Genomic DNA, 144,179 nt, shown 5'->3' on the forward strand with positions numbered 1-144,179 from the left:
ACAGTATTTTGGGTGTGTACATGTAGTTTGCATGTTCTCCCCATGCTTGGTGGTTTCCCTCCCGGTATTCCGGTTTCTTCCCACACAGTCCTAAGTCATGCAGATCAGGCGAGTTGACATCCCCAAATTGCCTGTAGTGTGTAAGTGTGTGTGTGTGAGACAATTGATCCCTGCAAATGGATTGGCGACCCGTCCAGGATGTACCCTGCCTCGTGCCCAAAGGCTCCGGGGATAGGCTCCGATTAAGAGAATGAATGAATGGCTTTGTTTTGTTTTTTGTTTTTGTTTTTTTTATGTAAATTCTTAATCAGAAATATTTTAGGTGAATTTTAATCCTAATTACGAAGTTAAAAGGTAAATACTCACACACTGTTTTAGAGCTCCAATGGTGTGGTTTTCAACTTCGTCCCATACTCCACGTCTCATTCACTTTAAAACAAGTGTCGGCTTTTTTCTTCAACTTATTCACACTTTACACGCACACACATACACTCTCACACTCACTTACTCTGAGTTCTCGCACTCATGGCGTGCATTTCTTTGTTGAAGATTAAGAAATAAAACATTTAGTGTAAAATGAGTTTGAAAATTAAGTGTGAGAATCGTTTGCTTTACCATAAATTCCTAATTTTTGTTTTAAAAATCTTAGCAATATACTGTAAATGATCCATTTCTACACATTTGTATGAGTTATGACGTACAGTAGTAGTGATGCATATGGATGAGTGTACTGTATATCAGTGTGTGTGTGTGTTCATGTGGTAATGGGTTCTAGCCAAAAATAAATACATAAAAATTGCAGCAGAAATCATGTCCATGTGCATCTCAGTTGATGAGCCACACAACAAGTAATTATGCAGGGTTTACCAGAGTTCAACTGAGGTCCAGCAATCTGCTCCTAAATCAAAGCAACCAGATGAAAGAATATGCTGCCTCTTAATCAGCAAAAGGAGCTTTTTAAATGAGAGAGAGAGAGAGAGAGAGAGATGTAGCAGTTAACTCTACAGTAAGTTTCCAACCAGAGGTGTGTAAAGTAGCCAAAAATTGTACTTAAGTAAAAGTAGCTGTACTTCAAAATAATATTACTCAAGTAGAAGTAAAAAGTAGTCGTCCAAAATATAACTTAAGTAAGAGTAAAAAAGTATTTGTTGAAAAGATACTCAAATACTGAGTAACTGTTACATCATAATGTCTGATTTAGAAATATTTTTTTTTAGAAATTCTGTAACCAGCCAGACAAAATGACATTTCCAAATAATAAAATACATTAATAGAAAAATAAGGATACAATAATAAGGAACAATTTCCTAATCTCACTTTTTTTAGAACATAAAGCTTTTGAAATAAATCTCTACTGTAGGTAACGTGTGTATTTATGAACAGTGTGTTGAACAGAGACGTTATCGCGGCTGATTGGTCAAACGGAGTCATGTGATTATTGTTTCTACGTCTGATTGGTGAAACACAGTCATGTGGTAGATACACCGGCTGCATTTCTCTGGCAAACACAAAGAATATTTAATGTGTAGAATAAATGGATATCAGTAAAATGACTCATAGAAGCACTTTTTCTTTGTCCTTTGGTTGTACGATTCATAGCAAAAGAACGAGCGATGTCTGCCATCATTTCATCTGCTCCATTCTCTCTATTATGCGATGCCCGTATGTGACAATGCACGCCAGACATGTGAACTAATTTCCCTGATTAAACATGGGCGAATGCTTGTTCGTATCTTTAAAAGTTTGAAACCAGAATGTTTGTATGTAGGGGACTTACTGTATTTATAATTTAGCTATTTAAACATTCACTACATTCCATGTTTTTCCCATTTATTCCATGTTTTTGGTTCTGAAATCGTAGAAAAATGAGCCTGATTAAATAATAAATACCAAATATACAGCTGAACAGCTCTTATAACTTATATAATAGCTTAGTAAACCTTCCACAACAGTTAATGCAACTCTAAATTGCATTTGCCGGTGACATGGGCACGTTGAAACTTTCCGAAGCGTTCAGTTATGTAAAAATAATCTACTGGTACGCAGGTGCACAATTATTATCATCGCATTGGTGATTACATTCCAATCACAATCTTTTTTTATACCTTCCTTACTTTATACCACAGCATTGTTGCTTTCTGGAATCTGACTACATACGTTTCTGTTAATGCATGGTTTCTGTTATGTTTTTTGTTTCCATAGGAACAATTACACAGGGATTTGTATTGTGGACGTCATTAAAAAAGCACATGCAGTTATGAATATGATTAGATTTTCAGACTTCACACTGACGAGTTCAGTGGAGCTTTCTCACTTACTTTTCGTTAGTTTTAGTATTTTGCATGGGGAAGTGGTGTTCATGCTTTATAACAAAAGCAAACACATGCGTCGAGATCAGAGTTTAAACCTCAGAGGGATTGTTTCACAGGGAGGGAAGTGTGAATGTCAAAGGCGTTCTGTTAGGGTTGTCGATCCATAGTGCAGGATGCTGGTGGTGTCTGTGGAGAACAGCAAGGTTTTGCTTCAGCGATGGGCTACAAGGCATCTATCTGAGACTAGGAGAGAAAGTTCGGGTACAACGTTCGGATTTTACAAGGGCATATTCCCTGCAAACTTCCTAAGCACATCCCAACTGGGATGTCTGTATATAAAATTTGAGAATTGAAGGACTTCAGCCTGGACAGCAACATTAGCCAGGTTACAGGACATCACCAAGAAGAGCTGTAGGACGTTCTTGGAATTGTCTTAGAAATTAATGGCTACTTATGCACAAATTTGGCAAGAAGTAATTCCTTCTTTAAGATAGATGCTCAAATGAAGCTAAGTAGTTAACATAAAGGCTTGACCCCTTATGTCTTTAATTGACCTGTCTCAATCTTAGATACCACTGGTCTTGCGCTTGTCACGGACTTGGCAATTGCATAACAGCCCTGCTCTGATGATCCAGCTCCAGAGCCAACCCCAGACATGTTTTCTGGCTAATAAGCCTGAATGGGTTGAGATACTTAATGGAATTTAAATTTAGTCTCTTAGTCAAATAGCCAATGCGATGATTATAACGGTGCACTGAGTAGATTATGCTCCTATAACTGCATGCTTCAGAAAGTTTCATTTGTGGACACGTTTAAATACACTCCAATGTTGCCATCTACTTGTTTATTGTCCAACAAATTACCTAGGTATTGCAGAATATTAATGAAATCTGTTACGTAAAACAAGTTCTTAAAGCAAAGGGTTAGAATTTCTTTCACTGGATTTCAGGTCAAACTAAAATCAGATGCCTCAGTGGACAAGCAAGGCCAAGAAAAGGTCAGGACGTGAGAAGTAAAGATGGGTGCTGGACAAGAGCAGGGTCAGATATGATCTAGGGTCAAGGCTTCTGCGATGATGGATGAATTAACTTAATAACTTTCAGAGGAGTGAAATACTCAGAGGGGAAGCCTGAGCATGCTGGAGCTCCCCCTAGAACAAAGTGGTAAATGAAACCCTTCCAGGCCGTTTGTCTTCTTACTCTGGCAGCCTGCAGCTCCCGGCACACTACAAGGTCATCTGTAATGAAACCAGCAAGCGAAAGGGGAGTTAGGTTGTACGATTGCCCGAGCAAGGTACCAAGGAATAGATTGACGGTTGAGGATGTATAATAATAAGTGGAATCTTCTTCTTTTTTTTCTTTTGATTGTTCCCTGTTCGCAGCTTAACAAACAATTGGACTCATTTATCACTCTTTTAATAAAGTACACACTTAGGACAAAATAGTTTCTACAGGTTCAATCGCATTTTAAAGGGGCCAAACATAACCAACATTGGAAGCACCACTGTTTCTGTCCTAAGGGTGTTCAAACTTATGTACATGACACTAAGTGCCCCATAAATGCAAACAAAAAGGAGGAGGAAGATAAATAAAACTGCTGTTTACAGTAATAAGCACTTTCACCATACTTTTTTAGCCCAGTGCCATTGTTTGCTTCCTCTTATTGATGAATGCCAATCAATTCCAATATGCTGCAGTGAATAAATAAAGTGCAGTAGATGGAAAAGAACTGAAACTGGATTGATGGATGTAGTTACAGTAAGTCAGTTTGTGCTTCATTAATTCTAAAATATATGCATTGACTGATTTTCCTGGAATGGCACAAAGAAAAATTGTCTGGCTTCACTCTTCCTGAGGCTTGGATTACTGACGCAACTAGTTGTTAGGGTGCATGTGGCGAAATGAACAGAGTAATTAAGAAGGCAGCTGTAGTGGTGTTAGCAATGGCGTTACAAGGAACGAGGAGAAACTGAAACGGGTCATATGGAAATAGTATTGCCCGTATAAAAAGACCTGCAGAAACCCTTGGTGGCATCACCCATATGTTTTCTGAAGAGCGGTTTTGCAGGTCAATCTTGGCAGAAGCTGACGTCGCCTAAGCCCCAGCTAATCCATATATGGGCAAATGGGAGGAACACGTCGAGCCTGGCTATTGTTTGGAAGCTACCTCAGTTACCACCCAGAAGCTAGCGAGTTTAGCTTTAGCTTAGCTTAAATGCAATCGTGGCTAGCGTTAATTTATAGACTAATGCACTACTACTAGCGATTTGACAGCTGTCACTCAAATACTTAGATACACTAAGTGTACACAATTTTGAGACTTGATATGATTTTAACTGATGGGTTACATGTAAAGTTCCCCCTTGTACAGTTGTTAGGAATGGAAAATCTAGATATGGAGACCAAAACCAGTTTTGTCCCAGGATGTAAACATGTTTATTTTTAGTTGTAAAGTTAAACAAATTTAAAATGGGTACCTACAGTACAGTATGGGGATTGAGTCACTTTTAGAGCCAACCCCCAGTGGACATCCAAGGAACTGCATGTTTTGGCTCAGGAGAGAAGATCAAGGTTTTGCGATTACCACCTGCATGACGACCTGAAGCTTATCCCAGGAGACTTAGGGCACGAGTTACACTCTGGACAGGATGCCAATCCATCACATGGCACACACACACTATGGGCAATTTGGGAATGCCAATTAGCCTAACCTGCATGTCTTGTGGACAGCGGGAGGAAACCAGGGTACCCAGAGGAAACCCACCAAGCACAGGGAGGAAATGCAAACTCCATGCACACAGATATGGGAATTAAAACAAGACCCTAGACGTGCAAGGCCAATCATAAGATAAGGGTGGCTCAGTGGTAGGTTTCCCGTCTGCCATGTGGAAGACCCAGGTTCAGCTCTTGATGGGAGCAGCTGACTAACAAGACTAACGTCAACCCCAGGTTTCACTGGTGATTTGGAATCAGCAACCTACAATGATTTAGGCATTGGCTCAAAGGTAAGGCACATTGCCTGTTGAGTCTGGTTCCTCTCAAGGTTTCTTCCTATTGCCATCTCAGGGAGTTTTTCCTTGCCATTGTCGCCGTCACCCTTTCTCTTGCTCATCAGAGAGATTTCATTCATCATTCATTCATTCATCTAATTATTATCTAGACACATTTATCTTACACATGCACACTTCCATAAATTTTCTTTTTGAATTTTCTTTTCATTTTTGTGAAGCTGCTTTGAGACAATGATTATTGTTAAAAGTGCTATATAAATAAAATTGAAGTGAGTTAAATTGAATATGATTGGGTTGATCTGTATAATGGTGGTGTGTGATGATCGCTGCCATTTTGGTGCTTTAAAGTTTAAAGGATTGTCCCATTAAACTGAGAATGTTGTATATTTAATATGCATTGTCTTTCTTTTTTTTTGGACTAAACCTGTGTAACTTACAGTATAAGCATATATTTGTTCTCGACACTTGGACTAGTCCAGGCGTGTCTGTCTGGTTCTGTCCCAGCTCTACGGACACAAAGACTCGCAGTCTCACACTTTGTTTGACAGCTATTGCACACACATAAACATTAACAACAGCAACAAAAAAAATAAAAAAATCTGCAAGCTTATTTATGATTAAATCACACACCATATGTGGGCCTTAATGTCTTGGCTCGCACTCTCACACTCACATCACACACACACACACACACAGAGCAAGGCTGAATCCACTGGCGCATCCATCCTGTCCAAACCTCTTCTGCAATCCCATTGTTTCTTTGTCTCCTCAGGCAAGATTTTATAAATATACATACAGCATATACATATGTATGGAGCATGCGTCTGCAGCGTGGCGTCCTTGTGGCGTGTTTCTTGGACGACTGAACAGAAACGCTGTAGGATGTAAGTTTTTAATTAGATACAGCGATAGATCAGCAAACGCATGCACATGACATATAAGAGCTTTAAGATCCATCTGAGCCAAACCACTGGCTTCAGCCTCTTCAGTATTACCATCCAGTGTGTATGTGTGTGTGTATGTATGTGTGTGTGTGAGAGAGAGATAAGGAGCCAGTGAAGTGAGACTGCCAGGCTTGGTGGGAGTTCTAAGGGAAGTATAGCCAGCTAGTGCCATCTAGTGAGAAAACTTCCATAAGCCCTGCTCGAGTACTTACATACTGTATATGTATATGTATATGTTGCTTCCATATGAAGACAGAAGATCACAATCTTTAAACATTGCCATATACTAGTTATATGTGATTTGTGTCTGTTTAATCATGTTGCTGGAGGATTTGTTTATTTGCAGAGGATCAACACTCTTAAGCAGATGGCACTGTCTTCATGGATGCCATGCTTAATGGTCTTTTTATTATTGACATGTATAGTTTTGTCTTAGATTGTAAGTGCATCCATAATTAATATGACACACATTCATATACGGTGAGCACTGTCGCCCTGCACCTCCAGGTTCCGGGTTTGATACCCACCTCGGGGTCTGTGTGCATGGAGTCTGAATGTTCTCCCCATGCTTGGTGGGTTTCCTCCGGGTACTCCGGTTTTCTCCAACAGTCCACAGACATGCAGATTAGGTTAATTGGCGTTTCCAAATTGCCCATAGTGTGTAAATGAGTAAGTGTAAATATATGTGTGTGCCAACCAATCTATTGACACCCTGTCCAGGGTGTACCCCGCCTCGTGCCCTAAGTCTCCTGGGATAGGCTCCAAGCCCCCCAGGGCCTGGATACAGGATAAAGCGTCATAGATGATGAGTGAGTGAGTGATTTATATATGATCGATCTGAATATATATACATATTTTTGCTCTCTTTAGTTTGCTTATTATACAGAATGTTGCTATACGTTGTGTATTTGTCATCTCATTATAGGAGGAATGGTGCCATTAGTTCTGTCCGTCACCCAGTTTGAGCCAGACACACACACACACACACACACACACACACATACACATGCTTCTCAGTAAACTGGGATGACGATCAAGTGTAAAGCTAGTTACTGTGACTTGAAATGCTCCAAAGAGAACTCACGTTCCCATCATAATGAGAGAAAGCCCTGTATCTCCTTTCTCATTAAGATCATGGCCAGATGCTTGCTCGAGGACTTCCAGCACTGGACAGCACATGGGACAGCAGAAGCTCACATGCAAAAACACCAGCGTATTTTTAGCACTGCGGTAAAATATTTACCGAATAAAAAAGTAGATTTTTCTTGAATTAGGGAGATGTATCCAGGTATGATTATCCATTTAAGTGAGGATAATTGAAGGATTTTTTAAAATGAAATCTTTAGACTGGCAGGAGTCTTTCTGTGCGTGTGTTTGACAAACAGTGTGCTGCCTACCGCAGCTATCAGCCACCCCCAAAAAAAACCCTATTTCTTGCTTGGGCAGAATTTGATGGATGGTAAATCTGCGAGATGTTGTCATCTACCAATTGGCATCTCGGTGAGTGGATAATAGGTTTGAAAGCAGTTTTGTACCCTAACTTATTTTTATATGACACAGCACTATTCATGACATGGTTTGTCACTTTTAGTCAAAACAAATCTACATCATCAAGTTGAGATTGTGTCTTATATTTATTCATCTCCTGGCAGCACAGTGTCCAATTTGCTCTCCTCAATCCTGTCCTAACTAGATGAATGATGACACACTTATTTTTGGTTTGGATGCTGCACTCGGGCTTTTGGTTTAATTTTACCATAATATATTTCACTAATACAGAGATAATAGTGTGATATAAAATGTGTGTTAGCACATTGTGTACACCAAGATGACATCAGTGGATAACATGCTACTGGTTACTGGTTAAACATGCATCAAATGACAGGAGTTCATAGATGAGGTGTTTGTCAAGCATAAGGTTGGCGGTTTGAGACGCAGCTCCGCCAGGTTGCCGCCGTTGGGCCCTTGAGCAAGGCCCTTAACCTTGTCTGCTCCAGGGGTATAATGCCGTATAATAGCTGACCTTCTAACAAAAAGCTGGGATATGTGAAGAATAAATAATTTCACTGTGCAATGATGTACTATATATGTGACGAATAAAGCCTGAACTTAATAAACTCCTCACATTGAGCTTAGCAGGAAATTCTGTCTCAGACAAAGGGCGTAATGACCAAGGGGCAACTCAAGTTCTGAAAAATTAGTCCAATGCTGAAGAGCCAAAATATGCAGACAATCCTCATGAACCCTGATGTTAAAATGCCCAAATTAACAACAGAAATAAACTGGTTTGCAGGCTGAGATAACAAACTGTTTTGATCTCTATAGCTAGATTTCCTATCCATAACAACTGTACAGAAGGTGAATTCTTATGTAACTCACTCATCGTCTATACCCTTTATCCTGTATACAGGGTCACGGAGGGCCTGGAGCCTATCCCAGGAGACTTAGGGCAGGAGGCAGGGCACACTCAGGACTCAGATGTCTCGTCAAGCTTCAAAAGCGCTCTTTAGAAAAACTATGGGTGATGTCATGGATGCTTTGTCCAGGATGCCAATCCATTCCAGGACACTCTCTCACAAACACACTCACACATTCATTTAATTTGGGAATGCCAGTTATCCTAATCTTTGGACTGTGGGAGGAAACTGGAGCACCCGGAGGAAACCCACTAAGTACAGGGAGAACATGCAAACTCCACGCACACAGACCTGAGGCAGGAATCGAACCCAGACCCTGGAGGTCCAAGTCAACAGTGCTAACCACAATGCCGCCTTTATTAGATAAAATTATATTAAGCCATAAGATTATACATAATTATGGGCGAGGCTGATTTGATTGCAGCGTTCTTTGTAGTTTAATCTACCACATAAAATGTAGGAGTTGAAACAAGACAATGTGTGGGGTACGGATGAGAGAGTTCAATCAAATGTAAAGTATCCATTAGGATATAAATTAAGGTTAGCCATCTTAGCATTTTAGCTAAACTAAAGCTATGCTCGCTAGCTTGTGGTAACTGCAGTAAGTACTGTAGCAATAACAGGCTCCGTAGATTCCGCCCATTTGTCCATTTATGGATTAACCGGTGTTTAGGTGGAGTCAGCTCCTGCCGATATGGTGATGAAAGATGTCTCGTTAAGCTTCAAAACCGCTCTTCAGAAAAACTATGGGTGATGTCATGGATGGTTTGTCCAGTCCATGGTATTGATGTAACTTTTGTCACCTCGTTAAGTCTTTGGTAATGGCTAAAGTGTCCTCCATCAATTTTTCTCCATGTAGAAGAATCAGTGCACAGTGACAGAGCCAGTGTGGTGGTGTCTTTCTTCCTATAAACCTCTGTCAGTACACATTTGTCCTCTCCTTTGCCTTAATTCCCTCATTTCTAGGGAACTGCACTGGATCTTGAGACAATAAATAGATCTGTGCACGATGTCTGTAAGACTGTAATTGTCATGTCCAAGACCAGGACCAGGAGATCAAGTCGAGATCTAAACTTAACAAGGAGATTGAAGCAAAGTCCAAATTCTTAATACTGTTAGCCGAGACAGAGTCTATATTTATCAAAATCCTCAAGAAAGATGGCGAAGACCAAGACGTGTCCATGTAGACATACCAAGACAAGCACAATTCATTATAAAAAAACAGACTGAACATTATAAGAATAAAAATAACAATAATAATAATGATTTGAGTCTTGTCCAGAGCTTTCTCTTGGCTTTGTGGGGTTTCAGCTATGTTACATGAACACGGATCAGAATTAAACCTCTTGCTCAGAGTGGGGTTTCTGTGCTATCAGAGAGAAAGAGACACAGAATAATGAGATCTTGGATTCTAGACGGATCGCTTGTCACCCTGCCATGCTTGTGTTCTTCGTCATTGTCACTGAGTTACTGCTCCTGTGCAACAGCTTGCTATATATATGTCTTTATCTGGAGTTGCAATTTGGCCTCATTTTGGGCCACAAAGATTTTTTCGAGTCCAAAAAATTTATAGCATTGGTTATTTCTCGTTTTTTTTTTAATTATTATTATTACTTTATGAAAACTTAAAACATGCAGATATGCACTTGAAAGAAAACAGATTACTCTCAAGTCTTTGCCTTGCATCATTGGATCTCCTGATCTGGATGATGTAGATTGAACTGCTGCTGTAATCATAATTACTGACAGCTTTTATGCCAGAAATCTTATTCCCAAGCACCTCATATACCGATCATCCTCTCACCACACTTAGTGCTCAGTTTTTCTTCACTTTGCCACCGAGAAGAGCAAAGGTTTCCTTCTGAGTCGCCTTATGGTGTGTCAAGGAGTTTTTCCTCAGCACCGATACAGCTGGCATGCTCATTAAGGACTACTGCATTTATCAGCAAGCCTTCGATATTGTGACTCGCTGTCCTGTAATAATGAACCATCACCGGCGACGCGAGGTGCCATCTGTGTATTTATGATATGAGTTCTGGGGTTAGCTAGCTTCCGCTGTCCGTCAGAGCCTCAGCAGCAGCTCCTGTCACGCTGCTGTCAAAGATGCTATCATTACGACGGCTCTGTCTCTCTCTCTGTCCAACCTGGAAATTACGACAAGTGCCATATGTTCCGAGGACACCGAGACAAAATCATTTACATGGACGCTTAAGTGTCCCATCTGTTAACATCTTTATTAATGTCCTGTCCTGGTTGTCATTTATATGTACTGTATGTCTGCTAAAAGCAGAAAATTCTTACCTAACTACTTAGTCTGCTTTTGTAGGTTCATCTGGAAAGTTTCTCTCGCAGAGTGAAAAAAAATAATACATGGCAGTCTTTCTGCAAATCAATTAGCTGTGCACCAGTGAAGCCTAAAAGTCACATTGTAGGGGGGGCTGGCTTTAACGTTGCAGCAGCCAGCTCCCATTGGTGAAGACAAAATTAGACTATTAATTAAGCTAACGTTTAAATAATAAGCAATAAGTGGTTTAAATTATGTCTGAGTAAATCAGAGATTAATATTCTGTGCAGTATGAAGATGACTCACGTGCACATAAGGCACCTTTTAAAGACTGTGGACTGATAATGGTGTTGGCTTTTACTCAACACCACAAGGTGAAAGCAACCACTGTGGCATACACAAGTTCTCCAACATACAGTCATGTCCAAGAGTTTTGAAAACGCAAAGTCTGCTGCTTCTGTATTTTTAGATCTTGTTGTTAAATCTTACTATGGTATACTGAAGTACATTTAAAACCATCAGTCCTGTGTCATACTAACAATGAAGTATTCTGACACCATTTGTGTGTGGGGTCGCTTCCCAGCCAAGGGAGTGGGCTCACTTACCATTTTGCCTGAGAACATAAAAAATAAAAAAGGTACCAAGAGCAACTTTTCCCAACCATCCAAGAACAGTTTGGTGATGAACAATGCCTTTTTCCAGCATAATAGAAACATAGAAACATCTGACAAAAAGATCTAAAAACGGATCCTGCAAATTATAATTTGTTTCATTCTCAAAACTTTTGGCCACGGCTGTACAACTATGAAACACCGCACTGTATAGTAAGTAGAACAATCCCGAACACAAGCCTCCCAAGCGTCGGTCACATGATCTACCGTTGGTTCCAGTGGGACTGCTCAATCCCAGGGTGCTTTGTGCCATGCCCGAGTGCCTACAGCCTTCTCTGTATACATGGATTGTGCTAGGTTGACCTACCATGACCCTGATAAGTCAGTGCAACCTGATCGCAGGGACTGGTTCTGGGTTTGTCCAAAAAGCCGTGCAGGATCGGAAGAGGAAAGATTAGATCGACGTTCCACCCGGACCTCAATCCCTTTGCTTGTGCGGCTCGCCAGCTGGCTCGGTGCACCGGGGAAGCTCTTATCGGAAGCATAGAGGATTCCAATATTCATATTATTGGACTTTGTATCTATTTATAGCTGCATGCAGAACATCTACAAGGTTCGTGTTATCACTTACATAAACCTGTCGTTCCTGTACCAGTCTCTCTCTGACTTTCTCTCTCTCTCTCTCCAGTCTTAAAACACACAACAAGCACATCAGGGTGTTGATTTTGTTTCTATCTCTGTCTTTTTCCTGAATTCACACCTTCTTTGTGTTTTTTTGTTCCCCCCAGTGCTGCAGTGTCACCGCACATACAGTACAAGTCTACAGTCCTGGCAGAAGTGAAGCCTGAGATTAACAAAGTATTAAAGAATTAAGGATATCTGTTTACGTCCCATTCGGTTAAAAATAATCCGCCGTCCTCTGATTAGCTTCCACGATGCACAACCGAATCCCGTAGTGTTCTACACGGCCTTTCATTTAAAAAGCAATACACTTATGACAACTCCAGGGACAAAAGGTTAATTACGACGTCCCAAAATGTCGCACAATGGCGCGTAATTAATGCTGAAACTGTGAAAAATAGGCTGCTCAAGAAAGTACATGGTCGGATGATAATTAGATATGTGTGCTTCCGACATCAAGGTCATTAGGCTGCTTGTGCCCAACAAATGCTTAATTAACCCGGAATCAAAATCGCTAATGTTCATTAGCTGTGTCGCCATGCTGAAACCAATCCATTAGGACCCTATATTGGATGTCATTATCGTTTATAATACATCCGTGTTGTCACGGCAAAACGTCTCGCGAATAAGCTGTGCTCATCTGGAGATTTATTACCGCCGCATTCCCATCACTGCTGCATAAAACTCAAGTATCACTCGATGTGCAAACGAGTAAACAGGGCGATTAGACAGATTTCACTTTTTTACAGGTTTTTTTTATTGATAATAGGTTATTCATGTAAATCTGTTCTACAAATTGAAGAAACAATAGACTATTTACATGAAATATTGTTCAATTCCTGAAGGCAGCATCGTATAATGAGCACCTGTGTTGAGATTCTTCTAAATTGAGATGAGTACGTGAGACCAAGAGAACATTTTCCAGAGAGAGATTTGAGATTTGGGAATTGTTTAAAAAAATTTTTTTTAGAACAGCCTTGAAGTCTAAGCTCAGCTGTCTTAAAGTCAGCCAAAAAAACATATACACACTTCAGGGAAAAAAAAAATGGTATAAATATTTTAATACTTAATTTATTGCTATACGTTATATTGTATATTGACATATAACATGATATGATGATAATAATATGATAATATTATATTCATATAATATACATCATACTATTTTTCTTTTCCTAATGTGTGTATAAATTTTTTGAGCTGACTCTGTATATATGCGAATGGTGTCATGCTAGACCAATGGGTTTCACAAATCATGTATTTAAAAAAAAAAAAAAAAAAATTCATCAGATGACTCTGGTGACAATGAAGCCATCGAGGTCAAGGGCGGAACCGCACTCAAGTGGTCCCCCATTAAACTCGTGATGTTTATCAAATTGCATGGATTTAACACACTATAGGCTCAATAGAACGAATCCCTTCACAGCATGAGGAACCTCGTCGGCCTTCGTCTTCTTCGGTGAGATCGCAGATCGAATAGCGAACCAAGTGGCATGTGGGATGGAAAATGAGAGGAGAAAAAGCATGAAGCTTGGGAATGAGAACTCGCCAAAGTGGGGAGGGAAAGGAATATCTGAGAGAGGAAGGGGGAGAGGGGGAGAAAGAAGGAAAGAGAGAGAGAGAGAAAGAGAGAGAGAGAGAGTCGTAATTCCATCAGCACAAGCCTGTGGATGAGAGGGAGAAGGTCAGGAATGTAAGTCTGAATTTGAAATAAACTTCATAATAATGGCATAAATACATATAAAATAAGGAATAAAACATTGTAAGGGCATGCTATTACAGGAAAATCATCTACAGAGTGATACAAAGCAGTTATATGGTAACTGTGTTTTTTTAAGTGCTTTATACATTTTTTTTTTAAATTGTCCTTTTTAATCATCTATAGTTTTCTAAGAATTAGGCTAATTATGAATAAGGTTAACATTAGTAGCTAAAATAATTGCTCTCTTTTCAGCCTATTTTTTTCTCAATAGCTGCCGCTTTAATTCTGACACTGGAGACTCCTTCAATTGTCCAAATTTAGAATAATTTTTTTTCATTAGTAAAAAAAATTAAATTCATTAGTGGCATGTCCTAAGTCCCTGTCGTTAGTACAATGTGCTTGAATAAATTAATAACAGTTGCAAGAACTCAACTCAATGGGAGGCGATGGTATATACAGTATAAAAAGTTATATTTCTATAATGGCATAATCTCTTATGGTGGTGGTGCTACACCATCACACTACAGCTTGTGAGACAAGGTACAGAAGCATATTATCTCATACCATAAATTCCTACATTATTAAAACACTGGACTGTCACTGCATTTTTATACTCCGAACTTCTCAAGCATATTAAGCCCTTAAGTTCCTTAAGAGTTACTGAATTTCGCACTGGTGGATAAGAAACATGGTTATTTTGGCTTCACTGATGATGTACGTGTCCGATGCCACGTTAACGAAGCATATCGTTTACCTTCACACTCGAACGCCTGAAGCATGGTGGTGTAACTGTGTCCCAGCCAGGACTGGTAAGTTCCCATCACCCTGATTAGCTTCAGAGTCGAGTCACTGAACATGACATCAGGCTGCCCGTACCCCTCTGAGCTAAAGAGCGAGAAGCCCTGCGTGGCGTTGGCAAACGCATTCTGCAAGGAAAGGGCAGGAATCAGGAGTGACATGGGAGGTAACATGGTCGACTAAATAAATAACCGTATAACATGCGCATATAAATGTATAAGAAATGTATTTTCACAACTACGACGTCTTTAAATTTTTAAAAATCAGGTGAATATTTATAGATGGAAAGTTATATGTCTTTAGTGTTGGGTTACGCAGCTTCTCAAGTCAACATCCTGGGTACATCATTATGATTATGCAAGTAAATTTATCTATCTTGTGTTTAGTTCACGCTTCCAAGGTTGCCAGATATTTCTTTAGGAGAAATAGAGAAAAGGAGAATTGTTATTAATTTATCTCGTTATTTCTTGTTTGAATTGGAGAAATATAAAAATAAATGCAATTTTAATATTATTATTATTATTATTATTATTGTAAATGTTCGAGTTGGAGATTCTGCATGATTTGGGCCTAGACCATTATCTTTAAACATTCCTGAAAGATTTAGGGATAGAAAATACCAACTAAGAATGAAATCATGTTTTTTAAGTGAAATTAAAGCAAGGGACAATTAAACGATATTGTGAATAAGAAGATGATAAGCAGTGAAATAATCATCAAAAATCAGTATAGTATGTTGATTAGTACAGTTATTTCTTTACAAATGAAATAAGCGCTGCATGCTTATTACTGGAACCAGTGTTGAATTGACATCACTACATCGTACATCTTTTATCGCCTTTAGACAGGAGATAATTCAGGCTTTCATCGCTTAGTGTGTAATGGATCATTAGAGCATTTAAAGATAACTTTAAGCTTTTAATTCTCTTTCTCCAAAAAAACCATCAAACAATTTTTTCCATGGAAGAATACCAGTACTTTTCCTCTCGCTGACTAAGAGATCATGCCAGCTGGCACAAAGCACTGACCTGAACACGTTCCAGGAACTTGTAAACGCGGCATTTATCCTCCAGGCGCACCACCACGGCGTTGGCGGGCACCACGGCCAGGTGGCATCGCGCGTGTTCAGAGGGAGGCGCTTCACCTCCATCTGGGCACAGTAGCTTCAGGTCTTCCATCTCTATGTCCAGAGCCCATGACTCCTGGTTCTTACCTTAAGCAGAAACCACAGATCGTCAGATACAGTAGATCTTAAAACACTCTTTATCCAGCATGCCAATACTGTATTAAACATCCAGGCAGAATCTGTGTTTGTTGTGTGAGACACCACAGACTCCTCCCAGCACAATTATGGGAAAAAGTCTCCTTAGAGAAACATCATATCAATGATTATGCATCATCTTTTAAATAATGACACATTATAAATATTTAATGATAAATGATTTGAATAACAGCAGGAACTAAAGTATTCACAGAAGAGGTTAACTTCAACAGCTTGAAATATGTTCATCTGAACAAATCTGCCTCATAAATGCTGAACTGCCACGCGACTGCGATCACTGTATCACCATAAACGTGTGTCAGATCAGAATTCACAGCATGGATGATGCTTGAAATAGGCAGACATGGTTAAGCGAGCCTCATTAGAAAGACACCTGGACTATCTTTTTTTTTCCCTCAGCACCTTTTCTCAGAGTTATAATGTTATAACATTCTGCCCCCTGCTGGATCACATTGGGTTAAAGAAACATTTTTTGGGTGGATGACAGGCTCTATTCCCGGTCATGTCATGTACTCAGGTCGTAGCCCATGCAGAAATATAAAAATATCAAATATGAATAAAATATACTCATTCTTTCTATAGGTTGAAAAATTGTTGGAAGAAAGTGTCTCATCGTTAATGTACATTTGTAATCTATTCACTTTGTTACGTGAACATATACATAGTGCTAATGAACATATACATCAAATATTCTAACAGAAGGTTGCATCATTCAAATTTCCTGAAGATCACATGAATAAGAAAAGTAAAGTCTCTTTTTCTTTTCAACTAGCATGATATGCGCCGTTGACGGGAAAAGAGTATTTAGAAATACGTAGTTAAAGGGTTAAAGCTAAAAATGACTGCTTTAAAACGTTTTATTCAATTATGTCCAGCGGTTGCTCAAAACTTCCATTCTATTATACATTTTAATTTCATTTAAGATGCAGATTTAACGTCAGGTAAATACTTAAGTGCTGCCAAAGTATCACTTATATTCAGGAGAAGATATTGCCTTTAATGGCTTTAGTAGCATGGACACTAGTTGAGACACTACAGTATAGAAATCCTATAGAAATGAGACACCGGAGATATGAGGTGAGCATATTTTTTTGAAAAAAGTTTACAAGAATGTTTTCTTGGATTGTTTTAAGAACTACAAAGGCTAAACAATGTCCCAAACATGGAGTGTTTAAGAGTTTATCTTAACATTTATGCAACTTTCTTATTTGGATCTAAAAACGGGTTCTCCATACCATTGAGGTTGTCAAAGACAGTGGTGTGTTTCACAAAGGCAACGTCCCCGAGGTTCTCCGCCACACATCTGCAAGTTACACAGCATTTAGCAAATCAAAATTTATTATGTCGTTTATTGTAGTAACTTCTACATTTTTAAATAGCTTTACCTTCATCACTAATATGAATTGGACTTTTTGTACTAGCAGGAGTTCCTATATAGTCAGTCGAAGACATTTTGTTCTTGCGAGTCACAAAAACACCCTGTACCTGAGAGCTCCTGCCTCGCCGTAGTGCCGCTCCCGCGGGTTGTTGGCACAGATATGCCGGTCATTCTCATCACCTATGCAGGCCTCGCAAAGGTTTCTGGGATTGTTGCCTTTGGGGTCATGCTCCGGATCTTTTGCTCCTGGGACACAGCTGTAGCCAAAGAAATCTCCCACCGCTATGGGAGAAGGAGTGGTAAAGTCACTCAGACCCAGATTGGAACTCTTTGCAGGTGTAATCTTTGTAGTGTGTTTAATGTGACACCTACACCTAATCCTAATCCTAACCTCATTTACCAAACAGGAATCTTTTGTCTCCTAAAGTTGTTCCAATCGTTTTTTGGTTTATATAATACACATTGATAATAAAATGTATATAAAATGTATACGCTGGAAACGTTATAATATTTAATGATATTTTCTTATCACCATTAAATACAGTGCCATTCTGTTGGAGGCAAAAAAGCAGAATTAGTTTTCCTTCCTGTTGATTTAATGTAATGGTGAAGTTGAAAAAAAATGGATTCAGGATTCAGCACTTCTTGTGTTATTTAACACTGTGAAATATCTTGTAACTTAAAAATAGTCAATCTTTTATCAATACCTATGAAATGTTTCATACTAAAGTACTGGAGTTGACTTGGTATATTTGGGACTATTTTTCAGCTACAAAGTAAATAAATAGTAGATCACTTAAACTATGACACCGAGTTTGTTACTTTTTTATTGGGAAGTCTATTTTGCTTAGTGTTTTTTACATGACAGTGTAAGTAATTTGCATTGAATGCTATAAAAATAAAAATACAGGCTGTTAAAATAAAAATACAAATATTTTTAATGTATGTATTTTTTTAGCAGTAACATTGTCAAAACCCAAAGGATAAACATTTATTTTACTGTTTTTGACCACCGTATTACTGTATGTGAAACTGTTCGATTTTGAACAAGCTTTTTTATAAGACAACAAATTTTAAAAGTAAATTGACATTCTACAATGCAATGTAAATTTATTTTATAAACCTTAAAAACCATGAGGCGAGGCGAGTTTCAACTAGTTTTTATTATAATCATTTTAAATGTTTATGTTTTATGAACCAAGGTTCTGGATGAATTTAATTTATTCCAAATTTTATATGTTCGTTCCTATCCCTAAATAAAAGCTCATTAGAAAAGGATTACCTGAAATGTTTGTAATTGTTGGATTAACATAAGATTTCATACTTACTACTGGTAGTTTAAAAAACTATTTTTAGAAAATTGCATTGACTTTTATTTTTTGTTTTTAATTATTGTGCAAATGTATGTTTATGTACTTATTTGATGCCTTACATAAATACACATACTGTATTCAACATATAACAAAATATTTTTGTAAGTAAATCAGCAATAAACAAGCAAATAGTTACATCTGTTTATCTGTCAATAAAAAATGAATCAACTCACCATGAGGGAAGTTGCACTGCTGGTCCACGCTGATCTGCGATGTGTTGACCAGGAAGCCGATCGGCACCGTCCAGCCCACTGTGGTGCGGATTCCTGGGTGGCATGAACTGCGCTCGTGCATCTCCAGCAGGGACAGGTCACCTGAGGACTTGCGCGCCAACGCCACCACGTAGTAATTAATGCCATCTGAGGGACAGTGAGAGGTAGCCTTCATACAAACACTCCAGAAGAGGGAATGTTAAACTAGCATCATCATTGGGTTTTAAATTAAACTTCTGCTTCATAAGATTTGTTTATAGAACTTCCTAATAGAACTAATACAATTTTGTCCATCAGTAATAAAGTTTATATAGATTTATAATTCATATCTTTTTAATAATGCATAGTATGTAAAATATGTAAACATGTATGTAAACAAGTAAACATGATTTTCATTTTAATTTATTCTTAAAGACAGACTTTCATTATTATCATGAAACTAATACTGAATAACAAATAGCAATAAAATAAAAAATCTGTATTGGTTTCCAATTTCACAGAAATGTTCAGAGCCTATTAAAGGCGTGCAAAGTTTTCTCCATGGGGGTTGGTTTTAGGTCTATTGCACAATTTAGCAGTTTAGCTTACAATATGTAATTCAACGTAGAAAATAAATGAATAAATATACAATTTATTGTGAAAAAAAATGTGTATTGATTTTTTACAGTAATTGAGGAATTCGAGCCAAAATTTGTAGTTCACCCAAATTTCTGTATCCTGCTATAAAGTTGCAAACAAAACATTGCATTATGATTGAGGAACTTTTTATTTTTACAAGAAGTAAAATATATAATAATAACAATAATAATAATAATAATAAGAAGAAGAAGAATTGAGAAATGACTAGAGAGATATATAAATAGAAATATAGAAAAATCGATTTTACACATGTCTATGTACAATACAGTATGTATGGTAGGATAAATATGAAGTAGCACTAACCCATTCCATTGTGTGATTCTCCCACCGCTACGTCTAAACCGTAACAAATTCCAGCAGTGTAGATCTCATCAGGAAACATGGAGGCAGCGTCGGCCGTGCCATTCTGTTGGAAGCAAAAGAACAAGAATATGTTGTATGGTAAATGTATGGTCATGGCAAAATAAAAAAAAAATGGATTCACCACTTATTGTGTTGTGAAAATTATTTTCACTCATACTTCAGTTTATTACTGGTTTTGTAGATGTTCACAACATTGATATCAACTGTAAATGGATAATTTAAAACAGTGTATGATGTTTCTAAATTATTGAAAAAATAATCCGCATTGTTGACAAAGTGGTATAAAATACTTTGGGATGTGCTTTTACAAGAAAAATAATCAACCTCATGGTGGTAAAAGTAAATCGGCCAGTAGAGTATCAGACCACTTTCCCACCTTAATCTTCTGCATGCAGTCTGTGGCACTCTGACCCCGGACACACTGCAATTTCCCACGGATGTTCCGTAGCGTGATGTTGCCGGCCAAATCCAAACACTTCTGCTCCTCTATCTCGGAAACTGCACACCAAGTGACTGGGCAAAAAGAAGCCGTGTAACTTTACACTCTTCAATCAGTGTGAGGAGAAATCTACTCCCCATAGGTACATAGTGTACCTACTTGATATATTGGATTTGGGACAGAACTGTTAGTATACAGTACTATAAAAGGGCTAGCCAGTTATTCATACTGAACATTTAACCACCCTGTGCTTCAACTTAACGTTGATGTTTTAATTGTTGCTGTATTTGCATTTTCTCTTTTTTTTTTATTTGTAAATCATCTGAAATGAACTTGTCATGCAATAAACTACATTATAATACATTTGCATTGTAAGCCAAACTTAACTTACATACTTACTCTGTTATGACTTTCCACATTTCATGTTCATGTGAAGAAAATTTTATTTATTGCAAAACAGTCTTAATCCAGAGTTACTAAAAAGTCAATAGTTGTTGCATTCTTTTCCGAATTGGATTTCAACACTAAAGGGAAATTATGTAAAAACTGCTGGTCGTGCAATAATAATTACTAAGAAAAGTATTTATATTTATATAAGTATTTATATAAAAAATATAATTCTGTGTATATTTTGCATTTATAATTTGTAATTAAACAACTTATGGAGTAAACTATAATGGATGATGTATGTAAAAGTAAAAGTTCCAATCATAATGTTGTATAAATTAATTAAAACCTACCTCAAAGAAAATACAATTATATTTACAATTAATTTATACAGCACTTTAAACTTACTATACTGTAAAATATAGTATGTACTAGGTAAGTGATTTCTGGCACATGATACACATTGCAATTCTAAATTTTGGTAATTTATCTGAAAACTTTTGAACAACAGCACTTCGCAAAAAAAAAAAAAAAACACACAATGCACAATTAACTGAATTTTAAAACTATAAATATAGTAACTAGTAAAGTATTTGGTCCAAACTATAAGCAACATGAAAAATTAAAGAAATAATTCAACTTATCATTAAAGTAACATTAAAATAGTAAGTACTACCAAACTGAACAAAAAAAAATTTCAATTAATGATTATATTTTGTACCAACTATATTGTAAAATATTTCTTGTAATTTTATACTTTTATTTTTATTAAGTAAGAATGTATTTTTCAAGTTAGAATTTTAAGTTGAAAAGGGAATATAAGGCAACATAAAGCAACATAAAAATAATAAGAATTACTAAACTATTAGTAATTATTAGTATTAGTTTAAAAAAAGTCATTTTATCAGGACAGTAATTACTGTGTAAATCATTTCTGGTACAAATTCTACATTTGTATTGCATATTACATCTTAATTATTTGTCTAAAAACTAGTTTTTGGACAACATTATTTAAAGCCCACTACTGAATTTAATGGGTAATTATATAATAATAATAAATTGGTGGAAACTTTTCATGCTGAATATATAAGTGAAATATTTTTAAATAGTTGTGGATAAATTTCTTTAACTATTTCTGGATAAAAGTTCTTAATTGTTTGTGAGGAAGGAAATGTAAGTCATTAATTTTGTAGCATTTTATACTATAAAATGTAGTATTGTGGTATGTTTCTGGTCTATAAGATGCATATATTTTTGGCAATTTATGTAAGTAACCCCCAGGCTTTGTAGCCACTGTGAAGTAATTAAAAAAAAATAACATTTTACAACTTGGATATGTAAGTTAAAAATAAAAAATAAATAAAAAAGCAAAATTCCAGTTAATAATGCTACAAATTGGATTAATGTTTGCAGCTAACTGAGTGACTTCCATAAGTAAGTATGTACAGTAATTAAAATGTTTATATGTGATTAAGTATCATTTAACATGCCGGCGAAAAATAAATATTTAAATTAAATTTCATGAAAGAAGCTTTAACACATCTCTAATACTTTTCATGTGTTTAAACTGGTTTTCATGTAAATTTATTGAATAATAACTTTAAACCATTGATGTAATTTAACAAGTCTCTGTGGCTACAGTGGGTATAGAATGTTAAAGATGAAAACAAGATACAGGTTTTTCCTGACCGGTTTGGGTGAACCTGTGCCCACTGTAACCTCGGATTTATGTGCTTGGTTAATAGGACTGGAAACTTTTTGTTCTTCCTCCTCAAGGTTTAATGTGGTATGTTTTTAAACAGATTTTCTGCTCATCATGGTTGTAAACAGTGGTTATTTGAGTTAATGTGAGCTCAAACCACTCTGCTCATTCTCTCATTAACACACAAGAACCTCCTTGTGCTACATAGTTAACCTTATTAATAAGGTCTAAGCATTTATTGCTGTGAAGCACTTGTACATGCTTGGTTCCAAATTATGTAATAGACCTTTTGCAATGGATAAAATTGTTATATAGTTAAATATGTTAAATAAAGTCCTGCTGATTATCTTTTCCACAAATGGACATAAATCTGGCGCCATATTCTTACCATACAGTCAGAGAATGTGGCAAGCACACCTGTCTGCACTGATAAGTTGAATACTCACTGCTTTGGATGGTGGCTCCACTGACCACGGCAACCAGGAGAAAACCCAAAACGAAACGTCCTGCTGTTTGCTCCATCATGCCTTTGGGCAATAGAGTCTCTCAGATGATGGCAGAAGTATTGTAGAAAGTAACAGAGAGAGAGAGAGAGAGAGAGAGAGAGAGAGAGAGAGAGAGAGAGAAAGGGAGATCTGAAGGCTCACATTGCTATTTTCTCCCAGCATCCAGAAAGCTGAAGCAGGAGCTGGACAAGAGGGGAGCTGTTCCATTAGCTAACATTGGGTGGTCATTTTCCACTTAGTGGTCTAGTGTTTCTCTTTCGATCCGCTGAGAGCCGAAGGCATGCAGCATTTTTGCACACTTCACCTCCCCCGGTCAGGTCATAGCAGGGGTTATAATTAAGCTAGGCACAATGGCTTTTTGTGGCTGGTCACCAAAGCCTTCTGGGGATTAAAAGTCTGGCTCTGGAGCGAGACAGGTTTGATTGAGAATACAGATAGGGAAGAGAGGTACAGCAGATTCTTTTGTCCAAGTAACAAGGCTGCTTGAAGAGACATGTAGGCCACTTGATACCAGATCTACTTCCTGATTCCCTTGTTGCCTACCTTATAATCAATGGGTTATTAAAAGAGACACGAGTCGTACGAGATTGCTTTTTGGGGGGGGCTGACCACTGGAAAAGGGGAGTATATTATATTCTCAGCTGCTATATTACTATTATTACTAATCAATACTAACTAATATTACTATATTATAACAGTACACCACGGATTTTCAAATATATTTTGGGGAGAAATCAGAACTCTGAGATTTTTGTTTCTGACAGACTTTTATAAGAATGTATGCAAATCACTATGTCAACACCATTGACAAACTACTCATATCAGTTTTAAATATAACAGTAGGAGCATTGTCTGGCCAAAAAAAAAACCTCACCATTTCTCAAGGGCCAAATCATTGGGCTGCATCAAGCAAAGAAACCAACTAAGGAGATTTAAAATTATTGGAACTGGGTTATGGACCCTTCAACACATTATTAAAACATTAAACAGTGGAGATCACTCAAGCTTAGTGAAGTTGCATAGTAAAAAAATCAACAGTAAAGACCAAAGCCATGTTTAAGAGTGAAGGTAAGATCATTTCCATGCACAAATAATGTGATAAGAACTCACAGGGTTGTGACTACAATCTGTGTGGCCATAAAAAAAAACACACGTTAATGAGACTCATCAGGAAAGAAACGCTTTCATTTGCTAGGAAGCAATAAGATTAGACTTTGAAAATCGAAAAAGGTCATGTAGTCTGATGAGTCCAGGTTAAACCTATTCCAGATTTGTGAGCGGATCAGATTAAGAAGGAAAGCGCATGAAGCGATGCACCTGTTGCAATAAAAAGTCAGCTGAATGTACTGAATAACCAGGTCTCACATCTCTGGAGGTTATTCTTTTCTGACGACATATTCGAGAGTGTGAAAGAGTGGTGCTGGAAGCATACGAAATCATTTACACACATAAAGTGGCCACCACACCTAAAGGTGATTGAATGAAATCTTGGAGTGTGCGTTGTTTGTTTGTTTGTTTGTTTGTTTGTTTGTTTGTTTTTTGGCCAGGCTGTGTATAATACGTTTATATGTTAATTATTTTTTGATGAAGAAGAAGAAAGAAAGATTAAGATTTTCCGATATTTTGCTAACTTTCCCATGCCTCTATGTCCACAGAACAACCCCCTCATTGTGCTTCCCCATTCCTAACATGGTGATACTTCCTATACTCCATGTGAACATTCTGATCCGGAAAATGCTAATTTGCTTCATTTTGTCTATTTGTCCTTGGGGCTCCAGATGACTTACATGTAAATGACTTCTGTTCTTTTGATATACAGGACATATGTGACACAGGTCACCTCTCCTAAAGGCTAAAATATGCTCTTTTGCTGATAATAAACAGAGAACTTCAGAGACATTATGCATACATGTGCGTTTGTCCTTCTCTCCCAGTTTGGGACTGATTGCTAAGGCACACCGAGGCACAGCAGGTGCATTAAGCAATAACGCTTTTTTTTTTTTCAATTAATTTAAAACTTAATAGAAAGAAAGAAAGAAAGAAAGAAAGAAAAAAGTGAAAACAAGATTAAGAAGTAAAAGATCTACAAGAAATTGCTAATTCAGACCAACCTGTCTTGTTCCAAACTACTAAATATAACCCTTAATGTACAGTATTTAAAACGGTCATTGAAGTCATAGCAAGATTTGGTAATGAAATTTCTGCTGAATGAAGGAGTTGCCTTGCACCTCCAGGGCCTGTGTTCAATTCCCGGCCAGGTTCGATTTTCATCTCTGTGTGCATGGAGTTTGCATGTTCTGCCTGTGCTTGTTGGGTTTCCTCTATGTACTCTGGTTTCCTCCCACAGTCCAGAGACATGCAGATTAGGCTGTTTTGGGAATTGTCATTCCCAAATTACCCAGAGTGTGTGATGGATAAGCAGCCGGTCCAGGGTTAAAAGCGGTTATAAAGCGGTATAGTCGATGAGTGAGTGAAACTGTAAGCACAGTAAGGTGATGAGACTTTTAGCACAGTAAAAAAATTTTTAATGAAGGCTATACCTTCATGAATGATGATCCTGGCCAAGGTGGCTTGGAGACCCACATATATTCTTTAGTTTGGTTTGACGAGGTTGGTGTTTGAAGAACTTGACAGGCCTACACAGAGAGCTGTGACCTCAATCCCACCTTTGGGATGAACTGGAGCGGAGATCGTGAGCCAGGCCTTCTCGTCTAACATCAGTGTCTGACCTCATAAATGCTCTACAGAATGAATGAGCACGAATACACACAGCAACACTCCAAAATCTTGTGAACGGCCTTCCAAGATGAGTGGAAGCTGTTAAAGCTGCAAAAGAGGGACCGACTCTATTTTGAGGTATATGTATTTGGATACAATGTCATTGCAGATTTGGCCAGATACTTATATAAACTAATACATATATAAACTAATCAAGCTGCAGCCCTGTTGCCTCACACATCCAGGGTCCAGGTTTGGTTCCCGCCTCGGGGTTTGTGTGCATGGAGTTTGCATGTTCTCCCCATGCTTGGTGGGCTTCAGTGGCCTCACATCCGGAGCACCGGGAGTTTTCCAGATGGGCTGCTGGCCAATGTGGGGCGGCCCAGTCAGTACGCAAATATATAAAAAATGACGGAAACCATAATATTGCATCTCTTTTCTACACATAGAGTGCGTCTATTTCATCCATGTTCTGAAACATGCCCCCCGACCCCTCTTCACCTCTTTCACTTTTAATTTACGGAGGGAGAGATATTGATCCTTTCTCGATACAATGAATTTCTCTGGGCAAATTAACAATAATTTCCATTAATAAAAAAGACGAAGAAGAAAAGGTGGAGCAGAAAGTTACGCGAAAAGAAGAAAAAAGCTTTGGAGGTAAATGCTGTGAAATGCTTCAAATGAACAGATTATGGCATTGGGGTGAAGGAAGGTTACAGTTCCGCAGACTCTGACGGGTCCAACATTACGGTCAGGGACGGCAAGGATGGATCCAGCAGGCCACCACATCCCACATCGTAATACACTGGCTCATTAAAGTGGAGATTCATTTTTAAAACCACGTACTAGTATAAAACTATAACACAATACAAAAAAAAGTGTCACTAAACATATATTGGGTCATATTTGTAAAACAATAAAACAAAGGAATGAACAATCAGACAAACAACATAAAACTACGTATAAAGACAATATTTTCAGTGTCCAATAGCACCAGTCTCACAAAGACCCAGAAGGCTTATAAACAGTTTGACAGCAAAATAAGACATTTTGGCAGCATGTGATTTTATTTATTTATTTATTTAAAAAGATGCAAGACAATACTGCCAAAATGAATCATTTACAGGCTGTTAGAAAATATTCTTTGCATTGTTTCTTATTGAGTCACAAGGATGTTTAAAAGCGATTCAGATTCAGATCAGTGTAAAGTTAGTATATGTGATTTTGAAAGTGCTATAACTCCACCTAGCACAGTTTTATCCCAGTGGAACAACCTGACTACATGTGCAGTGCCATGAAAAAGTATTTGCCCCTTCCTGATTTTTTTTCTTTGCATATTTGTCACACTTGTATGGGTGAAATTTCATCTAAACACTTTACGTATGAGGAAAAGACAAATTGGCCTTTTTGTTTGTGAGATCCATTTCGCAGGGGGTATCATCTTGATGCAGTGTAAGATATACAGTACCACTCATCAGTGTAAGCTGTAGGTAAAAGAGCTGAGTAAAAAGAATGGCAATCAAACTGAACAGGTAAGCTGGAATAAATTCAGTAGCTGCATTAACTCGTGCTAGTAATTATTATGGTAGTCAATATTAATTCAAAATAACGTTTCTCAGCCTTATTTCGAATTAATATTGACTACCATAATAATTAAAATAAGTAACTAGTTTACTAGCGTAAGCTAATGCTGCTCTTGATTTTATTTCAGCTTACCTGTTCAGTTTTATTGCGATTCTTTTTAAAATATTGTCTTTATAGATTTATTTGTTGTTTGTCTTGATGTTCTTTCCTTTGTTTCTTTGTTTTACTAATATGACCCAATATATGTTTATTGATAATTCAAATAATATGTTTAAATCACCTTGATTTCTGTCTTGTGTTATATTTATACACTAGTAACTGGTGTTAAAAATGTATCTCTAGATTTATAAGACAATGTATTATGATGTGGGCTGCTGTGGGCCAGGAAGCCCAGGGCCACTTTTTGGTCCCAGTCGGCCCCTGGTGTGGTTCCTCCGGGAACTCCAGTTTCCTCCCACAATAATCTGCCAAGACATGCAGATTAGGCAAATTGTCATTCCCAAATTTCCCGTAGTGTGTGAATGAGTGTGTGTTTGTGTGTGTGTGTGCCCTGCGATGGTTTGGCACCTCGTCCAGGGTTTACCCCGCCATCGTGCCCTAAGTCTCCTGGGGTAGATTCCAGGATACAGGATAAAGCAGTATAGACGATGACTAAGAGTGTGTGATCAAGCTACTAAAGAAAACTTGAGACTTAAGACAAAGGACCGCCTCGGTGCTAAGGAGCCGACTCAAAGATCCGACTCGTTCATTGAGGAAGTTGTAGTTCCGCGACTGACAAGCAGAGGCGCTAGCATTTTGATTCTCACTGGGTGGGTGGCTCTCCATCTGCTGTGTTTATCAACAGCCAAGTGAGTATCATTCCTGTTTTTAATAAATAGCACATCATTTGCAATTTATACCTATTAAGCAATTGATTTTGACTGTTGTTCGAGTCATGAAGCTCGTCTGTTTATTTCTTACACGGCTTGCTTGCTAGTTATCGTGGGCGCAGCGTTGGCTCTATCCAAAACCACTGCTTGTTGTATATGTCAGTGCACTACATAGGGGATGAAATAATGTGCACATAGCGCGCTACGCAGTGCAAAGGGCGTGATTTGGACTCTAGCCATTGGCTGGTTTTGGTTAATGTTGTTAACAGTGCATTGTTTGTGGGTTTTGTGTTATGCTAGTTTATGCTAACGGTTTAATAAGTTATTTGGTAATGTGTAATTAGCTAGTTCAGCTAACAAACCATAAATATTACAGTATACGCGGTTTCTTTTGAGTCAGCTAAGCTAACATGCTAGCATAACTAAGCTAAGCGTTTGAGTAGTGTCTTGCTAGTTAGCATGTTCATTAAAAACACAATGCTAACAAACTAATTTTATATAACACATTGGTTAACATACTAACTAGCTAGCTAGCTTATTTAGCCAAGAAAACAGGACCAGACTAAAATAATGACTTGGATAATATGTACAATGTGTATATAATATGTACAGTATATACACTATACTATAAATATTATATAGTATATAATAAATATAATACTAATAATAATTATAATAATAATAATAATCTCAAATCTTTTTCTTCTTCTGGTTTTCAGGAAAATGTCTGCTCTAGAGAGATGACCAGCTCTGCAAAGGTTTAAACACAGTCCTAAAAAGCTCACTTCAGGATTTATACAAGTAAGTATTTATTTAATTTAATTTTTTTTAAATCCATATCATAACTCAAGATTCAAGCTTTTTCTTTCCAGGCGAATCATCCTAAAAAATCAGATTCCAGGAAATACACGTTACGCTGAGGATGGAGAGCCGTGAAACCTAAATTCAAATACGTCTTAAAAATGTTTTGTGTCCCATGGATTTTATTTTTATTTTAATTTTTTTGCTTTAAGAGGAGACAATACCGATATTATAGTTTTTGTGAAGCTTCCATAATTTCCATAAACAATTTTGGCTGTGTTATGCTAGTATAAGTTGATGGCGGGTAAAGAGTTTGTAGAAATAAAAGGTTAAAGATAAAAATAAGCTGATCAGCTTTAATGTATTCAGTGATATTATTATTTGTGGTTGAAGCCCACGTACATGTCTGCCTGTCTTTCTATAAGGCAGAACTCTCTGTCTACTTATTAATATAAAGAAATCAAATTTTGTAAGGTTGAAGTTAAAATGAACTTATACCATTTCAGTGGTAAAAATCTTAACTACAGTAATTAAATATTAAATTCTGTCCAGCGATCAATGTATGATCCAATCCAATGTATGAAACATAAAGATATCATTGACAGAGCAAGTTTTGACCAATCTACAGACAGAACTTTTTTTTTTACATGGATATTACCAATTTCCAACGCTGTAAACGTATTTGTGCATTTAAAAACTATTAAAACACTTCGAAAACACATTGTAAATCAAGTAAAATATTAAATAAATAGACATTAAACCTCACTTAACCTTAATTTATGAGTCCTCTTGGCACCGGCTGCTTTAAAAAAAGAAACTGAAAGTGGTTCCCTTTTCTTCTTGCTTCCGTCATTACTAACATTCTTAGGTGCTATGACTTTACTAATGATTTTTTTTTTTTTTTTTTTTTCTCGAAAATGATTTTTGTTAATTTTCGTTTAAAAAATAACTTACAAAAAAAGAAACTTGCTTTGCCTGGGTTTCCACTGAAGCAAGCAAGTTTTGAACAGCTCCCGGACATATGCGCAATTTAGCCAGCATTCGGTTAATTCGTTCGTGTGCCAAAAATCCTTTGTATGCTGATGCAGAATTTAAATTCTTAAGGTAAAAATTGTAAAGCGTGTGCCAAAAATCCTTTGTATGCTGATGCAGAATTTAAATTCTTAAGGTAAAAATTGTAAAGCGAGGGCATTTGTTTGTCGAGGTTCCACAGTGATTTTTAACTTGACTCTGTTTGCATTTGAGATGCTAAATACTTGCAGGTCCTCTACGATCCTGCAGGTGGTGCATTCTAAACTATTCAGAAATTAGCAGGCAGCACATCGTCCTGTGTGTAAGGAACGAATTATGTACCAAATTAGTTTAGAACCGTAATAAACTTAAAAATGATATTTAATTGGGATTTATAAAATCACGATACAGACAGAATTACAAAAAAAATGTAAACAGCACCCAGGTGTTGTGATTTAATATATCGGCTGGTTCCTTGTGATTCTCCTCCTTATTAGCAACCAATTCAATATCTTTGATCGGTTCTCTAACAATACAATATGGATTCACATTCTAATCACCATCGCAGAATTTGAGTTTTAGTCAGATTATATCTTTTTGACAAATTATTAGGGATGCACCGAAATGAAAATTCTGGGCCGAAAACGAAACCGAAATTTTTGGATGCACTTGGCCGAAAACCGATACCGAAACCGAAAATGGCTTCATTAAAAAACATGTTTAAAATATTTTCTTTTTGTTTGTATTAAAAAAAACTACAAATTAATTAAGCAATCAAACTTTTATTGATAATAAATAACAGTAATAAGGATGTTTAACAATAACAAAACTAAATAAAATTTCTTTCTGTTACAAAATTGTGCAAAAAAAATGCTAGCTGTTTTTTTACTTCAATTTTAAATTACTGTACCAAACAACAGTGCACAAACAGAAGAAAAATAAATAAATCCAACCTCTTACTGTAAACAACATAACTATACACACTAAATTGGTCTGCTTTTAATTTAAGCAAAAGAAGCAGGTTTATCTTTATGAACAAAAGTTTTTCAGTTTTCTGGCTGAAGACACAGTTCCTCTTCTCATTAAGAACATACTGCACTGAATAAAATCACGCGGCTCAATGTGGTGTATTAGCCTACGAAATCCGATGTCCTCCACGACTGAAAACGGCTGGTCATCTAAAGCAATGAATTCCATTACTTTCTCTGTTATGTCACGTGCTTTAGCTTTAGCACGTGACCCCCTCTTGAAACTTTTGCAGAGCAAATGTTGCATATTGCAACTTTGCTGTCCTCATCTGAAACTTTGAAGTGCTTCCAAACCGCCGACATACTCCGTGTTTGATGCGTAATGACAGCGCGAACGAGACGGGAGGATGGGAGAGGCGTGGCGACAATTTCGGCTTTTATTTTCGGCGCTTATTTTCGGCGCTTTCTTACGTTTCGGCCGAAACCGATAATGCTATTTCGGCCGAAAATTTTCGGCGGCCGAAATTTCGGTGCATCCCTACAAATTAGATTTGGCTTAGGATGGCCTCTTTTTTTTTTTTTTCCTTTTTTTTTTAAGAGAGCAATCAGATTTGTGTGTACCTGCAGTATCCTGAGAGTTAGGGAAAATTATAAAAACTAAAGCATTTTGCTTGGTTGTTGATTGCAGGGAGAGGCGCAATCCATTTTTTCTTGTGCCAGTCCCAAGTCTGGATAAATGCAGAGGGTTGCGTCAGGAAGGGCATCCGACATAAAACTTTTTCCAAATCAATGATACGAATCACAGATATCACTTCCATACTGGATTGGTCGCGGCCCAGGTTAACAACGACCACCACCGGTGCTGTCGACCTACAGGGTGCTGGTGAAAACTGGGCTACTGTTGGTCGAAAAGGGAGAAGAGGAACGCATGTTTGAAAGCAAAATGAGGAACGGCAGAAGTTTACGAGTGATAGTAGAGACTTTGAATTTTGGGACTATGACAGGAAAGGCAAGAGAGTTGGTTGATATGATGCAGAGAAGGAAGGTGGATATACTGTGTGTCCAGGAGACCAGGTGGAAAGGTAGCAATGCTAGAAGCTTAGGAGCAGGGTGCAAATTGTTTTACCATGGTGTGGATAGGAAAAGAAATGGAGTAGAAGTTATTCTGAAAAAGGAGTTTGTTAGGAATGTTCTAAAAGTGAAAAGAGTATCAGTCAGGTCCTCATTATAATTTGGCCTTATCTGTGACAGTGACTGCCAGACAATGTTTTAACTGTGAATCATGTGACTGCGAAAGCTCCATACTTTCCATATTTTTTAAATCTTTTGATTTTGACAATTGATCAAAAGTAATACTTGCCTCATATTCAGTAGCTTAAGAAACAGTTGTTAAATGTATGTTTATATTTAGATTGATATCCAGTGTCAGTCACGTTATAGACACGCCCCCAACACCCCTTCACCTCTTTATTAACCAGTTCATGGAAAAGTTGCATTATTGTAGCGATGTCACTCAGAGCTTGAATATCCGAGTGTGCTTTATAAAGTGATGTCATGACCAGGATCACTAATAATAATGATAACTCATTCAATAGGTGAACTGCTGTTTCAGTTTTGTGGGCGGAGCTTGATGGGGGCTCAATGAGTAAATAACAAATATAAATAATTATCGTTTCATTTTAGGGCACAATCTTCAAAAAAAAAAGAATAACCAGAAAACATAATAACAGGAGGAATAGTGTGCAACTAGCAGCATAATTCTTCACTAAATTTACATTATTCTTGTTAGCGTCTCCTGTGTCTTGACGTGTATATATTTTTTACATGCAGGTCACTAAGGAATCACCTTTTCCTTGATAGATTTTTAATTCACATTATTTCTAACTCTGCGTCTTTTTTTTCAGTGCAGTGAACCAAATGGGTCATCGTTGCACCCAGGTCCTTTTCCTCGTGCTCCTCCAGGCCGTGCAGACGTTAGCTGAAGGTACAAAACTTTTCCATGTCGCCCTTGGTGCTTATATTTGCCGGGGAATTTTCATCTAAGTAAAAATGAAACCAATGGAGTTTAAAGTGACAAAACATACAAATCATTGTGATTTCGCTTGAAGTGGATTTCGTCTGATTTATTTCCATCTGTTGAGTTTTATGGAGACGGCTTGACATAACAGCTGGAGGAAATGCAGACACAGACAGCAGTTTCTTTTATTTCTTTTCTGTCTGAAAGACTATTTACTGACAACGCATTATTTCTGCAGTATTGTTACTTAAAAAAATCCATTATTCAATGTTAGCTTTGCGCTGGAGGAACTGTACTGTTTCTTAAAAAAGTAAAATGATTGAGCTGATTTTTGTTCCTGCTTGGTATTCCAGTCACCTGTATAAGTCGATAGAAATGTTTGATTAGTTTTGAAAATGTACAGAACGGGGGGAAAAAAAAAAAGGGTTTATAGATAAGCATTTATGCATTACATTGAGGCTTATTTCCTGTGTGTGTCCAGATGGCTCCATCGATTGTGTGTGCACGGGCAAAGACTGCATGGCACAGCAGTGCAAAGGCGATCAGTGCTATTCCTCCGTGACTGTCAGAGACGGCGTGCGCTTCCTCCATCGCGGCTGCCTGATGGGCGGCGACAGCAGGAGGCTGACCTGCTTGGCTTCTCCCTCGGCAAGTCTTGTGATAGAATGCTGTGCTCGGCCCATGTGCAACGCCAACGCCTCAGTCGACTCGCTGACTCAGCTGCTGCTCAGAAGTAAGGACGATGTTAAAAGCTTTAACATGGAAGTATTTTTGTTGTTTATTAATAAAAATAAGTAAAAGTTGTCCCTGACTTACAAACATGCTTCCAGAATGGAACCCGTTTGTAAGTTGAATTTGTTCTTAAGTCTGACAAAGTGAGTCTTATATGCCTTTGACCCGAATATACAATGTAAAGCATACCTATCCAAAAATCATAACCGCAGCACAGTTACATCTGTAATTTGTTCACATATACGAATGATCACAGAACCGCCGTCAGTTTGTATCTGCGGAAATTCGTAACTCGAATGTTTTTAGGTCGGGGACTATCTGTACAGAAATAAAGAAGAAGAAGCATCTAGATCAGGGGTGGCAAACCTGTTTGCCATAATGAGCCAAAAAAAAAAATTATCACTGCAAAATGCCACATAACATATGTGCAAACAACAGTATCACAACATATACACCTAATTAAATAACACAGTAGTTTTCATAGATGTAAATCAGCCTTACTCCTTTTATTTGACTCAATGGGACACCTCACAGTCCTTGTTATTTTTGGTCTGGCTTGTATTCCGTTGTGGCTACTCGTAGTGACATCTTCACATGTGCTGAGTTTGCTTTTCTGACTGACGTGTCTTTACCTTGTGTTTAGGAAGTTCACTGCCTTTAGGAAATTTTCGGGCTATGGTAGAATGGAGTGAAGTGAAATGGCACTCAAGATTTGAAGCCTTAGAATGCGACAACAAAGTCTGGCATATCAAGAAGAATGGCTTTCCGTTTCTTTCAACAAAAAATATAAATCTTCTCATTCAGATAAAAATGTTCTGTGCTCATCTTCGTATTTGCGCTTAGCTGTACGCTACCCTAATTCTGCCTTGATGATTGACAGGCTGCTAACAAACTTCACGTCAATCATGTTAGTCAACTGTCTAATGTATGTTAAATCACGCGAGAGGTTGTGTCAAAAAATAATAATAATAATTGAAAAAATAATATATATATAAAAAATATCTCATGAGATTCAGCAATCGCATTTAAATACATAACCCTTTATTGCAAAATTATTTTTTGACATTTTAAAAATAAATTGCGATTTTAAACACAGAAGACGTGGATAGATTGAAGAGCACAAGCCGCGTGTTCGCCACCCCTGGTCTAGATGGACAAAATCAATCAGAATGTCAATACTTTGCAATTTTTAAAAAAAAATGAGTGTATCATTTTTGACTATTGACCAATTATGATTGAAGGAGATATTTTAAAAATTGGCACTAGATTGTGCCAGTGATATTGTTCTACTGGTCCAGGGGGTTAGCAGTACATAAAAATGCAAGTTACTGTAAACCTCAATTCCTTCTCCTCCCGGTGCAGATCCAGAGGGAGAACCTATGCGGTACAGGGTTGAGACTCTGGTACTGTTGGTCCTGGTTCCTTTCGCCGTGCTGGCGCTGCTTGCCATGCTGGCTGTGCCCGTGTGCCGGCGTCTGCACCCGCGCCGACTGGAGCGACTGCACGAGTTCGACACGGAGCAGGGTGCCATCGACGGGCTCATCACTTCCAACGTGGGCGACAGCACCCTCGCGGTACTCAACAATTAGCCTTACATTTTTTTTTTTTTTTACTTCTTGGCAGAGGCAGCCAAAAAGCATTACATTTATTAGTTTTTTCATGATAATTTTTTTTTCTTGTTGCTGAACAGGACCTGCTGGATCATTCCTGCACATCAGGCAGTGGCTCAGGTCTTCCGTTTCTGGTGCAGAGGACAGTGGCGCGCCAGATCAGCCTGGTCGAGTGTGTCGGTATGAATATGATTGCAATTAAGTGCAGTGCATCCGGTCTGAGACAAACTAAGCCCTCCTCTAGTGTTTGATTTCTAGTCTGATGAACCAGATATGCATTTTTTACCACATGTGTAATTAAACAATCGTGGCTGAGTGTACATATAAGTTCAACATTTACAAACACTTCAACAGCGCTTACAGAACAGAAAATAGTTATGACATATTGCTACAGCCCTCTTTTTCTTTCGAAATAGAATTTACGTTTTAATTAAATGTCGATAATTTAATGATTATAAATACACATTTATAATTCTCCACCAGGAAAGGGCCGGTATGGAGAGGTGTGGCGGGGCCAATGGCAGGGAGAGAACGTAGCTGTAAAAATCTTCTCCTCCAGAGATGAGAAGTCATGGTTTCGGGAAACAGAAATCTACAACACGGTTCTGTTACGGCATGAAAATATATTAGGTGAGTCACTCTGTTTGTTTATTTATTTATTTTAATTGTTTTTTGTTTGTTTGTTTTTTTCATCCCTGTGAGGTAAAATATAAGAAGAGTAGTTATATGTATCCGTGTTTTATCAGGGTTCATGGCGTCGGACATGACATCCCGCAACTCAAGCACGCAGCTGTGGTTGATCACACACTACCACGAGCACGGCTCGCTGTACGACTACCTGCAGCGCAGCGCCGTGTCTGCACCAGATGCCCTGAACATGGCCGCCTCGGTGTCTAGCGGTCTGGTGCACCTGCACGCCGAGATCTTGGGCACCGAGGGCAAGCCGGCCATCGCCCACCGCGACCTCAAGAGCAAAAACATCCTGGTCAAGAAGGACATGCGCTGCTGCATTGCAGACCTTGGTATAATTGCCTTTAAACAAAACAAACAAAAAAAAAGGATAATCATTAGTTTTGTTTTTTCTTTTCTTTTCTTTAACTATGATCTAAAAAATTTTTTTTTCCCTTGGCTCAGGTCTGGCTGTCACTCACACCCAAGCGGACAATCAGCTTGATGTAGGTAACAACCCCAAAGTGGGAACCAAGCGCTACATGGCCCCCGAGGTGCTGGACGAGACGATTCAGATGGACTGTTTTGATGCCTATAAGAGAGTGGACATCTGGGCGTTTGGCTTGGTGCTGTGGGAGATCGCCCGACGCACTTACAGTAACGGTTAGCGATAACAAAAACAAACATTCTCTCAAGAACCTAAAAAAACCTGAAATCAACCAAACAATTCCTATTGTTATTAGTTTTATACACTTCAATACTAATTCTGCCTTGAAACTATTATAGTCATGTGGCACTCTATGTTGTAGAAGTACCCCATGCTGAAGAACCTAATTTAAAGAATTGCTTGTTGTTGGCTGCAGGAATCGTGGAGGACTACAAGCCTCCCTTTTACGACCTGGTACCAAACGACCCCAGCTTTGAGGACATGCGCAAAGTGGTGTGTGTGGAGCAACAAAGACCCTTCATCCCCAATCGCTGGTTTTCCGATCCGGTACTTCCTTTCCGCTACGTCTTCATGTCTTTATACACATTTAATGAAACATTGTACAGGTAGTCCCCGACTTACAAACATTTCACAGATACGAACATCGACAGATTGCGGAAGTAGACCCTGCAGTGCACCAGATACCAATATTTACAATTATATACAATAATCTCAGTTCTAACTGAATGTATAAAATGTCCAAAGTCTGGTATATTGTATATATTGTCTGGTGTGTGTGGGGGAGAATTGAGTCGGCCTCACCGGTTTCAATGAATCAGTCCAGGAGCGCGATGATAGAAAATTTCTGTCCTGTAAAGCTGTCCTGATGGTGAATAATCCTAATTTTGTAAAATTCTCAACAAAACACAGTTGAGAATAGCACACAATACAGTCCAATATCGTAGAAAATAGGATTCCTCTCGCTATTTAAAGGCGCAGAGACAACACTGTTACATTTAACATGTGTGAGATTTATTTCTGTAGGTTCGATTACGGTTTTTGGCCACATGATGGCGGTGTGGGGAAAGTGGACAGAGATTTGGACAAGTGGATAAGTATGCTTTACATTGTATATTCGCGCCAAGCCGTGTAAGTTTCACTTCGTCTGACTTAAAAACAAATCTGACTAATGAACGTGCCCAAGGAACGGAATTCATTCGTAAGTCGGGGACTACCTGTACATGACAGGGTGGAGATGAAAGTGTTTGTCATTATGTTTGGCTTCCATTTTGTACATCAGATGCAAAATAGGAACAAACTGCAGGGAGGCCTCGTGAATAAGGAACTGAAGAAACATCAAACTACAGTGTCAAAATTCAAGCAAAGCATTTGGATTAAAATTAAGAAAGTGCTAAAGTGAACACAGAGTTCATTGTACCTAATGTTAGTGTACAATTTAGTCTGTAGTTTGGGATGCAGCCCATAATCATTACTATAGAACCAAAAGTCCAGGGGGGAGATCAATCCAAATTCAATCCAACTCCTTCAGTAAGTCTGGATGAGGTCCAGCTCTAACCCTTGGGCTGTTTGTTTTGCAGCACCTTTTCTGTTGCACCATACCACCTGACTTGTGCATGTTTTCTCTCTCTTTTTGTCTTTAGACGCTCTCAGCCATGGTGAAGCTGATGAAGGAGTGCTGGTACCAGAACCCATCGGCCCGACTGACGGCGCTGCGCATTAAAAAGACTCTGGATAAAATCCTCAGCTCATTAGAGAAAGGCAAACCAGACTGCTAAACCCTTTGACTTTTAAGAATAGTTTTTATTTCTGGACTTGATTTGGGATCAGCTCGCTCACGCATCACCAGAACTCTCGAAAACATTTCCTGTTTGTTCTTTTGGAGCTGAGACGTTCAGGGGCGCTCATGATCCAGCTTGTTGGAGGAAGCTTTTTTTTTTTTTTTTTTTTCTCCTCCTATATAAATTATTTCCTGTCAGAGTTTCAAGAGAAAACAAGCTCATGGTTTTAGCTCATTTCACTCTCATCCCATGTTGATACAGCTGCTGATGGTGATCGGGTCCTAGATCTAAAAGGTATGCATTATTTTTAAACAGGAGAGACAATCTCACTGAAGAGGCGTGTGAAGCGGAACGCTGGATGAATTCCTCCAGTTTTTTTTTTTTTAAGCAGCCACTTTTCCATCGCATCAATCACAACGCCCTAGGGATCGATAATCCGCTTGGCGGTCTGGCTGCTTTACGCGCCTTCCCTTTTGGAGCGGTGACATCACCGTATCGTTACTTCCCCGTGCCTGCATGATAAAAGCCATCGGAACGCTTGCGCATCTTGCAGCAGCCTCTCTGTCTCTTCCTCAGCGCCTGCCTTTGGTCTTTTCTTACTCTCAGATTGACAATCGCGCATTGCTCAATTGCTCCTGCACTGTTAGGCAGCTTTATAAAAATAACAATAATCATTATTATTATTGTTATTAAATACAAGTTCTGTGTCCCGATGCTGCAGCGCTATTATTAGCGCATAAAAGTTTTTCCTCTCTCCTCTCCTTAAGCCTAAACGCTCTCCTCAATGTAAGCGTCCCGGGTTTCGTTGTGAATTTATGCATAGAATAACGTGTGTTTCAAAATGTGTACAGTGCTGCGTAAGCGTTTTATATAGGAATAATGCCTCATAAAGGCGCCGTAAATTATTCTTGGTTGGATTCTCATTTCTGATGTTTCCTGACAGCAGTCTCCAGTGTCATTGCTTCCTCTTTTTTTTTTTAATATACAGCACATATATAGATACTGTATATATCTATCCAAGCTTTATGTGGCATGTTGAGTCGAGAGAGTTTACAGATTAGCTTTATATCAGAGCTTTAGATTGTTTCGTTGTGAGAATCAGGGCTGAGACGTAGGATTACCACTACACATCATGCAACTGTGAATGTATAATGTAATGTATTTAACGATAGGAAGACTTAAAGACATACGACACGATGCGGTTTTGCTGCGTTTCCTCCCCTAACACTACTTTTTCTTCTTCTTCTTATCAGCACCGCGTGAGGATAAAACAATCCTAAGAAAACGCCCCATGAACCACAAAACTTTCTTTTTTTTTTTTTTTTTTTAAGCTGTGTCCAGAATGAATATTTATGAATTACACTACATACTACTACCTTAAGTAGTATACATCACTTCTTCTAGCATCTAGAAGGTCACCCTTTCGTCTGGTGACGTCTCTCACAGACACACACACACACACACACACACTCCTGCGCCAAAGGAAGCCTCGGGCAGTGGAAGCAGATGGATTTTTTTTTTTCTCTTCTATTTGTGCCCGCATTCCCCAATCCGTTACACAGGATGTGTGAATTCATTATGCATATTTTACCTGCAAAAAAAAAAAGTTACAAATCCCCCATAATAACCAAAATAATTCTCTTTATTGCCTACATGGATTTAAACATGGTAAGAAACAGACAAAGTACAGTGTATTTACAGAAATTACAATAAATCTCATGCTGGGTTCAAAACAGTAAGTGCTTTCTGTTGTGGTTTTTTTTTTTTTTTACTCTTTAAAATCTTCACTTCATATTTTATTTAATTAGGCGTCGTATTAGAATGCATCACGGCTATGAAAGTCAGAATCACAATCTGTACTGTACGTTTTTAAAATTAATTTTTATTTGATTAAAATTTTTGATTAGCTGTCTGTCTTCATTAACAAGATCTAACGAGTGCTAAGCCATGATGTTAGCGTGATGCCAATGGGTTGGGGTGGCACCCTTTTAGATCTTTCTAAAAACATCCTGTTCCCTTGCGAACATCATCATCATTATCAGGAAGCGTCTTATATGGGTTGAGAATGCCCCTGGGGTCCAGCATGGTCTTAAAGTCCTGCATGAGACGCACAGCTTCCTGGGATTTGCTGTAGTAGATGTAGTTTCTCTTCTTGAGCCCGAGGCCGTGCTCGGCACTGACGCTCCCCTGCCACTTCGACGTCCACTCGTACACGTACGGCTCGATGGCTGCCAGAAGTGCTTCGTCTTTCGAGGGAGACGTGATGTTCAAATGAAGGTTGCCATCACCTTAAAGACGAGAGAGTTTTAACATCAATACAACCTGTTAAAGAAAAAGGGGGAAAAAAAGACAAGACGAGCGATCGTACCAACATGTCCGTAGCCCAGTACGTTAGTTGCTCGGTTTCCCAGATGCGACTTCATGTCAGTGACCAGATCGTAGATTTTCTCCAGGGGAAGAGAGACGTCGTATTTGTACGTGTATCCATCGTATCTCAGAGCCTCCGTAATCCGCTCTCTAATAGACCAAAGCGCCTGCAAAAAAAGAGACAGACAGACACTGCTATAAAGCCACATTATTTCTATATTCTCAAATTTGATTGGTCAGAAGGTGTCGATCCATGATTTGTTTGGCTACCTTTATTTTAGTTTCCTCGGTTGCAACGGTGCCGTCTGCGACCAGAGACGACGTCATGACTTTTTGTAGGAAGTTGTGCAGTTTTTCCTCGTCGTGTGCCGCATTGGATCCTGAGGTCTCCATGACTATGTAAAAAGGGCTTTCTGGAAAATTATATATAAAAATCTATTTTAAAATTTCTATAATTAAAATGCTAGTTGTTTAATCAAGAACGTCTTGAGGCGGTTGTCTTCCCCGATAAGCGAAAAAAAACAAATGTTATAAACACACTATATGCTATGAGTTCCTGATCACGCCCCAAGAAAAATTTTAAAATTGCTAAGTGTTTCTCATGTACCAGCGATAGGGTTGGCGAGCTTAAGATGTTTCTCCACAAGGCTCATGCAGGAGGCATCCAGGAACTCGAAAGCCGAGAGGATTTCTCCCAGCATGCCTCGGCAAATTCTAAAGGTCTCCAGAAGGTTCTGGAAGCTTGAGCAGCCTGCAAGGAACCAAAACACTTAACATGTAGGTGAAGGAAAATCGATGTTTAGTAGTCGATAAACGGTACCTCAGATTATCAACATTAGCTAGCCAGCAGCTACAGTGCTTTGAAAAAGTATTTGCCCTCCTTCCTGATTTATTTTTTCCTTTGCATTTGTCACATTTAATGATTACATAATTTTTTTAAATTTTGATTATACAGAGATAACCCGAGTAAATACAAAATGCAGTTTTTGAATGATAATTTCATTCATTAAGGAAAAAAAGCTGTCCAAACTTGACTGGACCCATGTGAAAAAGTAACTGCTCTCTAATAACCCTCTCTTACCTTTGAGGTTTGACTCACGGTGAGATGCGGAGTTAGGCACGTGAGTTGCCGCGATTGCCCGCCGATACTCCGCAAAGTTCTGTAAGGAACGCAAGCTTTCGCGAGGACCGGCAAAAAACTAAACGTTAAATTTTTCGCGCGGAAAGATGGAAACCTTTTGGTACTCACAGCGCCAAAAACTTGCGGTGAATCATGATGAACTGTAGTGAACCGCGTAGGTGAGATAGGGTATAAACCTAATAACTTGTTCTGCCAACAAACTGTAATCAAGCGTCCGCGATAACCGACAACGAGTCTTTCACATCGCTGTTGACGAATTTCGGCCCAATCTTCTTTGCAGAATTGTTTTAATTCAGCCTCTTGGACGGGTTTTCGAGCATAAACGGTCTGTTGAAGGTCACTCCTGTAAAGGTTCACCTCTGTTCCAAGTTTGCTCCATTTGTGGATAACGGTTCTCATCGTGGTTCGCTGGAGTCTGAAAGCCTTAACTTTGGGCTTTTGTAACATTTTAAAATTGATAAATGTTTCTCAGCAGTTTCTATAGATTGCAGCATGATGTAAGACCTTTCAGCGTACTTCACTCCGTTAGACAGGTTCTAGACAAGTGATTTCTTGATTCAACAGGTCTGGTAGTAATCAGGCCTGGGTGTGGCAAGTGAACTGCAACTACTTCACATAAGGCCAAGAAGGTTTGGACAGCATTTTTCTCTGAAATCATCATTTAAAAAAAAAAACTTTGTATATTTTCTCGGGTCATCTTCGTGCAATATTAAAATTAGTTTAATGATCTCGGTTTGACAAATATGCAAAGAAAAAGTGAGGAAGGGCAAAAACTAGCTTTAACATGCAGTCATTAAGTAAAAATAACGACTTTTGTTTAATATATAATGAAGGTTTCATTTAACTTTTACATCATCTACAATAAGTGTAACTTTTTTTTAATGCCTATAATCTATTAATGTTAGGAAAAATGTATTGTTTAAACATCCATGCTAAGCACCTAAGAAGGCCACGTTTACAGATTTGGGTTTCCGAGGGCAAAGAATCGACACGGCAGTGATCACCCCAAGTGTTCCCTCAGAACCGATAAAGAGCTGCTTGACGTCGTAGCCCGTGTTGTCCTTACGCAATTTCGCCAGACAATCCAAAACCCTGCCGTCAGCCAGCACCTAGAGACGGGAGACAGCGTCAAAGTTTAATCATGTTCACTTTTCAACAGAACAGGTGCGTGCTCCAGTCTCTCTCACACACACACACACACACACACACACCACTTCCAGGCCCAGAACTGTCCCTCTAAGGGAGCCGTAGCGCAGCAGGCGAAGCCCTCCCGCGTTGGTGGACACATTGCCCCCGATGTGGCAGCTACCCTTCGCCCCCAAATCCAGCGGCATAACGAAGTCACGCTCTTCCACATACTGAGACAGGCTCTCCAACACGCAGCCGGCCTGACACGTCAAAATCCCTGTTAGGAAAATGACAACGTTCATTTATGTCAACTACATGACGTAGATTTGTACAGCAAGCAGCCAGATTGTACCCGAGATGTCGTCGAAGGTGAGGACTCGGTTCATCAGTGCAGTCGAGAGGATGATCTCGTCGAACACTGGGACGCTGCCTCCCACCAGGCCTGTGTTTCCACCCTGAGGACTCACAGCTAGGTTCCTTTCACTACAGTATCTGTGGGCCACAAAAACATTTTGTTCATCATCATATCCTTTTCAGTAGCAAGTCATCACTGTTTAAAGCTACCTTCACGTTACAAGTCTTGTTGTTCACTTCCTCTTTTTGGTCATATCTGATTTACAAGTCATTACAGTTCACATTCAAAATTAACATTTAATTTTATCTGACGTTAACGTGGACAATCCGTCCTTTGATATGTTTCTGTTGAAACCGTCACATCCAATTTTTCGAGCATTCATTCATTTTAAACAATGCATGCGATTTTGCTTTGGAGGACAACAAACAATTCAATTCAATTTTATTTGTATAGCGCTTTTAACAACGGTCACTGTCGCAAAACAGCTTTACACAATCAAAAGGCAAATTATGAAAATTTGAAAAATGTTTATGAATCAAAATAATCAGACCGTCCCCGAGGGCGACGGTGCTGAGAGGGAAAACTCCCTGACATTGCAATATATGTATATATAAATCAGATCTTTGTTACAATAGGGAAGAAAATCTGAATTAAATCACTTCAGGCTGGTGAAGTGAACATAGCAAAACCCTTCCAGTAGAAGATCATAAAATCATGTGAAAAAAAAACTTACATTTCAGGACTTAAGCAGCTTAGAAGGTTTAAAGACATTCTAGGTTGATTTTTTTTTATTAAGAAAAGCGTTAAGATTTTATTGCGGAAGTGGTCACATCCCTGATCAACATGTCAAGTGAAAACAGTAAATTCATGCTACAAGGCGCACAGTCCGCTACTTGATCAACTGGTAAAACACACACAAATTAATATGAGTAACTACACAGTCGCTTTAGCATGCATCAACAGATAAATAAAATAACACATTTGCCTTTACCTCAGGATCTGAGAGACCTCTTCCGTTGTCTTGGGCCGTAACAGAACCTCACTACTACCTGCACATAAAAGGTGACCGTTTCTAACAACCGAATTTCTTAAAATCTTTGAGCAACAGGTTTTTAAAGAGACACTCAGGCACAAAGTCACTGTGTGATGGTGAACAAAAATACCACAGTCTAGGATATGATACAGGTCATAGACCCACAGTTACCGCGGTTAAAAGGGGAACAGCTTTCCATTCACCTTTTACTGACTTCAGCCAGTCGACATTACTGGACTCCAACACGTCCGGGTCCGTGATGGCTCTCCCAGGGAGAAGTTCGCTGAAATAGCTAACGTCCTCAGGTGTGACTCTGGAGAAAGGACGGCGAGTCGGAGCGGCATCGTGTGCGTGTCGTTGTTGGATTCGTTCTGCTGATCGGATCATACTTTATTATTACTCATGATGTCCTTCAGTGCTTAGTCCATCAACATGTCTGATTTATTTTTTTCATGCAAATACTTACAGAGATAAAATAATTTTGAGAAATACAAACTAAGACCATTAAGACTTTTATCTACACACTGGTTGTTTTAAGATCCACAGATACTGATGGTCCTGTAATCAGATGCTGGAATCAGCGATTTGGTCCAATCTTGTGGTGTATGACTGACCTGTGACGACTTTGTGTACGCTCACGTCGCAGGTTTGTGGTCTGAGCCACCTGGAAGCAAACTGCAACGTCTGGAGCCGATGAAATCTCTGATACAACGCCATAGCTGTTTGGGTAAAGCTGTAAAAAACAACAACCACAAGCTAATTATTAAATTAATATGTAACACATGAGCACAAAGAGATGGTTAATATTAAAATCACTAAACCTTGCATTTCTAGAACATCGAACAGCACCCCTACCAAAATGGCACACAGATTCGCATCACTCCAGACGTGAGCCACCAATAATTTTATAATTTAGTATGATTTTACAGGATTTAAACATGCTCATTTCTGTTGTAAAGACATTATAACATGGGCCTCTATGGGGATTAACTCACTTTGGAGCCCCTAGTGGTCACTTAAAGAACTGCGTGTTTAGGCACTTTGCGCTGGCTTCATTTTTCAGAACCGGAACCTTTCCAATATGGCAGACAAAGATACGCATCGCCTTCGTTTTAATATGGCGGATCAAACGGAGCGCTAATTCTGGGATTCGGCGCATGCGTAGAGCATTTTCCTGGCGCTAGAATCTTTCCCTTTCCAATATGGCGGACATGGGGACGCAACCTATTTACACTAAAAGAGCATTTGCCCTTTCCAATATGGCGGCGAATAAAAGGTTAAGAAGCGTTTGCCTTTTTTCATGCATCTATTTAATCGCTGTTATTTTATACAGTAAGCTGTGCATTTGTCATGACATACAAAGCTGTTTGCATTTATTCCTAATTTATATAAATCCTACTTTACTCAGTGGACAAAAAAAAAACACATTGTCATACCATCTATGATTGATTAAATGAAACAAGTTACATGTTTATTTAACATAATAAGCGCATTAAACAGTGTAAAGTGCTAAAGTTAGAGCAATGCACTGATTCTGCTGATTAAAACAAACGGGTTTAATAAACTAATGTTATCTATCTCAATGCTGCAGAAGCCAGGATAAACACAACACATGGTAATATTTCTGTTGTGGAAATGTAAAAGTGTCTTACTTTATGATTTAGGTTTTAATATCCATTTAACACGCTATAAAATTGATGAAGATCTGCGAACTTAAGCCTAAAAAGGACAGAATAACAACACTGACGCTGATCTTTTTCTTCGTGGCCTAAGCGTTAGTTAGTACATACGAGCAGCGCCACCTGGCGGACTGGAGTAAATCAGCGGAAATAATAATTAAACAGTCCAACCATTAAAACACAATTAAACATTATGGAGTTTTCTTTTGAACATCAGGATGAAATATATGTAAATCTAAATAATCATAATCTTAAAAAGTTCAGATAGTTTAATGTTCAATATTCCCTCGTATCAGTTTTTTTAAAGGTCAAGTTTAAAGAAATGTCTCGTCACTTTGATCGTACATCAAAGTGAGTCCAGATCCTTTTCATCCAAAGATATTTTCTTCTTCAAGTAAATCTAATTCACAACATCAATAATTTATAAAATAAGTGAAAGGGTAAAATCATGAAACAAAAGTTGATCATACAGTATAACCGATATGTCATCGGTGTTACTGTTATGCAAAAAGAGTTTTATTTTGAAATACATTTAACAATTTCGGTGTTACTCATTTTATAACTATAGCTGTCAAAACTTGGGACATAATAACTTGCATCAGTTCCGACCGAATAATCTGACTGGACAACAGACTCTCCACGAGTGGCGATAATGGATGGTAACAGCACTCAGTTGTTGTTCTATACACATCACAGGTGTTCTAATAACTGTTAATCACATGAACTGTCGGTTCAAGTTCACCAACACGTCTGATCAGAGGGCACTGCTTTGTGTGTATGACGGGGAATTGTACACCCTACTCTCACCCTACAGTGCAGCTGTAAATGTGGAACCCAGAAGTTAACGGAGCAGATATTTTAATGTGAAATAAGTGGAAGTATAAAAAGTCCACCACACCTCCATAGTTTATTCTTCTCACCATTTGACTAAACTTAAAACTACTTTCACCCCTGTTAATTACTATAACCGGTTATCACCAGCTCCAATAGTAGTTAGTTAGATCCCTCAGTTTTGTGAGGATGTGTGTTGACAGAGCGAAATAACTGATTAAATAAACAAACAAATCATAACCTGATAATAATAAATACTGTTTAGCTGTTGGCTCGAGATTGTGCTGCTGTGCTGGATATCAGAAGGATATCAGAGCTGTGATGACTCTGGCCTACGACCCACACGCAGCCGTGTTATATCAGCAGTACAGCACTCTCTCCTGCGTAATATTGTTTAATCATAAGGTCAGCTTTAAGAGGTGAGAAAAAAGAAGAGAAACAAAAACACAATAGAAGAAAGTGAACAGAAAGGAGAATAAAAAGGAAGAATTAGAATGAAAGGACATTAATTCAAACACAACACAACACACCGTGCATGAGCTTTCTTTCCAACCTTGTTAAACATTTCACCCAAATAAAAATAAAAACTAAAACAATTTGCACTAATTAGACAAACAAAATAATGATAATAATAACATCATCTTTACACTTCGGCTTGAAATATCAGACATTGCATGCAACTTGTGGTGCGCCAATAATTCTGGAGTCAGTTGTATAACATTATTGCACAGAAATATCTATTATTTAATTTATTAATATTTTATTTTATAAGCAGGTGAACAGAACAGATTTACAATTTTTATCGTGTTTATCAGAAAAATGTCCTCTCGACGTCTTAATAACGTCCTTAAATCAGAACCACACCCAAGTCACCAAGTGTCCCTCAGAGTCCTAAACTCGTCCTAAAGGAACCAGGGTTTAGAACATGACCTGGGCCCTGAAGTGGGCCTGCTTGGTGGCGTTGTTGCTCATTCCCGTCCTCAACATCCACTTCGACTTCAGTCTCTGGACGTACTGCATGTCCTTCTGCTGCTGGACCACCGAGCCTTTACCTGAAACGACACGCACGAAACGACACGTTTATAGATCGAGACACGACCGCTTCAGCGAGTCAGAACACTTGAAGAGGGGAATCCAGTATTCCTTACCTGATTCTCCGGCCCAGCCCAGGGCCCGGTACTGCCTCAGGACGCGTCCCACCGCACGCTGGTTGTGTACTGGTACCAGCTCCCTCTGTGTCCCGAAGCGCTGCTTATAGTACCGCATCAGCGAGCGGTGTCCGATCTTCGCCCCTGCAGCAGGACGAACGTTACTCATTAGTCCATCTTAAATCGTTATTGTTAAGGTACGAGCGCGTGTATTAGTGATGTTGTACAAACCTGACGGCAGCGTGAGCTCCAGAGTGTCATCATCAAACTCCACCGTCTTTTCATCGGGGAGCTCTCCGTCCTTCATTTCCACATCGGCTCCATCACGAGCGTCTGGGTAGCTGCTCCTGATCACACACACATACACACATCTCTCTCAGTACGATGTGTCTCTCTCTTATTTGACATAAAAGTCGGCTGTTACATTATAACAGCATTAAAGCCACACTGTATCAAAAGTTTTTTTTTATTATTATTAAATATAATCCACCGTCCACCTGGGATTTTAACCTTTACTCTAGAAACTATAACATTTTACAACCTGCCGACCAATCAGGATCGAGGACGCTGCAGCGGCGCGTCATGAAAAACATTATCTTTTCAAAACCGGTTTGTGGCATTAAAACCCTGCCCGTACCTGAAGTCGTAGAAATCAGCGAACTCGAGTGCCGCATCTCCGTCGGTGTAGAGTTTGCAGTGGCTCTTGTCGTTCATGTGCGCTTGCACCGCTTCGGTCGTGTAGAACGACTTGCCTTTTTCGTTGCACCATAAACACACTTTGCCGAAACCCACTTTCTCGCCTGTAGAGGGCGTTTGGGAATGAAAAGAGGACAGCCATAAGTTAATAAAGGTTAGTCAAAATAATCATTTACTTAAATACTGACAAAATGTACAACATACAATCTCAAAAAACAAAACAGCATGACTGCGTCCCTGAAAGTTTTTAACTCTGGCATATAGAGACCTTCTGCTACTGGGCTGATAAGATTGTCAGAGGTTAAGAGTTCACCATCTGTCCTTCACCTACAGACAAAGTGAGTCTTATACGCCTTTGACTGTGAATACACAATGTAAAGCATTATAACAATCCACTTGTCTATATCTCTGTCCACTTTGCCCACTGCCATCATGTGGCCAAAAGCCATAACCGCGCCTGAGGAAATGAATCTCACACATGTTAAATGTAACAGTGGTGTCTCTGCGCCTTTAAATCGCGAGGGGTTTTCTGGACGCTATTTTGTCTCAGAGTTGTTTTCCACTGTATTTGACTGTGAATTTTCTCACACACACACACACAATATCCCTGACTTTAGATATTTTATACAGTTATACACTTACACACCGATAATATTGTATATAAATGTAAATATTGGTATCTGGTGCACTGCAGTGTCTGTTTTTTGTATAATACACACAAACTGTAAACTACTTCCGTGATTTGTTCACATCTATCAATGTTCGTATCTGTGGAAATTTATAACTCGAATGCTCGTAACTGGTGGAATACCTCTATTTATTATCAGGTGGAATTTGTAAATTTGAAGAAGTAAAATCGTGATTTAAAACATACCGCAGTGTACTAGATAACAGTTATAGCTAATATATGTTAACGTTAACCCCTCTTATTTTATTTATCATTGTATTGTTAAGTTCGTTCTACTTTTTACATATTTATTATTTATAGTCTCTTGAATCCTAAAGTAAAGACTCGACCAAATATTTAAATATATATAATGTTAGTGAGGAAATTCGGGGACTTTCACATCTGCTACAAAGCTTCAACGCTGGAGACTCCTTCCATACTACAAGCACCCGTGTAAGCCGTCGCTACAGAGACCAGGACGCCATGTCTGTCCAGACTCACCCAGGTATGCAAGGAGGCCTCTGAGATCCATCAGGTATTCAATGTCGGGGATGAAGAAGCTGTGCTCCTTGGTCATGTGGGCGACGTTTTTACTCAGAGAGTGTGAGTGGTGCGAACAGAACAGACAGTCGGTTACAGGGATAGAGCCTGGAGCGGGAGGGGGCGTGGCTTCCGGTTGCTTTTCTTCTTCTTGGTCAGCTTCCATCTCATCATCATCATCATCATCATCATCATCGTCGTCAGCATCACAGACGTCTTCCCATTCTTCTGAAAAAGTCGTTAGCAGGTATTTTTATTCCCCTCTCACTTAAACAAACACAAACGCACTAACAAACAGTACACACACACACCTTCATCCAGCGCATCCTCGTCCTCCTCTTCATCTCCCTCGTCAGTGGCGATCTTCTTGATTTGCGACTCGAACCACTCCATCCTCGGCGCTTTGTCCGACCCTGCCTTTCTGTGGGCGTGGCTTCGGACCGGGCGTGTCTCTGCTTTCGTCTCATCCCCTCTTTCAAGGCTTTCTGTATGGCCTCGTTCTGAGCGTCCTTGTCCAGCTCGGCCCCTTTCTCCAGATTCTTCTCGTTCATGCGCTGCACGGCCTCCTGGACGGCGGCCACTGCTTTCCTCTCGGCCTGCTGGTGCTTGTGCGACTGCAGGTGGTTGTTGTAGGCGTTGGTGCTGGAGAACTTCTTGTTGCAGGCGTCGCAGGTGGCGAGGGCGTGAGCGTCCGCCTGCTGCTGTTCGGCGGCGGCGCGCTGGGCCAGGACTCGCTCCTGGAAGTTCTCAGCGGTGACCGGGGGCATGTTGGCAACCTTGCGCTTCAGGTTGTAGCGGTGCCAGTCGGTCTTGTAGTGCGCGCGCTGGACGTCAGGGTCAGCGAACTGGACACGGCAGCTGATGCAGGTGTACGATGACATCATGGATGCAGAGTGACCCGAGGGCGACGGTTTGAGTTGTTCGTCCATGTGAGGTCACAACCTGAAACAGGGAGGGGGAACATTAATCTGAAATATAAATCGCTGAGTCATTAACTGTTCACATCTAATCTAAAGTGGGTCCACTGGGAAACCCTGACCATCATAGTAAATACACATTTCATCCAAAACTAAATATCTTATTCCTTAAGTGACACTTTAAATCGTAAACTTTTTTTAAAATCTACATTAATACCTCAGGTTAAAAGTGCCTGACTAAGTTAACAGAAATGCTAATCACCAACATGTTGCTAGGTAAACACAGCAAACACTTTGTAAAGAATATACACGTCAAAATTATTTATATTAAAATATATTTATGTTTTTATTTTTAGAATTAAATCCATTCTCACCCGAGTTTTAGATATTTTGTTTAAAAAAAAAACAACCTCCGCTGCGAGTTAATCCCACGTTCCGACACGACGAGAGGAAAAAAAAAAACAGCATGAGTGACCTTTGAACCGGAAACGAGAAGCAGGAATTAAGGCGCCGTTTGAGGATGTCGCCATCTAGTGGTAAAGCTGAAAACAGCAGAGGATTCTGGAGGAGTTAAAGAGAATATCAATCACTAAGTGAAAAGTAGAAATAGTTCAAAGGTTAAAGCTAAAAATAATATTTAATGTAATCAGTGATATTATCATTTCAGTCTTTCTGTACAGCAAAACTCTCTGCCTAACTTATTAATACAAAGAAATAAAATTTTTGTAAGGTTACGTCTTGTTTTACACGAAATTGTGCTTCTTTTATCGTCAGACAAATACACTTCCTGTTCGGTAATCGCAGAGTGAATCACACGTGAGAAATGGAAGAAATAGATCAGATAAAGATGAAGTTTTGTCTTAAAACCACTCCAGCGTGTTAAAGTTCACTTACCACTTCAGCGCTGTTATTTCAGCCAAAGTGAAAATATGAACTAATCACTCACTCGTTCTATACCGCTTTATCAATCAGCCTAACCTGACCAATGTACAGACAAAACCTTTCGTTTATTTAGATAAGTATCATTTTATTACTTCAAATTAAATAACGTTTCCAATAATTTCTAACAGTCCTCCATTTTCAGACACAAAAAAAATCCCAATTATTTTTTTTAAATAAACAAACATTAATCACTTTTGTCAATGTAATGAGCTCCAAGACGTACACAGATACATCGATGTCTAACTTCATTGTTGAAGGACATGGATTACCAACTACAACAAAATTTTTTAATTATGATTATGCCTAAGTATTACATTTATAATTAAATTCAGCTAGCGATAATGCTAACCACTAAGCTAATGCTAAATGCAAAAAAAATGCATGCATTTATTTAAACGTACATTAGATGTACCATTTAGACAGTATAGGACCAACAAAAATTTTAATATGATATATTTAATATAATAAATTAATTAATTTATCACACACACTAATATTTCATTAGATCACCTTTTATGTTATTTATGGAAGGCGTTGACCGTGGCATTGTTGTGATAAACTTATGCAACGTCACAGCATTTAGGTCCATCCAGAGTCGCATTAGTTTGGGAGACGTGAGAGAGGAAGCGCTGCGTAAAGTCTTCTCCTGGCTTTAACACCTTAGAATACAGCCGTGCCATCAGGGAAGAGATGTATAAACCTGGTCCTTCAGTACATTCAGGTCGTCAGCTGACCTCAAGTCTAGACCTGAACAACTGAAACAACCCCAGATCATAACACTGTCTGGAGAGGTGTGTACAGTGAGCACTACACACACATTCACCCTGACACACCATCACTCTGGAATGGACCACATGAACGTTTTCATTGCTCCAAAGTCCAATCTTGATGCTCCTTAGCAAATTAAATCCCTTTTTAAAAAGCATCCTTGCTGATAAGTGTTTTTCCCAGTACATGTGTGTGGAAACACGTTCACTAATAAACAAAGCCATGATTTCTCCTTTTTGTACGCTTTGATGATGGTTGAACTGAATGATTGTTGTTTTCTTTTCTTAATGAAGGCCAATAAGGATAATTATATATCCAATGTTTCATGTCATAACTTTAACAAAGTTAAGTCAAAAGTTTCTTTTTGTTTTTGATTTTTTTTCTACAAGCGCTGAAGGGGCTGAGAGTTCGCCCAGGGCGCCATCCACACTAGAGCCGCTGCCCGAGGGGGAACCTGAGGTGCCGAAGCACCAGAGCCAAAAGTTAAAGCAAAAGTCTAAAGATTGAGTATTCTGTATGTGCCAGGATTCGATAAACACCATGACACCAGATTGTAAACCAGTCTATCAGTTTTTTTTTCTAATTTTCTTTACAAAGATTTCTGCTCCAATCAAATTTATTTGATTTCACTTTCAAACCGCAGGGACACAAGAAAATTCAGCATCATCAGGACCAGATCTGCATCAAATCAGAAAATGACCTTCACAATGAACCCTCTCTCTTGTGATGTGATCTTCTGATCAACAGTAATAAATCTAACTTCTCAGGATAACGTCCTGGCATCCCCTTTAAGCTGCCGAACCAGGATTCGGTATGAAGAGAATGAGAATGTTGACTTGAGAATGTTGCAAATAATAAATCACACAGTCTCGAGTCAGAGATTTAGTAAATCGTTACGCTCATACGGGCAGCACAATTACATTCCTCAGTCTGACTGAACTCATTCCGAATTGGAGATTCCAACACAAGGTGGACACATTGATAAGATTGATGCGTTTTCGACATGTGACAGGTGGTTCTGCTCAAAGTAAAACCTTTCATCTGCCAAAAGCAGAAGAGAGGAGGTCCCACCTGTGATTGGTTAGACGCTTTACTACGTTTCAAATGTGAGACAATCAATTAAATAACCCAGTGAAATAAAGTAAACACAGATGGGAGAGAGTCGTTTATTCTCACAGAGTTTACTGATTGGGAATGGAAGCAAAAAATTCCCTCCTGGAAACTCACGAAGCGACTTAAAGTTATACCCAACGTGCACAGAAAGAATCTACACCGCCTGGCAGATTTCATTTCGACCCCATTCAACGATTAAAGTCCCAAAATAAATGATTTAAATATTTTTTTTTGCTTTATATTCAGTGACATATACATAAACTAGGGTTTAATTGCTGGGGTCAAATTGATCCCAAAGATAAAAGATTGGCACCCTGTTCAGGGGGTACCCTGCCTCGTGCCCTAAGCCTCCTGGGATAGACTCCAGGTTCGCGACCCTGAATACAGGATAAAGCGGTATAGAAGATGAGTGAGTGAGAGGAGTGTTAGTCACCCCCTTAGTTTTGATTAAGGCCGCATGATGTGGAGGCCAGTTCTTGTTTTGGACACTTCACCTTCTCACAATCAGAGACCTGGAATACGGCGTCATGCCTTCAGGGAAGAAAAACTCGCTACATGTGATAACCTGGTCATTCAGGTCGTCAGCTGGATTTATTTTATTGCCTCATGACGATACCGAGTCTACTGTAGACCTGAGCGACTGGATCAACCCCAGATCATAACACTGTGGCCTCCAGAGAAACACTTCTCTCTCTGGAACTCATCAGGTCACATGACCCTTCTCCATCACTACAAAGTCCAATCAAGCTTTTTTTTTTTCCTGACAAGTCTCACTAACGAGTGGTTTTCTTACAGACACACAACCGTTTAGTCCCAACCCCGTGAGACGTCTCTACTTTCACTATTAAACACAGCTCTGGTTCTGACGTCATCTCCATTCGTGATTTTTTTCCCAATCTTATTTCCTTCACAAAGGTGAGGGTTCAGCACTATCTTAGTTAGAGGTTTCGATAATATGTTGATCGTTCCTTACTCCAATCGCAGTTAAAAAAAAAACCCTGAAAGAATAATTAAAGGTTTACACCTTTAGCCCTTTCACTCTAAACGCTCAGGTGTTTACATCATGCAGTATTATTCAGATAATTAGTGGAATAAATTCAGAGTGGAGGAACACAGAGGAAAAAGCAAGAATGCACCTTGTTTAATGAAGAAAGAGCAGGCGAATCAGGAGGCCTGAGTAAAAGGGATTACGTTATTTTTATTAGTCTTAAATTTGTATCTACAACGAAGGGACACAAGCAAAAATAAGTGACGACTCCATGGAAAAAAAAAAAGAAAGAAAATTACATTTATTATTGATGCATTTTTTTCCATTTTTAGGTAGAATTTTTTGTTGTTTGTTTTTTTTTTTCTTTTCAAGTCTAAAGAATTTTTTTACAATAGAAAGAAACATTAGCTACACGAGACACAGAAAAAAAGTCCCTAGAAGACAAAAGGAGCCAGTCTAGTCTAACGTGAAATCCAAAGCAAAATCGAAGGAGGTCGCTGCTTCATACTGAATACTGCTTGTTCCGTCTCTCGGGTTGGGGGAGAAGAACCGAGGAACGACCACGAAGCTCCTTTCCGTTTCTCCTTAATGTTACATTATTATACAGCGTCACAACAGTAGTACAGAAATGGCCGATGGGACAGAAGTTCGTATGGCAAACCGGGGCGAAGACACTGGATGAATCCCAAATTGCTCCCTACTTCCAAGGGGCAAGTGCACTACATACATGAGGGGGTAAAAAATGTACATCACCACCTGAGTAGTGTCCAATTTGGGATCTGACCCTAGAAAATCATCTCTCACAGATGAAATGCCTCCCCCCCCCCCCCCCCTTTTTTTTTGTTGTAAATCAATTTTTTTTGTTACCTTTTAAAACTTTTAAATAGATAAAAATCCTTCATCAAAGTATTTTTGTATCTCTGGTCCCTTAAAGTTTTCTGATTTAAATGTCCAAAAAAAAAAAAAAAAAAAAAAGTGCACAAGCGTGGCCGCTCTGCTCAAAAGCTGAAAAACAAGAAAAGAAAAAAAAAAAAGGGATCCTGAGCACTTGTTCGCGGCTGAAACGGGAGGAGTGTGTTAGGACTGCTACAGAACTGCCTCTCACCATCCTCATCCTCATCTGTGCATTATTAATCAGTGCAACAGGACCAGCTATTTCCTCTTCACTGATTTTTTTTTACAATTTTTTTTACATTTTTCTTTTTTTCTTTTTGTTATCAGAGCCTCAGCTAGAAAGGTTGTTTTCTTTACACATTTTTTTTCCAGTGCTGCTGTTCAGTTTAGTTTTTTTCTTTTTCGTCGGGACTGGCAATATCAAAAAAACATGTCGATGATATCAAAATGCATTTTACAGTATTTACAAGAGAAGAGAAGCAAATGAGAGAAACAAAAAAAGGAAGTAGAACAAAAAAAGGGGGAGGGGGTAAGAGTGACGTCATCAGCAGGGTCGCTTTTAGAAACCCTTAATTAACAAATTAAATAGTTGTGAAATATCAATAATGAATCCCAAAACTGTATAGAAATATTTCTTATATAAAAAAAAAAAAACGGGTAAAAAAACAACAAAAAAAAAAACAAACAACAAAAATTAAAACCCCAACATTTTGATTTATTGATGAATTCTGCTCCAAACGCAAGAGTTGAAGATGAACCTCCACGTTTTTCTTTAGCGAGGTCTTTAGAAGCTCTGTTGAAAACCAGGTCTAAGGCAGATGAGGGGGGAACTAGGTAGTCTTGATTCCTTGTTTTAAAATGATTAAAAAAAAAAAAGAAAGAAAAAAAAAAAAAAAGAAGAGGCAGCAGCAGTCACCATGATTCAAACAGGTCGATGGTCGCAGGTTGATTTCTCTTTTCTAAAGAGGACCGATGTACTGAAGAAGAAGAAGAAGCGCCGCGACTTTCTTTTCCTGCTCGGCCTGTTGGGAAATTTTTGGTTTCCCGCTCCGTCACTTCACCTCGGCGCCCGAGACGCCCCGTTTCCAGGAACATGCAGGCGGGACAGGGGGTCGATTCAGCAGGAGGTATCTTTAGACTGGCGTTATTTACATGTTTACAATGTCCTGAAGCAAGCCGCATGTTGCAAGACATACAGACACACGCACACGCACACACAAAGGAGGGTTGGAATAAATAAAATAAAATCAAATAAAAAAGAATAAAAAAAAAAGAACTGAGCAAAGCTGAAAATAATATATTGAGTACCACAATAAAAAAAATGTAAAATAATATTATATACTGTGTTTTTTTATACTATGAGAGACAATGATGATGATGATTCTTCTTCTTCTTCATCAATTAGTGGAATTATGACGCAAGCCACATAAACGCCACCAGCTGTAATCATTTTTGTTGTTGTGTTTTTTGTGGATTTTTCTTTTTGGACAGAGAGCGTAAGAACACAGCGAGAGCAAGGAGATAAATCATGGAGTGAAGTTTACTATCAGAAACGCTCTACGCCCGAGTGTGGAGCTTACGGTCACATCGCTACATCATGTTAATAAAGGGGAATTAAAAAGTCACGCAAAAGCCATAAGAGAGAGAAAAAAGAAAAAGAAAAACACCTCAAGCTCAAATTTTCCCCCAGAAACATTAAAATAAAACACATTGACTAATTAACAAAATAATAATAATAATAACAATAATAATAAATCAAAGAGTTTTCACTGGGTATCGTGAATATGTGCTTACTCTGACAATTTCATGGTTATTGAGATACAATGTGCCCTTCTGAGAAAAAAAAAAAAAACAACAAAAAAAATACCCTTATCATTACAACAGAAATACAAAAAAAAAAAGAAAAAAAAAAAAGAACAATAATTATTAATAATACAATACATACACAGAAATAATGGAAACGTTCGTAGCCCGTCACATCTTCATGAGTGTTTAAAAATGTACAAGAGGGGAATCCAAAAACAAAAATGTAAAAATTACACGTCCCAGAGTGAAATCTAGCGTGTTAAAAAAAAATTCAGAGAAGAAGAGGTGGAGTGAGTTAAAAAGAGCGCTGAGCCGAGGACACGTGTTCCCTTGTCCTGCTCCTCAGTCTGTCCTTTCACATGAGTGTGTGTGTGTGTGTATGTATGTGTGAGAGCGAGTGTGTGGGTGTGTGGGTGCCTTCTTGAAGCCCCTTCTTTCAGTGTCCTGAGCCAGAGAGGAAAACCAGAGCGAGGTTCAGTCTTCAAGCTGGCACTTCCTGTGGCTCGGGGGCTGCTTCCTGTCGCCGGCGGCCATTTTGGCGCGAGTCCCGTGCTTTCGGCGACGGCCCGGGCCCCGAAGTTCCGTGAGGCGTCAAAGGGAATGCGGGGTACGGAAACAAAATGCGAGGGAAATAAAAAGAAATAATAATAATAATAATAACAATAATAATAATAATAAAGGAAGAGGAGGAGGAGGAGGTGAGGGGGCAGGGGAATAAATCACACGCTCATCGTCATGTTGGGTGAATACTGGAACGACAAGAAAGGCAGAGGTACGTGAGAAGACGGATAACAAGATGCTTGTGATATTTATAATAACATGGTTTTGTGTTAGACGAGTCGTGAAGCGTGAGACAACGGAAAGCGTCTCTCGGGCGACACGGACAGATTTTTCTTGTTTTTGTCCCCCACAGATACTCACACTTTCGCTTTGGAACGGGTTGAGGAAGTTGCCGCCCATCTCGCCGTCGTCTCGCGGTGTGCCCGGCGGGTTGTTCATGCCTGCCATGTTGCTGGGCGAGTTCTATAGAGGACAGAAAGAAAATGGTAAATGGAAAGCCGGGAGACTCGTCCACTCGCTTTAATGATATCTATAACGTCTCTTCTTTATTTATTTTTTTCTTTCCTTCAGGAGTTTCATCCTGCTTTTAGTTCATCAGTTTAAATCTGCCCTCTCGTCTTTCTTTTTCCTCCATCCCTTCTTCTAAGCATTTCAGAAATCTCTTCAACCCTCTAAAATTATCTTTAAAAAGAACTTTTCTTTACAGTATTTTAAACACATGTACACACACAAACACAAATACAGTGCAAGAATCTTGCACCGCACTTACACGTCTCTCTATTTATCTGCTATTCTGCTTTATCCGGATATCCCAGGAGACTTTGGGCATGAAGCAGGATACACACTAAACAGGGTGCCGATCCATCACAGGGCGCGCACACACACCCATTCTAGCCTAATCTGCATGTCTTTGGACTGTGGGAGGAAACCCACCAAGCACGGGGAGAAAATCCAACCCTCGACCCAGGAGGTGTTAGCCACAATGCTAACCACTGAGCCACATCAATGTTTTATGTAACAACCTCGATCAGCAGCGACCTCATTTCCCCTCTCGTCTGTTCCAAGCATCAGCAGTATAATAAATAATCTGTTTCTCACTGGATCGTGTCTTAAATTAGACGTTTTATTTGAAATGCTGAAATGATTTAGAGGTCACTATGTGGCTTAACAAAGAAAAAACATTCCCCTGAAACCCAGGTCAAAAAAACCAAAAAAAAAATCCTTTAAGAAGCCTGAAGAATATGAGATAAATTTTGCCTCTTTGGAAGCAACATATGAAAAAATAAATGTTGGGTGTCGATACTTTTGCACAGTACTGTATATACATGTATACCTTATACTTAAACGTTCTTCTTTTATTGATTTCGTCCTTTCTTCTTTCCTCAATGCAATTATTGACTTTTCTATTCATTTTTCATCAATTTCTACCATCTTTCTTTATCCTTTCATCTAAAAACATATACTAATAAAAAATAAATAAATAAATAAATAAACTATAAGTTATTTGTCAGTCGGTCCCTTCTTCCTTTCCTCTCTCATTCGTTCATTTTTATTTCTTCATCAAAACATTCCTGCTTTCTTCTTTCCTACTTCCTGCTCGACACAGGATTCTGACGGGGAACCACGACCTTCCTCCCTACCGTCTTGGACGTCCATTATATACATAAAATACTCTCACGTTATTCATTAATACCAGATTAAAAGGAATTACCACAACAACAACAACAACAGCATTAATACATCATTATTAAGAAAAGACTGAAGTTATTCACCTTTGGCAACCCATCCATGTCACCGGACCCTACATGAACAAAAGAAAAACAAAACAAGACCAAAAAGTTCAGAAAGAGACAACACGACCAACAGGGGGAGCTATAACACCACGGCCGAGTGTATACTGTGTATACTGGATGACGGCATGGTAGCGCGCTCACCTAATGATCCGTTCATATGGTGAGGCTCCATGGAGCCCATCCCTCCCATCGGACCGTCGGGACCCGGGCCCATCGGGAACTGTGAACACACACACACACACCGGGTGTGACAGGAGAAGTAGACAGCTTCATTAGCGTAAAGGTGTCTATTAGCGTGCGAGGGAAATTAAATTCAATTAAAAGGAACGATCGAGCTCAGCTGATCAAACGCTTCAAGCTAAAAGTGTGTTAATTAATTAATCACCTAACGAGTGCAGCAAGTTCTTCATGGTAAAAATGTTCCGATCGGAGAAAATCGTAAATCAGTACGAAGTAAGAAAAGAAAGAAAGAGTTTGTGAGGGAAAATAATGAAGCGATGATAAAGTTTGAGGTTTAACGCCAAGGTTTATCAAGCTCGCGTTCCGAGCGCTCGTTAAAGGAGTCATTCGTTAGGAAATCCAGTCCACTCACGTTGGGTCTGTTGCCTCCAGGGCCGATGGGGTTCATCATCGTGTATATGTTTTCGCTTGAATTTGTTGAATCTGCAAGAGACGAGATGAACATTTTTTTTTGGGTACAGTACATTAAAAAATAAAAAAATAAAGTGAAATATTTACAAGCTCATCCTTTCAGGTCAAATCCTAACCAATATAGCCTGGATTATATAATAACTGATCGATATGAAGCTCAGCCTGATGCCTGCTGGGCTTCTTTAAACATTCACAAGCCAGTGAAGACGGCCATCATGTCCGAGGGTTTAGGATTACATCACTCTAAATGAATGGGGGATGGGCGGAAATGGTGTTGTGTGTGTGTGTGTGTGTGTGTGTGAGTGAGTGTTTTTTTTTTTCTTCTTTCTGTGTGTGTGTGTGTGTGTGTGCTGATCCACTAAGGCAATGCAGCAACCTTGCACTGACATTGACTGTTGAGATTGAGAGTGAGTGGGACACACCAAGCGTCGTTCAGTGTGACAGATCACACAGGAACAGGTGAACATGTGTGTGTGTGTTTGTGTGTGTGTGTGTGTGTGTGTTTGTGTGTGGGTGTATAATGTATTCATTTGTTCATTTTACACACCTCCTGGACTTGGCATGATGGGAGTTCCTGGAGGACCACCTCCCCCTGGGGGACCCTAAAGAACATAAAGCAAGCACACACACACACACACGGATTGCATTTTTAGGAACACCACAGAACACTTATTCTCAACTCCAAAAACGCCCGAGGAGAGATTTTAAACAAAGTTGCAGTAGACACAAGGGAGATATTATGGCAGTATGATTAATGCCCACATATTCTGCTTGTCCAAATACAACGCCTGGGGCAAAAACAGAAGAATATATAGTAATTGCTCAAGAATAAAAAAATAAAAAAATAAAAATAAAAAATCAATATGTTTAGAGCATTAAATATGTGCTTAGGCATACTTTTTTGTTTCCAGGGGAAAGCATTAACTTGTGTTCGACTGCAGAGAGAGATGAGATAGAGAACTGGCACTAAACGCCCAAATGGTGGTGTGTGTGTGTGTGTGTGTGTATTACTTACCACGTAGTTGCCCGGAGATGAAGAGGAGTACGCTATCTGTGAGCGAAGAGAAAAGTGATTAGACTAAATTCAAAATTTAATTCGATTAGTTTTTTTTTTTTTTAAACCAGACATGAAGAAGTGAATCACTTTTATAAAAAAAAAAAAAAACTCATGACTTCCCGAAGCGAATCCATTTGGTTCACTTCACGATGTGAATCACACCGGTTCCGTTAAAATAACCTGAGTCACTTGATGACGTGACCACCTTCGGTTGTGCTGATGGTATGAAATGAAGTTAAGCTTTATTTTAGCTTCATGACAGGAAATCACTTGTTCGTCTGGGTAGCTGGTAGCATGAGTCACTACGATATGAATCACCTCAGTTCGCTTCATACGGTGAATCGCTTGAAGCGAATAACCCCCATATGGAATGAAATAAAAACACCGCTTCATTCCTTTCAGGCTTTGTTTGTCTTAATAGATTTCATGAAATCAATCACGTAACTCCATCTTTTTTGACTGCCATGAAGTAAATCCTTTTTTTTTTTTTTTTACCTGATAAAATGTGATTCGCTTTAGATTTATTTCACGTCTCTCACTTAAAAGATGTGAATAAGACGTTTCAACCTGATGAAAGAAATCACTGGTTCAGTTGAAAAGAATCCCTTTACAAGACGTCATGAAGTGAATCACTTTGAACTCTTGATAAATGAATCACTGATGTACATGACACAATGAATCACTTTTGTTGAATCATTTTAAACTTTGTTTTAGGAGACTTTATGAAGCATCTCACTACATGAACTACTACTCACTACAAACTCCATTTGTTCACCTGATGATGTGATTCACTTTCGATTCAATTCATGATTCATTTGACTTAAAGACGTGAATAAGACGTGTCAAGCTAGGGTCACTTGATCATGTGAATTAGAAGACATCAACAGATTCCAAGTACTGCATCATTCCAAGGATCCATGGCATCGTTTGTGTTTGGTGACACGAGTCACTTGGTTCGCATGTGATGTGACTCACCCGGTTTTGCTTAAAAAAAATCAATCACTTTGGTGCACTTGATGAAATGAATCACTGATATACACAATAAAAGGAATTATTTGTTCAGTTAAAACTGAACTTTTACAAGACGTCATAAAGTGAATCATTTTGATAAAGTGAATCACCGATGTACATAATGAAGTGAATCACTTTGGTTGACTTGAAGTGAATCATTTTAAACTTTGTTTTGGAAGACTTTATGAAGTGACTCACTACTCTTCTCTTCAAACTTTATCATTCTTCACTACAAACTTTCTTCTACGTGACAAGATGAAGTGAATCACTTTAACAGCTTTTTTACCAGACTTTATGAAGTGAATAATTTTAGTTGACATAAAGTGAAATTATTTAAACTTTGTTTTATTACACATCATCAAGTGAATCACTTTGGATTGTTCGGTGACGCGATAAAATGAATCACTGGTTTGTTTAAAAAGAATCACTTTACACTTTGTTTTGCTAGACTAGATGTTATGAATCACATTCTTTTACTCAACAAGATAAAGTGAATGCCTAAGTAAACCAAAGCGAATCAATAGACTCCTTTATACACTTCATGAAATGTTTCTTCTGTTTTTTTACTTCATGAAGTGAATCATTTTAGTTCACTTGAGTGAATCACTTTAAACTGTGTTTGACCTTTTTTTTTTTCCAAAGTGATTCTTCGTGTACTGGAATGAAGTGAAAATCAGTTTGAACTTTGTTTTACGAGACGTTTTATGAGGGAATCACTTTGTGATGTGACATGTGTTTGGTGACACGACACCCAAGCTTGAAAAGTCACTCGCATTTCAAGTAAATCACTGAACTCTTATAAAACCTAATAAAGTGCATCACTGGCGTAGACAACGAAAATCACTTCATAGTGGACTTGACGTGTATCACTCGGTGAAGTGAACCCCTTGGTTAACTCCATTAAGTGAATCACTTTAAACTGTGTTTTACTAGTTAGGGTGAACAATCACTGAAACTCTTTAGACTATTTTTTAGACTTCATGAAGTGAAGCACTAGGTTCACTTGTGATATAACCGTTGTAATATATCACACTGCACTTGAAGTCAATCACTTTGGACTCTTATTAAACCTGATAAAGTGAATCACTGGTATAGATGATGAAAATCACTTTCGCTAACTTGATGTGAATATCATTTAAATTCCTTTGAGCTGTCTTATATCCGACAGGATGAAGTGAATCATTTTAGTTTATTTAAGATGACCCTCTTTGGACTTTATTTCACTTATTTGACTTCATAAAGTGATTTACTTCAGTTTGTTTGGTGACAGAATCATCTGGATTACAAGTCATCAAGTCATCCAAACCGTCACATGATTTTGATTGGTGACATGTTTGTTTGGTGACATGATGCCACATGGTTCACTTGTCATATCAATCACCTCGTTTCTTCGCATGTGATGAAGTGAATCACTTGGAATTCGTTTATATTAAACCTGAAGTGAATCAGTGATTCATTTGAAAAGAATCGTTTTGACGCACTAGACTTCCTGAAGTAAATCACTTTGAACTAGACCCGATGAAGCGAATGACAGACATACATTCTGAAATTAAACACTTTACACTTTGACTTGTAGTAGACTACAAGATGAAGTGAATCGTTTTGGTTAACTCGATGAAGTGAATCACTTTAAACTGTGTTTTTACTAGACGAGACGAAGAGACCGCTCTGAACTTTGTTTTACTAGACGAGACGAAGCAAGTCACTTTAGTCCATTTGAAGTGGATCACTTTACAGTTTGTTTTACTAGACCTGAAGCAAATCACTCTAAACTTTGAAACTTGTTTTTTTTTTCTTCTTTTAACTTGACTTCCGTTTAGTTCGTTAAGACAAAGCGAATCATCTTGAGCGAAATAAAAGGCGCTATATACCAGTCCAAATGCATTGTGGGGTGGTGGTCAGTCTTACCGAGTTAGTGTTGGGATTCGGCCAGGGACCCCGTCCTCCTGGACCCCTGAGAGAACAAAATACACAGATGAGTGGGAGGTTAGGGGGTGGGGGGTCTAAGTCGACCGACACCGTAAACTAGCTTGTCCGACATGTGTTTTGCCCAAAGCGATGACGCCGATGACGATGATGGAGGTTTGCGGTTGCTACTCACATGTTCATTCCTGGCATGCCTGGCCCACCCAGAGAGTTCGGAGGTGGCCTCATTGCACCGTAGTTCTACAAAGAGGTTAAAGTTTATCAAGATTAATAACCTGGCAGTAGTTATTTTATCAAAAAAAAAAAAAAATTTAAAAAAAGGAAATAAAGTTTCACTCCAGACATAAAAATTGATAATGGAGCGTTTTGGAAATCTATACACACCTGTGGACCCATGCTGCCCATCCCTCTAGGCGGATTCATTCTCATCGGGCCTCCCATGCTTGGGTGTCCTGAACGAATGAGGAAGGAGTTAAAAAAACAAACAAACAAAAAAAGAAAGGAATACCGCTAAAATAAATCAGACAAAATGCATCAAACACGCTGATTGTTTTGTGGGTTCTGTCCATGTGTGTGGCTCGTCTAGACTAATACCTTGTGGTCGGGGGTCCAGATTGTTTGGCAAGAGCGGCTGTGACCCGGGAACCCCGACAGGAGGCTATGTGGAGAGGTAGGAGGGCAGAAACAGGAAATAAGGAACAATAAGAAACAAAAGATTAGCTGAGTGAAAAAAAAAAAAAAAAAAAAATGCGTCTGTTCTAAATTAACATGAAATCCGCTCCGGTTAAACCGGGATACGAGCGCAGCGTGATTGTGTAGCGGGTGCTAATGAAACTAACTTGCCTACGTTGTTATAGCCACAGTATTACTGTGTATGAATGTGACATCACACGTTAATCAGCGTATTTGTATAGACAACGCATCGAGTCTTGGGCTGGAAACTGGTAGCTCCGCCCACTCAAGATTGTTGTACGAGTTTCAGCTTTAGTCATAATGCAGAGCACAATGAACCTTTTTGGAGCAAGAAATCTTCACCTGGCCTTAAAAAAAATTTTTTACTGATGGCAAGTTACTAAGCGTTTCAATTTAAGCAAAAAAAAAAAAAATAAATAAATAAATAAAGTCTTTCTTTGGTGGTCTACGACTTCAGTAAAATAGCCTTATTCTGTAAAAGTAGGTCATTCTTTCTTTATTTCTTTGGTGATGTTTGTTTGAAGCAACAGACAAAAGGGACTTTAATTTTAAAAATAAGAAAAAAAAAGGAAAAGCGCTTCACAATCTATTGTGAAGTATTTGTAAAGACAGCCTTACATCTGTACGTGTTCTTTGTCTGAACTTTGTCAGAAACGATGGTTTAGAGATATGGATAGGACATACGCTAGACAGGCGTCTTGGGTGGCGTCTACGACTCAAAGAAACCGACATTACCCGTCCCCGGTAACGTCCAGTTCGACTCGGTCCGCAAATCGATCTCGGGTTGTGTGTGTATGGGATTAACCACCAACACGCAACACGGTTCTTTCTGTCTTTTCTCTCTCACGTAGAGCGCCCGTGTTCAGTAAACGTGAAACTGCTTGTTCGTGTCGGATTGGCTGTCAGTTATCCGCGGCGTTTAAATTTTAAACCAACGGCGTGTTGAAATATTGAGCTGCGTGCGCTTGCGGCATGACTGACGTGCCGTAAAAGCTTTCGCTGGCTGTTTAATACCTTCTGCTCGTTATTTTTTCCCCTGTGTTACGTCTGTCAAGAAAAAAACAAAGCAAAAGAAAAAAACAAACTAAAACATCCGTCCCAAAGCTGCTGACAAGAATGTTTAATGTAAAAAAAACAACAACTCTCGATTAAAGAGGAGTTTTAGCAGTGTCGATATTGGGGAAGCGTTTAAGTCTCGAGATGTGACTTTTCCTCTGGCATCTACCGCACGTGACTTCTTTTTATTATTACTATTGTTATTATTTTCTCACTATTGGGTAAAAAATAAAAAATAAACGGCAGAATTTCTGCTTGTTGTCATCAATGTACAATAAGTTAAAAACACTTTAATATGACAGAACTGAACTCAGGAGTTACCTGGTTTGGCATGCGGAGGGACGGCCGAGGTCCACCAGGGTACCGCGGAGACATGAACGGCTGGAGACAAGGACAGAAGAGAGAGGGAGGAAAAAAAAGAAAACAGAAAAAGAGACAAAAAAAAAGAGCATGTTTTTTTTTGTCGTTAGCATTGCGCGGCGGTCTACGGTGACAGAGTGCATAAATAAAAAGGTGCGGCTGAATGAGTGGCAGCAGCGCGGCCAGCTGGAGCAGGTGGGATGCAGGCAGGCAGATGCACCGAGCGACAATGAGGATGGCACCAAATGCGACATATAAATAAGACGTCCGGCCCTCGGACTGCTGCTCACGTCCCCAAAGTCACTCGCACACACAAAACACACACACTTTATTTATTTATTCTTGTCATTGACCACCGTGTAGGAATTTAATACACGTACACAAAAAAACAACAACATAATAATCAACAGGTCACAATCGGAGCGCGCCGAGACCTGAACGGGCTCAGAAACCAGCCTTGGACACGAGGACGCTCCTGTACTTCGTGACGCTACAAGATCTCTAGAAAGGCTAAGAAATGTAGAAAGAGATGAGGTGTGTGTGTATGTGTGTGTGTGAGAGACTGTTTATACCAGTGACTATAAAAATAAAAAGAGCTGGGCAGAGCAAAGTGAGGATGTGCTACCATTGGTGTGTGTGTGTGCCAATTTGGGGATGTTTACAGATGTTCCTCCGTACAAGTAAAAAAAGTAGAAGAAGAAGTAAAAAAAGAAGAAGTGTTGTTCAACCAAAACAAAACAAATCGATATTTTCCACTCATGTGCAGCCAATTATCCAAGACAAGTTTTGACAAGCCGTGAAAGCTGACGCCCACCAATTAGCGATATGATGCTAACGCAGCGAAAATCACCACGCAAGCTATGATACTGAGAGACAATTTGGAGGGGGGGGCAAAAACAAAAAACAAACAAAAACAACATAATAATTAAAAGTAAAAAATAATTTCTTTTATAAGAGTTTTTTATTTATTTTTAAATCAGTAAGACTAAGATGGAGCGACGTCGAGTTTAAAGTCCGAAATGAACAGCTTGTTTAATTACAACTCTATTAATGCAATAATAATAATAATAATAATAATAATAATAATAAATCAGCCATGTTGCAAATTCTGATTGTTTTAGGTATTAAAAATTATTATTACTATTATTTATTTTTTCTTTTTTTCTTTAAAACTCCTCCTGAAAAATGCTCTAATTCGGACTAACGTTCTAAAATGTTCTAATGTTCTAAAATTTTGCGCGAATGCGCCGTTGGCATGGGAGTGACATCATGCTAACTGGCAGACGTTTCTCTCCAGCTCCAGCACAATTCTAAAAAAAGATCTGACTTCTCGTCTGACTATTCCTTCAGAGACTGTGTGTGTGTGTGTGCGTGCGCGTGTGTGTGTGTGTGTGTGTGTGTGTGTGAGGGCATTTCTACAGCATCAGGCTGTGCAATATTAATGTGCTATTGATGGTGGGTGGGAGTGAAGAAGGCTTTCCAGCAGCAGCAGCAGCAGCGGGGAGGGCCGTGAATAATTCATCCCGCTCTCGGGGCGCTGACTCCGGGCGCGGAGACGCTGGGTGTGGGCCGTGAAGGAAACACGGAGCACAGGAGGGAGGAAGAAAGAAAAAAGGGGGGGGGGGGGGGGGGGGGTACAAAATACTTCCCCGCTTCACGTGGTGACGTTTCGGTTAAACGGACTTGTGTGTGTGTGTGTGTAAGGGGGCGGTGTTGAAATCCCAATTATAATGAATTAATTAATTTTGTGCAAAATGTGTGAGAGAAAGAGAGACATGGTAAGAGAGAGTGTGTGTGTGTGTGTGTGTGTGTGTGTGTGTGTGTGTGTGTCTTACCTGGCCGTGGGGTCCCATCATGGGGTTGCTGGGGTTGTGTGGGGGAGGCTGTGCGTGGGGAGACGGCTGCGACCCGGGAGGGCCCTTTAAGAGAGAAGAGGCAGGTGAGACATGAAACGGGGGCGCGCTGCCGAGGCCTGCTGCTGCTCCGCCGACACACACACACAAAACGAAGTATAACCCGCTGTTACAAAGTTCACTACAAAGAGTTTGGCGTAATCAAAAAAATTTTTTTTTCCACTAAAGCGGGCGTGGCCTAATTTAAAGCACTGATCGGGCAGTGACTAGGGATGAATGTACACTAGTAAGTTCCCTGAAACGAACACTCTGTATCTGTGTCCGGTTTTGTTCTCTTTTTGTCCTAGGCGATAAAAAAAACGTGAGGCGCAAAAACGCAGCACGCTCCAAAACTACCGACATGAACTCTGAACATCCTGTTTCGGCTCCACAACCCCCAGCCCCACCCCCACCCCCTCAATGAGAAGCATATGGCCTTCCAGGAATACCCCCCCATCCCCCTCACACACACCAGATCCGGAGGGAAACTCGTCCCCGGCGACTCTCCATTCCACTCTCACACGCATCCGCGAGAGCGCTCTCGGGCTCGATCGGTTAAAAAAAATAAATAAATAAATAAAAACGCCGTATCCACACTTACGCACACGCTTGTGAAGGAGAGGACAAGCTGCAATTGCTAGGCTGTGTCACTTGGGGGCACTGTTGTCAAGAAAGAAAACGAGGCCCTGGTACTGGAGATTGTTTTTTTTTTTTTTTTTTTTGGTGCAGCCATCCTTCAGGTAGCAGGCGAAAAAAGAAAACGAGCCACGGAACTGATTAAAGGGAAAAAAAAGAAAAGAAATGCGCGGGATGACGCAACGCAGCAGCAAATCAAACGGCTTCGTTTACGAGATCGTCTGGAACTGGGTTCGAGAATTAGGAAATTTTTTTATTTTTTTTATTTCTGGAATAAATGGAGTTGGAGCTGCCGTCAAAACCCTAAACCCTGAACCCTTCACTGGCTCTAAGCGTTTTTTTTTTTTTTTTTTGGTTGGTTCTAACAACAATGACATTATTAAAGACAATAAAACACATGGTTACAAACGAAACAAAACCCAAGAGAAACAAACAAACAATTTATTACCTTATATGTATGTTTGTTTTTTATTACAAAAAAAAATGAGATTCAGACAGTTTTGCGTTGTAATTATTATAATTTTTTTTAACACCAAACAATGAACGATTTTATGAGATTTGTCCGGATTTTTATTTTATTTTTTTTACATATTATTTACACTGAATGTTTTCTCAAGAGAACTGCAAAATGTCTACGTATAACGAAGAAAGAACGAATATTTGTTCACAACGCATAGAAATGTAGCTATTATTTCTTACTAATACTGGGCCAGGGGTAGCTCAGTGGTTAAGGCATTGGACTACGGTTCGGAAGATCCCAGGTTCAAACCCCACAACCATCAAGTTGCCACTGTTGGGCCGTTGAGCAAGGCCCTTAACCCTCAACTGCTCAGATGTGTAATGAGATAAAAATGTAAGTCGCTCTGGATAAGAGCGTCTGCCAAATGACTAAATGTAAATGTAAATGTACTAGATTGTTGTTTAAATTTTAATTAGTTTTTTTATTTAGAACCCAAGAAAAAATAATAATCACATTGGTTTTTACGTCTGATATTGGAGGTCTTATAAAGCCGTATCGTTCCATATGGCTAGATCCGATAACTAAATTTCACTGAGGTCGATTCGTGTCTTCCTCGAAGCATAAAGCGTCCCGATCTGACCTCACCGGACGAATTAAACCGTGAGTAACGTGAGCCGAGGTTTTTTTTCCCGTGCCTAACCGCTTTAAGGGAGCGCTTGCTTCCTCGCTCGCGCGTAAGGACTAAACGCTGATCGCGAAAGTGAAAGTAGTCCAAGAGAAAGGGTTACGTCACTCTTAACGCTTGTAAAATTTACGAAAAGGACGTTAAACGCCCAACGAGACTCTGAGGTGCTGCGATCCGTTTTTTACCTGAAGAACGTGACACCCGGTCCGGCGCCTAATATACAGGAAGACAGAAAGGAGCGTTTATTGGGCTGTAGTTTGATTTTAGAGAGGTGTGTGTGCTGAGAAAGTGTACTAGCGGGAGCCGAGTTCAGATTTAGCCCTGACCTGTCTATGACCTCAGAGAGAGAGAGAAAGAGAGGCGGTCCTGCGGGGTCTGATGTTAGAGCTGCTCTACTGACTGTCCCAGAAACAGCACAAATACTACAGCAGTGTGTAAGTGTGTGTGTGTGTGTTGGCAGTCAGCGCTACTCAAGAGGAAGGCTCGGAGGAGTGTGCCGCTACTCAAGGCCTCAAACTCTCAGCAGCATCGAGGTCACGGCCGTTCATTACACCTCATCACGCGAACACACACCGCCATCTCTCCGTCTGCTGGAACGCCGCGCCTTTCTCTTCACAGATCTTATTCGTTATCTCTCCTTCACACACCGGTCATCCTTCACCTGTCTGTCTGTCCTCTCTGTCTCTCTCTCTCTCTTCGCTCCGTCTTCGTGTTCATAATCGTAATCAAATCGCTGCAAGCAGCAAAGCAGAAATCCTGACATTCTGCTGGTTTTGTAAGCAGATGCATTCGAAGTGTGTGTGTGTGTGTGTGTGTGTGTGTGTGTGTGTGTGTGTGTATGTGTGTATGTGGTGGAAATGTGTATGTGTGGCCTCTGCTATTTCCTCTCTCTCTCTCTCTCACATCTCACCTCTACCTTATCACAAACAAAGCCAAATGCCAGGCCTGTCTATCACCGGGCAGAGGAACCAGTCAGGGTGGCACTTTCACTCTCCTTCCCTCTCACACACACACACACACACACACGCACACACTGCTATCATAATGTGGACCTTCCATTGACGTAATACCTACTGTACCTTGTTCAGTAAATTCAACTTCTGACCCTAAAAAAATTAATAAATTAAAAAGTCCCCACAAGGTCGAACCTCAGACACCCTGCATTGTGGGGACATTTTGGTCCCCACTAAGATGGAATGAAAAATAACACACAAATGCAAAATCATAGGTAAAATGGATAAATTATAGAATTGTTCGGAACAAAAAAATGTTACGCAAGACCCCTAGACAATAATAATAATAGAAAGATTTTGGTTGCCTGGAAATATGAATTGACTAATAAACAGTCGCTACGAATAAAAACGTGATAACGTATAGTAAACTCTAGCTAGATAGAAGATCCGCCGTAATACAAAACTTAAAAGAAACAAACAATTATATGATCATAAAGTTTGATTTATTCCTGCAGATGATGTTAATGTTTTCAGCTAGGATTATAAACAACGCGAAAAAAGAAAAAAAAAGTCTAGATTTAGAGGTTTAGAGCTGTAGCCCGTTATCTTGTGTTTATTCTTTTGTTTATTGTTACTTGTTTCTTGTTGTTGCTGGTCTCAGAGATACCAAACAAATTTTGTCGCATCACTACAATGACAATAAATTCCTTTTATTCGATTGTTTATTTTACTCTTTTAATCTTTTGTCAGGTGATCACCGGATCAGATTTTAATTTAGTTAAATTTTAATTAGTTTAATTTTTTTTTTATTATTTACATACACGTTTAACCATTACCTTGTCTAAACATTTTTTTTTTTCAGAAAATACAAACTGCTTCCACTTTCCGCAAAGTACTTACCAAATACTCTCATTTCTCAGAGGTTTGTTTTTTTTCTTTTAAGTTAACATGCAATACTGCCACTTAATGGACTGGAGCGTGGAGCAGAGAAGATTTTCCAAAAGAAAAACACACTGATTTGGACAAAACACGTCGACATTAACACGATCACGAATCTTGAAACGAATCAGAAATAAACTTTCCGCAGTTGAATCAAATCGGGAGTCACAACACCCCGAGAATCAAATCGCACCTGAAAAAACAGTTTACCGCTCAGGATTTCAGACTATGTGCAAAATGTATCACATGATGCGTTATGTTAAAACATACACAAATAACAAAAAAACTAAAATCTGTGTCAACTTGACAACACCGACCACCCATTCATTCTTTAGTTGTTTAATCGACGCTGTAGCTACTACACTTGTTCGAATGGAAACCACAGATTTCAGGAATCTTCTTTAAGAATGTCTTAAATTTAAACTTAGTATCAGGAGATCACTTGCTGTTTAGACTTGGTCTAAACAGCAAGTGACGTCACATCAACGTGGCTGCTCAGTAGATACGTGTTGCAGTTAAACAGTTCTTTTTAAGCGACAATTCATGTATTTTCGCTCCTCTGAAATCTTGAAATTATTTTAATTTATATGCAGTACGTTTACATCTTAAGTGCTAAAATGTTGCATGTCCTCTTTTAAGCTAATAAAGCTAATATAAGCTAATATAATTGGGATGTTTATAAAATCGAATACAAATTAAATCGGCACTTGAGCACCTGGGTAAATCTGATAATAGATATTGTATCGGGCGACCCCTGGTGTACCTGGAGGTGACTGCTCAGAGGCATCACTTATAAGCTAGCTAGAACGACTTTACTTTTAAATACCGCAACTAGACATTCTAGCTTGTCCAATCAAAAGACATACCTTTTATTTTTTGTAGTTTAGGTTTGCAGTAAATAAACAAACAAAATAAGCCATTTCTAATCTATTTTTTTTTTGTTTGTTTGCTGAAGATTTCAGAGACATTCGAGTCGCAAACCTGCCCTGGCACGCGAGTTAGCCATTACTATGTTACCGCAGACGTCAGTTAGCCTGAAGTCGTCATCGTTTCCTTCGTGAAGATTGCTACGCATCATGTGACTCATTTGGCACGAAATTTGAATAAAAAAAGAAAACCAAGAAAATGATAGACAATCTATATAGAAACTTAGACAAGACAAAACGGTTTCTCTAAACACACCAGAAAGAGAAAAGAAGGGGGAAAAAAAGACTAGCTTCAGGACCTGGTACGAAGAGAAAAAGAACAAAAAAAAAGAAAAAAAAAAGAAGAGACGGTCATAACGCGACAACACAACAGCTCTGTGTTTCGTTTCCAGTGCTTGGCCCCCGACGCCGGTCTCGCCGGACACACGGCTTGGTGGCATACTAGTGCAGCACACACACACACACACACACACACACACACACACACACACACACTCTGAGGAAGTGACAGAGACAGAGGTAGAGACAGAAAGAAAGAAACAACATGCACAAAAAAAAGACAAGCTGCTCGGAGACATAACGATGACCATCGTCCTTTACAGCTTTCTCTCTCTCGTTCTCCTTCTCTCCACACACTAACAGCGAAGGTTCCTGAGAAAGAAACCATCTGTCCATCTTTACCCTTAAAAAAAAAAGGTGTCCCAAAGAACAGAGCGGATAAAGCATGCGTACTGAGAGCAGGTGGCCTTGTGCTCACGGTGAGCGTCTCTGACAGAGCAGCGCGGCACAGCGACGGCAGCCAGACCCAGCCACAGATAGAGACACACTGATGGTTACAGGGGGAAGAAAAAACAAAGGAAAGAGAAAGGAAGAGACAGAGAGAGAAGCGTGAAGATGAGTGGGAGGCATGAATGAACGCAGACCTGCGGCAGGAGGCCATGAAGAGATGTGACAGATGTGTAAAATAGAAAAGGAAAAGAAAAGACAGAGAGAGATAGAGAGACAGAGACGAAGAGAGAGAGAGAGAGAGAGAGAGAGAGAAAGAGCGAGCAGCAGTTGTCTTACCGGAAAGAAGCCAGGGGGCATGGGTCCACCAGGCATGCCATCATTGGGGGGCATGTTGCCCATTACGGGGCTCGGCGCCGCTGCTGCACTCTGGAAAACACAACACAAAAAGACGAGTCAACACACACACACACACACACACACACACACACACACACACACACACACTGTACAGGATTCTACAGTGACACTCGGCTGTCATTTTAAGAGTTGAAGTTCGTTTGTGACTTTTCGGTTAGTTTTTGTGAGACTTTTTTTCTCTCTCAGGAACAAACCCACCATCCTGAGAAAGTTTAAGAGTAACCCCAGTCACAGGAAACAGAACCCCCCTCCCATCACACGCACACACACACACACACACACACACACAATGAGAGAGAGCAGGACGCTTTCTAATCATGACCTCGAATGGTCTTATTTGCTTTTGGTCATCAATGGCTGATTGTTTAAAAATATCAGATGAGCCGGTGATGCGCGAGGACGAATCAGAGTGACGCGCTAAAACTTTAGCCTGTTGGCTAATTAACCTCATCAGTTACGTGTAGCGCACACACACACACACACACACACGAGGAAACAAAAGTCATGGGGGGGGAAACGAAACACAAAGCAGTAAAGAGGAGAGGAAAAAAGAAAAGACAAGAATTTACAAAAGAAGAGAAGTAGAGAAGAGAGGATCATAAAAAAAGAAAGAAGTGGAAAGTGAGAAACAAAGAAGAGAAGAAGAAAGAAGGGGAAAAGAGATAAGAAATGAGAGTACGGATGAGATTAAAACGTGAAGAATAAAAAAGAAAGAAGTTGGAAGGAAAAAAAAAAGGAGAAAACGAGATAAAGAAGAAAAAGAAATAGAAAGTGAGGAACAAAAGAAGACAGGAGAAAACAAAGGAAGGAGATAAAAGTTAGAGGAAGAGAAAAATAAATAAATAAATAAATAAATAAATAACAGGAGCAGGTAAAAGTGGGAAGGGAAAAAGGGGGAAGAGGAAGAGACACAAGAGACAGAAAAGAGGAGAGGAGAAGATGAAGAAAGGTGGATCAATGAACAAAAAAGAAATGAAGAAAAAACAGAAGGAGAAGAAGAAAAGGAAAAATTGACAGGAAAAAAATGAGAGAGAGAGAAAAATGGAGAGAAGTAAAAAAAATAAATATAGTCAGGAGAGACTGTGAAAGGAGGAGAAATAAGAGGAGAAAGAAATGAGAGAGGGTGAAAAGAAGGCAAAAAAATAAGGGAAAGATAGAAAAGAGGAGAGAAAATAAAAAAAGAGGGAAGGAGAGGAAAAAAGATGAGGAGAACAAAGAAGTGAAAAAAGAAGAGAGGGAGAGATAGCGAGAGGAGAGGAAAAGCGAAGAGAAGATAGAAAGAGAGAAGACGGACAGAGAGGGTGAAAAAAAAACATGAGGAGAGGAGCTGCACAAAAATATACGCATGTGTGTGTGTGTGTGTGTGTGCGCACAAATACACACACACACACACACACACACACACACACACACACACACACACACACACACACACACTCAGGCACATGTAACCCTGCTCCTGGAAGCAAGACTCCTCTCAGATGCAGAAACATGGATGGAGGGAGAGAAAAAAAAATAGGGGGGGTTTGGAGGAGGAGGAGGAGGAAGCCTTCGTCGCCTTGTTGCTATGACAACCCCGACCTCAGCTCTCCCTCTCTAGTGCCATTAAAACCCTCAGGCCGTCAATCATCCGCTGTGTGCGCGTGTGAGTGTGTGTGTGTATGTATTCCGAGACTCCGAGAGAAAGAGACACACACACGCCGAGCGAACAGGAGAGAGAGAGAGAGAGAGAGAGAGAGAGAGAGAGAGAGGTGGCTTTTCAGAGCTCGTCGTATACCGCACTGATTACTGCCATCATCTCATCAAGCCATTAAACAGCACCTCTATTCACTCCAGCTCCCCTATAAAGCCTGCTCAATAACGCTTAATACACGCCACGCGCGCAATTATAAACACGCGCGCTGCCAAAACGCAAACACACACACGGGCGACTCATTCACCGCTCGCTCGTGTTAACGTAAACAAATATTAGTGCACACTTGTACGTATACACTCTCTCTAACTCGTCAGGAGGAGGAGGAAGAGGAGGAAGAGAGAAAAAAAAAAAAAGAACGAGCTAAGGAACTAATCCGCCGTAATGAAGGCGTACATCGTCTCGTATACATAAATAAACAAATATTATATATACGTGAGTGCGTGTGTGATGAATGAACAGGTAAATGACATGAGTGACCATTAGAGGGCAATGTCAGCCCATGCTCAGGTCCTGAGGTCAAAATGATTCAACACTACAACAAGCGCAGGAGAAACATTTATTATTATCATTATTATTATTATTATTATTGTACTTACAATTAACACACACACACAAAACGCACAAATCTACGCATCAAACCGTTCTCAGGTTTAATAATAAACTGTGATGGTTCATCCCCAGGACTCCATAGTAAACAACACAACACCGGCGCTTGTTTTTATTTTGTTGTTGTTGTTTTGCATGTGAATGCCTCAGTTGATACCTTAAAACGATACGTGAACGACGTGACCGAGAGATAACTTGTGGGGGTTTTTTTTCTCTCTCTTTCAGCCTCCCTTAAAGGTTAGCGTGTTCACCAAGGGAAAGGACAAGGTGCGTGCAAGCTTCTGTCTGTCGTACACAAACACAAGCGTGAGCGCACACACACACACACGCACACACACAAGCGGCTGGATGATAAAGACAAACAATAGCACTACTGTTGAATCAAACCATGAGGAAGAGGTTTAAAGTAACCGAGAGTGTGTGCAAGTTTTTTTTTTTTTGGCCATGGATTACATCTAGTCAAATTAAAAAAATTTATAAACTAAAAATGTTAATTTTATCAATTAAAAAATTGGTAATGTATACAGTTATTATTTATACTGAAAATTAATGAAAAAATATAGCTAAAAAACAAATGAATAATTAAAAATAACTATTGTACCGCTGATACATGGTACAGATTAAAAATATCTAATAATGAATCAATCAATTAAAAAGAAAAAACAAAAACAAAGAAAAAGAGAGACGTCTAAGTGGAACCCGACTTGTTCCACTTCGTTGCTTAGAATTAAATTTGAAAGAAAAGGTGTTTGCCTGCGCCGCACCCTCCGGTGAAGCCACACGGGGCAGCGGTGAGTACGAGAAAGGGGGGAAAAAAATTTAACATGTGTGAAGGCGGTATCTCGCTTCTACAGGACCACTCGAGTCACATGGCAGCTATAGTTGGTTAAATTTCCCCTCCGATCATCCACGTCAACCGGTTTCCTCCGGGAGCGTAGCGTTTCTGTACAAGATCGTCATTGCAACGTCACCCATTGCAACGCTTTACCCCCGCAAAGCTATAAAAGCTTTTAAACGTAGACACATTCCTTTAAAATGCATGCACTTGAACATGCAAATACACTTGCAAAGGACATGTCTCAAAGAAACAAACAAACAAAAAAAAAAAGGTTTCTGTATTTGCTTAGAGGTTTTCACGCAGACTTTTCATCATGTATCATTCATATCAATAGCACACGTAGTGGCAAGAAGGGGCAAGGACAGAAAAAAATAAATTTCTTGGACTCCGCCTTTATCAATTCTTTGACGCTGCTTTATCTTGCATTTTATTGTTTGATTAATAACGTACGTGGAAGTGCTTGATGCCTAAGGCGTGATGGTAGGGGTTCTAGTTTTGAAATCAGTGGTTGGCGGGTTTCTCTGGGAACTCCGGGTTCCTCCTAAAATCTTGGTTCACTAGCGATCCCAAGTTGTGACCCACGTTTCTTGGGAGTGGTGGTTCCAAGCCCCTCCCCTTATGACCGTACACATCATTAGTGATATAGAGAACGGTTGAGATGTTTGAATCTACATTTCTGGATATTATTGTGCTTTGGGCTTTTTGGGATTTCACCCATAAATGTGAGCAAGCGGCAAATAATTAAACCCCCCACCAAATACTCAAAAATAAAGACAAATCAAGAGGCTCCAAGTCGAGTCATGTGCACTGCAGTCTTCTATCGATGCACCGGGTTGCGGTTTACTGAAAGCTGTCACGTGTGGGCTTCTTTAAAACCTCTCTCCAGCGTCTAAATTGGAAATTCTGCCAGCCTCGACTGAGTGATTGATTTTTTTTTTTTTTTTTTTCTTCAAAATTTCTACCTCATCCCAATTCCCTGTTTCTCTTCCACTCACGATCTGGAGTCTATAAAGATTAGCTGCAAAGACCTGCATGCATAATCAGGCTGCCTTTCCATGCAGTCAGTACGAGAGGACCGTCTGGCCTGGTCGAGCCTCGGCGTTCGTATGACCACATGCGTTGCTGACCAGAGACGTTTGGACTGAAGGGGGTAGAACAAAACAAAACAAAAAACAATCAAATCAGACTATTCCTAAACTTCAGCTTGGTCTGCAAGACGTCGTCCAAACAATAACAAGCTCCGGACTTGTCAAAAAGCACCAAATGCAACAAAGTGTTTAGGAAGACAATGCATCAAAAGCCTCAAAGCAAGTTATTGTTGCTTAGGTCTTTGACCATATCTACACCTTCTTTACTTCCAGGCAAGTACTGCCTAAACAGGAACGACATTTTCAGGAGAAGATTTAGTGCAAATCTTATGTGCTTGGTTTAGATGCGTCCCAAAGAATCCCTGCGTGAAGGTTCCATCTTTCTCGCCGTATGGAGTTCCTAAGCGTTCAGGAATCGTTTTCCACCTTCAGAACGCAAACGAGCCTCTTTCGTTTCCGTCTCCTTATCTCAGGCCATCAAAGGTCAGTATTAGCATTCATCAGCTGCCTCTGAATTTTCGTCATACGACACCTTTTCTTAAGCAACGGCTTCGGGTTTGTCCGTGGAGCGGCTCCAGGGCCGGCTCGGTACGGTCGCGTTGCTCTGGTAAGACACAGTGTGTGTGTGTGTGTGTGTGTGTGTGTGTGTGTGTGTGTGTTAATCTGATAAGTGGCCTAGGGTGAAAGCGAGGAGTGTGCATTACCCAGAGAGTTAGTTAGATCTGCTTAGTCAGTGCCCTGAAGTTGTTCCAACCCAAACAGGCCAATGTTCTGATGTCTGTACACACAAGCCTGGCAGGGTGCGCTCGCCGAGCAGCCGGTGTCCGCTTGCTGTCACCTGAAGCGGGCCCGAGATGTAGCAGCGGCTTACGCGCACACGCGCGAGGACATATTTCTTTACCCGCTCGTACTAAGACAGAGCAGGAGAGACTGAGAGAGCGAGAGAGAGAGAGGGAAAAGGGCGGCTGGTTGCCTTTCATTAGGCCAGCGACAGCCCCACAGGGAGCGTAGCGTGTCACGGAGCTCCGTGAAACAAAAGGAACGCGGGACGTGAACGGCTGCCAAGACCACGCTGCTAATTGGAGATAATTAATGCCATTAATTAGGCACCAGGAGGGGAAAGGCGAGGGGAGGGGGGGTGTATGCTAAAGAGAAAGGGGAGACAGATGGGGACAAGGCCGAGGAGGACACAGACAGATTTGGTGTGTGGCCACGGTGTCCGATTCCTGTCCGTGTTCAGGGCCTCACTCCTGGAAGGCTTAGAGCGAGAGAAACAGAAAAAAGCAGCATGCACACCTTTGTACCTTTAAAAAAAAAAAAATTTTATTAAATAAAAATTACGCCTTCGAGCTGGCACGTAAATGATTTATTATTGGTCAATCAAATACAAAGCAGTCCTGCAGCCATGCTTTTAAACTACAGACCAAAGAGCAGGACATAAACGAAATTTAGGACTTAAAACATCTCGGATCACAAAAGATCCATGGACGTCTAAAACGTGCAACCAGCAAATAAATAACCGACGAGGAAACGTCTTTCTCTCAAGTAATGAAATCGTTCAGGGTCTGTCGGGTACCTTGTTAAGTTCCCTGAACGACACCTGAAAACAGGAGAGCAGGAAAAACGATTCCAACACGAGTTCTTCTCGCCTAGAGCATGAAGTGAACCTTCGCCCGGCTCGTGTCAAACAAAAAGCGTCTGATCTAAATCTATTGCACTATAGAAGAACGATACGGATTTAATCACAGTAACAAGGCATACGTTCTGGACAGGGGGGGTGGGGGTGTCGTCAATTGTCTGTTGTGAGTAGGTCCCTGTTCCCCTACTTTGACCAAAAGATTTAGCTAAGCAAACCTGACTGCCAGACTAGTAGCATTTTAAGTCTGACTCCATGAAGTGGTGGCTCAGGTTGTAAGGTTACTGGGTTACTGATTGGAAGGTCGTATGGCGTATGCGAGAGGAAAAAAATAAATCATTTTATTGTGCTGTAAGGTCCATGCGACAAATAATTGAATCTTATACGGGTGCAAACTTAAACAAATTATATACGGGGGAAAACATATTCGTCAATCCTTTCCAAGCGTCGCCTTCTTTGTTTTTACTAACGAGCTGTACAATGCCTCGAAGGATAACCATTCATATTCAAAACCTCTGGGAGAGAATTTTGTTGATTTCGGTTGAAGACACAAACAAAGAAGGAGAGAGAGAGAGAGAGAGAGAGAGAGAGAGAGAGAAAAAGAGAAAACTCACGACTAGATACTCTCTGGTCTGAAGATGACTTCATTGCGTCTCAACTTTATTCACCAAATTTCCAGCCAAACTTGTTACAAATACCTACATGGACCAAAAATCCAGCAGAACCGGCCGCTGACAAATTAGAAAACATGTCGCAGCATAATTGCGACTGAAATTACAAGCCCGCGTCTGCGCTTACGGAGAGAATCCGCCCTGAACAAATTGCATACTAATCTTCGTAATTAACACATGATCTTCGGCGGTAATGGAATTCATTCCCGTAATGGAATTTTAAGTTTCCAGTTTGAGTCAAATGTGCTGATTTATACACTGTTTACATTTTTGTTACCAACCACGCTACCATGGCAGGGCAGGCGGATTAAGACTACGATGCGCAAAGAGGATGATGTAGCAGTGCTTTACTCTTACTCCAGTCTGTCACCTCCAGAAGGTGCTTTTACTTCATCACACAAAACAGAGTGGACCTAAGTGGACAAAAATTCTCAGAGTGATGCAATGTTGGTCCTACTGTTAGAGTACTTTTTAGAGGAGTAAGAGCAATTTATCAACATTCTTAAAATAGATCACTCCTATCTCCACCAAAATGTAAGAGAGCTCTGGAGGTGTCCTAACTGAATAGGAATAGCAATGGGTAATGGCGATCAAACAGAGAAAGGGTGTGAAGGAGAGAGGTTCTCGTTCTTGATACAGTTTAAAGATAACCTCTCACTTACTCATCGTGTATACCACTTCATCCTGTATTCAGGGTGGTGGGGGGCCTGGAACCTATCCCAAGAGACTTGGGGCACGAGGCGGGTTACACCCTGGACAGGGTGCTAATCCATAGCAGGGCACACACTTACACCACAGGCAATTTGGGAATGCCAATTGACGTTGTCTAATCTGCAAGTCTTTTGACTGTGGGAGGAAACTGGACTACCCAGAGGAAAACACATCAGACATGGGGAGAAAACAAGGACTGGAATCGAACCCGGACCCTGGAGGAGCAAGGCAACAGTGCAGCACATACAACTCCTCCATCAACAAACATTTTGTATGCTGTCTGCAAAAACTAAACCTTTTTCCCCCCCTCCACAGTTTGAAAAACTACGAAAACCTTTAAAACTACAACACCCACAATAATTCATCGTCTACTGTGCGACTAGCCTATTGACATCACGCGCTTTTTCAGGGGAAGTCCTATTCCTCACTGAAAGTAAGAGTAGGAAGCTTCATAAATAACTTTTATGTCCTACTCTGAGATAAGAATATTTTTAGTCCTAAAATAACTCTATTGCTCTAGATTTCTTTAGCATTCTGCTAATAAGGCTTCATCAACTCTTGTTTTTGTTCCTTAAACTTTCCCTGAACTTAGGGAACATTGTCGTGCTAAAGACGCTACCGCTTATCAGGGAACGCTGTTTCCACTTGGTCTTCAACAATGTTTAAGTAGGTGGTACATATCAAAAAAACATCCACATGAACGGCAGGACCCAAGATTTCCAAGGAGAACACGACTCGGAGCATCATCACATTCCCTTCTTCCCATAGCGCACCCTATGTGCCTTGTCGACCCATACATGCTTTACCAAACCAGGCTTCTTCAAACAAACATTCCCAATAAAGAAGCTCTTGAAAGTGCTCACCCCCCAGCCCATACACAACCACCTGTTGAGGTTCTGACAACTTTTTAGCAACTTATTTTCTTCAGTGGAATCTGACTGGACGGACTATCCCCTCCCCCATCACTGTGGTTCACCAGTTTTTCCTTCTTGTGAGCACTTTTGGTAAGCACCTGGGACACCCGACAAGAGCTGCTGTTTTAGAAAAGTTCTAACCCAGTCGTCCATCACCACCATCAAACTCACTCAGATCCTTTCAGATCCAGAGTTTATATACTGCCTAACACACTCCTATGAACTTCGATAATCAGTATTGTACGCTTCATCTTAAAAATGGATCTTTCCTGTTTTCCTCTCACAGCCGGAGGTACAGAGAGAGCTGAGTGGCCGAGCTCTCTCAGAGGGGAGGGATGAGAGGTACTTGCGCGCCCACATTAAGCACGGCTCTACAGCCAATCAGGGGCGTCTGTGAGCTCGCGCATGCGGAAGGAGCGGCTAGCGCTTTCCTCCGAGTGTGTTACTCCGCCCCTAACGGTGCGTGAGCGAGCAGTTCGAAAAGATGCGGTCGACTGACGTCACGCAGCTCGGAGGAAACACAGCATAGTCTTCGCCCTCCCGAATAAGTGGTAGTAGTAGCCTTAATGTGGGAGCCCCCTAGTGACGGGGAGGAATTGGCTACGACTAATATAGGGGAGAAAATTGGAAACCCCCCCATTCAAAATCAGTGTGAATTATATATTGAATGCTGTGTATTACAGTAGAGTATACTGTGGCGGGCCACCCAAGTTTATCCGCCCACCCTATTTAACTAGTAGCGAACACGCCCCTGTTGGGCTCCCACTTATCTTTTCTGTTTATTCTGCTACCACGAGAGCGGTGCACTGAGGGGCAGTTAATGCAGCAGTTTTGCTTGGTGAACAGGATCTTCTATAAAGCAAAGAAGAAAAAAGACTGACCCTTAAAACTTAAGCAGCATGGGCCAGTGATCAAAACAAACAAACAAAAACAAACGCTTATATGGAAGTCGTGTCGGTGCGTGTAGACAGATTTATCTGATATATCATGTAGAACCAAAGTTATCATTAGATTTGAAGATGTGTATATTATAAAAATACAATTTTGTGCGACAGAATATGGGGCAGAACTTCATGTCACGAAAACATCAAAAACAGCCATAAAAACAAGTGATCTTACAAATCTGTGCTAGTTTTTTGCCTATTTGAGCCGCCATTTTTAATTTATCGCTGAGTCATGTTTCTACATTTGGTTCATGTGGTGCTGGGAAAAAAAATTAAAAAGAAGGCCAGGTTTGTACGTTTGATCTCTGAAATGTGAGAGTAAACATTAAAAACATCAAATAAATCAAAATATTGCGTTTAAGCTCGTGAGTACCGGTTATTTGTTATAGAACACTTTTGTGTTAGTGGGAAATGCAAAACAGACCAGGCGCACACTGCCACCTGCTGTATCGGAGGATGAAAATATTCAAGTGCACCCAAGTACGGAGAGAAAAATTAAATAAATAAAATACACATCAATCCGGCTTTTATTAGTGTGAAAGAGCCCCCGAGTCCCACACACACACACACACACATCTTATCCGGTAGCTGCACAGCTGAAGCCAGCAGGGGGCGGTGTATCTGTAGCTCCCTCTTGTTTCCCAGCGCTCGCGTCTATAATCCGAATTCCGAGTCGGAATGGAAATCAATTAGCTAAATGGTTCGGCTGGAAGCCGCGCTTCTCGACAAGGTCTGTTCTGATGAGGCAGAACTTTTTGGTGATTTGACAAATGCTGAAGCATGTAGGGCGTCTCATTAGGAATCACATTATCCAATATTCAGTTGGCAGACACGGGAATAACTAGCGTCGAGCTATAATTCACCGCCGACGGCTCTGGAGGAGACGAGGTACGGCGGCGGCGCATGACGACGGTGCCGTGTGTGTGTGTGTGTGTGTGTGTATGTGCTCTAGTAGCACTGGCGTATCCGTGAATAAACAAACAAAGCACCTTGAAATATCCGTGCCTGGGCCTCCCTTTTAAAAAAAAAAAAAAAAAAAAACATACTCCCAATGTCATGGAATTTCACCTCCCGAGTCTCTCTCTCTCTCACTTTACCAGAAAGAAGATTCATAGAAGCGAGATGGCGGGTTTGACCCGGGTGTGTTCAGCCCCCTGCTTGCTTGGCTTTTTTTTCTCTCTCTCTCTCTACAAGACTTTCCAACTCCCGAAAAACCGTTCTGCCCCTGCCCCCACTACTTTTTTTTCTCTCTCTCTCTCTTTTACAGCCCAGCTTCTGGATTTGATTTGGGGTGTGGGGCCCGTCTAGGGTAGTAGACATGTTTGCATGAGCTCCTGATGTTTACACACACACACACAATCCCAAAGCACTGCCATGCGCACTCACTCTGCTTGTTATGTAACGTGGTTACGACACACCTCGACAAACAAGTAATCAAATATAGCTAAGCTGTCAGGTTAAGAATGACCAGGATGACGAGTTTTATTCCTGCTCAATCCCTCACACACACACACACACACACAGGCGCTGATAGATCGCATGACGCCGAAAACAAAACAACAGACAATGACGGTGCAGTACTTCAGGCGAGTCGCTGACCTAGAACAAGGAGATTGTTTAGGACCCTGGGGAAGTCCTAGTCCCTCACCTCTCTCTCTCTCACTCCTTTTCCTTCACACACACACACACTACAAAACCTAAAACTCTATCCACCACCCCCGCCCCCCCTCTCTCGCGCTGTATGCTAATTCTGCACGCAAACGCACAGGCCACCGAGTCCCAGGGAGGAGAAACAGCGTGGTCTCTCTCTCTCTCTCTCCTTCCCCCTCCCTTGCCAATAAGGGATGGGTGTCAGCAGCCTGCAGAAGCTGTTGCCATGGAGACGGGTCCTGTCTGCACTCTGTCCCCCAGGCATCCCGGATCAAGACAAGAGAGAGAGAGAGAGAGAGGCTGCAGCAAATGATGGCTAGGATATGAGACAGCAAAACATCAACCCCACACGCACACACACACACGGCAAGAATTATAAAAAAAAAATTTTTAAGTGTACAACCCCTTCCTCCCTCTTTCTCATCAAACGTCTACTCTAGCAAAGCAAACACGCCGAACGCGTGTGTGCGCGTGTGTGTACACCTATCTATATCCAGTCGTGTCTTAACGGTATCGAGATCTGAGCTCCAGTCAAAAGGGCTTTCCTTTAGTCTTGCTTTAGGGAACGATGTGTCAAAAAAAAAAAAAAAAAAAAACTCGAAACATGAGACGTCACGTGCGACTCTGGCGCGGGCGAAGGTTTGGCCCCGGGAATGATAACAGATGTCTTTTGTCTGCTCGCCGCAGACCATCATATAGACGCGCGTTACTTAAACTGCGATTCTGAGGCGGGCGGTGGGGGGGTGTTGTGGGTAAAAGGTGGTGGGGGTTTTTTGGGGTGACGGGGTCGTGTTATTTTTCGGGGTGGATCTGTTAGACAAGTGGGAGCGGACGGTGCGAGTGTGTACGTGTAAACGTGGTCTAATCGCGACCTCTGGTCTGCAGTCACCTTCCACAACACCATCGCAGGAGAGAGAGAGAGAGGGAGTAAAAGAGGGAGAGGGAGGGAGTGGGAGTGAGAGAGAGGGAGGAAGTGAGAGAGAGGGAGTGAGAGAGAGGGAGATAGAGTGAGAGAGAGAGAGAGAGAGAGAATTCCCTCTGCGTCTGGGCCAGATTAAACTGGCTTTGTAATCCGCTTGGTTTTCACCCTCTTGTCCTGTGTGTGTGCGTGCGTGTGCGTGCGTGTGTGTGTGTGTGTGTGTGTGTGTGTGTGTGTGTGTTGGGCAAGTATTCGAGTGTGAGTGCTACGCTTGTGTCGGGGTCGCCGACCCGCACGACTGATGCAGGTGATGAGTTGACAAAGCGTGAGCTCCAGATTGGAACAGGGACGAGAGAAGGGGGAAAAAAAAAAGAAAAAGCCGGATTGAAACATGAGGGCAGGTGGAACACACTCTTTCACTCTTTCTTACACACACACACACACACACATCTAAAAACCCGTGTTTGTGAAAAGGTGGCAGGAGGAGGGGAGGGGCCCGGACAAACTCGTCCATTCAGCCTTAAATAAGCTAATCGGCACCGACTGAGCCCAGAGTTCCATTTAGACAGACAGACGAGAAGGCAGAAAGAGAGAGAGAGAGAGAGAGAGAGAGAGAGAGAGAGAGAGAGAGAGAGAGACAGAAAAGTAGACCGAGAGATTGAGAGAGAAAGAGACAGGCAAAGAGATAGAGAGAGAGAGGCAGACAGACAGACAGAGAGACAGGCAGGGAGAGAGACTGACATGAAGGCAGAGAGACAGGTAGACAGACAGTGAGACAGACGAGCAAAAAGAAAGACAGGCAAAGGGATACAGAGAGAGAGAGGCATAGGGAACGCCAGGAAAAGAGAAAGACAGACAGGCCGAAAGACGGACAGGCAGAGAGACAGAAAGACGGACAGGCAGAGAGACGGAAAGACGGACAAGCAGAAAGACAGGCAGGCAGAGAGACAGAAAGAGACAGACTTTTCCATATGCCGGCCCAAAAACAGTGACTGATTCCTTCCCGAGTCTAATCAGATACACCTGGCTGGAAGATTCCCACTCCAGTCAATATCCCGGATCTCGGATCAAGACGCACCGTTCTGTAAACCACCAGCACGACACACGTCTCTGCCACAACGGAACCGTTAAAAATTCCTTCAAATGGCGTGTTAACCGTTTAACCGCGCGGTGTACTTAAAAATAAAACGCTGGTAGCTCTTCACTACACGAGTCCGAACGAGAACCGAACCGCAATTTTTCTGACGTGTGTCACACAACGAGAAATAAAATAGGAAGAAAAAAAAGGAAATTGTTTGTAAAGAACACTAAATTAACTTATTTTGTTCAAGTTTAAATAGACTAGCCTTGAGACAGATCAAAACACAACAAGATTTTACTGTCCAGCCGCTACATGAAGGAGCCGTGAATCGTAGATAAACATGTTGAGCTACAGTTTGTCATCATAATTGCTCTCAAAAAGTTTTAAATTGTCAAGAAACACTGAAAAACAATATATTTTTTTTAATAATTACTAAATGCTTAAATATCACGTCTGGGACAAAGTCATCATCAGATTAGTTCCTGTTAAAATTATCAAAAATGGCAGCATCAACCTCCTGTAAACTCAAAAGAAGAAGCAGCAGCAGTAATCCTGTAAAATACGAGTATTTGGTCTACGGGAAGGTGGAAAGGGTTTGTATTTCCCGCTCAAGTTGGGGTATGGGTTTAAAGAAATTCGTCAATTTTGAAGAATTTAACGTGTGCACGTTTAACAAAATAATTTAAAACACGTGAATTAATACTGTAAGGGAAAAAAAAAGGTCCTATAAATTCTACTAACTGAACCGGCCAACAAAATATTAAAAAAGGTTTTAAAATCACATGACTGTTATAAAATTATCCATTAGGTTTTTTTTTTTTATTCGTCTGTAGTTTAAACATGAATATACGCTCCATCTTGGATTTGAATAAGAAGTAACGTTCAAGAAATATTTTAATATCAGACTTCGTTTTAAGAAAACACATAAAATACATTAAATCTGTGATATCAATAAACATGACGTGACTCGATACACGCCTTGTTACCAGCAACTGTGCACGTAAACAGACTCACCGTCCAGGTGAAAACACACACAGAGTCTCGTATTACTTTTATTCCTGAAGCCGATTAATAATGCGATGCACCTGACCTTAAGTGCACGTGAACGAATCGACTCTGGATCATAAGCACGTGAACAAAACCGTGATAAAATTTTCTGCTTGTTTTTGCTAATTCTAAAAAAAAAAAAAAAAAAGAAATAACAAAAAGCAACACACAGGATAGGAAGTGAAGCAAAAAAAAAAAAAAACTATACACAAAAAATCTAATTAAATATAATTCAATATATTATTTAATGATAAAACGTTATATCTTTGTGTTTCCTGGCCCCGCCCCCTCTCCACACCTACATGCTAATAATTCTGCACTGCTTTGAAGTTTAACGCACAAGACATTTTTCCATCCAACATCTCCATCCACATGAAGTGCTAAAAACCTGATAGTGATGGTGGCACGTGTGTATACACAAACTCGCGCATGCCTTCGTACGTACCCCTCACCGACGGCGGTCACGTGTCCATGAATAATTAAGGACGCGCAATGAAGACAAATGTTTTGCGTGTGCGGTCAATAGCGTGGCCGTGTGGCTCGTATTCAGCGCCGCTGATCAGTGCTACAGGCTCGATAGTCATCTTAGGAAAGCAAATGACTTTGATCGATGCTACTTAAAAGATTATCGATCACCTCCGGGAGTTTTTTTTTTTTTTTTAAACTTCAAACACTACAAAGAACGTAGAAAGACGTCTGGCGAAGCAGAACCGGGAAAGTCCCTTTAAAAAAAAAACGATAATACTTGGAAAAACGCTAACGAGACATTCTCAAGGATGGGTGTTTAACACTAGCGTGAGGTGGGCGGGGCCTGGAGGAAAGGAAGCGGGATGGCGCTTTATTTCTCTCTCGTTATGAGACTTTAACTTACGTTCTTGTACGAGTTCCTACGTCGTCATGAGGCTTTAATCTTTTACCAGCTTTCACACTGAAACTTCCCAAATAACGGCATGTCCCTGCGTCTTTCTGTCTCTCTGGCAACGTACCACCGCAATGCATTCTGGGAACGGTCGAGGAACATTAAGAGAAGCCTCGCGTTATTTGCTCTTTCGCTTTCCTGGAGCTGAGAGCTGAAAACTGGCCGTCATCCCTAGAGGTTAGTGAGCGCTAAACGTACAACAATCGTAGCGGCAGAACCGCAGCGATTATCCTGGCGTAAGCACATATTTACTGCGTCGCAGGGTGGAGCCTCTGGTAAGAGACAGCTCTCCTTATTCGTTTACTCACAGGGGAGTAAAGAAAACAAACAAAGGAAAAAAAAACACTGCCAGGCGCCTCTACATAACGTCCAGGACGGAAGAAACATGGGGGTTGCACAATATGCCGAGGTGTCCGCGTTAACAATACGGCCGAGCGCTGCAGCAAACGTCCAAAACCCGAGCAGAACATGTCTGATGAAAAAACACCATTCTCAAACACACACACACACACACACACACACAGAGGCTTTTCTTTATCGTTCTTCGACACAGCCCGAAGACTTTAATGCAGTCACTCAGACATGTCCTGGGGTGTGTGCGCGTACCCGCAGAGCGAGAGAAAAACATTTCAAGAAACACACGAGGACGCTGAGGACGAAAGACATAGCAAAGTTCGCGATATACTCAATCATGCCTGTGTGACACGTTAAACAGAAATCTTGAGGTTTGTGAAAGCAACGTTTCGATCTTTAAATCGGCATGGACGAGAAAAAAAAAACGAAGAAGAAGAAGTGGACGGAACTGTTACATCATTTATTGTCTGATGGTCTATAAATAGTTTTTTTTTTTTTTACTTTTGATTATGATTATAATAAAAAGTTCAGACTCGTGTATTCGAGCGTGTTGTTGTATTCCTCGAGTAATGAACGTAAATAATAATAATAATTACTCTATTAACTGATCTAAAACGTAAAAAGTTTCCGTCTCCGTCCCCCGGAGTCTCGTCCGTGCTGGAGCGTCGACGTGAAAACGACTCATTTTCTTATGAATCATGAATTGATCAGAATCCTCGTCTGGCACACGAGGAGCGAACTGAGACTTCCAGCTTTGTGATTTATCGGAGGAGAGCTGGGCTTCTGCAAAACATGACACCATGTCTGCTGGCAGTCTGAGCAGAACCGCTCTTTCTATCTATACAGATAGTGACTCATGCGGCGCGGCGTGGAGCCGCGCGGCGACCGGCCCTGTGCTAGCAGACTATCTGTATTGATTAGGACTTACTGAGCTGCACTAAGAAGCTCCGTGTATAATAATAATAACCCAGATGTGGACCTTCACACCGACAGGGTGAGAAGGTCAAGGAACTGCATCAGACGGAACCGTGGAAAAATCATGTCACGCGTAAAAAAAAATTTTAGCATCAACCAGCATGAAAATTTGTTTACAGATGACATAACGTACAAAACAAAACAGGCTCGGTAAATTGTGTAAATTTTGTGTGTGTAAATATCAATGGTTAACCTTCTTGTTCTCTTCTTCTCTCACGTTTAACGGCGGCTTATAACCCAAGGGAATGCATACTGCCCCCTGCTGTATTGGAGAGTGTAATAATACTCAAGCGCACCAGAGAACGGAGAACCCCAAAAAAAATTTTAAATAAACTCTGGCCAGCAGGGGGCGCGATCGATCCTAGACACGCTACAAATCTAGCATGGCTAGTGTGAGAACGCCGTGACGATGCTGCGTCTGGGGTCCTTTCGTACACTCCATACCAGGAATTCTGACAAAACACACGTCTTCACGTGTTTTAGCATCCTCGAACACATCATTGATTAGAAATTTTTTTTTCCCCCAAAAAAAAGAAAAGAAATAAATTTAGCACTTAGACTTAAACCTTTATTTTATTATTTTTAAATACTTTGGATTTTCCCCTTTACTAAGATTTGCAGTTTGTGGCTTTAACGGAAAGAGGCCCAGGTGTTCTTTTTCTGTTGCTCGTACACACACCACACACACACACACCAGGTGGCGGCGTGGTCAGTAGGGAAGCTGTGAGGAGTCGCAGGTTTAAAAATAGCAATCAAGAAGCATAAGTGAGAGCGTGTGTGTGTGTGTGTGTGTGTGTGTGTGTGTGTGCGCGCTCCAATTTTCTTTGGACTTTCACACTGGAAGCTTTACAACATTTCCATCTCCTTAAACGTCTTTATAAAACACTCTGTACAAACGTGTTGAGCAGGAAAGTATCTCGCTACGTTAATCCAATTAGCAAAAAGAATAAAATAAAATAAACAAAGTGTGATGCACTTCCTTGTCGAAAATACGCTTAGGTTTGTATTTACAATTCTTTAAAGAGAGTGCCTACTTTCTGGCAAAAAAGAAAAAAGAAAAAAAAAGACGATATTGATATCGGTGTGTCTCAAGGGTCGGTACTCGGGACCGGAACATTACGAATGTGCGTCTGTGTGTGTGTGTGTGCGTGACTGACCGCGTCGTTTGGGGTGCGAGCAGATGTAGAGTGTTTGCCTCTCGTCTCCGCCGAGCAGCCTGGCATGGGCTGTGTGGCCAAACACACGCATATGCGAGAGTGCGCGCGCGAGCGAGTGTTTGTGTGCAGACATGCAAGCGAGCAAACAAGAGCGCACGAAAAAAACACACAATCTATCAAAGGGGAGGCTCTTCTTTCCGGGGGGTGGTGGTGGTGGTGGGGGGGGGGGGGGGGGGGTGAGGTTTGGATGGGCAGCTGGTACTTGAGACTGATGTACTCGCACCCTCTTCTTCTCTTCCTCCGCGTCAACCATTCACCCCCTCCCCCCCTCCTCCTCCTCTAGTTGGTATTGGCCAAGATGCTAGAACAGCACCAGACACGAGCAGAGCCAAGGGGGTCCAGTGCCAGCGCTGCCTGCCAACACACAACAACCACGGAGAGAGAGAGAGAAAGCGAGAGAGAGAGAAGTACAGACGCAAAGAAATCCTGTGTGCCCCGGTTGTCTGGTTTTTCCTTCCCTTCCCGTCGTGTACGGGGGGAAATTGGGGGGCGAGGCTCAGTGACGTCAACACGGAATGATACCAACCTCCTGATCCACTATGATTCAAAACTCAAGTTGTCATCTATCGTCGTGTTAAAAGCATAAAGTACATCTTGGTACAATACATTTACACATCGATAAAAAAACGCTGCAGTGCCTTTATAATCCTCCAGGGGGTGCTCATGCTCTAAGCTTATTCATTCACTGGCCGGCAGCACAGCGTTCTTTGTGGTAGAAGCGAAGTTTGTTTGGACTTTTTTTTTATTAGAAATTTATTTATTTACTTTTTAAAATTTTTATTTAACGTCGCGTCGGGAGAGTTTTAAAATGTTAATCATGATATGAACCCAAATGGGCTCCTGCGTATCGTGATGATATCATACCATCCCCCTAAGCGATACCTCCCCTCAATCAGAGATAGTTACGTGATCCGACAGGTTGTGGCGTCACTGTAAGTCGTGGTGCGTGACTGAATAGTTAAAACACGTTTCCTTCTCTTATTATTATTATTATATATATTATTTCTGCTTGTTGTTTAAAATCAACAAACAACCCCGCCCCTTTTGATAGAAAATCACATTGCTTACGATACGATTTCTCATCGCAACGAAATCCTGCGAAGCTCTCCTAGAAAGTTTTTCCGTAAGAAACGTCGTTCGTTTCTTCTTTACCTGGACTAAATTCTCAACACTCTAGCTGGTTTCGAGAGACTTTCTAAAGGCGAGATTAGCGAGATGAGCTAATCGCGCATGTCAAACAAACAAAACCGATCCGCAGCTTACAAGTTACCGCTCTTATCTGTTTATATTTAAAAAAAACAATAATATTCTAACGGAATACGGAGTTCTGTGAAGGATACAGAAACTACGAGAAGGATGTAAACATTGTTGCTTTCTGTTGTTGCTCATCCGCCGGATCAATTATTAACCGTACGCCTGTGCCGAGCGCGCTCAGAGCGCGATGGGGAAGCGAACAGCGTTTTAACCCTGAGACTGCCGACGAGGTCTCTCTCTCTTTTTTATTTATTCATTTATTTTTTGATTCCATTTACTATGCATATTTTTTTTTAACTGATTAACACATTTTACAGGTTTTTAAACACACCCAGATTGTCGCTAATACTAGGAAGTGGTAGAATTAGTAGAAGTTGATTGATGATCGGCAGCGTCTCAGTCTTCTGTCTCCTCCTCCCAGGATATTATCATGCTGGCCGCACTTCTCCGTTTCCCCGGAGCACGCGAGCGAGTGAGCATGCATCATGGAGAAAGAGCGAGATTACCCAATCAATCTTCCTCCGAGTGAGAGAGAGAGAGAGAGAGAGCTGTTGTACACGTGAGAAAGCAAGAGAAGGAGAAAGGGAGGGGGGATGGGGGGAATCCGCCAAGCTCCTGGTCTGTACACGGTCCGCCTTGCGCCTTTTTTCACCGCCATCGGTTCGGGGTGACGGTGTTATTGACGTCAACTCTGCCCGATTACTCGGGTGACTGAATAAACATTGCGGCGCGCACTTTCTACCTCGCGTCATAACCAAAATATTTACGCTGGTGTAAAGACAAGCGACGGGCTGCGGAGGAAAAAAACGAACCTGGGGAGGACTCGAAAAAGGTGCGAGCCAGGGCAGTTCTTGTTCTTGTTTCTGATTGGTCAGAAAGCTTGCTATAAAAAAAAAAAAAAAAGGTTCGTACTTTTCTTTTGATAACATGACAAGCTTTAAGAGAAAGATCAAGTCGTCCCCGTTCTGTCCATCTTAAAAATATATATATAAAAAAAAAAAATTCCGCAATACTGATTATAAGTTTACGTGGATAAAACGTACAGTGGGCGACGGGTTAACAAATAAAAACTTGAATCTTTGAACAGTGATGCCGTTGATTAATTTCCTGTATCAGCACGCCATCGTATCTAGAATCCCTTCTTTTCGTGTACGTTCCGCAGAACTCATCTTCCTTGCAAAAAAAATTTTCACACCGTACAAATCGAGTCCACGATATTAACGCGGGTGTAGTCTCAGCTTTGCGGTTACGCTTTGATTAACAAACGGAAAACGTTTTTTTTTTTTTCTATCAAACACAAGAAACAAAAAAAGAGAGAGAAGAGAATGTAGTGAGGAGAAGGATGGACAACAGGGCCAGATGGAGACATGGGACATGGGCTGTTAACCTGTCAGATCTGTAATCCGAAGGGAAGAAGGTACGAGAGGCGCACGTGTGCAGGCGATCGGTGGATCCGCGCCAGGCCATAACCAGCCAAACTCCGCCCCTCCCCCTTTGAAAGGAGAGCAGCTTTAATCTGAACAAAACGCCCGACCAAAACACTCGCTACTGAATCTTTTGTTCTTCTAAGAGGCCCCTGTAAGGATTTACAACGAGCGCGGGCGTCTTGGGAAACGATGAGAGCGAGAGAGAGAGAGAGAGAAAGAACCAAGGCGCGCGAGCCGTGGTCGTAACGGCGAGATGAGAAAGAGAGGCGACCCCTTATAGATCGAGCGGCCACTCCGGGACAGCTGTGATAAATGGCGCTGGACGGCGCGGTGTCCGATCAATGCTCATTATGGCGGGGACGCGGAGAAACCAGGCAACCTCTGGCGTTCGGCCAGGCCTCCAATCCCACCAAATCCCCTCGGCTTAGCCCCTCAACCGCTCCCGGGATTAGGAGATTAGAGCGCTGTAGTCCATTATCTCCCCAGAAGGCTGGGAGGAAAGAGTGGGAGACGGCCACGGCCAGGATGAACCCCCCACCACAAACACACACACCTGTGCAGCGCTAGTGGCCTGCAAAATAAAAGGGCTAAACACATCATAAATCACCCGACTCAAGGACGCGCTAGTGGACCTTGCTGAGACGTGCGCGCCGAGCGCCGTGGCTCTCGAAATACACGTGGGAAAACAGACGCTTTTAAGAGATAAAGGGGGGAAAAAAATCCTCAGAGACTTTCGCTAGGGGGAGAAACACACACACACACACACTCCGATATGATTAGAGTGTTTAAGTCGATGCTTTGGGGAAAGGAAAAAAAATCTGAATCTTTGGTGATGAAAGCGCACGGCTTTATTAATCATATTTGACCAGCAGTCACCAAATAAAACGCTCGACTCATTACTATTGTCTGGCCCCGATGATTAGAGGACGATGGGGGGGGGGGGAAAACGCTTTAAGAATCACAATCGCAATCACAGAAGAATAATTTCTCCGAGCTCGGCTCGTCTGAGCGTCCGTCATGTAGCGCGCGCTTAGCCTTAAAACGCCAAAAAATTTAAATAAAACACACAAATCCATCAAAATAAAAGGAAAATATAAATCCTGAACGAACTCGGTCATGCTGAGATGATGTCATTCAAATTTGTGGGTGTTTCCGCTTAGGTTCAAGCTCCGCCTTCTGCTCGAAAGTCGCAAGTTTATGTCCGAGAATCCAAGACGCGGCTCACATGGAGAGAAGTGCGTGTGTGTGTGTGTGTGTGTGTGTGTGTGTGTGTGTGAGATGTGACCAGTGAACCAACCAACCAACATCCCTGTTAAGCACTGCACCTTCACTCAGCTTCGACACACAGACACGGCACAAAGACGTCTTTAAAATAAATAAATGTAAAAAAAATTATAAATAAAAGAAATAATGCCAAACCAGGAGGTGGCGATAGCGCGCGCGCGCGTGTGTGTGTGTGTGTGTGTGTGTGAGAGAGAGAGATGGACCATACGAGGACGGACATCACGTGACCACCCTTCACCCTGCTACAACTCCAACACTATAATCCACATTACATCACCACGGCATGGTGGGGGCCGGATTTGGGTCTGGCTCCGCCCACTAAGCGATAACAAAACGTCACACTTACGTAGTCATGGAAGGCCTTGGCCTCGCTGGAATGCTCGCAGGTCTCGCGTCTGTCCGGGGCGGCGCAGTACAGATCCCAGAACACACTGCAACGACATCATCGCATCATCGTTAACAACAGACAATTACAACTGTATAATGGGGGGGGGGAGGACATTTCAGGCGGTAAAACATCACCTTTCTCTTTAGGATCCTACAGGTGGCGCTCTGAACGACTCAAACATTCGAATTTTACCGTGTGTGAGGAGTGAATTACTTGCCAGGTTTGTTCAAAAATAATAATAATCAGAAACACGTGCTGCTCAGTAACGATGTAGCTTTTTGTTTCATTTAAATCAAAATCAAAATGTTTAAATGTTAAACTCTTGTCTTTGAAGTTAGTTTGTATTCTTTAAATGCTGCGCTTTTAGTTTTCCAAGTGAGAAAACTGACGTTATAGGAAACGGCCTGCATTTACAGTGTATGAGCCAAAATATACAGTACTGAATGGAACAGATGAACGATTTCACCTCGTTGTCATCTGTGAGTTTATTTCTCCTGAAGGAAACTAACATACACACTGTTAGCGTGTTGATTTACCACAGTGTGTGAAATGTGTGCGTGTGTGTGTGTGTGTGTGTGTGTGTGTGTGGCGCCTCAGGACCAAAGGTCGCTGTAGACTCTTGCAAAAGCAGACGATTCGCACACAGTTTTTGGCGGATCTTCACAGTTAAACACTTTAACGTTTCCCCACAAGTAACCGTCAGGCGGTGCGAGACCGAGGAGACGGGACGGATACGGGGAGGAACGTCTTCTGCCACCTCTTTTAAACTGTCCTCCACTTCCACATGAGCGGAAATAATCCTTAAACTATGAATATTTTGTCCTTCATCGAGAAACTCATTTCCAACTACAAATTTACAACACGACTTCTTTTTCACTACGAACTTTTTTACAGATTCACAAGTTTAAGTACTGTATAATTTTGGCGCATACCGTATTTGATCACATTCAATTTGGTTGTAAAGTTGTTAAATAAAGCTAAGGTATAAAAAAAAAAAGTTATGACAACTTTTTTGTTATAAGTTTAAAGCCTGAAAATTGTGACAAAAAAAAAGCGACATCAAATCAAGATATTTATAAGTCTTACATTTTATAAGAATTTATGAAGTTGTGATATTTACAAAATAATAAAACAAATCGAATCAGCACTTTGGTTAATATTGTATCAAGAGGTGACTCCTGAGTCCCGTCTGTAATTTTTAAGGGAACAAGTAAAACAGTCTAAGCGCGGCTTCAGGTTATAACCCGAGGCACTTGAACTCGCAGCTGTTTTTATTTACCGATGAAAGAAAGGGCGGGGCTTCTAGAAGCTGTCGGTTAATTCATATCAGAGAGTTCTGCATGTCAATCATTCATGATTGATTGTAGCAAGTAAAAAAATCAAGGTGTACTCTAATAAAAATAAACATATCCTGAGGGAGCTCCTGCAGGTTTATCGTGACACTTTAAAAAAATAATAATAATAATAATAATAAGGAGTCTGATTCAAACAACAACAAAAAAAAAACTTTTTTAAGTTGACGTCCAAGGCCTGGGATTCTCCTGAAAGTCTCTGTCCACTTGGCATGAGCGGCAGGTTACGGATCAATTAAGCCAGGGATTTCCTCAATTAAGTCCACTCAGGTCCTCCAGGGCCGCCGAGGGGGAGCACGAGGGTTCCTTTCCAAATGGCATTTTAATTACTGCACTGTAACTAAGTACCTGTTTAACACATCCAAATTAGATCACTCCTAGGCTTTAGACATCGATTTAATGGATAACCAATAAAGCTACAGGGGGTGGAGAGGAGGAGGAGAAAGAGAGAGGGAGAGAGAGAGAGAGAGAGAGAGGTGGAAGGTGACGTGACGTACCAGGTGACGAGACGCTCTGCGCCCGCCGGAAGTGAATCGCGGTTTTAGTTGATAAGTAAAAGGATGTTGTTCGAGGACTCGGTGTGGGAGTTTTTCTTGGCTTGTTTTTTTTTCTCTCCACGTTGAATGTTTACTGGGATAAGGAACATTCCATTAAAAAAAAAAAAAAAAGGAGCAAGAAAATAAGGGCGAACTGGACTCTGTATGTGTGCGCACGCGTGTGTGTGTGGGGGGGGGGGTGGGGGGGTGTTGAGGGCCATTAATGGGTAGCAGAAACCAAAAACAGACGGCAAAGGAGGGAAAGATTCCATAGCTAACCTCTATATGGACTGGAAGTGCTCGGAAATCACAGCGGAGGTTTTTAAAAAAAAATAAAAAATGAAAATATTACAAAATAATAACATTCTTGGATAGGCATCTAAAAACTGTTATTTCTTCACAAGCACCTTGATGTTTTTAGAGATGATCTTTTCAAGAAGCCGACTGTTTGAGAAATAGAGTTAAAAGGTGACGCGCCACCAGCTGTAGAACTTTGTTGTAGAAGATGTGAGGAACGCGTCAGTCGTAGGTATGAAAAATTGGTCAACGAAATTAACAAAAAATAAAAAATTAAGGTTAATTCCTACAAATCCCGTATTCGCGGCGGGCGAGACGAGAAACGGCCCCCGTTGGCGACCTGAATGACGTCACAGAGCTGCTTGGAGGTTTAACAATGACCACAATGCTCTGATGCTAATTGGAGGAGCTGCATTTTCACGTAAATTACTCGAGGCTACACCTGGGGCGCGTTACAGCCGAGCAGGAAATGATATGAAGGAGACAAAAGCAAAGTTTAAAAAAAAGGAGAAAAAATAAATAAATAAATTTTTCCTACAGAGTTTACACGTTTATTTTTTACTGAATATTTTTTGGCAGGATTTTTTTTTTGCAGGATTGTTTCCGTGACAAACAAGAGATGATTTTTTTTTTTTTTTTACTTTTATGGTACATTCTTTTCTTATTACAGAAAAATAAATCTTTACTTTTTAGGTCACAAAAAAGGTCAGTTAGGCATATTTCAGAGCATACGGTTGTGTTTGTAACAAAAATAAATAATTAAATTAATAACGTCTGATAACGATATAAGACGATCGTACTCTTTTAACAAACTTTTTCTTTAACGAAGTATATTTTCTCCAGAGTGCTGATCGAGGCAATATCGATACGCTCGATCCTTTAATTAAGCTAAAAGAACTGAGCGAGCTGATCAGAAGGCGGCGTCGATACCCCGAGGTGAACAAACGATTACGAGGACAGACCTGATGCAGTGAAAGGGTGTGTGTGTGTGTTTTAATCAAAACCTGCATCCCCTTCTTCATTCCTTGGTAAACTTGGGGGGGAGGGACCTTCAGGCTGGTGACCCTGTGGCCCGTCCGCCATCCTGCCCCCCAACAACAGGACAGAGGACAAGGAGGGAAAGAAAAAAAAAAAAGACAGCAGGGAAGTGGGGATTTGGTCATCGAGCAACAAAAGCGAGAGGTATGCAAAGAGTTAATCCACCCTCTCAGGGTTGGGGGGCGACGGGGGTTAGGGAAGGGGTGGGGGGTGTGGGGGACAAAAGGACACAGCCAGAGACAAAGGTTGGCAGGTGGGGGTAAGAGCGAGGGCGTGTCCTGGATTTACTACACCATCTGTGGCTTTTGTTTTCCGCGGGTGGGCGGAGCCGGTCGGGAGGACGAGACCGAGGGGGTCAGAGCAGAGTTCTGCGAACACGTTTAATTCAGGTATCACGCACTCAAAAAAAAAAAAGATTATCCCGAGAGACGTCGAGGGACGAAGAGATATTGATCGGTGATCGATACCGAATAATTTCAACAACAAAAAAAAAAAGGGAGGAGTAGAAGAAGGAAACGTGACGTACCACCACCACGAATGCAGGAATCCTGGGGGCTCTCCTAGAGTAATGTTCTTCTCCCACCGGATCTGAAACCACACACACACACACACACACACACACACACACACACACAGACAGAGAGAGAGAGAGAGAGAGAGACAGAAAGATAAATGAAAGGTGTTGCGAACACACTTCCCACCATATTTAAGTCACCTATTTCTGGCAGTGAAAGAAAAAAAAAAAGAACAATCGTCTCATTCTTCCCCCTAATGGACGCCGAGCGTCTGATCTCTATCTGTACACAACGTGGACGTCTTCCTGTACGTCCCTCGGCCATTAAGGCTCGTAAATATCTCGCTACGACTCGCGGGAAGTCTCTTGGATTGCCTCGCTTTTTTTCCAGTTTATCTGCTTTCCCGCTTTCTACTTAAACTCATTTTGCGTGTGTGTACAAATGTACAAGTGTACAACAGGTCAGTGATTGGGACAGATCTAAGATTCGGACAGACGTCCCGATTAGTTTCTTATAAATCTGACGGAGAAACAAGTCGCAGTCGATCAATGTTCCTTAGACGACAGGAAACATGCTCTCTGGGAGAAGCATCTCTTTTGTTTGTTCGACCGTTTGATTATTTCTTCCTGTAACGACACGCGTACCGTTGTCCTGTAACACCTCATCAATCTGTGCACGTGCATGTACGGAGGCGTTTACCTCGCGCAAATTTTTAAGCCCTTTAATTGTAAAGTTCGTACTGACTAGACTGATACACACACGTACGCGCAAACACACCGATCAACAACCGGCTAACAAGTGATCACACCAGCACACATTTATTACTTGTGATTTTCAACAAAACTTCTTTCTATCTTCGCTGCTACTCACACGGAAAGTTTACAGTTTCTCCTCCCACGACCTCGACCCATTACCTCATCATCACCAAGTACTGAAACGTGTCATGTTGTCATGCTCTTGTTTGCACATTTGCACTTGGATAGTTTTTCTTTTGTTACTTCATGTTGTACGTAGCACCTCGGTCCTGGAGGAGCGGCGTTTCGTTTTACTGTGTACTGAACAGTACAGGGTTAAAATAGACGTAAACAAGTTGGCGACTGTACGCGACTTTATGTTGACTTTTTGTATAGTCTCGGTGATTTACAGTCATTTATAGTTAGCTAATTAGGCGTCTTGGCTAGTTTTATTCATTTATGTTGGTCCTGAACGTCGCTTTGTTTCACTACACCGTATACGATTGAAATGATGATAAAACTTTACCTGACATCGGCTCCTACGCCATCTTGTTGTTTTTTTTCGCGTGAAAATATTAAGGCGAAAAACAAACCTGAGCGCGGACTCAGAAAACCTCTATAGAATATTCCACGCCCTGGACGTTTCTCCTAATCGGCTCATCGTTTGTTTTTTCGTATGTTCACATTACATCATGCGTCTGTGCTTCATACGCTGTTGCTATGGAAACGAGAACTTATGCCGTCTGTGTTTACATCAGTGAAATATTCACTCAGTCCATTTTAATCAATTACGCTTTACGTTATTATGACTTCATATCAAACGTTCGGCCCGTTTACACCCGAGAACCGCCGATGCCCTGATTGGGGAGTTAATTAATTTCACCCTAATTTAATTATGGTTTTCACACACACACACACACCTCTCTATCTACGGGGTTTGTTTACTGGGAACATGATGGACTGTGTAAGTAAGTGTTCTTGACCCAAGGGTTCAACTGCCAGCCAACGCGATGCTGTTTTCCTGGCTGGAATACCCACACACACACACACACACACACACACACACACATACACACATACACACACACACTACACTTACCTCGGACAAGAAGGTCTGTGCGGATTTCTGAGCGCCAACATGTAACAAGTATTCGTAGACGTATAAAGCCAACCTGGGAGATAAAAAGAAAGAAAAGAAAAGCAGCACATGTTAGTCGTATCAATAAACAGTAAACAAGGTTTTTACATTTAAGATGTAAAAAGATATTAATGACAGACGTTAATCAGACAAATTAAATGACACCAGAGCAAAATAAATAAATAAATCAGATGGCAGAGGAAAAAAAAAAAACGATGATTTCGTTAAACCGCAATTTTTTTGTTTGTTTTTAATAAACAAAATTTGGCACAAACTATCTTAAAGATTCAAAACGATTCAAAACACTAGATAAAAACACAGCAGTTAGCTAACCAAGCGAGTTAAGCACAGAGGTACCTCGGCATACGCACCGCCTCACAAATCTTCACCTTAAGAACTCAAAGTTTGCAAAAGCCTTACATACAAGCGTCCGTGAGCTGCTTATAAACTTGTGCGCATCAGTGGACCGCCAAGCGAGGGTTTTTTTTGGTGGGTTTTTTTTCTTTATTTTTTTTATTTAGTGAAGACAGTGAGGTTTAACATCTATCTATTTTATATTTTACTTAATTTACACAGCTCTTCTAAATGTTTCAGTTGTTTTTAATTTGCAAAAAAAAAAAAATCATTGTGCTGGAAATTATTAACGTTAATTAATGACAGATTTCTGTATTTATGAATTTGAATAATATAAAATAAATTGACCTTATAACAAAACTTTAATCGATTAATTGGATAAAATGTACTTTTGCTTAATTAAACAGCAATGTTAAATATATAAGAGAAACAAAGATTGATTGGTTTTCTTTTTAGAAAAATCTACTTTTATTATATATATAAATTATACAACATTTTATCAAAAATAAACGTCGTCATTATTCACAATATAAGGAACAGCTTAAAGTTGCCTGAGATGAATTAAGTGCATTACAGTGTCATACATTCTTATTTTAAGGCCTTTTCTAAGATGCAAAAATTTTTTTTCAAAAGGAATTTCAAATGATTTTAAGGATAAAAAAAAACGAAGGCACACATTAAAATAAATAATTATACAAAAACAAAAAAGGTGCGCAATTTAAGTTTCAGAACTAAAAGTTTCTAAATTTACAGCTCAGGCATAACCCAAGCCTTGATTGAGAATTTCTTGCTGGTTTCTTCTATTCTTGGCTCGCTGATATTTTTATCGCTCCCTTCCATTTTGCAGCCGCACCAGAACGCTCCCTCAAATCAATACACAGCTAACTGTCTGCGTCTCCTTCCGCTTTGTGGGTGACGTAAGCGCTTCTTCTTTGTCGGTGTTTACTGTCGGCTTGCAAACAAATGATTGCGCAAAAACATAACGCAAGCTTTTAAAATTAATTAAAAGAAGCTTCAAAGTAAAAGATCATTTTTTGTAATCAAATTACTCAAGGAATCGTATCGGCCCTAGACCAAACGTTCGTCTACAAGATTTTGAGATAAATATATAGACACATACATGTACACGCGTCTATATACAGATGAACTCATACACACATACATACACACTAGAGACGGGGAGGGAAAAATGGTTTAAATTACATCAAATTAGTTTCTAACAAAAAAAAAAAAAGAATAATATATTTATTTATTTTTTAATCATAATAGTAACAGAATCGCAATACAAATCGAACCAATACCCAGGTATTAAGATCATATCGTATCGGCTGGTCCCTGGTGCGACTCCATACACCAACCAGCGAAAACATTATTGCCACCAAAAACAGGCGTGATCCTGTTTAAGTTCAGGCCTCAGACCTCAGACCTTTTTTTTCCTTTTTCGTTCTTTCTTTCCAGCATGTTGCAAAGAATAAAATGAGATCTGGGGAATTTGGAGGTGGAGTCAACACCTCGAAACCGTTCCTGATTGACGTGTACAGTGTCTGAAGACACGTTAACCTGCTTAAAGAGAACACTGCCATCTCCATGAAGGACTGTAACTCGGTCTGTAACAGTGTTTAGGTAGGAAGTACGTGTCAAGGTGACGTCCGTATAAATGACACGACCCGGAACATCGTCTGGAGCATCGCACCATCCGATCTGACCCTTCATTAGAGGCGTGACCCTGTCGCCAGTTCACCACTTTTCCTTCCTCCATCTCTTTCGGTATGTCCCAACCACTGCAGACCATGAAGGTCCCCACAAAGGCTGTGGTTTGGGAGTTGCTCTGACCCAGTTGTCTAACCTTCAAAATCATAATCATCATCATCAGGTTCTTGTCAAAGTCACTCAAATCCTTACGCTCGCCCAAACCGTTCAAAACTTGTTTGCGTTAGTGGAAATCCGAACGAAACGAGTTTACATATTTATTTTTTTTTTATATATATATATTTTTTTTTAACAAATTTTCTGCAAGATTTAATGTAGACATAGCACTATGGATGACAAGAATGGTAGCAAGAAAAACCGCTTTCAGTTTTTTTTTTCCCCCCTGATTTTTCTCCCTAATTTAGTTGAGTCCAATTCCTTAATATGAGAGCCCCGTCACTAGGGGGCTCTCATATTAAGCTACTACCACTCAGTCGGGAAGGCTGAAGACTATCACGTGTTTCCTCCGAACCACGTGACACCAGCCGACCACATCTTTTCAAACTGCTCGCTGTTGGGGGCGGAGTAACACTCTCGCTTGCACAAGCTTGAAGACTTCCCTGATTGGCTGATCAGCTCTCTCTAGACCTACGGCTGCGAGAGGTTACAGCATCATCCAGGAATCAAACTCGTGGGTGAGGGGGCGAGCACTTTACTACTGTGCCACTTGGAGGCCCCATTTAGTTTTTTTTAAACAGTTGGTGCCAAGAGGAATCATAAATTAAAGTTAAGTCAGGTTTAATGTCTATTTATTTCATATTTTACATTCTAAATGTCTTTACTGTTTTGTAGCAAAAATATGATTACAGTGTCAAAAATTGGTAATAGTGGTATTTTTTGTTTATTTTGTGTTTGTTAATTTTGTGTGGATGGAACAGATTATCTGTATTTACATTATTTCTTCTGGAGAAATGTGTTTCACAATACGAAATATCGCCTTAGGAACAGATTAAATTTGTAAGCCGAGGTACCGCTGTATATGTACGCATGTTTGAACGTATACAGTACATGTACATAAGCGTATATATATAAAAAATTACACGTACCTAAACGTTCGGGAAAGATTTAGTAAAGTCTGGCTATTCATTTGATTATATCCTGACGCGCTCAAGCAAGAACAAACCTGGCTAAGAAAAAACCCGCTGTACTGTTCAACAGATCTCCAGATTCAAACAGAGATGCTACGTTACTGCTAAAGTAACAAACGTAAAAGTTTGTTGTGCAAAACAAAAAGTAGGGAAAAAAAAAAGGTATTTTCTTAACTTTGTGTTTTAAAAAACGAAACAGCCTGGATGTGAAATTAAACATAGCAATGAGGAATTAATCGCGGTGCTGTGATACGCTAACAAACCACAAGCTTACTACGACTTCGACGTTATGAACAGTTATCACCTTCGCATGTGTATGGACCAGAACAGGGACAATTTGTACAGAATCGGTTCTTTCCCCGTCTCGTTTCTTCTCGTCCGTTCCCGCTGGTGATCAAAACCATCTACCGGAGTACTTTCACACAGTTAGCCGTCGCTCTCTTGGCCAAATTATTTGTTTTTTGTTTATTTATTTATCCCCTTCGGATAAACCTTTATCATTAAGTGTTTTTTGTTTTGTAAGAACGTTGTTTTTCCATCTTCTTGTTCACCTTCAACCAAGAAGGACACTCTTCAGTGTCTGCTCAGGAAAGTTTGAAGGGGTCTTGGCGAGGACCAATGAGGACACGCGGGTCTCTCCAGACGTATTTGCGTATTGTGCCCGGCGGTAGTGTGTCGGACGTCTCAAGGTCACATGCTATTAAAGGATAAAAGCGTTTAAGGCCTGGTTCAATCTTCGTTACTACTTTTAACTGCGCTTTAAATTTTGAATTTACAGTAAAAAGTCCTACAATACTTCGATGCACACTTGCGTCTACTTTTATTTTTATTTATTTATTTGTTTATTTATTTTATCCTCTTCAGATGACCCCTATGACCCGTGATGATAGCGCATCATAAATAACTAGGAAGAGTCGCTGCGTCGCTGGCCGTGTGATAAGCTAGGAGACAACAGACAGGAAGGAGATTTACACACACACACACACACACACACACACACACACACACACACACACAAGCTCAGAGAGAAAGGGAGAGAACGGAATGGCAATCGCCTCCTGCTGAGAGATGTGGGGGGGAAACGGGGGAAACTCAACTCAACGACGGCCATAAACATGAGGATACGGGTTTCAAACAAAAAAACCCAAAAGCCCTTTTTTGAAAAGGTGCAGAATGGGGGAAGTCGCGTTTAAACCACCATTGTGTGACGAATACACCAGCATCTTTAACAGTATGTGTGTGAGAGAGAGTGAATTCTGGGTAATCTTGGTTGTGGGTGTATATACGCATCCTATATACAGCGAGTACAATACGGAATAAATTCTGGTCCAGTCGACCTCTTCGTTACGACTCCGTAGCCTCAGTCGTGCGCGGATTTTACCTCAGAATCTAATTAATAATTGCTTGCGGCTTTTTTTCTGGCAATATATAATTTTTCATTCGTTTTAACAATTTAATTTACTTAATTTGTAATGTAGATGTTAACATTCATTCAGCTAAATTTCCACATAAAACATAAAATATTATGTATAATTTTTTTTTTGGTACTATAAAAGAAAAATTAACCGTAGACGGAAAACGCAGCTTGTGATGGTGAATAATTACCGTATTTACCCTACAATACTGATACCAAGGAAAACTGACTTTACAGTACATATAATTGGGTAACATCGGTGCTTTACATTCTAGCACTGGAGGAGACATAGCAGTACAGTACTGTATTTGGGTTTACCTTATTTTTCTTTTTAGTAATGTATAAAACTTAAAGAGTTTAAAATAAAATTCAAGTGTTTTTGGAGCATCTTTACGGTTTAAACTATGAAAACATATTTATAGACATTTTCTTAAGCACATCCAAAATTCAAGGTTTTATTTTTTTCACGGGCACTCTAGAAACGTGACCCCCTGCCAATTTAGGGGGTCGTCTGTACTGTGGGGTATAACATTACCAGACGTTGCACTAGACAGGAGGAAACCACATCAGGCTCGACTTCCTTCAACAAAGAATCCAAGGCGACGCTGGAGTGAAGTTTCACCAAAACTGGAAAACCATCGCCTTGTCTAATTTAGGACGAGTCCGTCCGTGGTGTCTTTGGATGTGAAATTCTAATATTATTTGTCTCGTACACAAGTACAACATGCGGTGTAAGGCTTAATTTTTAGGATTTCGCTAAGATTAAAGCAACAAAAAAAGGTTGAATTTCCAGTAAATAAAATAAAAACGTAAAAAGATTGGTGATCTTGGCTGATCAGAGGGGAAGCTGATCTCTTGATGCACATCAGTCCTCCAGGTTAAACCTTCTGATCTGCTTTTCTACAGGTGGTTATAGGGTTACTGTAGACTTCAGGTCAGCTCTAACCGATCTGGTGTTTCTCCACTGATCATCGCTGAAGAAGCTTTTACCTAAAGAACCACCAAGTACACCACACTACAATCACAAAAGTCACCAAGATCACATTCTGATGCAAAAATAACTAGACATCCCGTATAACTGTATAAACTGATAAGATTATTATGCCTTATTTTGAAAATTGTTTGATTGTTAAATTGGACAATGGACAAGACTGATCTAGAGACAGATGTACAACACGTTATAGTGAACAATCCCAATTAGAAATAAGCATCAGGGCTGGGATCCAGCATCACCCCTGAAATAAATGACATTTTTTATTCGTTTGTTTGTTGTTTGAACCATTTAACAAAATTAGCCTGAACTTGTTCACTTGTACGAAGCTGGCTTTCGGGGTCCATCGAATTTCATTAACCAGATTTCAAGCCTGACGTTCAACAGCGTTTTTCACATTAGGAACGACTGATTTATACAACTGCTTTCCCTGCTGTTCAGTATTCACGTTATTTTTGTTCTCCGTACTCGTGTACGCTCACATATTCACACTCTCCGATACGGCAGGTGGCAGTAAGAACATACTTGGTTTGTGAGCTGCCATTAAAACACACAGAACGAGAAGGCTAACTTTTACGCTTATACTAATATCAAAATATTAAAATAATCAAACCGACACTCTTGCACGCCTTTCCATGTCGGAGGATGAGGTTGTCACCTGAAGTGGGAGGAGACGGACGTCGAATCTGTACTGCGATCTACTTCCTTGCTCGGGTATGACTGGCTTCAAACAAACTAGGACACGGTTTACCAAGCGCCAAACAAAACCAGACCAGACTTTGGGGTCAAGTGTTCGCGGGACCGGTCCTGTGGAAAAAGTTCTGGCTTAAACCGTTGATATTTCAAAAGAAAGAGATCAATTCAATCGCTAGGACATCCATGCCCGCGTCTGGATGGTAGACGTAGGAGCGAGCGGGCTTGTGGTAGCTTTGCGGCAAGATATGAGAAATGGGGAAGGAATGGAGACGGATCCAGAATAAGAAGATTTTCAACTAAGCTAAGTATCCGGTACAAGCCTGGCCCGTACACATTTACGACGTCAAATCCGTTGATGCAAGAACGCTGTTTAAAAGATGAGAATGACACGAAGACTGGCAACACCTCGGAAAACAAAACAAAAAAAACTTTTTTTCCTCCCAAATCCCTCACACGTTCAAATTTCCATATTCAAACTAAGCCAAGTCTATTCAAATCCTTAAAAAAAAAAAAAAAAAAACCTGCACTCTAAGACTGCGCTCGGCTCCTCCTTCGATTCAAATGGACGCATCCTGATGGTGAAGGATGCAAATCTGAGCGCGCGGCAGTATTCTCAGAGGTGAAGAAGCGGCGACGGTGATGACGAGGAATTCTTGCTGACACAAAAACTTGGCTTTCTTGCTTCTCGGGGATGGAAAAAAAAAACCGAATACGGGCTTGCTCGAGGGAATGCTAGGGGGGACAAATCCATCACACCTCCTCGACGCTTGCTTTCTTTCCTCCCTCCCTCACTCACTCCCTCCCTCTCTCTCTTCCACTTCGCTGCCTTACTGACTTTGCCCCAGAGAGCCATGCCAGGCTGAATGTAGAGGGCTGACTGTAGAGCTGATTGGGACTTGCGGGCCTAACAGGCTTGGAGCTCAAGGGTTCGATCTGTGAAAGATGGTACAGGAGGGAGTGACGGGACATTAGACTCCCTATTAAGCGAAAGACAAGTGCTACAAGACGGTACGGGGAGGAGTGACAAGACGCGAGGCTCCCCTATTAGCCCCTATCGGAGAACGGCTTCACCGGGACACCTTGTTTCTCTGTAGGGAGTCTTGTACACAAGGGGAAGATTAAACACAGGTCAAGATGCAATGCCAGGTGCTGCAGTCGCAAACCGGTGTCCTCTTATCTGTCCCCTCCCAACATAAACACACACTCACACAAACTCCCCAAGCCTGACGCTTACATTATCCAGCACCCGGGCTGATACAGAAGAGCGATCTTACGTTGAATTAGGTGAAAGCACTGGGACACCTGTGTCCTGCGGCGCGACCGTACTCATCACCGAAACGGGGACCCCGTGCTGATTCCTCAACGTCAACTTTAAAAGAATCCTCTGTGTGAGCACACCTGACACGTCGCCCGAGGCCTTCGAACAAAAGGCCGTCTTAAAACATGGATGAGGCCCGGCTGCGCGTAAGCGCCCTTCAAAAGAGACGGTTAGGAAAATCGTGTTTCCGTCCATGGTGTCAATAATTCAGGCGAGGACGCTCGGATAAGAGAGCATCCCTGATCAGCGGTTCTCACCTCTGGTCCAGGGGTATCTCTGCTCACACACCTGAGCCAATTAATCAGCTAACGGGGACTACTAGGAGCGCTTCTGGATTACAGAAAGCAATCAGATGAGGATTGTGAATATAACGGCAAAACAAACAAACAAAAAGAAATGGCTCACACGAAACCTCGTTACAAAAACTCAGAGCAGTAACTCTGGCCTCAGCCAAACAAAATCAGTTTCCTCTCAGCAGACGAATAGAGCTACAGCACGTCAGCCGCGTGTCAGATGCGTCAGCCGCTAGTGTCAGATGCAAACGATGATGCTAGGCTAAAAATCGAACCGTATGGCTGTGAGCATACAAGTTCCTGGTCGTTAACTGACCCATGTCTCCGCTACGTAAATCCTGGCTACGTTCCTCAAGGTGTCCGTTAAATTCCTATTGCCGGATGGAAGATCTGAACCCGATCCGGCTTGTTCGGACCGTTTGCGCATCTTGTTGTCAAGTCAGACGAACTTTGCAAGGTTGTTCAGTTTAGACCTAATGCTTGGTTTTGCCTGAGAAAGATTTAAATCTCAAGTTAAATAGCAACAACACGCAACCATTTAGGTACAAACTGTCTCGTTTATCTGTTCAGGATGACACTAATTACCGTCAGCTCCACCCACCGGCAACATTGCACTACACACTTCTGAACCTCACGCCAATCCTCTCAGAACTATTTTCTTTTTCTCATGTTAAGATAATAACGATAGATAAATAAGTAAATAAACAACCTGTGTTTGAAAGCAAGAAATTGAACTGTTTTCTTGCTGTAGTTCTAACCCGATTATTATCAATAACCAAGCCAGACATGAACGTATTTGTAAATGGATAAAAAGCTTACAAAATTTTACATTTGTTGAAAACAAAACAGAAAAATCAATTAGCTCATGGGATAAAAAAAAAAACATACTTTCAGTGAAAACCTGTGAGGTCATGCCATTTTATATTTAAGAAACGTTTTTATGGGAACTTTGATTGATTACAAGTCATGGCAAATGACAAATTGCTGAACACTCTTTACTCTGAAGCACTTATTTGTTTCAGGAACACATACAAAACTTTTAAGGTAATAAAAAATGAGGTAAAAATATACATTTGAACGTGTAACTCAACAACTAGACAAGTTTTAACAAACAAAGCTACGACTAGCTATTCAACAAGAACAAAGGTAACCTTGCGCTACAAAAGCGTTCATTTTTTTGTGTGAGCAACTACTACGTACAGCGGACGAGCCGCATTAGCCTGATAAAGTTCCCATTTGATGCATATAGGGGGCGCTCTTCTATCACTCGGCCCCTTATTTTCAAGGCCAGGTCTACAGGTAAATGACCTAAACATACTTTCGGCAATCAAACTTTCTATGCGTTCAAAGGCAATCTTTTTTTTTATATATATAACTGCGATGTTGTTGTTTTTTAAGCAAATATCGCGCCTACTTCCTCGAGAGGACTAAACCGGTCTCAGGACCGGCTTAGGGAGTGGAGCCAGCGGTGGTGATGGTGGTGGTGGTAACACTATCAGTATAGCAAGAGATTGTGTAAACATTCGTAGGCCAAGACTCCAGCGCGCACGCACACACACACATACACAAAGCAAGGCAGAGCGAATGCTGTGTGAAGGAGCGTATGCTCTCAAAGACTTCTGGGAAACAAATGTTGAGAAGTTTTAAAGGCGCACAGGCTGGGCATTCGCAAAACACTGGACAAAACAACCGGAGGATGCCATGACGCTCCTAATGTAATATGTGTGTGTAATTATATATATATATATATATATATATATATATAAAGAGAAAGGGGAGGAGAGAAGGAGAGTGAGAGTTCAGCCTTTATTCAACACATACATTAATGCACAGTGAAATTCTTTATTCTTGACAGATCCCAGCTTTGTTAGTAGGCTAGGGACAGAGCACAGGGTCGGCCATTATATATATATACACACACACACACTACGTATAAATTATATAACCACATAACTATGTCTTGTATTGCATATGTGTGTAGGTATGTATATAGAAAGAAATATGCACACAAATACGTGAGTACATGTACACACACACTATATACAGACATACAACTGTATGCATGTGTATCTCTCTCAGATGTGTGTATGCTGTTAAATATAGACATGCACATACACACATACATGCATATATACACACACATTATACATGTGTGTATACACACATGTACAGTATATAGACACACACTGGGTAGGCACTAGTGAATTCTATTATGGTTCCTGAAATCACTCGTGTGTGTGTGTGTGTGTGTGTGTGTGCGTGTGTGTGCGCGCGCGCGCGCACTTGCACTGTGATCTGACCCCTATTGCCAGGTTTAATTAAATGCACCAGTGATCTTCTCTGAACGCAGATCATCATCATCATCATCCCACAACCAGGAAACCCAACAACCTGTGTGTGTGTGTGTCTCGTGCTACCTTTTATTAAAACATGCACGCTGTGTGAATGTATGCACGTGCAGTATTGTATGTTTATGCATGCACATGCACTGTGTTAACGTGATGTAACGCGAGTCCAGAAACTTGTGAGACTTCTCCACACCAAGGTGTTGCACTCGTGTGCATCAACACGAAGCGCGAGCCCCGCGCACCTGACTTCTAAAACTTTAGCAAACTTTCGCAACTGAGAACTAAACTTTAAACAAAAGTAAAAAAAAAAAAAAATGAAATAAGTAAAAACACACATGCATTTAAATATAATAAATAGCAATGCAAAACTGACCGGGTGACGTCACAACACGTACACGCATGATCCGTCGGATGTTGGAACGCACGCGCCCTTTTATTCACGTTATACATTAATTTAAACGCTGCGCGTCGGTTAACACCCCCCCCCCCTTTACTCTCTCTCACATTTTATATATATGTACACACATACAGTTTGCAAAGCACGCGCACGCACGCACGCAAACCTCGCAACCTGCACGCGAGAAATTTCTTACGTTTAAGTTAACCGTAAACGCGCGCGAGTCGCTCACGAGCTGTAAACACCAGCAGAACAAAAACAACAAAGCTCGGCGCGCAAAGACACGGTGAAGTAAACAAAACCAAGCGAACACACGCAGAGAAGGAAGGAAGAGGAAGAAAGAAAAAAAACACACAAAAAAACAAAAGTTTGAACAAGTTTGTAAAGTAGTTTTTCCATTTTTTAGGTGGCCGCGCGCGCCGCTCGTGCAGGTAAGTTTAGCTGAACGGTTAAGGTTAACGGCAGGTTTGGTTTCCGTGACAACGCACGCATTTTGAACTTACTTCTCTCGCGCTTGGCTGTCGGACGGCACCACGGCTCCTTTCCCCTTGGCGTACATGTTCGACTCCGCTTTTTAGAAAAGATTTTCAGCCCCTGCTCGACGCCTGTCAAAGAAAGCGGCCAGGAAAAGGCTCCATCTCCATAGCTACCCGGGGTAGTGTGTGTATGTGTGTGTGTGGTTCTCTTCCTCCTCCTGTTTTTTTTTTTTTTTTTACATCTCCAACATCGGCCACAAATCAGGCACAGTTTCTACCGGGGGGGACTTGAAACAGTCTGCCGCGAGAGCTTTTTTTTTTTCTTCTTTTTTTTTTTTTTCAATCGCTGTTCCGGGAGTTTACTCGCCCTCCCTCTGCTGCGGGGAAAGGGGGGGCTTCTTAAAGGGGAACGCGCACCAAAAATTACCTGACAACTTTTTCAACTCATCATTCTTTGTTGCCCAGTTTGATTGATTTTAAAGGGGGCGGGGTTTTACATTTAGTCCCTTTAAATCAAATCCTGGTCCTTTTTTTATTTTTTATTTTCTCCTCACTCACTCACTCATCGTCTGTACAACTTTTCCTGTTCTAGCGCAAGCGCATGTCGTTGACGGTTAAAGAGTTTGTAGATACAGTAAAAAGGTTAAAGCAATAATAATAACCTGATATTTAATGTAATCAGTGATATTATTATTATTTCAGGTTGAAGCCCACTTACATGTCTGTGTGTCCTTCTGTAGGGCAGAACTCTCTGTCTAACTCATTAATACAAAGAAATCACATTTTGTAAGGTCGAGTCTCTCACGCCTTGTTGTACTTCTCTGTCCGGTAATCGGAGAGTGAATCACAGATAAGAAATCAAAAAAGCAGATCAGTAAAAATATTCAGTTTAGCTTTTCTAATTAATATCTATTGGTGTTTGTTTGCATTGGGGAAGTAACTTATTTTAAAGTAGATTATTAAATCCGCCACATAACTGTTCATAACATCGCTTTTACTTAACATTTTGACGCCACCCATGGTGCAGGTTAAACTTCAGGCAGATATCCAAGTACTGCAAGATTCATTAAATTCTGTCCAGACGGTTTTGCATGATCCAGTGATGGAATCTGGCTGGACAGACATACAGACATTTTTCTGACGGTTTCAGGTCATCCAACGTACTGTATATGACTAAAATATTATTGAATGAGCGAGGTCTGACCAATGTACAGACAAAACCCCGTCTTCTATTTATATGGATACAGGGTCAAGGGGGGCCTGGAGCCTACCCCCGAAAGACTTTACATCCTGCATGGGGTGCCAATCCATAGGGCAATTTGGGAATGCCAATTAGCCTAATCTGCTAAGCACATGGGGGAACATGCAAACTCCATGCACAAGACCCTAGGCGGGAATCAAACCCAGACCCTGGAGGTGCAAGGCGTCAGTGCTACCAATACGCCACCTTGTTCTCTAGAAAGCATTTGAGCTGCCACTTGTATATCGAGTCCATTTTTTAAAGATGACAGTCAAAAACTGGCTTGTTGGTCGTGATAATCCCGCCTACAGCCCCTGATGTGCGCGGTCGTTTGTTATGACCAAGCAAAGTGTTGGTGCCGCTACGGACCCTTGGCTCTTTCTGTCTGAGGGCCAGTGCTTCGGCTGTCGCGAAAAACGAAGACCAGGTTCAAAAATAGGCACCAGCTACCACACTCAAACACAATGGTATATAAATAACTAATAATATTAAACTAAATATTTCTACACTTATGCACTCATTAATTAGCACTATCTCTGTGTGCTTAGGTGATTTTATTTTTGAGAATTTTATGAGTACCTTTTCAGTAAACAACTTTCCTTTTGTCCCTCTCTTTTTGTTTAGCAAATGAAGCAAAAAAGAGAGGGAAAAAACCTCATTGAATTATTTGGAAAGACGGTTGTGTGTTGCAGCCAAAAATTAATCACAATCTAATCCATGTGTCCAGTTTATAAATCAGACTTCTGCGCTGTAGTTTATACAAACCCTACACGGGTCCACTACATCAACTTAATCCAGCTTCATGAAGGATGTAACCATTAGCTGGTGAGCTGTTTGGACAGAAAAAAGGATTGTAACTGTCCAGAGTAGTTGGTCCTCCAGACTGGATTTGCAAAAAGCTGAAATCCTGAAATACTTGGTTGTGGGTTGTCTTGCGCCATTCTTCTCTAGATTACATTGGCAGCTACTGAATTTTTTATTTTTTTTGAAGGGGGTAGATCCAGTTTCATTCAACATAATAAGACTTGCAAGTTAATCTATGCACCGAATTACAATGTAGGTAAACATTTTTGATATTTGCATAGTCGATAATACAACAGACAGTTAAACACAAGGCGGTCTGCACGAGGGCGATGTGAGTAAAGCTACCAGTTTAGAGGTAGATTGTAACTCAGTCTGAAACCAATCTGATCTCGGTGGCCAGCGCTGTCACTCTAAAGGTAAAACATTGTGCCTTGGCATTAGGAATTAATTTCTTGATTTTTTCATGAGCTCAGAAATCATACTGAGCCGAGATGTTACCGACATGTCACTTATACAGCCTTACTGGGGAAGTGATACGATTTGTTCCATAGATAACGTAACTCAGAATAACGTAGCTATAACTGTAAGTTGTCAGGGGGGAGGGGTGGATTTCCCATCATCCTTTGCCAAAAACAAATTATAAAAAACATATTATTTTTAGATCCTTGCGTTGACCATGATTACCGTGGTTGTTAGCGCACAAAATGTTGTGCTGTGCCCGCAGTCAGTGTAGAAGTTTTACCAGGTGCTGTCAGTCTGACAGGTAAAAAATACACCACTTAGGGAGAGATGCTCCCATAGGAAGACAATCAACGACAGGGTGCTGTGATATGGTCCAGTATACAGGTAAATCAATTATGATGAAATAAGTACGTATCCAGAAGCATTTTGTTAATGAAGTTTAATATCTACGAGATATAGGTAAGTTGAGGAAACTAGAAACATTAATTTCGTTAATGTTTCTTTCTTTTGAAATTATTCTTTCATTATTCTTAATCATATTAAGAATTACATGATTGTTTTTGTTAAATACTGCGACTTATTATGTAAAAATATTATGTAGCGCATCCACCATAGAAGTCCCTCTCAGAACGATATCAAACTGTATGTCACCATAGAAACGAAATCATATTCAATAATATTTATAACCCCATGAATTGAATTCCTGCACTCATCACTCTTATGTAAAAACAGCTAACACCCTCCGACCAATCAGATTTGAGAATCAGTGTAATCATTGTCTAAGCTTGTATACGTATTTATTTTTTACAAAATTTCATATTTGGTATCAAACAACTTTCGAAAAATCTTTTTGTATGACACCTTCTGTCGAAGTATTAATGTGGTTCTGTAAAGTAGTCATCCCTGTGGTATACCAAGCCCCATATACAAAGCATCAAAGAGACACCCATGCACACGGGAGTGGCTCCTTTTGTGGTAAACAACTACCCAAGACTACAGACATCTTGCAAAGTACAGTCACTGCACTCTGCAAGCATGTTGTGGTTGACCACCGCCCTACGCACGTTAGTGTTTTTCCTTTTCTCACACACCAAATTTAGCTCGGGAAAGCCTAGGTAAGTAGCTGATGAGTTTAATCAAATCGCGGTCTAAAAACCAAATCGGAGACACAAAATTAAATGTGAAAATTATTCTAACATTGTAAAGATTTAATTTGCTTGTTAGTCGTAGCTGATTTTCAGCATTGGTCTTCTCCAATTTTCAACGCCTACTAACTGGGGACTCAAAAAGTTAGCGTTTGTTTCCTGTTTCGTGCACGTAACTACATTTAAGATTGAACTCAAAGAAGCAGCTTTTTCTATGATTCATCTTTGGTCAGGCTGAGCTATTTACATCATTTCAGCCTTCTAATAACTGACAAGAAAACAAACAATTCTATGAATTTCATACACGCATTTGTACAGTTTGTTCAGTCTTATCTTGTGTACCGCATGGTATATTCAAGCTACTTGCTCCTGGTACGAGATGGATGCCTGTGGGGCGCTATGGAACAAGTTCATTTTGCTTGCTGTAGCTCATTAGCTTGACCACACATGCTGGGTTTGCTCCTGTTTATCCAAAACATCCTGCGGTCTCTGCTGGCCTCCCTTCCGGCCAAGCTCACTCTGAGTCACGGCTACAGGAACTGCCTCAGGAACTGCCTCGCCTTACGTCTCGTAAGATATTATCGGGCTTGCTGCGAAGGCCCGTGATCATGAGCCTTCGCATGTCCTCGCACCTTCTACACTAAGAGCAACATGAATGCTCCTCTACATTAAATAAGATATTACACATCAAGTATTATGAGAAGATGCTGTTGGTGGTCTCTGTAAAGTAGAGGAGCCAAAGGAGGCTAGATGTTTTTCATAATTAAACCCACACCTGAGTTTCTACACTTTTAATTTAGTTGACTTTTTTTAACATTACAATGGTCTTCTAATACACCACAGTGCTCATTGGTTCATTACAAGAGTCACAAGGATGTAAAAAAAAAAAAAAAAAAGCGCAAATACCATCATTTTACATCAAATGTGATTTTTTTATGCTTTTGATGGCGCAATGGTAGCTTTGCTAATTTAAGGTTTTGAATTACTGATTATTAGGGTTAGCAGTTCAAGCTCCAGCTCCAACAAGTTGCCACTGTTGGGCCCTTGAACAAGGCCCTTAACCCTGACTCCTTCAGGGGCGCCATAACATGGCTGACACTGTGACCCTTAACTTTTTTTGTGCAAAGTGCTATAACTCCATTTGCGTCAGTTTTGTTCTAATGGATAACTCAGTCTTCAGCTGTGTTTGTGGCCATGTGAATATGCAATTTAGTGCTAATAATACTGTTGGGTAAGTTTTCATTAAAATATTTATACATAGCTCGTTATACCTCATGTTTTGTGGAATTGGATTAAAAAAATTTATTGAGTTTTGTTGCACACAAAACTTTATTAATTGCATCAGCCTCCTCTACCAGTTTCAGTTTCACTTCAGGTTTTGAGACAAGTGTCTTATCATAGCACAGTTTTGCGCCGTAAAAGGTCAACTGGGCGTCAAACGACCGCACATTGTATCAGTCAAACGCTTGGACACATCTTCTAATTCAATGCTTTTTGTTTAGTGATTTATTTTCTACATTCTAGAACAATACTGGACTTTTTCAAAACTATGAAATAACACATATGGCATCATATGAAAACATCAGTCAGCTGTTTAAGACATGAAGGTCAGTTTGTTCTTGCAAGAACAGTATCGTGTCAAGTGCCCATCAAGCGCCATGATGAAACTGTTTTTCATGAAGAACGTTCCAGGAAAGCAAGACAAAGTGTAATACTAACCCTAGTACCTCTGCTGCAGAGGAGAAGTTCATTTACAGTTACCAGCCTCAGAAATCAACAATTAACAAACAGCAGATTATAGCCGATTTACAGATCATAAGTAGTAGATACATCTTAATATTAATTGTTCAAAAAAGATTATTGCATATTTTGGATAAACGCCTTCAGTGTTGTTTTACAGGGTAGAAAGAAATAAAAACTCAGGAATGACCATAGAGTTAGAATGTGTGTCCAAACTTTTGACTGGTAGACGATGTCTGTGGTCATATGTTTGTTTACTGAGTGTGAATTCATGCATATTATTTTGTAAATACAGTATGAAAATGTATCATGGTTCCTGTATGCAGCAAAACCAGTGCTAATAAATAAATAAATACTTTCGTCAACCATGTTGCCTGTGGATAATAATTTGCTGTAATGACTGAAAGTCTAAGAATGCTGTTTATCTTGTTTTGCCGTCAAACCGTTTGTGTGCAACATGCAGAAATGTACAGGTAATGAGCGTGATTTTCACTTTAGCATAGCTAAACATATATCTTTTTTTATTTGTTTTTATTGAAGATATTTAAAGTAACTACCCACGTAGGTTTTCTCCAGATGACTTTCTTCAGATCAGTACTTTTACTCAAGTGAGTTATTACTACAAGAGCAGTATTTTTACTCACATCTGATAATATGCCAGCACTACACTTTACATTGAGGTTAATAAACCAAATTTCTCTAACATTATATGCCCTTATGGAGCTATTAACAATTTCAGACCCATTTTCACCGGTCTGTACTGCTCCTTGGCATATATAAAATATTCCCAAAAATGTAAACTTATTTAAACTGCAAAATTTGTATTAATCTAAGAAAAAGAATATCGTCCAAGTGGGAGAGGTGATCTACAAACAGTTTGATTCACTAAAAGATTCACTTATTCATCTCTACTAAGCACTTTATGCTGATCAGCTATGTGCAAGACAAGAGTCCACCCTGGATGGTATACCACTGCTTTTTTATTATAATTTTTCGGCACTCAGAAAGAAACCGGAGAACCTGAAAGGAAAACCCAAGCACATGCAGGAAGAACATGTGACATTCCACGCAGACGGTAACCTGAGCTCAAACTGGGGACTCTGGAGCTGTGAGGAGGCATTAGCTTCCAGTTCACCACAAATTAACTTTACTGTGGTGAGAAAAGGCTTCGGGATCATCAGGTGTGGACCATCATGTTTTCTCATAGTATTAATCTGAGTTTTAAAAAAAAATAATAAACACAACCTTTGTAGACCACCTTACAATTTACATTTGTATTTACTTACCCCCCCCCCCCCCCCCCCTCTTATCTGAGTATTGGATGAAAGTTCACGTTACCATACTGCACCAAACGAACGTTTTGATAATAAGAGTTTAGAGCTGCCTACTTCTCAGTAAGACAAGATAAACCATGAGTAAATGGTTATGCATTAGCATTTAAGGTCATGTATGCAAATTTAACAGAAATAGTCTGATAGCTCAGAGTTGAGATGTTAACTTTTCTCGGTATGACAAAACACATGGACGATCGTGATCTTCTTTTAGTGTTGTGCAAAACAAGACATTTACTGTATAAACCACACTGACTGGCCAAAAAAGGGAGCCTAATATCACACCCATAATTTCTTCAACTGGCTTCAGCTTTGATTACAGTGCACATTGTTGTGGCCAATGGGTTAAAAATGATTCCTCATGCTTCCAGAACCACAATCCGAGTCCTGTAAAATCAGAGGAACCACAATCCGAGCCCACGTCATCAAGGGAAAAAAACTCCACAGATGTGATAAACTGGTCATTCAGGTTACTGGTACACTCAGGTCGTCAGCTGACTTCACTTTTTATTGCTACATATAATGTTGCTAAAGACTAGACCTAACCCCAGATCATAGCACTCCTCCAGAGGCTTGTACAGAGGGCACTATGCATGGTGGGTGCACGGATTACCCTGACGTGCCCATTTGTCTGGAAATAGGACAATCTAGAGTCATCAGTTCTGCAAACTGATGCCTTGGTTTCTGATTAGTCTCACTAACACAGCTGTTTAGTCCCAATCCCATCAGTTCTTGTCAGGTTTTTATAAGTTCATTCATGTTTTTAATCTAACCATATTTCTCTAAGAAGTTCGCAATTCACTAATATCCTTCCATGATTAAAAACTGTGTTGGAAATTTCTTAACCCAATTTAAATAGTCATTTTAATATTTGCTTGATTATTTGCCCCTCCTGCAATGGCAACTTTTTAATTTTTCGAGGCAGTGTGTTTGACCATGTGCAGGCTGGGTTTAGCTAGCTTTAACCATTTGAATATTTGTCCCAAACTTCAAGCTTGAATCTGGATTCGGTCAAAACCTGGGGGTCCTAGAGAGCAAAACTGTTTGTGTTCTACTGTTATGTGTACAGATATTATCGAAAAACTATTATTTTGTTTGGACCAAAGCGAGCATCAGTTACCACATCATACAAACACTGAATTTGATTTATTTGATTTATTTTTTCTTAAGTTGCCGTGTAAAACAGGCCTAAGAAGCTGAGGAACCCAAGGTAGAATGTGGATGCTATGCTTTTATGTATTTCATGCATTATTTTCAGTAGAGTGCCTGCATATAAATATATACTTTTTTTCCTGTGTGCTCTGCTTCTTCCAGAAAGAAGCCCAAAAATTTCACATCGGCGCCTATAATCCGGAGCTATCTCCCGATGAGTGAGAGAGAGAGAGAGAGAGATGGAGGAAGAGAGGACGAGGGAGATAGTGAGGGATGGAGATACATATATATATATATATATATATATATATATATATATTCAACATGCATCTTTTAAATATCTGACTTGTTGAGGAGGATAAATTTAAACAAGCCTCTGGGCATGATTGCATTTTTTCCCTTTGACTATACTTGATGCTCGTTCCAGTCGTACAGTGTGCATAACGATGATTCCATGCTAATAGCTGTTAGTGTGTTAGTGTATTTTTAGTGCAAAATTTAAAACCCAAGGAGTCTTGGATGCAACATGCAGCTGTGAGACTGAGTGTGTGTGTGTTGGGGGGGAAGAAAAGAGAGAGAAAAAAATGGTGCACTGCAAACAAGTTGTGGCGAATTGCATCATGGTACAAACATGCACCAAACCTCAAAAATTCACTCTTTTCAACCATGGCAAATTCACATGGAGCATACCTCACACACTCTCCCTTTCTCTCTCTCTCTCTTTCTCTCTATCTCTCTAGCTTCTCTCCTTCACTCTCTTTCTCCCTATCACGTCCACCTCGGAGGCAGTGAAGTCGATCTAGCTCTAGACCACAAACTTTATCTTCTGCCTTATCACACCGTTCATATCACCACTCCGTCCCTACTCCCGTTTAAAAACAAATCCATGTAAAAACGAACACAGATGTTAGGAACGACACGTCCAAGTTGCTCCCCTTTAAACGCAGGACCGTACATGTATAATGTACATGTATTTCTGGTTCCCCTGTTGAATTATATCGGTGGAGGCAGGCTTCGAGGAAAAAAAAAATATCTCATTATTAGTGCCAGGAAGAAATCCTCTTTGCTCTGGGCTGCGTGTTGTGGGTGTTGGAGCAGTGGGGGGTGGGGGTTGAATAGAGCGTACAGCTCTGTGTGTGTGTGTGTGTGTGTGTGTGTGTGTGTGTGGGGAAGGAGAAGAGAATGGAAATGCAGCGAGGACTGTGTGAGAGAGAGATACTGGAGTCAGTCAACCTGATCTCCAACAAATTCAGTAGGAAAGAAATCGGAAGCAAAGCTACGCCCGAGTTGTAACTCCGTCCCCTTGCGTTAAGGAATAAGGATTTGGGAATTCTCATGAATTTGCAATCATGAATCTATTTTAAGTATATGCTCGCCAAGCAGTTTAATAGGAACACCTGTATTCGTGCTGTTATCCGGTCAGCCGGTCACGTGGCAGCAGCGACGTGTATGAAATCATGCGCGTCCACCGAGAACGGTGCAAAAAAAACATAACGTTCTACAGGTAAAGGAGCATTATACAGGATGAGAGAGGTCTGTGGGGAATAGATGGACAGGGTCGAGCCGACACAAAGGCTGCAATAATTCAACCACTCTTTACAGACGTGCCGAGCTTTAAAGCATCTCAGAATTCACAATATTTCAAACCCCAAACAGGAATCTGCTGCCTTTTTCAGGCCTCTCTGGATCTGAATCTTCAGACGTGAACATGATGCCTGAGTTAAGTATAAACGCAAGAACTAACAAGGAGGCCACGGAGACTGGAAGGGAGAAGAAAAAAAACGTGACCTACGCATCCGCATTTCTCCTCATTACCATACCGGCATCTGTGCGTCACAAGCCTTTGTTTGTTTTAATCCGTCTCTCCGTTTGCTCGCTACCTCATTTTGTTTGATATGTACCACCGCTAGCCATAGATGGCTCACTCGCTCAGAAAGAGGGGTAACTATTTAATTAAACTGGATTGGGGTGGGAAAGAGGGAGGGGGTCCAGGGACTTTGTGAAATTGGTCCAAGTCGTGTCAATAAGCCACCAAGGTTGTTTTTTCAAATGATGGGGGTATTGAATTGGATTTACCTTCAGTTTGGATTTACAGTTGACCCTGATGATGATGATGTCATTTCCGCTTAGATAATAGAAAAATTCCTTGACAGTCGGGAAAAAAGCCTTCAAATGCCGAATTGACAGGCCCGGATAACGCCGCAGTAAATAAAACAGAATTGCTTTGTATTGGTTCTTTGGGAATTGGACTACGCTGCGAGTTTGTGTGAGGGCTCGACTTGCCGCAGTCGCAATGGCATTTCTCTTTTTCGTTTCCCCCTTTTCTTTTCCCTCTCTCTTACTCTCTCTCTTTCTCTCTCTCCGAGGCTTTTTTTCGCTTTCGCACCAGCCAAGCCCGGGATGGCCATTAATCACCGGCTAAAATGATAGATGTTCCTCATGGAATGAGTAGATGCACCATGCATACAGAAATAACCTGCTGTGCTGGCTCAAGAAGCACACACAAATACTTTGTCTCTCAAACACACGTACAAACACACACACGCACTACACTCTCTAGCCCTTGTTTTCATCAATATATGTATATATTTTGCCTCTAAAAGTCCACTCTTCTACTGTTGCTCTTTGTATTCATATCAGTTAGTGGAAACGCAGGTCCCTGTACCAAACTTCCAAAATTTTACCTTCGACATCCCAGACGCACCTGCAAATTAGCATAGAAAACAAGCCTCGACGTTCCAGATGGATCTCCATCTGAGTGCTGAATAATCAGACCTCTTCCAGGTATGATTGCACCTAAACACAGCACAAATAGGCCCAAGTTAATCATTAACGATATGCATCATCTGGTATATGTACATATTTTTTTTATATTGTTATTTATTTTTATTTAAGTCTCCCCTGCTAATCAGACACAGATCAGACGTATATATTTCTGATGGTATCGCTGAACCTACAAACAACCCCCCACCACCCCCAGACCATGCAACACAACCTCTACAGCCAACCTTTTTTTTTCTTTCCTCTGGTTCCCTTTTTAATTGAATGTGGTCCCAGGCACCTAGGACGGAAAAAGACACCCTTTTTTTCTAGAGCAAGCGCTGTTGCATCCAATTACAGATGAGGAAAGGAGGGGGGCTAGCTAAAGCCCAGGAAGAGTTTATGACCCTTTCCACACATCTGGGATGAAAAGCAGGCTGTTTTTTTTTTTTTTTTTTCAAGCTCGAGGAGAGGCACAGGCATGTCTGTGAGAAAAGAAGTGGAGAAAACAGCTTTTTTTTCGAAGGTTGCTGGGCTGCCTTGACGGCGGCGAAGCAAGTTAACGACATGCAAATGAAATGCGAGCAACGCCGTATCTTCACTCCACGGCCTAATGAGAAATTCCGGGATTTTACCAGCACGCGAACCCCCCCCAAAAAATACACACAGACAAACACACCTACACACCATAAACCATAGCTACAAAATGTCTGGATGTCTGTAGGTAAGAATTAACAAAAGCAGCAAAATAACTGATGAGGTCTCTGTTTGTTTTATGATCTTATGCACCAAAATTGTCTGGTCAAGAGTACGGGTCAAGGGCTACAAACGTTAACTTAAATATAACCCAAAATATTACTCATTTACATATCAAATTAAATCAAGAGTATTTAAAATCGTACATATATATTTTTCCTTCATTGCAGAAAAATTCTCCAACCCGAATTTAGCGCAGTCACGTCTGACCGGGTTTCTCCACACGAAGTCAGCTTTGGCAGGTTCCTCGTTAGCAGAGGGTTAATTAGCATAGCTAACAGGGTTTCTAGGGGAGGGGCCTCGTTAATTAGAGATTAAACGCGCCGTAAGCCAGTGGCTGTCGTCTGTGGATTTATTAACACGGTACTGCTTTAATTGTTCCCGGGCCGCACAATCGTTCAGTGCCTTCATCATGGACTAAAGGGGTTGGGGGGTCAGTGTGGTCAATTACGTTGACCTCCACCTCAGACATCCTACTTTAATTCAGAACTGTCATTTAACTGATTAGCGTACTGGTGTGTTACTTTTCCCTTCCTTTCCTTTAAGTTCCGAAATACGCATTTAAAAAAAAAAAAAAAGGTTGAGGAAACATATTGCAATGTTCCAAGCTGTAGCAGGGACCTTACAAAAATAAATAAGTAAATATATTAGAACATTTTTTTCTACACACATTCTGTATATGATCCTGTCTTTCTCTCTTCATTTAAGGGTGCCTTAAAAAAAAAAAAAAAAAAAAAACTATTTGCCTGCAACAAGCCGATTTGGATCAGTGCCACCGATAAAAATGTGTCTTGCCAGACCAGACCCATAAAAAGAGACATTTAAATTCTCCCGAGGTTACGTATTGGGCATAAATGAGCAACTCCAGTCCACAGTAATCAGTTCCACAGGCTCGGCTGCATTAGAAGATTCAGTGAGGTCATCGAGTGTGTAACGCGGCTGGCGAGCGCCGTGCATCTTTGCAAATGTGACCACAATGAGTCAGGGCGAAGAAGTGGAGGAGAAAACGTGGAGCTGGAGTCGGGATGGAATACGAAGAAGAAGAAAAAAAACATGGAAGGGATGAAAATAAAGCCGGGTGATGATGATGACGTGACGATCATCATCATGGGGGGGTACAAGTGTTAAAGTGTGAGGGAGGGAAGATATAAGTGTGTGTGTAAAATGACGAGAGTGAGATTATAGAACAAAGCCTGACCTAAAGTGCCCTGACCCTAGTAGGTTTGTGAATTTTCCCTGCTGGAAGTGATCGATATAGTGAAAATTGAATTTTTTTAAATAGAATTATTTCCATATTTTTAGTTTGAACTAATCAGATCATCCTAATTGTGTACTATACAAACCCTGAACAATCACTTCTCAAAGCCGCCATGGATAGATCTCACATCAGCCACATCATCTAGACCTGACGAAAGCCCCCAGACAGACGGTTGTCCAGTTATTTTCACCCCCCCACCCCACCCCGGTCTATTTTCCCAGCGACGCCCGTTGTGTTTTCCATAACCGAATTGAACACGTGGTGATAAATACCGACCCAGTGTGTTTCTTTTCCTTAGTGTTCCTACAGTTCTGCTTTTGTCTGAGTGATGGAGGCATATATTGTTGACAGTCATGCCCCGGGCCAAGCCTGCAGAGCCTCTCATGTCTCTTTGCGGGGCCTCCGTGATCCCCCCCGCCCCCATTCCTTTACGCACACGCACACACATACACGCGCACACAGCATGTGTACAAACTACAGACACAGGGAGGTACAAAGGGCCAGGGCTCTTTAGTTTTTCTCCTTTAGTGGAGAAGCATGGCTTCCATTATTCTTCCCCCACCCACCAGAAAAAAACCTTGCATTTCACTATATGCCTATGCGTGTGGTTTATTTCATTCATAAATTCGGCTTTTTTACATACATACACACAAACTATTTTTTTCCATAGAAGAAATATCTCAAACCTTTTTGGCACTTCCACACAAAGTCACTACTGCGCTCGCTCCATTGGCAAATCTGTGCTAGCAACTTTTTTTTTTTAAGTCTCTCTCCATGATGCTGTCAACGGCTAACCAAATCTTGCCACGGATCCATGCAAATTGTGCATCAAGGGGTGTCTCGGTTTACCGAGTAAAACAGTCGTGTATTAAGAGCATGCCTTGCGCGTGTTAAGAGGCGTACTCTCAATGGAATGTGGAAGGGAAAGAAGCCATTGAGAAGAAAAGCGAGATGTCTCTGTGGAGGACAGAGAGAGAGAGAGAGAGAGGGGGGAGAGCACGGATAAACCGAACCGTCTTGCTTTTATACGTAAATGATGTTAACTCCACTTACAAGTCTTGGTAGATCTGTATAAAGATGTCCAGGAATAATAAGATTTAGCCCAATTAGAAAACATGTTGTGGTAAGGGAGACAGAGAGAGTGAGAGCGTGAGTGAGCAATGGAGAGATAGAGAGAGAGAGAGAAAAGAGAGAGCATGGGAAATCAAACAGATCTCATCATCTAGACGGTGTTAATCTCAGACATAAAGTCCTGCTTGATCTGTTTTAAGATGTGCAGTCTTGCATATAGTGACAGTGCCATTAGCCTAGAGAGGAATAATGAGATTTAGCTCAATTAGAAGACATTATAAGGTGTAGCGAGAAGGAGACAGACAGACAGAGAAATAGAGAGAGAGAGAGAGAGAAACAGAAAGTGAAGCATGGCAAATGACTAAGAGAATAGACATGTTTTCATCCAAATGTTTCGCAAATATGAAGCAAATTTCTGGAAAGGCTGGCAAGAGTCGTTGCATTTCCATGAATTACGGGTTAATGGAGGCAAGCCCGATAAGGTGACGTAATAAAAAAGAGCAACAGCAAAACATGTGGAGTCATGGAGAAACATGGAGAACGTTCCGTCAAGCAAGGACAATGTTTGGATCTATATTTATATACATGTGTACTCATTTTTTTTTTTACATTCTTGGTCAAGCTGGAATTCGGAATCCATGCAGAAATCAGGACCCTTCACCTGAACACACCAGTATACCGGATGATGTTCGACAGGCACCATTTGACAAACAACAGGTTCCTTTAGGACTGCGGAAGGTGCGTTGTCGTTACCACCCACTTTGCAGGAGCTGCAGTCGTCACCATTGGGTTAAACGCAGGAGCTACGCTGAGTCAAGCAAAAAAAAAAAAAAAAAAACGCTCCCTTGAGCACCCAAGAAGAAATGTCTTTACAAATTGATTTATGTATTACCAACCCCGCCAGTGGCCTCTGAACCATCCATTAAGATACCACACACTGCAGCCGCCAAGCCGACAGAACAGAAGGAGAAACCTTTCAATGGTTGGGGTGGGGGGACGGCTAGGGGAAGTGGTAAAGGAAGCTTCAAATCCAGATCTCTCAATCTCTGGATGACTAAAACTATCAAATTAGATCTGTTTCCAAGCCGTACAACAGAAACGCATTCACTCTTATTGTCAGGAGAACACTGACGCCGCTTCCATGGCTGGAAATCCAAGACAGCAAAATTGGCTGTGCTGTCTGAGTGGGAGGGATGACTTACACTTTCCCCTGTCTGTCAGAGCAACACTAACCAATCATGGATGTCCGTGTGGTTAATAAGGCAGTACAGGCATCCTTTGACAAGGCATGACCAATGGTTCGAAAACATGAACTGGCCGGTAGATGTAGTGGGAACTGGCAAATAGCCAAAGTGAAGAAAAAATGGCGTGAAACTGTTTGAAAAAAAAAAGGACAACAGAAAGATATTTGGTGAAAAGTCACCCGCTCATGTAAACCAGTTCAAGTTCTATCACACAATATCCAACAAATCAAGCTAGCTTCCTGTATCAAAGCACTCAGCTTTACTGTGTCTCCGTCTGTTCGAGAAGCGGAGAGCATGAATGCTGCGGATAAGTTCAGAACTAGTTCTGCATACAAAGAGCCCTAATAATTGAGAGAGAGAGAGAGAGAGAGAGAGAAAGAAGGTACACAAGCTCATGAATGCAAATTTGAAATAACTCACACTAGTGTAAAAGTTACACTTAGGATTCGAGTCATTTCAGCCTCCAATTTCTGTACACCTTTCTGGCTACTAGATTTAGAAGCTTAAGAGTGAATGGCATTCGGGTTGGTTCTCCACACTCCCCTGTGCCTTTTTCACTGCAACACAATAAGCTATTCCAAGCAAGATACAATAATTTCTGGACTAAAAAAAAAACATTTCCATCTTTAATAATTTAGACATTTAGTAAAGAAAATCAAGACGCTTTGGGACTAAGTTTGTTCTTGATCAACTTGTCAAATTGTGTCTTCATAAGAAAGTAGATATTTTCAGGCCACGTTTATCGACAGAATGTACGCTCCTCTCTAGATAGAAGTCTGGCTCGTAAGTGTGAGTGGAGGAACTTAGCAGTCATAGCCTTTACTAGGCGCTTCAACTGATTAAGAGCATAATCTGCCTAATTGCACCCTCATTAAAGGTCTCGGTATCTAATAACTAATAAACATAATGTCAGCATTATAAGCCTGGCTACTGAGGAAAGTTAAGGAAACCACAATGTCTTTTAGCTAGAAATCTGAACAAGACCACATACCTACGTGGCACCAGAAACCCCAGAAAAAAAAAATAGTTTGGTGCAAAGTGAACCCATAAGTACTGGATCATCAAATCAAACCTTTGCCCCGTAAGAACTACTTGCTTTACTGGGCTCTTCTGCCAAGGCAGAGGTCTTGGGTTGGGACTCCACACTGACTCCACATATGATGCTTATTAAGGCCCAGTTGGAGCCCGTGGCTCTCAACCAAATGGTGTGGGGAATTCTGGGAACACAGGGCTGACTGAAGTGTTAATAGAGACCGTTCCAGCGCTAGCAGCAGCATTCCAAAGTGGGCGTATCCATCAGAACATGACAATAGAGGGTTCCTTGGAGTCGGAGGTCTTTTTGTAAGAGGCAGCATACTAGGTTCTACAATGAGAATAAGAATCATTTTGCCTTTTAATACACATTTATTGCTGCCTATGGAAGGATTATTATTAATTTTTTTTTTTTACTTTTTTATATTTCTTAACTAAAAATGCTTCTTCTTATTGCATTTTATAGGAGTCCTTTGTTGCTGCCTAAGCCTAGACCTTTGTAGCTGTGATGTGATACAGTTCACTGTAAATAGCTCTGAAGGAAGGAAAATTGATTTGAATTGAGCTGAGGCAAATTCTGCGTCATGGTGTAGCCTCTGAAATTTCCTTACTGTCTGTGAGCTTGGCATAAACTCAAAGGTGGCTTTGCGTATCCGAGGGGCGTTCAAGTCAAACTTCACGGAATTTGTGAAGAACGTTCTTGTAAATGAAGGCGTAAAACTGATTGATGTAGACAAAACACTCTAAGTACAGTTCAGTAATGAGACTCTTAGCTGCAGTGAAACATTTGAACAGTGCAAATTTTTTAAAAAAGCCCGCACGTCTGTGCTGGCCAAGGTGGCTCGGAACCACCTGCAGTCATCCCGTGAACATTCAGCGAATGGAACATCTGATGCTTGAAAATTGATGGATAACTTCTCACCAACTTGCAGGTGAGATCCATCTGTCTGTGGAACAGTACACAATTATTTACCAACACCACTTGCACATTACAGGAACTCGGCTGAGAGTTATCCTCTATACAGTCCTGACCTCGCTCCAAGTCATTTCCATATGTTTTGGCCATTAAAGGAATCCCTGGGAGGCCGTTTTTTTTTTTTTAAACATGAAGCAGGAAGTCCAATCATGGCTTCAACGTACTGAGAAAACCTTTTACAGTACCTTGATGGTATCCAAGCACTAGTGAAACACTGGGATAAGTCCATTAGCGTAGCAGGGAATTCTATAGAGAAATAAAGGAAGTTTGGTGTTGTGCTCAAACAAAAGTTTGATTTGACTGAAATGACCCTCATATTTTTAATATACAGATGGTTGATGCCATAATAAGGTATTAAGATACAAGAAGCTACCTGAACTGGGAATTAGTTTTATGATTTCAATCATTTTCATTCTTGCAGATGGAGGCGGAGTGATGCTTCAAGAGACCACACTCATCATGAGCAAATTGTTCTATCATAGCATAAAGGTGAACAGAAAGATGTTTGTGTTGATTTACAATGATACTTTCTTTAAAGAGAACAAAGCATTATAGAAGATTTTTAGCATTTTTGTAGAAAATGTGACACATGCTAGCTAGCATTACATATTTAACATATCATAGGGTGATATATAAGGCTCAGGTTTAATATATTCTATGTAAAGTTATACTGTCACTCTCTGACTTGCAGATTTTTTCTCTCAGGTATTTACAATGCAAACGGCACTCTGCCACCGCTTTTGTTCAAAGTTGCTAACTTAATTTATAGAGAGTAAACAGTGACAAAGTGAAGTTCCAGTTAGGTTCAGCTATAAGAAAATGACAAGGGATGACAGATATTGTCTGGCCTAAATCTTTATCTAAACCGCAGTGATTGACCAGCGTCCCCATGCCAACGAGGATTGCATTATAGCTGTAATCCATTTTTGTAGATGTAGAGTGGACATCTGCAGCTGATGCACTGCGAGACAGGCAGAGACGCAGCGTAATGTCTAAGAACATTACATCTTGATTTCACTGCTCAGTTCACAGCCAGACCAGACAAATGTCCAGTTAGGGCTTGCTTTCAAAGTGACATGCTGGCATCGTTCAGTAGCTTACACGCTTAATTTATTTAACCCTTAAAACCTTAGTGGATGTTTGAGCTTTAAGAAGGGCAGATTGCACATTATGGATGATGACTTCTTATGGGAGAACATTGATAGATTTAGCTGTTAAGACCTGGGTGGCAAGTTGAAAATCTGTAAAAAGTAATGGTGGCATCATAGGCTACCAAGTAATGTCATCTGCTAGTAGAATTTTTGATGGTGGGACATTCTTTGGTATAGTATTTTATCAAAGACAACATCATTAATCCAAAGTAATTGTTTAAGCCATTACTTCATTCCTTATGCATCCATTTGAGATTCAGCAAGTCATAGCTTTGAAGAATGTCCAAAAAAAAAAAAAAGCCTGCAAATTGTATTTGTCAGGTTCTAACAGCTAGGTCTGACCTAAAGATTTATATTTTCCCTCTTCTGACACATTGGATTAAACTCAGGAAGGCCAATAGTCGTGTTTTATTCATACAAAATTACAAATTAAGAAAAACAAAGAAAATATATATAATATAGCAATATACTTCCAAAAAAATGAGATGAGCAATGGACAGCTTTTCTCCATTCTCAGTTTTAATTGCCGCTTACAAAACACAAAAGGTTACTTAAAGGAATAGTTCAAGTTTTTTTTTTAAAGTGTGTCTTAAATTTAAACTGAGGTAAGTACATTACCATAGGTCTTGGTCGTTATTAGTTTTTCAGTTCTGCACACTGACCATGAGGTTTTCCCACCTAGAACAATATAAATAATCTGGGCCGAATTTCACAACCCTCGTTCCTTGCAAAAAATGCATTCCAAAGTTCGTTGGAGACTCATGAAGTTTCTGCAATCCCACTGAGATAAATCGAGTTAGTGTCATTCAAAGTTAAGGTGTATTAATACAAACTTTCCATATTTTTTGTCTCGTAAATAGCCATATGCCTAGTTCCAGGAAAAGAAATAAGTTACATTTGTAAAATACACCATAACGCTGAAAGATAATAACTCAATTTCGCTCAGTGAGACTGCAGAAGCTTCATATGAGTCTCAGCTGACCTTTGGAACAAGAGTTGTGGAATTTGATTTATAATGACCAAAACCTATGTTAATGTACTTATATGCACCTCAATTTTGATTTAATTTATTTTGTTTTGCACTAAAATTACAAACAACTTGAAACAACATTCATTTAATCATTTATTCATTCTGATCCTGATCAGGGCCTTTGTTAATCCAGAGTCTATCTTGGCAATAGGAATCCCAGTGGGATGCCAGATTATCACACTTTCGCACACTCCACCTGGTTTCTGGGAGTTTGAGAAAACCAGAGAACATAGAGGAAAAACCACATAAACAAAGAACATGTAAACAATAAGTACAGACAGTAACTTAAGCATCAAACCAGAGACCCTAGAGCTGTTATACAGCAACACTCTCCACCTTCACCCGGGAGTCTTGCATTGGATAAAATCTTTTCTGCAAATGCAAACCAATATTGCCAAGAGCTTACTTTAAAAGACACTATTAATTTACATAAACACACATTAGAATAATTCATTTTTTAGAAAAACCTAGGTAGTTAGTATTTACATTTTGAACTATAACATTATCTATTACCCCTGCTTACCCCTGAGTTCCAGCTTTAAATATTGTGCGGTTATGTCTAGTAGGTCCAATAATACTAAGCTACAATACACGAAGTCTATGTTACTTTAGTCATGTTTTTAGTCAAATTACGTACTGTTTCCTGGTCCAAGATGTTTCATTCTCCTTAGTTGATACTGTGCTGTTTCATTTTTACCGATCTAAAATCATCAGTTGTCACTCCACTGCTTTCCAGTAGTGAGAAGGAGAAAAGAAATGGCACTTGCAGTTGATTAGATAAGTCACATTCCTCTTAAATGAACTAAATACAGTTTCTAAAAGCAGGTTGTTTTTCTGGTCTGTAATGATTCTAGCTAGTCAGCATGAAGTAATCATTGACACTATATACTACATCTGCATATTTTACACTAATGAAAGTATAACAGTTGAGAGGAACTAAGTTCCCTCACGATTAACTAGCCTTAACACAGCCTACATCTATACAATTAATATATTTGTTTAAAAAGTTTGACATAAAGTTTACATGCTAGAATTCTTTTGAGATTAGCTAAACAAGCTAACCGCACTAGCTACACACACACACCAGATGCATGAACAGTCTTCGTGTCAAACTCGCTCACTCATCGTTCACTATACCGCTTTATCCTGAATACAGGGTTGTGAGGGTTTAAAACCTATCCCAGGAGTCTTTGGGCATGAAGATGGGACAGGGTGCCAATTTATCTCAGGGTAAACACACTATGCTCACACACATTCACAATTTGGAAACACCAATTAGCCTAATCTGCATGTCTTTGGAGGAAACCGGAGTACCAGGAGGAAACCCCCAAGCATGTGGAGAACATGAAGACTCCATGATGTGAACATGAAGACTCGATGACCCTAGATGTGCAAGGCCACAGTGGTAACCACTATATCACCATGCTGCATGTCCTTACAAACTTTCATTTTATTCGAAATGTCTGTGTTCATTCATTCTTTATACCGTTTATGCTGAACGCGGGTGGCCTGGAGACTATAATAGCAAACTCTATGCACCAGATGGGTACAACCTGGACAGGTTGCCAGTTCCTCAAAGGACACAAGCGTGCACCAACTCAGTCAGTCATTCACCCACTCTCTCGCACACTATGGCTAATTTGAAATGCCATTTAGGCCTAATCTGCATGTAGTTGGACTGTGAATTTCATGGGAAACCTATAAAAGGAAACCTAAGAAGCAGGGGAAGAACATGCAAACTCCATGTACACAGACTGGAGAAGGCGATTGACCCCTCAACCCTAGAGGTGCGAGTCCACAGTGCTTACCGCTATGCCACCCCGTAATGTCTGTATATGAAGGGTGAAGGGGGGCCGTGTATGTGCTACCTGGCACATCGTGCAATGGATACTCTTCACCCTGGAGATAAAGCTGTTGGTTTTGTGGTAGTTACTTTTGGGGTCAGGTTGCCAGCTTGATTGTTGCCTAATAGTATTTGAGCACTTGGGAGGTGAAGGACCTTGCTTAAGGGCCCAACAGTGGATGTCTATACGTACATACACATTTAATCATATTTTCTACGTTTGGATTACATGGTTGTACGACACAACTGGATATAACGAAACCACGGTTGTAGCATTGTCTTCCACATAAGACTCGCTTTGCTGCTTCTACTGTCAACCTCGGCTTATTAAGCTACTGAAACCTTCCGTGTTAAAAAATGTACCACGTACAGACCCGGACTAAAAAAACGTTCTAGGTCTAAAGACAGACTTGTCTTTACGTGTATATGGCTCATTTGACACAAGGCTTACAGTAGCCACTTGAATGAGCTGCCTGAAATCAAGAACCAAAACACAGCAGCCCCCCTCGCCCTTCGTGACCGGAATCCGACACGTCTGACCCAGACCTGTGAGATCAAAAAGAGCACCGAGTCTCGCCACTTTCCTCCAACACAAAAAAACAGGACTTATGGGCTATTGAACGCACCGTGCGCCGAGGCAAAGACATGCAAAGCGTCTGAGACACGAGCACTCTGAGCTGAACCTTAGCTGTAATATAAATAGTCCGATTCTGTGGTTAATTTTTTTTTTTCTACTGTAATGACTCACGCTGCGAGTCCCACAGGCGAGAAGAAACGATAATCTTTGCAAATGGAAGTCAATCTGATCTGATGTGAATAATTTATAACTTTTTAAACACAGGTTGGAATCTACAGTATGTGCATGAAATGTATGTTGTGCATGCACGTGTGTATATGTGTTTGTGTGTGTGTGTGTGTGTATATATATATATATATATATAGTAGGTTATCTATACTATATAACATAAACATAAAACTGTGTGCATGTATATATATATATATATATATATATATATATATATATAGTTTATTTATGCTATATAATCTTAACATGAACCTTACACTTTGTGTGCATGTTTGTGTGTGCATGTTTGTGTGTACATTAATGTGTGTGTGTGTGTCTATAGTTTATCTATACTATATAGATAACCTTAAACTTTGTGTGCACAAACGGTTTACAAAATGCATTAAAACCTAATTTCCTTCATGCATACACCATCTCATTAAACACACCCTTTTATTAAAATAAAAACTCGATGCATTTGTACGGCAAAATCTTACTTATCTAATTTAAAATGTACTCATTTCTTATTCCCGCGGAGGGAGGGCGAGACGCTGACTTGAACAGCTGCTTCATGACCCAAAAAACTGTCAGTCTTTCCCTGGAATAAATTGTGGAATGTTCCATTTTTATCGCGGGGGGGAGGGAGACGAGAAACCGTTGTTTCGCTCGAGGAGGAAACGCGCGCGAATTCACGTGCGGGTTTACACGTTATGGAGATAGCGAAACGTGGTGACCGTTAGCACGAAAAAACCCGAGTGAGTTTTGTTGGGTATTTTCACGAATAAACACGGACGAGGAGAAGAGAATCCCCCCCTGCTTTCGGAGCGCGCTTTCAGGCGGACCTGTAGTAGAATCAATTCACCGAGTGGGGAGCTTGAAACCGTGCGCTCGTGCTCGCGCTTCTGAGGTGAGTTTGGAGAGAAAGAAGTGTTGAGCACAGTTTAGATTTCGCCGTCGTGTGTCTCTCACGCTTAGTAAACTAACCGAGCACTATCTCACACGCACGCACACACACACACACACATACACGTGAGAATATAAATTAAACATTTACACGCGTTTAGGTAGATAATCAACTGGGTTTGGACGTGAGAAATGCGCTTTCAGTACCGCACGCGCGTCCAACGTGTACATCATTCAATTCTTTGCTTGTGTGCTCAGGATTGATGAAGCATCCTGGTAGATTTTTGGGAATAAAATAAAGCTAACAAGGTGACATGCATGGAGCATGAAAAAGAAAATGCAGTACTGCAACCTAAAGCATGGCTGCAATGAACACTGGGTACAAATAAACAAATAAGAGACAAATACTTTCAGGTCCAAAAAAAAAAAAAGACTCAACAATTGAATTTTTTTACATCTTAAAACAGTCTGAGCATGCATTTACACTCTTAAGCTAAACATTCATAAATTCATTGTTTAATTCAATTTTATTTATATGGTGGTTTTAACGGTGGTCGTTGTCGCAAAGCTGCTTTACAGAATCGAAAAAATACTAATTAGCGGAATGAGTATGAAACCACTTGCATCGTCTATACCGCTTCATTCTGTATACAGGATCCAGGGGGGCCTGGAGCCTATCCCACGAGACTTAGGTCTAGGGTGGGGGGGCAATCCATCGCAGATACACATACATACACACACTCACGTTCACACACTATGTACAATTTGGGAACGACAGTCACCCTAACCTGCATGTTTTTGGTCTGTGGGAGGAAACCGGAGGAAACCCACCAAGCACGTGGAGAACTTCCAAACTCCATGCACACAGACCCCAAGGTGGGAATCGATCCCAGATCCTGGAGGTGTATGGCGACAGTGCTCAACACTATGCCACCGTGCTGCCTAAAAAATAGACTTTTTGTTTACCTCTAAGAACAATCCAACGGCTTTAGGAAAATAATCAAGTGGGCTTTCAGTATCGCATGCGTGTAAAATGTGTCTGTTATTCTATTCTTGACGTGCATGCTCAGGATTGTTGAAGCATCTTGATGAAATATTTTGTGGCTAAATAAAGCCTATAAGGTGACATGCAAGTAGCAAAAAAAATAATAAAAAGCAATACCTAAAGCATGGCTACAATAAACTCAAATACATTTAAGTCATAATAATAATAATAGAAAAAAATCTTAAAAATGACTCTAAAATGTCATTTCTTTCCATCTTAAAACAGTCCGAGGATGCATTTACGTTCTTTTAAAGCTTAAATGAAGATAACATTTCATAAAAATCAATTCAATTCTATTTGTATAGTGCTTTTAACAAAGGTCATTGTCACAAAGCATCTTTACAGAATCAAAAGAACATTATGAGTATGAGATTGCAATAGGAAGGAAAAAGACATTTCAATAGGAATATGAGAACCTGAAGAAAAATACGTATATTCGGTGTAATGTAAACGAAACCTGGTTAAAATCAAGGTGTTCAGGAGTAATCTGTCACCCGTCAGTCATCTGTCAAGGTCATTTGGGGTGTGTGTAAGCAGTCCACTTGGTGATGTACAGTGGTGATATACACTAGATTGTTCACAAGGTATGAAGAACAATCAAAAATACACTGTGTACTGTTTATGTAAAGTGCTTTTTAAATAAAATAAAAAAGTCAATGGCTTTTGCCTCCTCTTCAATAATGCATTCGAGTATTGCCGCCCCCCCCCTCCCCCCCCCAAAAAAAATAAAAAATAAATAAATAAATAAATACACGCCTTCGGTATCAGATAGGGGTTCTTCACATCCTCCCAAAAATCTTCCCAAACTCCTACAATGAAGCTGTTTAGCTCCCTCTGTATGAAGACAATGGCATCACACACACACACACACACACTATCTATCCTTTGCAGCTGATGATTATTAGTGGAAAGGTATGGAAAGCTCAAACTACCAAAATGATTAAGCTTAGATGTTATTTGACATTATTTATTCATTTCATGAAAATAAAAAAAAATCTTTCCTCTCACACTTCCTTTTGAAAAGTAACAGTTTATATATATATATATTTCTTCTTTAATCCGTTCAGCAAAACGATCTTGAACCGCTCATAAAATAAATGCAAACCAATTGTTATGCTTGATTGCTTTCCAGAAGGCAGGTAAGTCAGTCTGATGGACGAAATTCAAGGTTTGTGCGTGCATACACACACACACACGCACGCACAAATCTTTATATTAAAGCTCTGGCAACATGAAGCTTTTACTTTTAACAGTAGATTGAAGAAATAACGATTCCAGTCTGTCTAATTGTAAACCAAAAATCAGGTCCAGTCACGTAATTGATGATTTAATGCGATGGTTCCGTAAACAAGCGTGTGAAGTGCTGGTGCTAGAATTAAACCTCCAGAGTAAACATGCTGTGGTCTATTTTAGCACTGGGGACAGGAATCACCCGGGACCAACCGATACGATATTATCGCGATACCCAAGTGGCGATTTAATTTGTATTGCGATTCTGTAAGCGTTACAATTTTATAAATATATAGATTCATTGTAATTCTTTGACATTTTTGGTACAATTATAAACAAATGTAATAAATAATTGCACTGTCTACCAATGTGAATCATTTAGAAAGCACTGCCCGTAGGACTATAGAGGAACTACAACATTTGACCACCTCAAATGCAATTATTTATATATATTTATTAAAAAATCATCATCAAATTGATTTCTTTTTTTGCCCTGTCTCTATTTAGCACTCGCTCAGGAACTGTAGCCTTGGTTTTCCAGTGCACTCTTGTGTAAGTATTACCAAAATGGAATTAGATACAAATACAGCTTACCTACGCTATTAGAGTATATACACTATTATTATCTAAATCACAGTGTAGCCACTCTCCTAATTTTCATTGCATTCTCTAATAAAAAAAATACCCTATGTAGAATTACACGCCATTACCACATCAATTGATTTACTCACAGTCCGTAGACCTGTACCCTTGTCCTTGTCATGGGTGGCAGGAGGGCCTTTGAGCCCATCCCAGGGAACACAGGGCACAAGGATGGGGTGGGAAGCCATGACGGGGCACAAGCCCACGCACTCACACAACATTATGCACTGCAGACGATTTGTGAAGACTAAACCAGCCCACAACACTTGTTCTTGGACTGTAGGAGGAAACCAGAGTACCTGGAGGAAACCCACCAAGCAAAAAGAAAACTTGCAAACTCTAAGCACAAACAGCAGATTTGAACCCCCAACCCTGGAGATGTCACATAAGAGTGAGGTGAATCCCAAGCTGATCCCAGAGACTCCGGGTTTGAGCCGAGAACACACCCCGGATGGTTGGAGAATACCAGTGAAGCCATGTATAGAATTGATCTTGGAGGTCCAGTCATACCAATTGACTCACGGTGTTAATCGTAAATGAAAACTTAAGTGGTTTATATAACTATCTATTATATAAAATTCTTAAAATGTTTTTAGCTAGAGACAATTTTGCATGCCAAAATATGTGGCGGGAGATAAATTCTTAAAGGACGCCGCGGTGGCGTAGTGGTTAGCTCTGTGGCCTCGCACCTCCAGTGTGGGTTCCTGGGTCATGTCTGTGTGCATGGAGTTTGCATGTTCTCCCTGTGGTTGGTGGGTTTCCTCAGAGGACTCCGGTTTCCTCCCACAGTCCAAAGACATGCAAATTAGGCTGACTGGTGTTTCCAAACTGTCTGTAGTATGTGCGCGCCCTGTGATGGACTGGCATCCTGTCCAACCAGGTTGTACCCTGCCTTATGTCATACGTCTTCTGGATAAAGGTTCCAGGTCTCCTGCGACTCCAGAATAAAGCGATACAGATGATGAGGGAGTAAGTGAGTGAGTGAGTTCCATGTAAACATGAATGTTAAACCTCCATGTTGAGTGTCGAGTGTTTGTTTAGATTATGCAAAACTGTCCAGTAACACGCGTAGTATATCGGCAATTACGCGAACTCATACCGTTGCCGGTTGACTACGCAAATGCATGGTTTAACGGCGAATATGTTTCCGTCCTTACACTAAATACAGCCCCGCCCAGCCTGCATCATTCCTAGAAAGAAGAAAAAAAAACAACGCAATCCAGAAATCTCTTAATGGATGCTGTTTGCTTCACAAACTTCCTCACAGAAAGCGATAGACAGTAGTAAGAAGCTAATTATGAAATTTGCTTCAACATAAAAGAGACAGATGGCTGTTGACCTGCATAACCATGAACAAGTTGGGTAATGAATATAAAGAGTTATACGGGCAGTTGGAACAACAATTAAGCCTCTTGAGGATTCCTGCGGCTGTGAAGTTTTAAACCAACAAGCTGTTTGGAAGTGTTTCATGCACGAAGTGCTTAAAATGCAGTGCCTGAACTTCTCCAGGTGTCAGTTGAACTATAGTTAGTAAGGTGTGCTGAAACTGAAGGCCAAAATCAAGCCCTGTGGCCATGTACACCCTCAGCATGTTTGATGAAAATTGTTGTCTTCCTGGTCTGTGTATCACGGCTGCTTCTACAGAATTAAAGGAATTTAAACTACAAGCTTGATTTAAAATAGTGACCCTTACCATCTCACTACTAAAAAATATTTATAGAGTGAAAAATGGGAAGGAGTGCTGTTACCGATCATTAATCAACGACAGTGAGAAGGAACAAACATCTTGATGTGTTATCGAGGAACTGGAGCGTGCACTTCTTCCAGAATGTTCTTTAAAACACAATCCACCATTATTTATTTGACAAATATATTCTCTAACCTCAGTATTTATTTTTACCGTGCTCATATTTCTCACTGTGAACACGGCGAATTCTCATAACAATGCAAGATTGTGATTAGACACACAAGGCTATAGAACCTGTTTTACCTCTTCATCTCACAAGACTGAACTCATCAGGTACTTAAGAAATCCTTCATGACCTCAGTCATTTGTGTTAGATCAGGGAAAAACAAAAATGTGCAACTGATTAGAGTCTCCAGAACTGGGATTGAGAACTTCTGTGGTAGACATGGCAGCATTAAGCTAATGCCTGGCCCGGGGCTGATGAATCTATGAGGCCCCACATTTCTGAAATGTTTCCTCAACACACATGCAACAAACACGCTTCCATTTTAACAAGCATTTCATCCATCTTGTTGTGTTACAGATAGGTTCATTTATCCTGAACCAAAAAAACATGGCACAATCAACGATCTTATAAACAGCTATAACCATGTATTATATGCACATTATGAGATTTTCAAAGGCTCCCTTAAGAAAAAAAAACTACTTTCTGACTGCCCTGACCTTGAAGCTTACATGACAGCTGCTGGTTGTAGAAGATAACCTTTTGAAGTTAGGACCAAACATTGATCATCCATTACCCATCTGCCAATCACTCCACTATTTGTGCCAATGAATAATCACTGATCAGCATTTTTTACCACCATTCATTGATAACGATTGTTTCCATGGACCAATCACTGACTAACATTGTAACCTGATAACCAATCATTGATCACCATAGTTTCTAATGACCAGTCACTAATTAACTTAGTTTTCCATTAGCTTATCACTGATTACCATTGTTCTTATCAAACAACCACTGATACTGTTACCATTTTTACCCATGAATAATTACTGATAAAAAAAAAAATAGAAAAATCACTGGTCACCATTTTTACTAATACCCAATCATTGATCATCCACTGTCCATCTGCCAATCAATCTATTATTTTTGCCAAAAAACAGTCATCTTTTTTTAGCACCAATCACTGATCACCATTGTAATCTAATGACCAGTTACCATTGTTCCTAATGACTAATCACTAATCATTGATGTTCCTACCAACCAATCACTGATTATATTTTTAACCACCAATCATCGATTACCAGTGTTTCTAAACAGCAAACATTGATCACTATTATTCCAATGGAGCAATCACTGCTCATTGTTGTCCAGTTGCTAATCAACCAGTTGCTAATCAACTTTGTTTAACATTGACCAATCACTGATCACCAATTCTTCCTATCAAACCTGCTAATGAATAATCACTGATCACAATTTTAACAAGAAACATCACTGGTCACCATTTTTACTAATGACCAATCATTGATCATCCATTATCGATCTAACAATCACTCAACGATTTTTGCCTGTAAACAATCACCTTTTTTTTTAACTACCAATCGTTGATCCCCATTGTTTCCATGGACCAATCACCGATCACCATTGTTTTCTAACGAATAAGCACGGATTCACCATTGTTCCTAATGACCAGTAACTAATCAACTTTATTTGCCATTGACCAATCCATGATTTTTATCAAACAACCACTGATGGCCATTGTTGCCAATGATTAATCACTGATCATAATTTTAACCAGAAAATAACTGATTTCCATGGACCAATCACTTACCTCTGTTGTTATTATTATTATTATCTGACCAAAAGTTGACTGATCACAATTTTAACAAGAAACATCACGGGTCACCGTTTTTCCTAATGACCAATCATTGATCATCGTTTATCGATCTCATAACAACTGTTCTTGCCAACAAACAATCACCATTTTTAAACTAACAATCGTTGGTCCCCATTGTTCCTAATGATCATTAACTAATTACTGCTGTTCCTACCAACCAATCACTACTTACTTCTTTTAAGAAATTATATTTTGTGAATAAGCATATTAGCTTTACATATTTAAAAAAAAGTTATTTCACCTGTAAAGAGGATTTAGATGGAAAAGCTTTAGAAACGAAGAAATGTTAACTGTTTGAAAGGTTTCTCTGTAAAAGATTACTTGGCCAAGCATTTTTGCATTCGAAATGCAGCTTGTGTTTGGAGAGCTTGCTGATAAACTGCAACCAATAACACGAGCTGTTCCTATCTTGGTCACGGTGGAGTGTGTCATTTCCGGTATGAGACATCTAGAATGGCTCATCAGTCAATGGAGGCTTTTATTCCTCTGTTCTTTTCTCTCTCTCTTTCTTTTTTTTGTATAAGGTGCTTGCATGTTGTTGATGCCTGTAGGCTTGTTCCAATATGAAATTTTTATAAGATTATAATTGACTCGATTTAAATCACGGTATATTATTTTTTATTATTATTATTAGCGTGTTGTTTTTTTTTGGGAAAAAAACCCAGCATCTGGTCTTGTTCAGTAGCATTTTAATAAGTGTTCGTTTAAATATGAATGTTAATCCCAATGTTAATGAAAACGTTAGCTCCATCGTCCTCAGTAAGTGCAGCGGTTCTTGAAACATTCATGAAATTCTCCAGCAGTGAAGAGAATTACTGGCTCAGAGAAGGACCTTGAAAGACAGCTGTCTTTTTTTTTTTTTTTTTTTTAAATAAGGGCGGTGTTTATCTCAAGAGCTGACAATGACTATTTTGAAGTGGCAATATTGTATGTTAAAAATGTAAAACCGATCGTCTGATTCTGCTTAGACGTTCCAGAGTCCCAGAGAGGATTGAATCAGTTTTGCTTAAACTTAGGTTGATGGCATGACACATCATGAATGTCGAGATGTGGACATGTGAAGAGAAAAAAAGAGAGATAAACAGTGAGAAAGGACTGGTGCGTCATATGTTTTGCTATGTGAGTCATCACAAAAAGCTCAACGATGAGCAGCCCCACCCTTCCCTACCAATCAGATACGTCAAGCACACGGAGCCTTCAGGGCTTTCACGCACACAAGCCATCCGTCTCCGAGTATAAGTGTGTGTGTGTGTGTTTTTCAAGAGAGGTTGTTGTTTCTTCCTTTAATTCCTCCAAGACACCATTCGGAAAGTATACATTCTTCAAGTATTGTGCACTTAATGGACGCTTTGGTCGACGTTCCATCATTTAAGGTTCCCTCACCGTTGCTCCTCTGGAGAAATCCTCATCAGATCCTACGACAGATGGAGTTTCCCTTTAAAGGATGTTTCCAAGCCGGACCTTCTCTATAAATATAAGAAGGTCTAACTATATAATACTCTTAAACAGCTATTTTACTAGGCGCTACCCCAGGCATGGGACCATGTCGATGGAGAGAATTCATGCCCTGAAACATTTAGCACTGGGTGGAAAGACAAATCAGCCTCCACTGGAAATCTGTAAATGCTGGCACATGGAGAGACCAGAAGTGGTATTTTATCCAAACGTTCTCAGATTTTATCCAGCTGTAATTCCATCCACTATAGTGATGCTGATAATCAAAAAAAAAACAAAAACGCTTGTGTAATATTTGTGAAAGGGCACCAAGCCAAGAACCGCTGGAGCCAGACAACTTATTGACGTGTGCTGGGTGACTAATGCCATGACGTCACGTGAGAAACCGAGATCCAATTAACATTGAGGAAATAAGGGCATGTTGGCAACAGCACATGGAAACACCAAACCAGCCTAATGTTTGATAAGGCAGCATGTACAGTATAAAGATAAGTGTGATTCGAGAGCTGCAGAAACCCAAACTATGTTGTTTTTTATGGCTTTGAGTGATATAGTCTTATTTGTACATGTACCTGGTCATAAAGATGCATATTACACACTTTATATATATATATTATGTCTTTTACTATATTTTACCTTGTGTTTGGTAGCCATCAACAAGATTTTAGTCAGAATTCTGGTTAGACATTTGACCACTTCTACTAAACATGTTGGCTTTCTAGCACAACTTTTTTTATCCATTCCCGAACCAGCTTTGATGTGGTCACTGTCCTGCTGGAGCCCTCTCACAGATTTGTTGTTATCTGCGGTTATCTTTATTATTTCATGCCAGTTCTCCTGGCAGCAGGAGGGTCAGACGCATGATGCCACCACCACCATGCTGAACGTTCCTGCAGTTGAATGCCAAAATGTTAAAGTGTTCCTGCAGAAAGCTTTTTTTTGTCACCAGCAACCTTTATTCAAGGTTAAATCTGTGGATTTTGGAACAGGAGCTGCTTTGATTTTTTTGGGGGATACTGGTGTTCCAGCGGTTTCCAGTTCATGGCGAACTTGGTGGTTCTTGGGTTGTTCCTGAGCGTCCAAACCGATTTCCTCTCCGCCGATGGTGACAGTTTGGGGATTTTTCCAGGAGGTTTCTGGCAAAGCGGCTCCACCTCGGAATAACCCGTACTTACATACAG

General features: G+C 40.4%; 5 protein-coding genes across 6 annotated transcripts; 1 reads left to right on the forward strand and 4 right to left on the reverse strand.

Annotated features, from left to right (window-relative positions):
• Window positions 1-13,083: 13,083 nt before the first annotated feature.
• On the reverse strand, window positions 13,084-23,113 carry otomp (otolith matrix protein). Its single transcript, XM_053502342.1, has 9 exons — window positions 22,981-23,113; window positions 20,383-20,519; window positions 19,947-20,049; window positions 18,966-19,151; window positions 17,527-17,701; window positions 17,277-17,344; window positions 15,788-15,972; window positions 14,716-14,887; window positions 13,084-13,923 (listed from the first exon to the last, which is right to left on the reverse strand). Exons 1-9 carry the CDS (start codon window positions 23,057-23,059, stop codon window positions 13,913-13,915), a joined length of 1,116 nt encoding a protein of 371 aa, XP_053358317.1. The 5' UTR covers window positions 23,060-23,113; the 3' UTR covers window positions 13,084-13,912.
• A 5,015-nt stretch (window positions 23,114-28,128) lies between these two features.
• On the forward strand, window positions 28,129-39,978 carry acvr1l (activin A receptor, type 1 like). Its single transcript, XM_053493125.1, has 11 exons — window positions 28,129-28,190; window positions 28,931-29,012; window positions 32,896-32,975; window positions 33,490-33,741; window positions 35,103-35,314; window positions 35,431-35,530; window positions 35,834-35,980; window positions 36,097-36,372; window positions 36,485-36,682; window positions 36,883-37,013; window positions 38,108-39,978. The coding sequence occupies exons 3-11, from the start codon at window positions 32,909-32,911 to the stop codon at window positions 38,240-38,242; spliced, it is 1,518 nt and encodes a 505-aa protein (XP_053349100.1). The 5' UTR covers window positions 28,129-28,190; window positions 28,931-29,012; window positions 32,896-32,908; the 3' UTR covers window positions 38,243-39,978.
• On the reverse strand, window positions 39,870-46,119 carry d2hgdh (D-2-hydroxyglutarate dehydrogenase). Its single transcript, XM_053493137.1, has 11 exons — window positions 45,922-46,119; window positions 44,884-44,988; window positions 44,473-44,643; window positions 44,228-44,285; window positions 43,234-43,373; window positions 42,965-43,158; window positions 42,694-42,862; window positions 41,220-41,363; window positions 40,883-41,025; window positions 40,614-40,779; window positions 39,870-40,533 (listed from the first exon to the last, which is right to left on the reverse strand). Exons 2-11 carry the CDS (start codon window positions 44,984-44,986, stop codon window positions 40,244-40,246), a joined length of 1,578 nt encoding a protein of 525 aa, XP_053349112.1. The 5' UTR covers window positions 44,987-44,988; window positions 45,922-46,119; the 3' UTR covers window positions 39,870-40,243.
• A 710-nt stretch (window positions 46,120-46,829) lies between these two features.
• znf622 (zinc finger protein 622) lies at window positions 46,830-51,247 on the reverse strand. Its single transcript, XM_053502443.1, is given in 8 exon segments — window positions 46,830-47,831; window positions 47,928-48,071; window positions 48,159-48,274; window positions 48,565-48,727; window positions 49,792-50,058; window positions 50,142-50,300; window positions 50,303-50,772; window positions 51,122-51,247. Coding segments are annotated over 7 exon segments (1,440 nt in total). The 5' UTR covers window positions 50,760-50,772; window positions 51,122-51,247; the 3' UTR covers window positions 46,830-47,697.
• A 5,078-nt stretch (window positions 51,248-56,325) lies between these two features.
• On the reverse strand, window positions 56,326-112,793 carry zgc:110158 (uncharacterized protein LOC553590 homolog). 2 transcript variants are annotated; one of them, XM_053493732.1, is made up of 18 exons: window positions 112,384-112,792; window positions 101,194-101,266; window positions 99,372-99,433; window positions 95,581-95,665; window positions 73,923-74,012; window positions 68,202-68,285; window positions 66,328-66,387; window positions 64,852-64,915; window positions 64,642-64,709; window positions 64,433-64,497; window positions 64,240-64,285; window positions 61,279-61,314; window positions 60,811-60,865; window positions 60,205-60,275; window positions 59,754-59,832; window positions 59,592-59,620; window positions 58,180-58,281; window positions 56,326-58,007 (listed from the first exon to the last, which is right to left on the reverse strand). In XM_053493732.1, exons 1-18 carry the CDS (start codon window positions 112,437-112,439, stop codon window positions 57,978-57,980), a joined length of 1,155 nt encoding a protein of 384 aa, XP_053349707.1. In that variant the 5' UTR covers window positions 112,440-112,792; the 3' UTR covers window positions 56,326-57,977. The 2 variants fall into 2 exon arrangements, with proteins under 2 accessions (XP_053349707.1, XP_053349714.1); XM_053493739.1 differs by lacking the exon at window positions 68,202-68,285 and having other exon boundaries at window positions 112,384-112,793.
• Window positions 112,794-144,179: the final 31,386 nt, after the last annotated feature.

The sequence above is a fragment of the Clarias gariepinus genome, chromosome 1, assembly GCF_024256425.1.
Source record: "Clarias gariepinus isolate MV-2021 ecotype Netherlands chromosome 1, CGAR_prim_01v2, whole genome shotgun sequence".
In the NCBI taxonomy this organism is placed as follows: Eukaryota; Metazoa; Chordata; class Actinopteri; order Siluriformes; family Clariidae; genus Clarias; species Clarias gariepinus.

Coding starts and splice junctions, on each gene's coding strand:
- otomp (XM_053502342.1), bottom strand. CDS start 23,059: ATGATGGAGCAAACAGCAGGACGTTTCGTTTTGGGTTTTCTCCTGGTT. Junction 17,345..17,526: donor GGCGAGGCAGGAGCTCTCAG/GTACAGGGTGTT, acceptor TGTAACTTGCAG/ATGTGTGGCGGAGAACCTCG. Junction 15,973..17,276: donor TGTCTTTGACAACCTCAATG/GTATGGAGAACC, acceptor TTTCTGCTTAAG/GTAAGAACCAGGAGTCATGG.
- acvr1l (XM_053493125.1), top strand. CDS start 32,909: ATGGGTCATCGTTGCACCCAGGTCCTTTTCCTCGTGCTCCTCCAGGCC. Junction 35,315..35,430: donor TGGGCGACAGCACCCTCGCG/GTACTCAACAAT, acceptor GTTGCTGAACAG/GACCTGCTGGATCATTCCTG. Junction 35,531..35,833: donor CAGCCTGGTCGAGTGTGTCG/GTATGAATATGA, acceptor ATTCTCCACCAG/GAAAGGGCCGGTATGGAGAG.
- d2hgdh (XM_053493137.1), bottom strand. CDS start 44,986: ATGGCGTTGTATCAGAGATTTCATCGGCTCCAGACGTTGCAGTTTGCT. Junction 44,644..44,883: donor CGTACACAAAGTCGTCACAG/GTCAGTCATACA, acceptor TGATCCGATCAG/CAGAACGAATCCAACAACGA. Junction 40,780..40,882: donor CCGAGGAAACTAAAATAAAG/GTAGCCAAACAA, acceptor CTTTTTTTGCAG/GCGCTTTGGTCTATTAGAGA.
- zgc:110158 (XM_053493732.1), bottom strand. CDS start 112,439: ATGTACGCCAAGGGGAAAGGAGCCGTGGTGCCGTCCGACAGCCAAGCG. Junction 66,388..68,201: donor TGATGGGACCCCACGGCCAG/GTAAGACACACA, acceptor CCTTGTCTCCAG/CCGTTCATGTCTCCGCGGTA. Junction 58,008..58,179: donor ACCCGTTCCAAAGCGAAAGT/GTGAGTATCTGT, acceptor TTGTCGTTCCAG/TATTCACCCAACATGACGAT.